We start from the raw sequence: 118,699 nt of genomic DNA, 5'->3' as shown, positions 1-118,699 counted from the left end.
TATGAATAATTTGTACTTGACTATCCCCGACGATTCACGAACAATTATTTGTAAATAAACATATATAATGATTTGAAACTTATAAAATATAAAAACTAAACATTGGATTCAAATATGTAAGATAAGATACGAATTAATTACGTGTAATTTAAAATGAATCTACATATATGATTCCTATAATTATTGTATGTATATTATAATAAGATTTAGAAAAATAAAAATTCAATAAAAGTTATTATATATTATATAACTATTAAGTATTACATAAATGATAAATTATATATTAAATGTAATTACAAGTAAGAATATAGTTGTTATACTAAGAATATTAGTATTATTATAATTAATAATATTAAGGTTACAAACTTTATAGTCATTATTATCATTATCATTAATAATAATGGTATTATTATCATTAATATATTATTATATTATTATTATTGTTATTTATAATATTAGGAATCTTATTAAAGATATAGTTATTAATTAATTATAATGCATAAAAACAAGATATATATATATATATATATATATATATATATATATATATATATATATATATATATATATATATATATATATATATATATATATATATATATATATACGAAATATGAAAACAATTATATACACTGATATAGGAAACAAATATAGATATATATACTAAATATACAGATACATGATATGAAATGCAATTATGTATATATAATAAATACATTATACAGAATGAATACAGATTCAAATCACTATCACTTTTGTTAATTTGGTCCAACTGATTGATATAGGTGTCGACCTCAATCCACAGCCAAAATCCAAAATTTGTTACATATCAATTTCCAAGTTTTTATCTTTATCTGATTCTATTAGAAGTCTATATCCATTTTTTTATTTATCTTTGTTTATTTTTTTTCATCTGATGATTCTTTTGTCGACCTATTTGGACTATAAACGCCATTCGATTATCAGTAATATTAATTACCAAATTCAGTTTTCTCATTACCATATTCAATTAGCAATTAAACAGCTTTCAATTATCGAAATAAAAAGAAAGGGAAACGAAGAACACAGCTTCTGTTAGGTTCGTGTTTAATTTTTTTTTTAAAGCTTGAAATCGAAATCCATTCCAAAATATTTTAATGTAGTGTTAATAGGAATTATCTATTCAAACTTACTGCAAAAATTGAGTTTTCAATTCTTCAAAACGAAATCTAATTTTGGAGTCAAACTTCTTGTTTCAAAAGTCGAACATTTTGTTCATAGCAAAATTCGGAATCGTATGGATGTTTTTGTTGAAATTAATGATTTATAAAGTTTTTATGAACTACTTGAAACACAATTCGTGTTATAATTTTTATCTAAAACGAATCCTAAATCGAAATTGAGTTTATTTTTTTTCTTTTTATTTGCGACTGCAATAGCAGTTTTATTTCTGTTTTATTTCATTTTTATGCAAACAAGAACACCTCTTTCTGATTCTATGTTGGTTATAAGTCCTAAATGATATCACGAATTCGTTGTCTTGATTTAATTGAGCTCTGGTCGACTTAGCCTGGGAAGAAGAAGGGACAACAGAATAGGTTAACTAAAAATAAAATAAGAATAATAACAGAAAAGTGGAAATTGGTCGAGTGGTTTAATGGGATATCGGTTTAGCAAGTGGTCAAGGGTTCGAGCCCGGGCATGGACTGCTATTTTCTTTGTAGGCCACTTTCCTATTTAAGGTAGTTGATTATTTATTTATTTATTATTATTATTATTATTATTATTATGATTATGATTAGGATTATTATTATTGTTATAATTATTATTGTTATGGTTGTTATTATTATTATTATTATTATTATTATATATTAAGAATATGAATATTAGAATTATGAGTATTAATCTTATTATGATTATTAAGATTGTTATTATGAAGATTATTATTAAGTAATGTTAACATTATAATTATTATTTATCATTATTATTATAATTATTATTATTACTCTAACTATTATTATTATTATAAGTATTACTAGTGTAAGTATTATTATTATTATTATTATTATTATTATAATTAAAATAATACAATTTATTATCATTTTCATAAATATTAGTATTAATATCATTTTATAATGATTAGAATTATCATTATGTATTCTTATCATTAATTATCATTATTATTAATGTTATTAGATTATTATAAGTATTATTATTAATATTATGAGTATCATTATTATTATACAATTAAAATTATTATCCTAACTATAAATAACAGTAAAATTACTATAATTATTATTATTATCAGTATTGTTATTGGTAATATTATCATTATAATCAAATACAATTATTAGTATCATTCATACAATTAATATAATTGTCATTATGGTTAGTATTAGTAATATTATTATTATTATTATTACAACTATATTATTATCATTAGTAATAAAATTATTATTTTATAGTTATTATTATCATTTTCATTAAAATTATTATTATTTTCATCATTATTATTATTTTTATCAAGACTATTATTACTTTAGTATTATTTTAACAAACGAATTATATCTATATAAAAATATTTTTACGAGTAAACTAATAATACATACTAACATGTTTTAATATATTAACTAATATATTAGTATTCATATTGATATAACATAAATTATATATATATATATATATATATATATATATATATATATATATATATATATATATATATATATATATATATATATATATTATGACAAATTATAAGCAATAATGTAATTAAATATATATAAAGATATTAAACTTAACACATTATAAAAGATAAATAAATTTAGTTGATTAAATATGATATGTGTTAATATATATATATACTTGATATAGGTTCATGAATCCGAGGCCAACCCTGCATTGTTCAGTTGTTCAATGCCGTTATATGTATTTTTACTACAAAATACAGTATTGTGAGTTTCATTTGCTCCCTTTTTAAATGCTTTTGCAATATATATTTTTGGGACTGAGAATACATGCGCTATTTTTATAACTATTTTACGAAATAGACACAAGTAATTGAAACTACATTATATGATTGAATGATCGAAATCGAATATGCCCCTTTTAGCTTGGTAGCCTAAGAATTAGGGAACAGACCCCCTAATTGACGCGAATCCTAAAGATAGATCTATCGGGCCCAACAAGCCCCATTCTGGAATTTGGAATGCTTTAGTACTTCGATTTTATCATGTCCGATGGGTGTCCCGGAATGATGGGGATATTCTATATGCATCTTGTTAATGTCGGTTACCAGGTGTTCAATCCATATGAATGATATTTTTGTCTCTATGCATGGGACGTTTATTTATGAGAACTGAAAATGAAAATCTTGTGGTCTATTAAAATGATGGAAATGATTATTTATGTTAAACTAATGAACTCACCAACCTTTTGGTTGACACTTTAAAGCATGTTTATTCTCAGGTATGAAAGAAATCTTCCGTTGTGCATTTGCTCATATTAGAGATATTACTTGGAGTCATTCATGACATATTTCAAAGACGTTGCATTTGAGTCGTCGAGTTCATCAAGATTATTACTAAGTCAATTATAGTTGGATATATCAAAAAATAGTATGCATGCCGTCAACATTCAATGTAAATAAAAGTTTGTCTTTTAAAAATGAATGCAATGTTTGTAAAATGTATCATATAGAGGTCAAATACCTCGCGATGTAACCAAATGTAATGTATTCGTCCAGATGGATTAGGACGGGTCGCTTCAGTTGGTATCAGAGCGGTGGTCTTAGCGAACTAGGTCTTGCATTAGTGTGTCTAACTAGTAGTTGTTAGGATGCATTAATGAGTCTGGACTTCGACCGTGTCTGCATGTCAAAAGTTTTGCTTATCATTTCTAGTCGGAAATCATCTACTTATCATCCTTAGGAAATTGCCTGCTTATTATTCTTAGTCTAGACATGTCTTACTGCCTCTATTTCATAGACAGTGTATAGATAAATTCATATCTTAGCGTATCTGTTATTGTTACCTTTGCCAGACAGCTTCCGTAGATTCCTCCGTAACTTATGGGATTTTAGTATTATATATGCATATGTAAATTATGTATTGCAGGGTACTAATCTATATCCTATAATTTATTTCTTATCAAAAATCCTTCATCTGATCGTACGAGATGAATCCCTCAACCAGTTCGAATTCCTTGAATTCCGACAACTATTCCGATAGGGAGTTTCACCTAAGCTCCAAAAGCAGTGTCACCAGAATGAATCAACCAATCATCCATCCCCAATTCATCTGATGGGTTTGTAGTCGACTTAACCGATGGAGAAGAAAAAAAGGCGATCCTTTCCACCAACCAAATTGCCCTCATGACGAAGAACCCGAAGCACTTACCGGTGAACCAGTCCGAAACAACATTTTCACCCTCATTTCTCGAATATCTCGCCACGATTATATTCTATATAAAATTCTAGATCTTATTCATCCGCTCGTTCCGACGGACAATCATCCCGGAATAATAGAAGAGGTTAACGAACTTCGCGCTCGAGTAATCAATTTGGAGAATATGGTGCAAAAATTTATCAGCTTCAGCAACATCACCGGCACCAACAGTACCATCAGTAACAGCACCAGTACCATCAACAATCCATGCCTCAACATCTCATAGTCTGTACCTCCAGCATAATCATCATACTACATGATGTCCTACATCGATTATCTTCATTCTACATGACGTTCTACATCATTTATCTTCGTTCAACATGGCGATTATGTAATCACTAATATTTTAGAGATTATATACTCTTGTTCTAACGGTATATCAAATGAGATTAATATTATATTAACTCATTAAATCCATGATTACATCTGAAGAAAATATATATGTATATATATTTTCATAAGGATTGTAATTAAAAATTCTTTTGTACAAACTGTTAATGGTAACAATATTTTAACGGGTAGGTAATACCCGAGGAATATTTAGATTTCACATTAATAAGTTACACTATACATTCTTCAAATCTGATTCAACATTCATTTACTATCCTACTTACATCTACAAAGATACGTATCCGTTCATCACAGAATAACCATTTTCATTCAATTTCATATTTGGATTTTGACCTATCAGAATCCGACAAGTGGCATAATGAAGAAAACATTGGACAAAATAAAATTTGATAGAAACAAACAAATTAACTATGAGAAATTTTGTTAAGAATCCACGCTAACAAAATCCTAGCTAACTGTTCCTAGCTAACTGTTAATTCCTTATTGTACATTTAATTATCGCAATTTATTTTATCGCAATTTAATTCTCGCAATTTTATTTATTGTCATTTAATTTCTGTTATTTATTTTACGCACTTTAAATATCGGGACACGTATACAAGGTTTTGACATATCATATCGACGCATCTATATATATTATTTGGAATAACCATAGACACTCTATATGCAGTAATGATCGAGTTCTCTATACAGGGTTGAGGTTGATTCTATAATAATATATATACTTTGAGTTGTGATCAAGTCTGAGACATGTACACGGGTCACGATACGTATTAATTAATTTAATATTATATATTAAACTATATATGAATTATTGGACTGTTATTGTGGACTATCGACTGTGGACTAATAACATTGGACAATTAAAATGAATTAAAATATTAATTATAACATATGAAACTAAACATTTCTTCAAGTTTGCCACTTGATTTCATCTTAAACCTCATTTGTATCTTGACGATTACAATCTGCGATTCAAACCTTTCATAATTCTTGAAAACACTTCAATCCAGAGGATAAACCAACCGCGTTTCATCTATGGAAGAAAAGATTGATGCATATAATTATGCACTTGAAAACACTCAGAATCTGAGTAAATGTTTAACACGTATATGTACTAGCTCCTTTGGCGTTGTTATTACCGAAAATCACTTTGTAATCCCTTTCCAAAGTAGCCAATTTTGTCATAGCTCCAGCAAGTCAACTTCGACTTTCATTCGGATTAGCCTTATTATAATCGTGATATCTAAGTTGCCTTTCGTCATAGTTACCAGAGAACCGTTTATATTCCACCACTTTAGCAGTAAACTTACCAGCAACTTCATTGCTCATTGGCTTAAGACTCTTCGAAGAACCATTATATTGTTCGTTGAAATCCTATCATCTACTCATATGCATCTGATAACGAAAATTGCCGTACCAAATACCGAGAATCAGTAACCAGTATTTTGGAATCTCGCAGCATGTCTACATCAACAGTTATATGTATCCATATAACATTTAGCTCTTAGAACTATGATCTTCTATTCTGAAATTCTGAAAAGCACCCAGTCTGCGAATTAATGCTCTGAATTTTGAAAAGTTAAATGAAGCAACAAAAACTGTAAATGACATCAACAGCCAAAAGTTGATGATAAAGAATTGTATGTTGGCAAAGGTCAGAAAAAGTTTAAAACTGAAAAACTGATTGAGCAAACTACGAAGGAGTCTATGAACAAATCACAAGGACTAAACTTGTACATCAAGAATCCTGATGATTCTGTTTCTGATAAAATCTTTAGCGAATACCTTGCTTCTGACTCCAAACTCTTGCGGACAAATTTTCTTCACCATCCTTCGATATTAGAAATTCCAAGATATCATCGTATCTTTCATTATAAATATCCTCCATATTTCTGAAGATATTTTCATAACTATTCTTATATGAAATCATTAATCTCTTCGCGCTATCAGCGTTACATCATATAGAAACTGTTAGTCTCTATATTCTGTAAACTTTCGAGCTTAAAATATGAATGTTATTGAAGTAATGTCGGGAACTGATGCATGCGTTAGTATAATATAATGACACTTGATCAACGTGATTATATTACAGTAAGTCATGCTGAGTTTCTAATGGAACGTGATGATTCACAGATCATAACGTCATCATGTGTCATGTTACACGACTCTTACATTCTATCTAATCTCCAAACATATTGAGAACATATCTTCCTGATAGTTCTATCTTTCTCTTGAACTCTGGTAATTTGACCAATCAATATCTTGTTATTACAATTCTCGCTTAGAACATTAGTCATGTTCATTCGAAACTCCATACATACGAATTCTGGACCATTTTTCGTTTGACTTAAAGTCGGAAAGAGAAAACAAAAGGATGGAACTCCAAAAAAAAAATGAAGAGGGTGGATTTATAGTGAAATATCATACAGAGAAATCGAAACAGATTATCGCATTTAACCAAAGACGATTCTAATTTTCTTAATTACCGAAGAATCAAATCTTATATAGATTTGATGATTTCCTTTAAATCCCTTAAATTTCGGAATTCAATCGTGACTACGTCAAAAGTTAAATCTCTATCTCAATCTTTTGAGATAGCTTCGCTTATACTCTTCGAGTAAACGAACTATTCTATCTATATTATTCAACAGTAATAAAATTCTATTTTATCAACTCATATTTGTCATAAAGACATTCTTATTACTAACCATGACAACCACGTTCAAATTTCGGGACGAAATTTCTTTAACGGGTAGGTACTGTGACGACCCAGAAATTTCCGACCAAATTTAAACTGGATCTTTAGTTGATTTCTACAAGTTAAGCAAAGTCTGTAATGTTAAGTCTTAAAATTTTTGGCACTGTTTATATGAATAATTTGTACTTGACTATCCCCGACGATTCACGAACAATTATTTGTAAATAAACATGTGTGTGTGTGTATATATATATATATATATATATATATATAAGTAAGTAAGTGATAATGCTAAAAACGAACATATATTTCATAGCATTATCCCTCAAGAAAGACAAGCTTTTAGTTGCGATTGTTCTATTTACAAGTGATATTCGTTTAAATAATAAAAGGTGAAGACAAAAGACAGATTCGACGAATTAAAGACGCAAACGACCAAAAAGCTCAAAAGAACAAAATACAATCAAAGAGGTTCCAATTATTGATAAGAAACGTCTCGAAATTACAAGAGTACAAGATTCAAAACGCAAAGTACAAGATATTAAAATGTACGCAAGGACGTTCGAAAATCCGGAACCGGGACCAGAGTCAACTCTCAACGCTCGATGCAACGGACTAAAAATTACAAGTCAACTATGCACATGAATATAATATAATATATAATTAATTCTTAAAATTAATATATATATATATATATATATATATATATATATATATATATATATATATATATTATATTATAAAACCGTCGGCAGAAGAAAACAACCAAATGTAAGCCTCCCCAGCGATCGCAAGAGCAAAGCTCATGCGATCGCATGAGCTCCTTTTTCAGTTCACGGGCCTATAAATTCGCAGTTTGGTGAACGTAATATCATCAATATATCCATCCTCTCTATATCTATACGTAATATTTATAATTTATATTTTAATTTTAATTTTAATTTTAATTCTAATAATAAGGGTATGTTAGCGAATGTTGTAAGGGTGTAAGTCGAAATTCTGTCCGTATAACGCTACGCTATTTTTAATCATTGTAAGTTATGTTCGACCTTTTTAATTTAATGTCTCGTAGCTAAGTTATTATTATGCTTATTTAATCCGAAGTAATCATGATGTTGGGCTAAAAATATTAAAATTGGGTAATTGGGCTTTGTACCATAAATGGGGTTTGGACAAAAGAACGACACTTGTAGAAATTAGACTATGGGCTATTAATGGGCTTTATATTTGTTTAAATAAATGATAGTTTGTTAATTTTAATATAAAGATTTACAATTGGACGTCCCTATAAATAACCATATACACTCAATCGGACACGATGAGCGGGATATTTATATGTACGAATAATCGTTCATTTAACCGGACACGGGAATGGATTAATAGCCACTAGAATTATTAAAACAGTGGTGAAATTATGTACAAGGACACTTGGCATAATTGTTAACAAAGTATTAAAACCTTGGGTTACACGCAGTCGATAACCTGGTGTAATTATTAAACAAAGTATTAAAATCTTGTTACAGTTTAAGTCCCCAATTAGTTGGAATATTTAACTTCGGGTATAAGGATAATTTGACGAGGACACTCGCACTTTATATTTATGACTGATGGACTGTTATGGACAAAAACCAGACGGACATATTAAATAATCCAGGACAAAGGACAATTAACCCATGAGCATAAAACTAAAATCAACACGTCAAACATCATGATTACGGAAGTTTAAATAAGCATAATTCTTTTATTTCATATTTAATTTCCTTTATTTTATATTTAATTGCACTTCTAATTATCGCACTTTTATTTATTGTTATTGTATTTAATTGCACTTTTAATTATCGTACTTTTTAATTATCGCAATTTTATTTTATCGCACTTTTATTTATCGCAATTTCATTATCGTTATTTGCTTTACGCTTTAAATTAAGTCTTTTATTTATTTAATATTTTACATTTGGTTTTAACTGCGACTTAAGTTTTTAAAATCGACAAACCGGTCATTAAACGGTAAAAAACCCCCCTTTATAATAATAATATTACTTATATATATATTTGTATTTTTATAAAATAAAACTAATATAGCGTTAAGCTTTGTTTAAAGATTTTTCCCTGTGGAACGAACCGGACTTACTAGAAACTACACTACTGTACGATTAGGTACACTGCCTATAATTGTTGTAGTAAGGTTTAAGTATATCCATTCTCTAAATAAATAAATATCTTGTGTAAAATTGTATCTCATTTAATAGTATTTCCTTGTAAAATTTAATAGTATTTTATACCCCTTAGCTTTGACATCAAGTATTTTTGGCGTCGCTGCCGGGGAACAAAATCTAGCTTAAAAGCCGGAAGCGCAACGCTAATATAAAAAAAAAGATTTTTATTTTTAGTTTACTTTTATAAAAAAAATACACTTTTGTAAAAATACGTTTTAAATATTCGAAAATATAAAAAGAAAAACAAAAATATAAATATTTTTAAGAGTTTGTAAGTTATATAAAAATTTTCTTTATCTTTATTTTATAAAAAAATAAGTTTTCTTTAATTTATATAAATATATTACATAATTTTTTTTATTAAAACAGCAAAACAGAAAAAAAAAAAAAAAAAAAAACACTCGAGTCCAAGTACTGTAGCAGCCCAGTGTTTGGCCCGAAACCCTAGCCCATGCGATCGCATGGCCGGGTAGCTTAGAACTCATGCGATCGCATGAGCTCTGCAGACACGCCAGAATTGACTGAGTACTGCATTAATTACGGATTATAATTATTATTATTATATTTAAACCCTAATTAGGTTAGATTAGTTAAATATTTAATTTAGTTATTTATTTAATTTGTATTTTTAAGTTTAATTAGTTTTATAAAATATAAAATTAATACTTTTATAAAATAAATAATATAAAAATAATATTTTTATAAAAATTGTATTTTCATAAACTTTAGTTTTATTTTTGTATTTTGTACCTTTTTAATCGTTTTAGCGTAATATTTGTATTTTTCACTCGTACTTAGTTTTAGTCATAGTTTTTGCCATAGTATTTTTATTTCTAGATTTTTAGGTTTTGCCGTAAAATCCCTTAAGTGCTTTTTCTTTAGACTAAGATTTAGGTGCTTTAGAATTTTGCGACGTCTTTTTAAGTTTTAGTTTCTTTTTAAGATATTGCCATTTGGGATATAGTTTTACTTTTAAGCTTTAATATTTTTAGACGCAACTTTTAATTTTTAGTTTTTAGTTCCTTTTTAAGTTTCAACACGCTACTTTCTTATTTTTATTTTTCGACGCCTTTTACCTATGTATCAATTATCACTCCAATTAGTAATCTCAATTTGAAATTTTAATTTTAAGTTAGTGATAGTAATAAGGTTGGGTTAGTCGAGTATTTTAAAGTTTTATAAGTCACTCTTTTTCTTTCTTATTTTTCGACGCCTTTTATTTTTCAATTCTTTTCTTTTTCGACCTTTTTCGACGCGCTCTTTTTTCTTTCTTATTTCTCGCTATTCTAGTTTTTAGGACATAGATTTTTATTCTACTTCTTATCTAAATTTCTTAAAATTATGAAAATTTATTTTAAGTGGTTAAATTGATAGACATCAAAATTTTCTGGTTCGTAGTAATAGTTGGATTTGTACGTGGACCGGGTTATTGGAGCCAAACAGTCCTCAATTATATTGAGACCAAACGAATCATGCCCCTCTGCTGTATCTTTTGGCTATTCGAAACGTGGGCAAAATCAGAAAAGTCTATTAATTGGATAACTTATATAATTTTTCTTTCATTTTAAAAACTAATAGGATATTCAGTGAATGCACCGAGCAAGACGTTCACCACCTTTTGTACGTTCACCACCTGTAACTAGATTAAGACATTTAGCTAATATTACCGCCGTTGATTTTTCTTTAGAATCATCATCCAGTCGACCAAGTACTCCAGTTCAAATTTCCGATAATCCATTTTTTGAACCTGACCTCACAATTGAGAATCCGGAGAATATTCAGGGACAATTCATAGATCCTGAACCATTAATTTTTCCTCCGGAACCACCAATCATTCAAACAGAGATTGTTGAGGAACGAACCATTAAATCAGAATCCTCTAGTGATTCCGATTCAACAAATTCAATTATGGAGAATCTGGAACCTTTAAGTATGGAAGACCGAATGAGAGCTAAACGCACTGGCCAAGGTCACGCAATTACTCATCCAGACATTAATGCGCCAGATTATGAAATCAAAGGACAAATTCTACATATGGTGACTAATCAATGCCAATTTAGTGGTGCGCCGAAGGAAGATCCAAACGAACATCTTCGTACCTTTAATAGGATCTGCACACTATTTAAAATAAGAGAAGTGGAGGATGAACAGATATATCTCATGTTATTTCCCTGGACTTTAAAGGGAGAAGCTAAAGATTGGTTGGAATCGTTACCTGAAGGGGCGATTGATACATGGGACGTTTTAGTTGAAAAATTTATTAAACAATTCTTTCCTGCATCTAAAGCCGTAAGACTTCAAGGAGAAATTGTTACGTTCACACAGAAACCGAACGAAACTCTATATGAGGCGTGGACTAGATTTGGAAAGTTATTAAGAGGATGTCCGCAACATGGTTTAGACACCTGTCAAATAGTACAAATATTCTACCAAGGATGCGACATCACTACAAGGAAAGACATCGATATAGCAGCTGGTGGTTCTATTATGAAGAAAACCGAAACTGATGCTTACAAAATTATTGATAACTGATAATGCTAAAAACGAACATATATTTCATAGCATTATTCCTCAAGAAAGACAAGCTTTTAGTTGCAATTGTTCTATTTACAAGTGATATTCGTTTAAATAATAAAAGGTGAAGACAAAAGACAGATTCGACGAATTGAAGACGCAAACGACCAAAAAGCTCAAAAGTACAAAATACAATCAAAGAGGTTTCAATTATTGATAAGAAACGTCTCGAAATTACAAGAGTACAAGATTCAAAACGCAAAGTACAAGATATTAAATTGTACGCAAGGACGTTCGAAAATCCGGAACTGGGACCAGAGTCAACTCTCAACGCTCGACGCAACGGACTAAAAATTACAAGTCAACTATGCACATAAATATAATATAATATTTAAATAATTCTTATAATTATTTAATATATTATATTTATTTATAAAACCATCGGTAAACAAAGAGCCAAACTTGTGTGAGCTGTATTTACAAACTCCGCGACTCGCGGAGTTTGAAGGCCAAAAGGGCCGCGAGTCGCGGAGGCCCAAATTCTGAAAGTCCCTATAAAGCCAACCGAATTCTGATCATTTTACACACTCTTAATCTATCTCTCTTTCAATATATACGTAAAAATATATATATAATTTATATTTTAATTTTAATTTTAATTTTAAATCCTAATAATAAGGGTATGTTAGCGAATGTTGTAAGGGTGTAAGTCGAAATTCTGTCCGTGTAACGCTACGCTATTTTTAATCATTGTAAGTTATGTTCAACCTTTTTACATTAATGTCTCGTAGCTAAGTTATTATTATGCTTATTTAATCCGAAGTAATCATGATGTTGGGCTAATTACTAAAATTGGGTAATTGGGCTTTGTACCATAATTGGGGTTTGGATAAAAGAACGACACTTGTGGAAATTAGACTATGGGCTATTAATGGGTTTTATATTAACTAAACAATACCTTGTTAATTTAATATACAAACTTATAATTCGACTTATTTATATATAACCACATACGCTTGACTGGGTACGGTGGGCGGGATATCTATAAATACCAATAATTATTCATTTTACCGGACACGGAACTGGATTAATAGTTAATAGACTTGTTGAAACAGGGGTGAATTACATTCAAGGGTATTTGGTGTAATTGTTAACAAAGTAGTAAAACCTTGGTTTACACGCAGTCGATAACCTGGTGTATTCATTAAACAAAGTATTAAAACCTTGTTACAATTCGACTCTCCAATTAGTTGGAATATTTGACTTCGAGAATAAGAATAATTTGACGAAGGCTTTCGCTCTTTATATTTATGACTGATGGACTATTATGGACAAATCCGTATGGACATATTAAATAATCCAGGACAAAGGACAATTAACCCATGGGCTTAAAATTAAAATCAACACGTCAAACATCATGATTACGGAAGTTTAAATAAGCATAATTCTTTTATTTCATATTTAATTTCCTTTATTTTATATTTAATTGCACTTCTAATTATCGCATTTTTATTGTTATTTTATTTAATTGCACTTTTAATTATCGTACTTTTTAATTATCGTAAGTTTATTTTATCGCATTTTTATTAATCGCAATTTTATTATCGTTATTTACTTTACACTTTAAATTAAGTCTTGTATTTATTTATTATTTTACATTTGGTTTTAACTGCGACTAAAGTTTTAATCGACAAACCGGTCATTAAACGGTAAAACCCCCCCTTTATAATAATAATATTACTTATATATATATTTGTATTTTTATAAAAGTAAACTAATATAGCGTTAAGCTTTGTTTAAAAAGATTCCCTGTGGAACGAACCGGACTTACTAAAAACTACACTACTGTACGATTAGGTACACTGCCTATAAGTGTTGTAGCAAGGTTTAAGTATATCCATTCTCTAAATAAATAAATATCTTGTGTAAAATTGTATCGTATTTAATAGTATTTCCTGCTAAAATTAATAGCTATTTCGTATACCCCGCTGCAAACATCAAGTATTTTTGGTGCCGCTGCAGGGGAACTCTTAAAAGCCGGAAGCGCAACGCTAATATAAAAAAAAATAAAAAATTTAGTTTACTTTTATTAAAATTCGTTTTTATAAAAATACGTTTTTAATTATTCAAAAATATAAAAAGAAAAACAAAAATATAAGTATTTTTAAGATTTTTTTAAATATTTAAGTTTTATAAAGTTTCTTTATTTTTATTTTGTAAAAATATAAGTTTTATTTAATTTATTTTATAAATATATTTTATAAATATAAAACAGAAAAAAAAAATTATAAATCTATTTTTAAGATATTTTTAAAATTATAAAGTAGTTCTATTTTTATTTAAGTTTTTTTAAATATAAGTTTTTATTATACAAATATCTTAATATAAACAGAAAATATAAAAACAGAAAATATAAAGAAAAAAAAACGTCGAATTAAAACTGTACCAGAGTTGAAAACTGGAACCCCGCGACTCGCGGGGTTTGCTGCTTTAAATACCGCAACTCGCGGAGTTTCTCTGACGCCACCGGCAGAAACCCTAAACATCATTAATTACGGGTAATTATTAATTATTATTATTATTAACCCTAAATAATTATTATTATTATAATTAGTTTTATTATAATTAGTTTTACTTTTTATTTAAATTGTTTTATTTAGTTAAATTAGTTTAATTAAATTGTAAAAGTAATAGTTTTAATAAATAAATAATATAAAAATAATATTTTTATAAAAATTGTATTTTTTACAACTTTTTGTATATTTGTATATTTTATCCCTTTTTAATCGTTTTAGCGTAATATTTGTATTTTTAGCTCATATTTAGTTTTAAACTTAGTTTTTGTCATAGTTATTTTTACTTCTAGATTTTTAGGCTTTGCCGTAGAATTCCTTAAGTGCTTTTTCTTTAGACTAAGATTTAGGTGCTTTAGAATTTTGCGACGCCTTTTTAAGTTTAGTTTCTTTTTAAGTTATTTCCATTTGGGATTTAGTTTTTCCTGTAACCTTTAATATTTTTAGACACCTTTTTCCTATGTATCAAATATCATTCCAATTAGTAATCTCAATTTGCAATTATAATTTTAAGTTAGTTGTAGTAATAAGGTTAGGTTAGTCAAGTGTTTTTAAGTTTTATAAGTTTCTTTTATTTTTCCGTCACCTTTTATTTTTCAACCATTTTTCTTTTTCGACCTTTTTCTGATGAACTCTTTTTCTTTCTTATTTCTCGCTATTCTAGTTTTAGGACATAGATTTTTATTCTACTTCTTATCTAAATTTCTTAAAATTACGAAAATTTATTTTAAGTGGTTAAATTGATAGACATCAAAATTTTCTGGTTCGTAGTAATAGTTGGATTTGTACGTGGACCGGGTTATTGGAGCCAAACAGTCCTCAATTATATTGAGACCAAATGAATCCTGCCCCTCTGCTGCATCTTTTGGCTATTCGAAACGTGGGCAAAATCAGAAAAGTCTATTGATTGGATAACTTATTATAATTTTTCTTTCCTTTTAAAAACTAATAGGATATTCAGTGAATGCATCGAGCAAGACGTTCACCACCTTTTGTACGTTCACCACCTATAACTAGATCAAGACATTTAGCAAATATTACTGCCGTTGATTTCTCTTTAGAATCGTCATCCAGTCGACCAAGTACTCCAGTTCAAATTTCCGATAATCCATTTTTTGAACCCGACCTCACAATTGAGAATCCGGAGAATATTCAGGAACGGTTCGTAGATCCTGAACCACTAAACTTTCCTCCGAAACCACCAATCATTCAAACAGAGATTGTTGAGGAACGAACCATTAAATCAGAATCCTCTAGTGATTCCGATTCAACAAATTCAATTATGGAGAATCTGGAACCTTTAAGTATGGAAGACCGAATGAGAGCTAAACGCACTGGCCAAGGTCACGCAATTACTCATCCAGACATTAATGCGCCAGATTATGAAATCAAAGGACAAATTCTACACATGGTGACTAATCAATGCCAATTTAGTGGTGCGCCGAAGGAAGATCCAAATGAACATTTATGTACCTTTAATAGGATCTGCACACTATTTAAAATCCGAGAAGTGGAGGATGAACAGATATATCTCATGTTATTTCCCTGGACTTTAAAGGGAGAAGCCAAAGATTGGTTGGAATCGTTACCTGAAGGGGCGATTGATACATGGGATGTTTTAGTTGAAAAATTTCTTAAACAATTCTTTCATGCATCTAAAGTCGTAAGACTTCAAGCAGAAATTGTTACGTTCACACAGAAGCCGAATGAAACTCTATATGAGGCGTGGACAAGATATGGAAAGTTATTAAGAGGATGTCCGCAACATGGTTTAGACACCTGTCAAATAGTACAAATATTCTACCAAGAATGCGACATCACTACAAGGAAAGACATAGATATAGCAGCTGGTGGTTCTATTATGAAGAAAACCGAAACTGATGCTTACAAAATTATTGATAACACTGCTTCCCACTCACATGAGTGGCACCAAGAAAAAGATATCGTTAGATCATCTAAAGCAGCTAGAGCCGATTCTAGCCATGACTTAGATTCCATTTCCGCAAAGATAGATGCTGTCGAGAGACGAATGGAAAAGATGACTAAAGATATTCACTCAATACGAATTAGTTGTGAGCAGTGTGGAGGACCACATTTGACAAAAGATTGTCTCAGTATTGAATTAACAATGGAACAAAGAGAGAATATTTCATACATAAACCAAAGGCCTGGAAATAATTATCAGAATAATTATCAACCGCCAAGACCGATTTACAATCAAAACCAAAATTATAACAGAAATATTCCATACAACAACCAACAAGGTCCTAGCAATCAACAAGTATCCAATAATACTTACAATCAGCAAAGACCTAATTTTCAAAACAAACCACCACAACAAACCGATGATAAAAAGCCGAATTTAGAAGATATGATGACGAAGCTAGTTGAAACTCAAACGCAGTTTTTCACATTTCAAAAACAAACCAATGAACAAAATGCTCAAGCATTTAGAAATCAACAAGCTTCTATTCAAAATCTGAAACAAGAAGTAAGTAACCTAGCAAGGTTAATAGGTGAAAGAAAATCGAAAAGTCTACCTAGTGATACAAATGCTAACCCCCGGAATGAAACAGCTAAAGCCATTACCACAAGAAGTGGTACAACACTTAAACCACCTGAAATACCGATAACTTATGATGAAGCTATTCCTACTCCACAAGAACCAAAACCTGATCAAGATAAGGAAAAAGAACCGGTAGTTGAAAAGATTAATGAAGATAACACAGTTAAGGATAAACCTTATGTTAAACCATACCAACCACCACTTCCTTACCCGAGTAAAATGAAGAAAGAGAAACTTGAAGCCGAGCAATCCAAATTCTTGGATATGTTTAAACAGATAAATGTAAATCTTCCTTTCATTGATGTGATTTCAGGAATGCCTAGATATGCTAAATTCTTGAAAGATCTAATTTCAAATAGAAAGAAAATGGAAGAACTCTCGGCTGTTACCATGAATGCTAATTGTTCAGCAGTGCTGTTGAATAAGATACCAGAAAAACTATCTGATCCAGGAAGTTTCACAATTCCATGTTTTCTGGGTAGTCTTAGTTCAATAGAAGCATTGGCAGACTTAGGTGCTAGTATAAATCTAATGCCGTATTCACTATACGCTAAACTAGACCTTGGAGAATTGAAACCAACCAGAATAAGCATACAACTAGCCGATAGATCAATAAAATATCCTAGAGGGATAATGGAGAACATGCTAGTTAAAGTTGGTACTTTAGTATTTCCAGTAGATTTTGTTGTTTTGGACATGGAAGAAGATTCTCAAGTTCCTCTCATTTTAGGAAGACCATTCTTAAACACGGCTAAAGCAATGATAGACGTGTTCGGTAAGAAACTGACCCTAAGTATAGAGGATGAGAGTGTTACCTTTTCAGTTGATAGAGCAATGCAACAACCACAATCTGCAGATGATACATGTTATTATATTCAAACTATAGATGCACATGCAGAATTATTAGAAGAATTTCCAGAATTACAAGGAACAGGAGAATGTTCTTTAGGAGAAGGTAATGAACCAATTGATGAAGCTGAAATGTTAGCTACACTTATAGCTAATGGATATGAACCAACAACAGAAGAAATTCAAATGCTAAAAGAAGAAGACAGATATCGATACAAATCATCGATAGAAGAACCTCCGAAATTAGAGTTAAAGCCACTTCCAAACCATTTGGAATACGCTTATTTACATGCTGAATCTGAATTACCTGTAATAATATCGTCTTCTCTTACTGAAAATGAGAAATCACAACTCATTTCTATGTTGAAAGCCCATAAACCAGCCATTGCATGGAAGATTCATGATATTAAAGGAATAAGTCCTTCGTATTGCACACATAAAATCCTTATGGAAGAAGGTCATAAAACGTATGTGCAACGCCAACGAAGACTAAATCCTAATATGCAAGATGTAGTTAAAAAAGAGATTATTAAACTGCTAGATGCAGGTCTAATTTATCCAATCTCTGATAGTCCATGGGTAAGCCCAGTCCAATGCGTACCTAAGAAGGGTGGCATGACTGTCATTACAAATGAGAAAAATGAGCTTATTCCTACTAGGACTGTAACAGGATGGCGTGTATGTATTGATTATAGAAAATTAAATGACGCCACCAGAAAAGATCACTTTCCCTTACCTTTTATTGATCAAATGTTGGAAAGATTAGCCGGAAATAGTTACTATTGTTTTCTAGATGGATTTTTCGGATATTTTCAAATTCAAATAGCACCCGAAGATCAAGAGAAAACCACATTCACGTGCCCTTATGGTACTTTTGCTTACAAACGCATGTCATTTGGACTTTGTAATGCCCCTGCAACCTTTCAAAGGTGTATGATGGCGATTTTTCATGACATGATAGAAGAATGCATGGAAATTTTCATGGATGACTTTTCAGTCTTCGGTGATACATTTGAATCATGTCTAGTTAATCTGGAACGAATGCTTATTAGATGCGAACAATCAAATCTAGTACTTAATTGGGAGAAATGCCATTTCATGGTTAAAGAAGGCATCGTTCTTGGACATAAAATTTCGAAAGAAGGAATTGAAGTGGATAGAGCTAAAGTAGATGTAATTTCTAAACTTCCACATCCCACCAATGTTAGAGGAGTTAGGAGTTTTCTAGGGCATGCCCGTTTTTACCGACGTTTCATAAAAGATTTTTCTAAAATTGCCACTCCTATGAATAAACTCCTAGAAAAGGATGTTCCATTCATCTTTTCAGATGAGTGTATCAAATCTTTTAATATTCTTAAAGAGAAACTCACTAATGCGCCGATCATGATAACACCAAATTGGAATCTACCATTTGAACTAATGTGCGATGCAAGTGATTTTGCAATGGGAGCCGTTTTAGGACAAAGGATTGAAAAACGATTTCAACCTATATATTATGCTAGTAAGACGTTAGAAGGAGCACAAACGAACAATACAACTACTGAAAAAGAACTCCTTGCTATTGTCTTTGCTTTTGACAAATTTCGATCATATCTCGTTCTAGCAAAAACGGTGGTCTATACCGACCATTCTGCTCTTAGATACCTATTTTCAAAACAAGATGCTAAACCAAGATTAATCCGTTGGATCTTACTCTTACAAGAGTTTGATATTGAAATCCGAGATAAAAGAGGAGCAGAAAATCTCGCCGCTGATCATCTTTCTCGTCTTGAAAATCCCGAATTAGAAGTTCTAAATGAATCGGTCATACAAGACAACTTTCCTGACGAATATCTATTGAAGATAGATTATAAAGAAATCCCATGGTTTGCAGACTATGCAAACTACTTAGTTTGTGGATTCCTTGAAAAAGGATTATCGTACCAAAGACGAAATAAATTCTTCAGTGATATAAAACACTATTTTTGGGAAGATCCACATCTGTTTAAAAGTTGTCCCGATGGAATAATACGCCGATGTGTATTTGGAGATGAAGCTAGTAAAATATTAAACCATTATCACACAGGACCAACAGGAGGGCATTATGGGCCTCAACTAACAGCAAGAAAAGTTTATGATGCTGGATTCTATTGGCCTACAATTTACAAAGACGCACACCTTCTTTGCAAATCCTGTAATGCTTGTCAAAGGGCCAGAAAAATAAGTCAACGTGATGAAATGCCACAAAATGTCATCCAAGTATGTGAAGTATTTGACATTTGGGGTATTGACTTTATGGGTCCATTTCCAAAATCTCATAATAATCTATATATACTCGTAGCCATTGATTATGTATCTAAATGGGCGGAAGCACAAGCTCTCCCAACTAATGATGCACGAGTTGTAGTCAACTTTTTAAAACGTCTTTTTGCAAGTTTTGGAACACCGAAAGCTTTAATAAGTGATCGGGGTACTCATTTCTGTAATAATCAACTTGAGAAAGTTCTTAAAAGATATGGAGTAACTCATAAAATCTCCACCGCATATCATCCACAAACAAGTGGACAAGTTGAAAATACCAACCGAGCTTTAAAACGTATTCTATAGAAAACCGTAGGATCAAATCCGAAGGAATGGTCCATTAAATTGGAGGATGCACTCTGGGCTTTTAGAACAGCCTACAAAACTCCAATTGGAACCACACCTTTTAGACTTGTTTATGGAAAAGCATGTCATCTTCCAGTAGAAATTGAACACAAAGCATTTTGGGCTTTGAAGACATGTAATCTTGATATACGTAAAGCTGGACGTCTACAATTAAATCAACTAAACGAATTAGAAGAATTAAGACATGAAGCATACGATAATTCGTTAATCTATAAAGAAAGAAAGAAGAAATGGCATGATAAAAGAATCAGAAGTTCAAAAGAATTTAAAGAAGGAGACAGAGTTCTTCTTTTCAATTCACGATTCAAGCTATTTCCTGGAAAATTGAAATCAAGATGGTCTGGACCATTCATAGTCAAAAGAGTTTTCCCATACGGAACATTAGAATTGATAAATTCAAATGGGATTGAATTTAAAGTTAATGGTCACAGAGTTAAACACTACATAGATAGTCCGATGGAAGTCGACAACGAAGTTAATCACAATTTCGACACCACAGCTAACTAAGTGTGGGGAGAATCAAGTCTTTAAAGGATAATATGTATTTCTGTTAGAGTTGGATTGTCTGTTTTCTTGTAGTTCTCGAAAATGGAACCCGAATGGTCTTTCCCTAGCAGACCCTAAAGAACTAGTCTTCTCCCCCCATTCTGAATTTTTTTTTTTTTTTAGGTTTTTACAAAATGAAGACTGCTTGTGAACTAAACCATGGTCTAATGCTACACGCTTTGATCACTAAACGTAATAATGACACACTTCCGAGTGAAATAGTATCAGTAATCAGAGAAAGAATGGACGGAGTTAGAAAAGAATCCAGATGCGAAGATAATAAGTTACAATTTGGTAAAGGAAAATCAAAATCCGCAGCAAAAAGAAGAGCACGACACCTAGAAAGATGTCACAAATGTGGAAAATGGTCACATGGAGGTAAATGTTCAAATAATCAAACCTATTCAAATACCGAATTTGTTACTTTATGCAGAGACGGACCGTTCATATGTTTAGAAGAAAAGACACTAAATGCTCGAGGTTACGCCTATGTAGCTATGGAAAACCAATTAAACCGACTATCATATAACTAAGAATACTATCTCACAGGTAAGTCTGTGCAGTCTCAATTTTTATTTCTTTTATTTTTATTTTTAACCTTTTGATACTAAACGCTAATTTGTTCGCTATAAAGTATTAAATTCGTATTGAATAAAATTAGGTTTTGCGACCGAAATTATTGATATCATTCAAAAATTTATTACATTACTGTGAAATTTAACGTTTATTCTTAAGGTATAAATATCTTTAATCAATCAACCCAAAATATTTCAAAAATTCGTCATGAGTTAAATTAGGTCTTGGAACCGAAATTACTTTACCGAAAAGAGGGGCGCATATTTTTGATAATATTTAATTGATTAAAGTGGGATAAAAAAGCCAAAAAGATTTTTAATTTTATTTTTACCATGTTTTTAAAATTAATATTTAAATCTTAAATTAATATTGTAAACTTTGTAAAAACAATATATTTAAAATTGTAAATATTTGAAAAAATTAATATAAGTTTGGTGTGAATTTATAATATGAATTTTTAAATTAAGTTTGGTGAGAATTTTTAATTTTTAAAATATGAATTTTTAATTTTATGCATTTTAAATTGTAAGTTTGGTGTGAATTTTTAATATTAATTTTGAATTTTATATTTAAATTGTGTGAATTTAAAAACAAAAATTTACTTTATCTCATTAAGTTAAAAATATGATTTTTAAAATTCGTCGTAAGTTGAAGACTAGGTATTTGAACCGAAATTGCTTTACCCGAGAGAGAGACGAGAACTTTTATTATCATTATTTTTAATCTTATTGAATTAAAGTATGCCAAAAACATTAAAAAACCAAAAATCTTAGCTTTTAAAACAATCGCTACAAAAAGACAAATTTTAAAAATTTTGTCGAGGGACGGACTAGGGCATCGATCCGAAACGACCTCGTCCTAAATAACAAGGGAAACAAAATTTTAAAATTAATTACTTAATTGTTTTAATTAGTATAAGATGTTTTACAAAAAAAAAAAAAAAAAAAAAAAAAAAAAAAAAAAAAACCTCCGCTACTCGTGGAGTTTGAAGCTTTAAACCCCGCGACTCGCGGGAGTATCGAATTACAGAAAAAAATATAAGAGCTGGAACAGCTCAGTCCACACACCACAAGGAAAACACAGCGAAGAACAGCCGAAAAAACCCGAAAATACACGAAAAAAAACCCCCAAAATCACAATTTTTAACCGTTAATCATCAAATCTTTTACTAAAATCATGTTGAGAAGGATGCTATCAAGGAATTACTCAAGAAAAACGGTAAATTTCTACACCTAAACACCATTTAATCCGAAAATTAGTGTTCTTGAGCAATTTTTTCCCCAATTTGATTTTGATGCTTTTTAGTGTAATTAGGCTTAAATTGTTTATGTATTATGCTTGTATAACCTATATTGATGCTATTTAACATGATTAGAAGCCTTAAACTTCCAATTTTGAGTAATCTAGGGTTTGTGTTCTTGAGCAAATTTGGGACTTTTTGATATAAACAGGTTATGGCCGATTTTTGTCATGAATTGTTGCTAAATTAAGTAGTGTAACATGTTTAGGCAGTTAAATGATCCAAACTTTGAGCCTAAACATGATTTTGAGAATTAAAGTGGACTTTTTCAAGTCTAAAAATTCATGAACTTGATTTTTGAAAGATAATGCCATTTGAAACTTGTTTAATTGCTAGTAAAGATTATTTTGACATGTTATTTGAGTTGAATGCTTATGAACTTGGCGAACATTTTCGTATATGCTTATTTGAAAAAGTGTAGATTTGATAAAAATGTGAAAATGAGCTTAAGTTTGATAAAAATTGATCATGTCATTGTAATTATTTTGATTGATGATTTTGCTGACACTAATGCATATTTGGATGCACAAAAATTGTGTTTGATGTGTTTTGCAGACTGAAAGGGGTGAATCTTCATCCCAAGCTCGCAATGCTCCTGCTGAGAATGCGGAACAACGGGAGGTGGATAACTACTACAAGCAAGATATACCTCATCCAGTCATGACATTTTCTGATATGCACTTGGAAGAGTTACACCCGAACCTGAGATTTGACAGACTTTGGATAGATTATCCAAAATACCAAAGGGGTTTGCATACTCTTCATTCTAAAGTTGTTGAGGTACTGAGGGTCATAGAATGGGGACCATTAGAAGTTGTAGAATTGGCCGGGCCAATTAGGGAATTACTTGTACAGAGGTATGGTAATTCTACTTTTAATGACTGGGTACGTTTATTCACCATGCGTAGACCTGTATATAAAGTATGGTGTGAAGAATTGTTATGTAGTATAGAATTAAATGATCGGGTAGCTAGATTAACCGATCGATCTTTTATTAGATTTTTGTTAGGAGGTTCGATGCGCCACATGTCTTTACTAGACATGGCTCAGGCTTTACGTATATATACGCCTGAGGAGTTAGCATCTGCCGATTGTAGAGGGTTGATACTAAATGGTAGAAAGATAGATGAAAATTTTGATACACACGGTGTATGGAGTCAAATGACAAGCCATCACCGATTCAAAGGGGGAAATTACTCTTATTTGGATATAGATAGAGCTGAATTAAGAGTGATTCATAGGTTTTTAGCTAATTCAATTACACAAAGAGGTAAGAACAAGGAAAAGGTAAATGAACAGGATTTGTTTTACCATATGTGTATTCGAGACCCACAAAGCACTGTAAGTATACCGTATTATGTGGGTTATTATTTATCAGCTATGGTTAGGGGGATGAGACCGCATAGCATAATAGGAGGTGGTATTTTTATTACTTTGATTGCTGAATATCTCGGTGTGGATATAAGTCGGGGGGAATTATTAGTCGAAGAACCAGAACCCCGCGATACTATAGGTTTAAATGTATACCATGGTGCGAAAGTTTTGAAGAGGCGAAATAACGCCGCAGTACAATACCATGGTAGACATCCATAGGTTGAGAGAAACCAACAGCAAGGTAATGTAGGAGGGGGAAATGAAATGCAAGAAATGCAAAGGTTTATAGCTTCACAGGAGTACGAAAATGCTAGACAGAGAGCATTTGAAGATTGGCAAGTTCATCAAAACCAAATCATAGCTCATTGCCAACATATAGGTAGAAACTATATTCCTACTCCAAAACCCATATTCCCTCCCTGGTCTATAGAGATGCAACCACCGTATCCTACTTATAACCCTGCCGAAGCATTCTATAGCACCTATGGTTATGCTTGGAACCCCTATTGGTACCACTATCATCCCTAGTCTACTTAGTTTTATTTATTTTGTAATTTGTAATATTGATACGTTTAATACTTATGTTAATATTGTAATAGTTTTTATAATTTTCTAACTTTTATTCTTAGATTTTAATAATTTTTGAATGTGGGGTAATATACCAAACTTCAAAAATATGTATATATGTTTGCAGTTTATCTTATGTACACAATAGGGTAAAACAACGCATTTTTAAAGACTGGCATTAAGTTCAACAAAAGCAACTAATTTTGACGACAAGATGCAAAATATATGTGAAATAACAACAAGACGGAATGAACAAATGATGTGCACCATTTATCATTCAGCAAACAAACGCCAATATATTTGGAAACTTTGGTAAAAATTTAATCATTTTCACACAAATCACCCTCAATAATTTAAATTGTTACTGATTTCTTGCAAATGAGGGCATTGAAAGATCTTAAGTGTGGGAAGGGGTTAAATTCTTTCGGATTTTAAAATTTTTTACTTTATACACTTGGTTACCATTAAAAATACTAGTAAAGCAGTAGTTGTATTAGAATCTAGTGCTCTCTGATAATAAAGAACAACCCTAGTCTTATATACTGACTACCCAATTCTAGTAAAATTTTTCAAAATTTTCAATTAAATGAACTCAAAATCATGTTTATACATATTTATGAACGATAAAACTAGGTTTTAACACCGAAATTATTGTTACCTCAGAAAGGACATAAATTGAGAAATAAACCAAAATGTTAAAATTCATTTAAAACAGTTTAGTTAAACATATGTCACATATATCTGTAACAAATAACTGAAAATACTTTTGCTTTGGACTAAACTAAACTGTTTTACCCGATAAAAGAAAAGAAGAGATGGATCTACACGATGAATCAATTCCATCATTAAAAGGAAGTAAAGTCTTCCGAAAAAGAAACACGCTTCTTGATTTAGGTCAAGAAGTTGTCGTCCAGACCAGCTGTAGGTTGACGAAAAATCTAGAAAAGTCATCACTAAAATCAGCAGGAAATCCATGGACCTCAGCATTAAACAGGGTCGCCAAGTGGTCAGATTTATCCTAACCATGAGAAGGATTTATCTCGTAAAATGGGGGGGCACCATGCAAATTAGCTGGATAAGACTAATAAATCAGATCCCCAGAAAGGATAATCTCCTTAAAAGATCAAAAATCAGCTTTTAAGCCTGATATTACTCAATCCTAGAGATTGACCTTAAAGATTGAGAATTCAAACTCATGGAATTCAATGATATCTAAACTCGAGCTTGAACGAGAAAATATTTTGATCAAAATTACAAACCGATTTGTTTTCTGAAAACCCTATTTTCAATGCGTTCATTACCATTGAACGTAAAATCCTAGGAATTCACCTGGAATTCATTAGGTCACCTGAACTAAATCGGGTGTCAACCGTAAGAACGGTGGTTGCATAGCATGGTCAAAGACAGGACCTTGTGCCAGACCAAAAAATCATAAGGGTGAGCTTTACTATTGCTCCTACCAAGGATAGTAATTGCGTCCGACACGTTATAGACCATAATTAAAAGCATGTCAGGGGACATTGCCTTAACAGTTGCTTGTTCAACGCTTTCCTTAAAACCGGACGGTAGTTTACCGAAAGGTAATATACGGGACAAGTAAACTGGACGTGTTGCTTTCCAAATACAAGGTTAGCAAGTGAGTGACACAAAACCATAAGTTTTGAGCTAAAATTTTCAAATCTGAAACCCACCAAACCCACAAAAATATTTTGCAAACACCGGTAAAGGGTTATTCCGGAAAACTTATCTAGGGTAAAAACTAGATTTAATTTTCAAAAGATCAAATGTTTTCATAAAGATCCAATTTCCTTAATGGATCTAAATTTTTATAGTCATGTGGGACTGTAAACCATATCGTTACTACCATTGTTTATACCGCTGTATAGAAATCACTGATGTACAAAGTGTGAAGAATAAAGAAGTGATTCTAGTATTTCAAGACGATATTGCTTGAGGACAAGCAACGCTCAAGTGTGGGAATATTTGATAATGCTAAAAATGAACATATATTTCATAGCATTATTCCTCAAGAAAGACAAGCTTTTAGTTGCAATTGTTCTATTTACAAGTGATATTCGTTTAAATAATAAAAGGTGAAGACAAAAGACAGATTCGACGAATTGAAGACGCAAACGACCAAAAAGCTCAAAAGTACAAAATACAATCAAAGAGGTTCCAATTATTGATAAGAAACGTCTCGAAATTACAAGAGTACAAGATTCAAAACGCAAAGTACAAGATATTAAATTGTACGCAAGGACGTTCGAAAATCCGGAACCGGGACCAGAGTCAACTCTCAACGCTCGACGCAACGGACTAAAAATTACAAGTCAACTATGCACATAAATATAATATAATATTTAAATAATTCTTATAATTATTTAATATATTATATTTATTTATAAAACCGTCGGTAAACAAAGAGCCAAACTTGTGTGAGTTGTATTTACAAACTTCGCGACTCACGGAGTTTGAAGGCCAAAAGGGCCGCGAGTCGCGGAGGCCCAAATTCTGAAAGTCCCTATAAAGCCAACCGAATTCTGATCATTTTACACACTCTTAATCTATCTCTCTTTCAATATATACGTAAAAATATATATATAATTTATATTTTAATTTTAATTTTAAATCCTAATAATAAGGGTATGTTAGCGAATGTTGTAAGGGTGTAAGTCGAAATTCTGTCCGTGTAACGCTACGCTATTTTTAATCATTGTAAGTTATGTTCAACCTTTTTACATTAATGTCTCGTAGCTAAGTTATTATTATGCTTATTTAATCCGAAGTAATCATGATGTTGGGCTAATTACTAAAATTGGGTAATTGGGCTATGTACCATAATTGGGGTTTGGATAAAAGAACGACACTTGTGGAAATTAGACTATGGGCTATTAATGGGTTTTATATTAACTAAACAATACCTTGTTAATTTAATATACAAACTTATAATTCGACGTATTTATATATAACCACATACGCTTGACTGGGTACGGTGGGCGGAATATCTATAAATACCAATAATTATTCATTTTACCGGACACGAAACTGGATTAATAGTTAATAGACTTGTTGAAACAGGGGTGAATTACATTCAAGGGTAATTGGTGTAATTGTTAACAAAGTAGTAAAACCTTGGTTTACACGCAGTCGATAACCTGGTGTATTCATTAAACAAAGTATTAAAACCTTGTTACAATTCGAATCCCCAATTAGTTGGAATATTTGACTTCGGGAATAAGAATAATTTGACGAAGGCTTTCGCTCTTTATATTTATGACTGATGGACTATTATGGACAAATCCGTATGGACATATTAAATAATCCAGGACAAAGGACAATTAACCCATGGGCTTAAAATTAAAATCAACACGTCAAACATCATGATTACGGAAGTTTAAATAAGCATAATTCTTTTATTTCATATTTAATTTCCTTTATTTTATATTTAATTGCACTTCTAATTATCGCATTTTTATTGTTATTTTATTTAATTGCACTTTTAATTATCGTACTTTTTAATTATCGCAAGTTTATTTTATCGCATTTTTATTAATCGCAATTTCATTATCGTTATTTACTTTACACTTTAAATTAAGTCTTGTATTTATTTATTATTTTACATTTGGTTTTAACTGCGACTAAAGTTTTAATCGACAAACCGGTCATTAAACGGTAAAAACCCCCCTTTATAATAATAATATTACTTATATATATATTTGTATTTTTATAAAAGTAAACTAATATAGCGTTAAGCTTTGTTTAAAAAGATTCCATGTGGAACGAACCGGACTTACTAAAAACTACACTACTGTACGATTAGGTACACTGCCTATAAGTGTTGTAGCAAGGTTTAAGTATATCCATTCTCTAAATAAATACATATCTTGTGTAAAATTGTATCGTATTTAATAGTATTTCCTGCTAAAATTAATAGTATTTTATACCACTCCGCTACGATATCAATAACACTGCTTCCCACTCACATGAGTGGCACCAAGAAAAAGATATCGTTAGATCATCTAAAGCAGCTAGAGCCGATTCTAGCCATGACTTAGATTCCATTTCTGCAAAGATAGATGCTGTCGAGAGACGAATGGAAAAGATGACTAAAGATATCCACTCAATACGAATTAGTTGTGAGCAGTGTGGAGGACCACATTTGACAAAAGATTGTCTCAGTATTGAACTAACAATGGAACAAAGAGAGAATGTTTCATATCTAAACCAAAGGCCTGGAAATAATTATCAGAATAATTATCAACCGCCAAGACCGATCTACAATCAAAATCAGAATTACAATCGAAATATTCCATACAACAACCAACAAGGTCCTAGCAATCAACAAGTATCCAATAATACTTACAACCAGCAAAGACCTAATTTTCAAAACAAACCACCACAAACCGATGATAAAAAGCCGAATTTAGAAGATATGATGACAAAGCTAGTTGAAACTCAAACGCAGTTTTTCACATCTCAAAAACAAACTAATGAACAAAATGCTCAAGCATTTAGAAATCAACAAGTTTCTATTCAAAATTTGGAACAAGAAGTAAGTAACCTAGCAAGGTTTATAGGTGAAAGAAAACCGAGAAGTTTACCTAGTGATACAAATGCTAACCCCCGGAATGAAACAGCTAAAGCCATTACCACAAGAAGTGGTACAACACTTAAACCACCTGAAATACCTGTAACTTCTGATGAAACTATTTCTACTCCATAAGAACCACAACCTGATCAAGATAAGAAAAAAGAACCGGTAGTTGAAAAGGTTAATGAAGATAACACAGTTAAGGCTAAACCTTATGTTAAACCATACCAACCACCACTTCCTTACCCGAGTAAAATGAAAAAAGAAAAACTTGAAGCCGAGCAATCCAAATTCTTGGATATGTTTAAACAGATAAATGTAAATCTTCCTTTCATTGATGTGATTTCAGGAATGCCTAGATATGCTAAATTTCTGAAAGATCTAATCACAAATAGAAAGAAAATGGAAGAACTCTCGGCTCTTACTATGAATGCTAATTGTTCAACAGTGCTGTTGAATAAGATACCAGAAAAATTATCTGATCCAGGAAGTTTCACAATTCCATGTTTTCTGGGTAGTCTTAGTTCAATAGAAGCATTAGCAGACTTAGGTGCTAGTATAAATTTAATGCCGTATTCACTATACACTAAACTAGACCTTGGAGAATTGAAACCAACAAGAATAAGTATACAACTAGCCGATAGATAAATAAAATATCCTAGAGGGATAATAGAGAACATGCTAGTTAAAGTTGGTACTTTAGTATTTCCAGTAGATTTTGTTGTTCTTGACATGGAAGAAGATTCTCAAGTTCCTCTCATATTAGGAAGACCATTCTTAAACACGGCTAAAGCAATGATAGACGTGTTCGGTAAGAAACTGACCCTAAGTATAGAGGAAGAGAATGTTACCTTTTCAGTTGATAGAGCAATGCAACAACCGCAATCTGCAGATGATACATGCTATTATATTCAAACTATAGACTCACATGCAGAATTGTTAGAAGAATTTCCAGAATTACAAGGAACAGGAGAATGTTCTTTAGGAGAAAGTACTGAACCAATTGATGAACCTGAAATGTTAGCTACACTAATAGCAAATGGATATGAACCAACAACAGAAGAAATTCAAATGCTAAAAGAAGAAGACAGATATCGATATAAATCATCGATAGAAGAACCTCCGACATTAGAGTTAAAGCCACTTCCAAACCATTTGGAATACGCCTATTTACATGGTGAATCTGAATTACCTGTAATAATATCGTCTTCTCTTACTGAAAATGAAAAATCTCAACTCATTTCTGTGTTGAAAGCTCATAAACCAGCCATTGCATGGAAGATTCATGATATTAAAGGAATAAGTCTTTCGTATTGCACACATAAAATCCTTATGGAAGAAGGTCATAAAACGTATATGCAACGCCAACGAAGACTAAATCCTAATATGCAAGATGTTGTTAAGAAAGAAATTATTAAATTGCTAGATGCATGTTTAATTTATCCAATTTCTGATAGTCCATGGGTAAGCCCAGTTCAATGCGTGCCTAAGAAGGGTGGCATGACTGTCATTACAAATGAAAAAAATGAGCTTATTCCTACTAGGACTGTAACAGGATGGTGTGTTTGTATTGATTATAGAAAATTAAATGACGCCACCAGAAAAGATCACTTTCCCTTGCCTTTTATTGATCAAATGTTGGAAAGATTAGCCGAAAATAGTTACTATTGTTTTCTTGATGGTTTTTCCGGATATTTTCAAATTCCAATAGCACCCAAGGACCAAGAGAAAACCACGTTCACGTGCCCTTATGGTACTTTTGCTTACAAACGCATGCCATTTGGACTTTGCAACGCCCCTGCAACCTTTCAAAGGTGCATGATGGCGATTTTTCACGACATGATAGAAGAATGCATGGAAGTTTTCATGGATGAATTTTCAATCTTCGGTGATACATTTGAAACATGTCTAGCTAATCTTGAACTAGTATCAGTAATCAGAGAAAGATTGGACGGAGTAAGAAAAGAATCCAGTTGCGAAGATAATAAGTTACAATTTGGTAAAGGAAAATCAAAATCCGCAGCGAAAAGAAGAGCACGACACCTAGAAAGATGTCACAAATGCGGAAAATGGTCACATGGAGGTAAATGTTCAAATAATCAAACCTATTCAAACACCGAATTTGTTACTTTATGCAGAGACGGACCGTTCATATGTTTAGAAGAAAAAACACTGAATGCTCGAGGTTACGCCTATGTAGCTATGGAAAACCAATTAAACCGACTATCTTATGAGTGGGATAGATCGTATCACTAAGAATACTATCTCACAGGTAAGTCTGTACAGTTTTTATTTTTTTTTATTTTTATTTTTAACCTTTTGATAATAAACGCTAATTTGTTCGCTATAAAGTATTAAATTGGTATTCGATAAAATTAGGTTTGGCGACCGAAATTATTGATATCATTCAAACATTTATTACATCACTGCGAAATTTAACGTTTATTCTTAAGGTATAAATATCTTTAATCAATCAACCCAAAATATTTCAAAAATTCGTCATGAGTTAAATTAGGTCATGGAACCGAAATTACTTTACCGAAAAGAGGGGCGCATATTTTTGATAATATTTGATTGATTAAAGTGGGATAAAAGCCAAAAAGATTTTTAATTTTATTTTTACTTTATTTTTAAAATTAATATTAAAATAATATTGTAAACTTGTTTAAATTAAATCAATATATTTAAAATTGTAAATATTTGAAAAATTTATATAATTAATATAAGTTTGTATGTATAAATACAAAAATATAATATAAGTTTGGTGTGAATTTATAATATGAATTTTTATTTAAGTTTGGTGTGAATTTTTAATTTTATGCATTTTTAAATTTAAGTTGTGTGAATTTAAAAACAAAAATTTACTTTATGTCGCTAAGTTAAAAATATGATTTTTAAAATTCGTCGTAAGTTGAAGACTAGGTCTTTGAACCGAAATTGCTTTACCCGAGGGAGGGACGAGAACTTTTATTATCATTATTTTTAATCTTAATGAACTAAAGTATGCCAAAAACATTAAAAAAATCCAAAAATCTTTACTTTTAAAACCGCGCTTTGAATTGACAAATTTTAAAATTTTATCGAGGGACAGACTAGGACATCGATCCGAAAAGCCCTCATCCTAAAAAGAAACAAATTTTTAAAATTTTATTAATTATATGTTTTATTTAGTTTAAGGTTTTATAAAAAAAAAAAAAAAAGCTGAAACACTGTAGCCGGCACCCCATGCGATCGCATGGGGTTTGCACTTGGAACCCATGCGATCGCATGGGGACCAAATGCAGGTCAGACTCAAAACTCCCAGCGGGTCTGTCTTCTCCACACAACACACACACAAACACGAAACTCTCTCAAATCTTCACCAAATTTCGCCAATTTTCCACCGTAATTCATCATTTTTCTTGCTCTAATCATGCCTAGATTCTCATTCTTCAGCAAAATGGTAAAAATTACACCCCTAAACTCATAAATTTGCTAGTTTTTGTGATAATTACCAATATTTTACCTAATGCAATTTTGTTAATTTCTAGTGTAATTAGTGTTAAATTGTTAGTATTTTATGCATGTATAACCTAGATTGATGCTATTTAACATGATTTGAAGCCAAAAACTTCAAAATTTTTAGAAATCTTGGGTTTGTGTTCTTGAGCAATTTGGGGCTTTTTGATATAAACAGGTTATGGCCGATTTTTATCATGAATTATTGCTAAATTGAGTAGTGTAACATGTTTAGATAGTTAAATGATCCAAACATTGATCCTAAACATGATTTTTAGAGATTAAAGTGGACTTTTTAAGTCCAAAATTCATGAACTTGATTAATTTGATATATTTTCCATTTGAGACTTGTTTAATTATTAGTAATGACTATTTTGACATGTTATTTGAATTAAATGCTTATGAACTTTGTATACATTTTCATATGTGCTATTTGAAAAGTGTAGAATTGTGAAAAATTGTGAAAATGTGTATAAGTTTAATTTTGATTTAACATGTTATAGTGATTGTTTTAAGTTGTTATTTTGCTAACACTAATGCATATTTGGATGCACAAATTTTGTGTTTAATGTATTTTGCAGAAAGCCGATACGGGAGGTTCAGGAGCATCATTATCTAGACGACCAGCACCAGCACCAGAACCAGAACCAGAAATGCAACACGAACAAGAACCACAACAAGAACCACAACAAGAACCACAACAACAGCCTGATCAGCACATACCTTATTATGATCCAGTACAGTTTGTTGATGAATTCATAGTATTCCCAATGAGGCAGCCAGTAGAATTCCCAACGATTCCTGAGCACACTCTGCATCCTAATCTGAGATTTGATAGGAGATGGAGAGATTACAAGACATATCAAAGGAACAAATTCAAATTGGTAACAAAAAATGTAGAGGTGCCAAGGGTAATCGATTGGGTTCCTTTGGAAACGGTCCATCTAGCTGACCGTGTTAGACAGCTTTTAGTTCAAAGGTATGGCAGTTCTTCTTTTACAGATTGGGAACGTCTTTTCACCATTCATAGACCTGTATATAAGGAATGGTGTGTTGAGTTGATGAGTACTGTATCACTTGATATAAATATAGTTAGAATAGATGATAGAAGATTTCTTAGGTTTATCCTTGGCGGTAGGATGTACAGAATGTCCATGCTGGACATGGCCAGGGCTTTACAGATATATACACCTGGTGAGTTACTACTACCCGATTGTACAAACTTGATTCATTATGGTGAAAGGGTAGATAGCAACTTTGACGCTGACGCCATTTGGAGGCGTATGTCACATTTTGATGTTTTTACACGAGCAGGAGGACACTCCTATACACATATTGACAGAGCCGAGCTTCGTATTATTCATAGATTTTTGGCTAACTCGATTACACAGAGAGGTCATAATAAAGAAAAAATTACCTTACATGATTTATTCTACCTAAAGTGTATTCGGGATCCTAGAAGCTTTGTCAATATCCCTTACTGTGTTGCTTTTTATTTATCTAAAATGGTAGAGGGAATGCAGGATGGGGGTATAATAGGAGGAGGTGTTTTTGTTACTCTCATTGGAGAGTATTTAGGTGTTGATAGGAACCAAGGAGGTCCATTACAGCTTTGTAGAGAACAGGTTGAGCCCTTAGGATTGAAAGTTTATGTAGGTGCTAAGGTATTGAAAAGTAGACGTAACCAGGCAGTACCCTATGAGGGATCTCATCCTCAGGTAGAGAGAGGCTCGGACGAGGAAATGGAGGAGGCGGAAGACATTAGGGATGTCTTTCGAGATGCTATTCTTGACGTCCACGTTCGTATAGATGAGGAAGCAATGACGAACGCGGACAGACATAGTATGTATGAGCAGTGGAACTCCGAGCGAGTATACGAGGATTATAGGCGACGCCAACACGATAGCTGGTTAGTTCATCATCACCAAATCATGAGCCAGCTATCATATCAGGTACCAAATATCTATGTACCTACTCGACCTGCTCATTTTCCGCCACAACGCCCCGATATCCGACCACCCTTTAACCGGTATGACTATAATCAAGCATATCAGAACACCTATAACCAACAATGGAATCCACCTGATGAGATGAACTGGAACCCATATCCAGACTGATTTAGTTCCATTTGGTTATTTATATGATTTTTATGTTTCTATCTTTTTACTTATTCATGTTTAAACTTATGTTATTGAATATACTTATGTAATCTTTATCATTTTTATTATTATTGTGTACTAATATTTCACATTTAGGATTTGAAAGTGGGATATTAAGTCCCATTTCAAATTGCCATGCATCTTTATATTTGTATGTGTGTATATTGTAAATTGTACAAAACAGGGTAAAACAGCGCATTTTCAAAGACTGGCATTAAGTTCAGCAAAAGCTACTAATTTTGACGGTAAGATGAAAAATAAATGTGATGTAACAACAGACGGAATGAACAAATGATATGCACCATTTATCATTCAGCAAAAGAAACGCCAATATGTTTGGAAACTTTGGTAAAATTTAATCATTTCTACGCTAATCACCCTCAATAATTTAAATTGTTACTGATTTCTTGCAAATGGGGGCATTGCAAGATCTTAAGTGTGGGAAGGGGTTAAATTCTTTCGGATTTTAAAATTTTTACTTTATACACTTGGTTACCATTAGAAATACTAGTAAAGTAGTAGTTGTATTAGAATCTTGTGCTCTCTGATAATAAAGAACGGCCCTAGTCTTATATACTGACTACCCAATTCTAGTAAAATTTTTCAAAATTTTCAATTAAATGAACTCAAAATCATGTTTATACATATTTATGAACGATAAAACTAGGTGTTAACACCGAAATTATTGTTACCTCGGAAAGGACATAAATTGAGAAACAAACCAAAATATTAAAATTCATTTAAAATAGAATAGAGGACAATAAAAAGGAAAATAAAAGCCAAGTGTGGGAAAAATTACCAAGTTATCTTAAACATATGTCACATATTTCTGTAACAAATAATTGAAGATACTTTTGCTTTGGACTAAACTAAACTGTTTTACCCGATGAAAGAAAAGAAGAGATGGATCTACACGATGAATCAATTCCATCGTTAAAAGGAAGTAAAGTCTTTCGAAAAAGAAACGCGCTTCTTGATTTAGGTCATGAAGTTGTCGTCCAGACCAGCTGTAGGTTGATGAAAAATCTAGAAAAGTCATCTCTAAAATCAGCAGGAAATCCACGGACCTCAGCATAAAACAGGGTCGCCAAGTGGTCAGATTTATCCTAACCATGAGAAAGATTTATCTCGTACAATGGGGGGCACCGTGCAAATTAGCTTGATAAGACTAATGAATCAGACCCCCAGAAAGGATAATCTCCTTAAAAGATCAGAAATCAGCTTTTAAGCCTGATATTACTCAATCCTAGAGATTGACCTTAAAGATTGAGAATTACAAACTCATGGAATTCATTGATATCTAAACTCGAGCTTGAATGAGAAAATATTTTGATTAAAATTACAAACCGATTTGTTTTCTGAAAACCCATTTTCAATGCGTTCATTACCATTGAACGTAAAATCCTAGGAATTCACCTGGAATTCATTAGGTCACCTGAACTAAATCGGGTGTCAACAGTTAATTGATTTAATAATTTTTTATGTTGTTACAAAAGAATCAAATAACTAAGCCCATGACTCTGGTTTTTCCCACATCGCGTAGAAACTGAAATGAAACTAGCTATTTAATAAGCCTGGACAAAAGAACCATCATGACCTTACTTGAACAGGATCTGTTCTATAGGTTTTGTATCTCTGTATTCTTGAATCCTAAAAAGACAGAAACCCATGTTTGGTTGATGAAACAAGACCATTTAGCCAGAGCGTGATTAACAGTGTCTTATGGTCTACACCACCATGGCTCAGTAGAGGATCTTTGCCAGTCCATGTTATGGTTTCTGGCATGACTAAATGGTTGTCTGAAAAACACGCAATCTTTTTTTTTTTTTAATTATTAGTGAGTTGCATAACTGGTATGAATATTGCAACTACTCGATGTATCTTGATAACATAATTTTCATCTTGAGTTACTGATTTAGTACACTTGCAAACCTCAATTTGAAGTCAAGTTTGGAATGAATATTTATTTATTTTGTTCAGTTAACCATCGTGTCAGGATAAGCTATGGACGGGTCAGGTCGTGCGGAAATGTTTTTACGCAACTATAAACTCGGGAAAACACTCGGTATTGGTGCATCTGGGAAAGTGAAAATTGCAGAGCATACATTAACAGGACACAAAGTAGCTATAAAAATCCTCAACCGCTGCAAGATCAAAAACATGGAGTCGGAAGAAAAAGGTATGAACAATTGACAGTTTACTGAAAGTCAGTATGCATAGGTATTAGTCTAATATTTATTTGTTGGAGTATGATACAAATTCAAAGCGAGCGGAAGCATTTTTTAAAGAAGTGATTCTAGTATTTCAAGACTATATTGCTTGAGGACAAGCATGAAATGTCCCGTTCTTATTGATTAAAAACGTTCCATATTAATTGATTTCGTTGCGAGGTTTTGACCTCTATATGAGACGTTTTTCAAAGACTGCATTCATTTTTAAAATAAACCATAACCTTTATTTCATAAATAAAGGTTTAAAAAGCTTTACGTAGATTATCAAATAATGATAATCTAAAATATCCTGTGTACACACGACCATTACATAATGGTTTACAATACAAATATGTTACATCGAAATCAGTTTCTTGAATGCAGTTTTTACACTATATCATACAAACATGGACTCCAAATCTTGTCCTTATTTTAGTATGCAACAGCGGAAGCTCTTAATATTCACCTGAGAATAAACATGCTTTAAACGTCAACAAAAATGTTGGTGAGTTATAGGTTTAACCTATATATATCAAATCGTAACAATAGACCACAAGATTTCATATTTCAATACACATCCCATACATAGAGATAAAAATCATTCATATGGTGAACACCTGGTAACCGACATTAACAAGATGCATATATAAGAATATCCCCATCATTCCGGGACACCCTTCGGATATGATATAAATTTTGAAGTACTAAAGCATCCGGTACTTTGGATGGGGTTTGTTAGGCCCAATAGATCTATCTTTAGGATTCGCGTCAATTAGGGTGTCTGTTCCCTAATTCTTAGATTACCAGACTTAATAAAAAGGGGCATATTCGATTTCAATAATTCAACCATAGAATGTAGTTTCACGTACTTGTGTCTATTTTGTAAATCATTTATAAAACCTGTATGTATTCTCATCCCAAAAATATTAGATTTTAAAAGTGGGACTATAACTCACTTTCACAGATTTTTACTTCGTCGAGAAGTAAGACTTGGCCACTGTTGATTCACGAACCTATAACAATATATACATATATATTAAAGTATGTTCAAAATATATTTACAACACTTTTAATATATTTTGATGTTTTAAGTTTATTAAGTCAGCTGTCCTCGTTAGTAACCTACAACTAGTTGTCCACAGTTAGATGTACAGAAATAAATCGATAAATATTATCTTGAATCAATCCACGACCCAGTGTATACGTATCTCAGTATTGATCACAACTCAAACTATATATATTTTGGAATCAACCTCAACCCTGTATAGCTAACTCCAACATTCACATATAGAGTGTCTATGGTTGTTCCGAAATATATATAGATGTGTCGACATGATAGGTCAAAACATTGTATACGTGTCTATGGTATCTCAAGATTACATAATATACAATACAAGTTGATTAAGTTATGGTTGGAATAGATTTGTTACCAATTTTCACGTAGCTAAAATGAGAAAAATTATCCAATCTTGTTTTACCCATAACTTCTTCATTTTAAATCCGTTTTGAGTGAATAAAATTGCTATGGTTTCATATTGAACTCTATTTTATGAATCTAAACAGAAAAAGTATAGGTTTATAGTCGGAAAAATAAGTTACAAGTCATTTTTGTAAAGGTAGTCATTTCAGTCGAAAGAACGACGTCTAGATGACCATTTTAGAAACATACTTCCACTTTGAGTTTAACCATAATTTTTGGATATAGTTTCATGTTCATAATAAAAATCATTTTCTCATAATAACAACTTTTAAATCAAAGTTTATCATAGTTTTTAATTAACTAACCCAAAACAGCCCGCGGTGTTACTACGACGGCGTAAATCCGGTTTTACGGTGTTTTTCGTGTTTCCAGGTTTTAAATCATTAAGTTAGCATATCATATAGATATAGAACATGTGTTTAGTTAATTTTAAAAGTCAAGTTAGAAGGATTAACTTTTGTTTGCGAACACGTTTAGAATTAACTAAACTATGTTCTAGTGATTACGAGTTTAAACCTTCGAATAAGATAGTTTTATATATATGAATCGAATGATGTTATGAACATCATTACTACCTCAAGTTTAGTAGGTAAACCTACTGGAAGTGACAAGAAATGATCTAGCTTCAAAGGATCTTGGATGGCTTGAAAGTTCTTGAAGTAGGATCATGACACAAAAACAAGTTCAAGTAAGATTTTTACTAGAATTAAGATAGTTTATAGTTATAGAAATTGAATCAAAGTTTGAATATGAATATTAACTTGAATAAGAAAGATAACCTACTGTATATAACAAAGGTTTCTTGATCTTAGATGATTACTTGGAATGGATTAGAAAGCTTGGAAGTAAATTAGTAAACTTGAAGGGATTTTTGAAGTGTTCTTGAAGTGTTCTTCCTATGATGATTATAGCTTGATTCTTGAAGTTATTTTTGATGAAGATGATGATTAACTACTGGAAAAATACGTTCATAATAGTGTGTGTGTGTTGAGAGAGAATTAGAAAGAGAATTGGAAATGAAATGGAGTGAATGATGAGTGGTAATTGGTGAGTGGTGAGTGGGGTTAAAAGGAGTTCTAGTTAGTTGACTAGCTCATGGTAGAAGTTAAAATTTATTAGTCATACATGACATAATCAAGAGTGGAATCCCATGCTAGTTCCTATTGGTATATACCCATAGTAAGTACGTTTTGAAGCTGTGTATAATACGGGTAAGAATACGACTAGAATTCTTGATGAAAGTAACTGTAACCATTTTCGATAAGTATGAGTGTTTTGATATATGTCTTGAAGTCTTCCAAAAGTATTTTAATACATCTAAATACACTACATGTATATACATTTTAACTGAGTCGTTAAGTCATCGTTAGTCGTTACATGTAAGTGTTGTTTTGAAACCTTTAAGTTAACGATCTCAATTAATGTTGTTAACCCATTGTTTATTATATCTAATGAGATGCTAAATTATTATATTATCATGATATTATGATATATTAATATATCTTAATATGATATATATACATTTAAATGTCGTTACAACGATAATCGTTACATATATGTCTCGTTTCGAAATCCTTAAGTTAGTAGTCTTGTTTATATGTATATAACTCATTGTTAATATACTTATGGAGATACTTACTTATCATAATCTCATGTTAACCATATGTATATCCATATATATATCGTCATGTCGTTTTTACAAGTTTTAACGTTCGTGAATCGCCGGTCAACTTGGGTGGTCAATTGTCTATATGAAACATATTTCAATTAATCAAGTCTTAACAAGTTTGATTGCTTAACATGTTGGAAACATTTAATCATGTAAATATCAATCTCAGTTAATATATATAAACATGGAAAAGTTCGGGTCACTACAGTACCTACCCGTTAAATAAATTTCGTCCCGAAATTTTAAGCTGTTGAAGGTGTTGACGAACCTTCTGGAAATAGATGCGGGTATTTCTTCTTCATCTGATCTTCACACTCCCAGGTGAACTCGGGTCCTCTACGAGCATTCCATCGAACCTTAACAATTGGTATCTTGTTTTGCTTAAGTCTTTTAACCTCACGATCCATTATTTCGACGGGTTCTTCGATGAATTGGAGTTTTACGTTGATTTGGATTTCATCTAACGGAATAGTGAGATCTTCTTAAGCAAAACATTTCTTCAAATTCGAGACGTGGAAAGTGTTATGTACAGCCGCGAGTTGTTGAGGTAACTCAAGTCGGTAAGCTACTGGTCCGACACGATCAATAATCTTGAATGGTCCAATATACCTTGGATTTAATTTCCCTCATTTACCAAATCGAACAACGCCTTTCCAAGGTGCAACTTTAAGCATGACCATCTCTCCAATTTCAAATTCTATATCTTTTCTTTTAATGTCAGCGTAGCTCTTTTGTCAACTTTGGGCGGTTTTCAACCGTTGTTGAATTTGGATGATCTTCTCGGTAGTTTCTTGTATAATCTCCGGACCCGTAATTTGTCTATCCCCCACTTCACTCCAACAAATCGGAGACCTGCACTTTCTACCATAAAGTGCTTCAAACGGCGCCATCTCAATGCTTGAATGGTAGCTGTTGTTGTAGGAAAATTCTGCTAACGGTAGATGTCGATCCCAACTGTTTCCGAAATCAATAACACATGCTCGTAGCATGTCTTCAAGCGTTTGTATTGTCCTTTCGCTCTGCCCATCAGTTTGTGGATGATAGGAAGTACTCATGTCTAGATGAGTTCCTAATGCTTGCTGTAATGTCTGCCAGAATCTTGAAATAAATCTGCCATCCCTATCAGAGATAATAGAGATTGGTATTCCATGTCTGGAGACGACTTCCTTCAAATACAGTCATGCTAACTTCTCCATCTTGTCATCTTCTCTTATTGGCAGGAAGTGTGCTGATTTGGTGAGACGATCAACTATTACCCAAATAGTATCAAAACCACTTGCAGTCCTTGGCAATTTAGTGATGAAATCCATGGTAATGTTTTCCCATTTCCATTCTGGGATTTCAGGTTGTTGAAGTAGACCTGATGGTTTCTGATGCTCAGCTTTGACCTTAGAAACATCGGCTTTCATACCCGGCCACCAAAAATGTTTCTTGAGATCCTTGTACATCTTCCCCGTTCCAGGATGTATTGAGTATCTGGTTTTATGAGCTTCTCTAAGTACCATTTCTCTCATATCTCCAAATTTTGGTACCCAAATCCTTTCAGCCCTATACCGGGTTCCGTCTTCCCGAATATTAAGATGCTGCTCCGATCCTTTAGGTATTTCATCCTTTACATTTCCTTCTTTTGAAACTCCTTGTTGCGCCTCCTTTATTTGAGTAGTAAGGTTATTATGAATCATTATATTCATACATTTTACTCGAATGGGTTCTCTGTCCTTCCTGCTCAAGGCATCGGCTACCACATTTGCCTTCCCCGGGTGGTAACGAATCTCAAAGTCGTAATCATTCAACAATTCAATCCACCTACGCTGCCTCATATTCAGTTGTTTCTGATTAAATATGTGTTGAAGACTTTTGTGGTCGGTATATATAATACTTTTGACCCCATATAAGTAGTGCCTCCAAGTCTTTAATGTAAAAACAACCGCGCCTAATTTCAAATCATGCGTCGTATAATTTTGCTCGTGAATCTTCAATTGTCTAGACGCATAAGCAATCACCTTCGTTCGTTGTATTAATACACAACCGAGACCTTGCTTTGATGCGTCACAATAAATCACAAAATCATCATTCCCTTCAGGCAATGACAATATAGGTGCCGTAGTTAGCTTTTTCTTCAATAACTGAAACACTTTCTCTTGTTCATCCTTCCATTCAAATTTCTTCCCTTTATGCGTTAATGCAGTCAAGGGTTTTGCTATTCTGGAAAAGTCTTGGATGAACCTTCTGTAGTAACCAGCTAGTCCTAAAAACTGGCGTATGTGTTTTGGAGTTTTCGGGGTTTCCCACTTTTCAACAGTTTCTATCTTTGTCGGATCCACCTTAATACCTTTTTTGTTCACTATGTGACCGAGGAATTGAACTTCTTCCAACCAAAATGCACACTTTGAAAATTTAGCGTATAATTCTTCCTTCCTCAATACTTCTAACACCTTTCTCAAATGTTCACCGTGTTCTTGGTCATTCTTTGAGTAAATAAGTATGTCATCAATGAAAACAATGACAAACTTGTCAAGGTATGGTCCACACACTCAGTTCATAAGGTCCATGAACACAGCTGGTGCATTAGTTAAATCAAATGGCATGACCATAAACTCGTAATGACCGTAACGTGTTCTGAAAGCAGTCTTTGGAATATCATCTTCTTTCACCCGCATTTGATGATACCCGGAACGTAAGTCAATCTTTGAATAAACAGACGAGCCTTGTAGTTGATCAAATAAGTCGTCGACTCTCGGTAGTGGGTAGCGGTTCTTGATGGTAAGTTTGTTCAACTCTCGGTAGTCGATACACAACCTGAATGTACCATCTTTCTTCTTGACAAACAAAACAGGAGCTCCCCACGGTGATGTGCTTGGTCGAATGAAACCATGCTCTAAAAGTTCTTGTAATTGGCTTTGCAGTTCTTTCATCTCGCTGGGTGCGAGTCTGTAAGGAGCACGAGCTATTGGTGCAGCTCCTGGTACAAGATCTATTTGAAATTCAACGGATCGATGTGGGGGTAATCCCGGTAATTCTTTCGGAAATACATCGGGAAATTCTTTTGCGATGGGAACATCATTAATGCTCTTTTCTTCAGTTTGTACTTTCTCGACGTGTGCTAGAACAGCATAGCAACCTTTTCTTATTAGTTTTTGTGCCTTCAAATTACTAATAAGATGTAGCTTCGTGTTGCCCTTTTCTCCGTACACCATTAAGGGTTTTCCTTTTTCTCGTATAATGAGAATTGTATTTTTGTAACAAACGATCTCTGCTTTCATTTCTTTCAACCAGTCCATACCGATTATCACATCAAAACTCCCTAACTCTACTGGTATCAAGTCAATCTTAAATGTTTCGCTAACCAGTTTAATTTTTTGATTCCGACATATATTATCTGCTGAAATTAATTTACCATTTGCTAATTCGAGTAAAAATTTACTATCCAAAGGCGTCAATGGACAACTTAATTTAGCACAAAAATCTCTACTCATATAGCTTCTATCCGCACCCGAATCAAATAAAACGTAAGCAGATTTATTGTCAATAAGAAACGTACCCGTAACAAGCTCCGGGTCTTCCTGTGCCTCTACCGCATTAATATTGAAAACTCTTCCGCGGCCTTGTCCATTCGTGTTCTTCTGGTTCGGGCAATTTCTAATAATGTGGCCCGGTTTTCCACATTTATAACAAACTACATTGGCATAACTTGCTCCGACACTACTTGCTCCGCCATTACTCGTTCCGACACCATTTGTTCCTTTCGTTCTATTAACCCCTGGTCCGTAGACCTCACACTTCGCCACGCTATGACCATTTCTTTTACACTTGTTGCAAAATTTGGTGCAGAACCCCGAGTGATACTTTTCACACCTTTGGCATAGCTGCTTCTGATTGTTGTTGTTGTTGCGGTTATTATTGTTGTTGGGATGATTGTTGTAGTTGCTGTTGTTGTTGTTGTTGTTGTTGTTGTTGTTGTTGTTATTGTTGTTGTTGGGCCGTTTGTTGTAGTTGCGATTGATGTTGCGATTGTTGGGATAATTGTTGCGATTATTGTTGTAATTGCTGTTGTTGTTGTATTGGTGATTCTTATCACTGTTTTCCTCCCACTTTATTTTGACTTGCTTCACATTGGCCTCTTCAGCAGTCTGTTCTTTAATTCTTTCTTCAATCTGGTTCACTAGTTTGTGAGCCATTCTACATGCCTGTTGTATGGAGGCGGGCTCGTGTGAACTTATATCTTCTTGGATTCTTTCCGGTAATCCTTTCACAAATGCGTCGATCTTCTCTTCCTCATCTTTGAATGCTCCCGGACACAATAGGCATAATTCTGTGAATCGTCTTTCGTACGTGGTAATATCAAATCCTTGGGTTCGTAACCCTCTAAGTTCTGTCTTGAGCTTATTTACCTCGGTTCTGGGACGGTACTTCTCGTTCATCAAGTGCTTGAATGCTGACCACGGTAGTGCGTACGCATCGTCTTGTCCCACTTGCTCTAGATAGGTATTCCACCATGTTAACGCAGAACCTGTGAAGGTATGCGTAGCGTACTTTACTTTGTCCTCTTCAGTATACTTACTTATGGCAAACACCGATTCGACCTTCTCGGTCCACCGTTTTAATCCGATCGGTCCTTCGGTTCCATCAAATTCCAAAGGTTTGCAGGCATTGAATTCTTTGTAGGTGCATCCTACACGATTTCCTGTACTGCTAGATCCAAGGTTATTGTTGGTATGTAGCGCAGCCTGTACTGCGGCTATGTTTGAAGCTAGAAAAGTACGGAATTCCTCTTCATTCATATTCACGGTGTGTCGAGTAGTCGGTGCCATTTCCTTCAAAATAGTCAAATGGAACAAGTTAATCATACAGAATATTAAGAGTAGTTAATAGTATTTCGTAGCATAATATGAACTCACTTATAAAAGCTTTTTCTTCATATTAGCGTTTTATAAGTTTAAATTCGGGTAGTACCTACCCGTTAAGTTCATACTTAGTAGCTAATATACAATTCAACTACTACAATTCTATATGAAAAACTGATTATAATAATATTTCGCAAACTTTTATACAATATTTTACAAACTTACAATACCGCTTATTTTACATAAAGCATGAAATATAGCACACAATAACTTTGATACAAGATAGTTGTGAAGATAATTCTAGCTAGTACACAAGTCGTTCAGCAAAGGCAATAAAGACACGTAATTCATACGTCCAGAAACAAGTCATGCATTCTGGTTTTACTAGGACTACTTCCCATCCTTGGTCTTGTGGAACATAACCGTTATGGCCGTTGATAAGACAGCATGTTGTAACGTCGTCAAAGGGACGAGGGTTACGTAATGTCCAACAGTCCCGTAACAATCTAAAAACCTCATTTCTTACCCCAATTACCGACTCCGTCACTTGTGGGAATGTTTTGTTTAATAGTTGTAGGCCGATGTTCTTGTTCTCACTTTGTTGAGAAGCGAACATTACTAATCCGTAAGCATAACATGCTTCTTTATGTTGCATGTTAGCCGCTTTTTCTATATCACGAAGTCCAATATTCGGATATATTGAGTCAAAATAATTTCTTAACCCATTGCGTAAAATAGCATTTGGGTTCCCCGCAATATATGCGTCAAAGTAAACACATCGTAACTTATGGATTTCCCAATGTGATATCCCCCATCTTTCGAACGAAAGCCTTTTATAAACCAAGGCATTCTTGGAACATTCTTCGAATGTCTTACAAACTGATCTCACCTTAAATAGTTGTGCCGAAGAATTCTGACCGACTCTAGACAAGATTTCATCAATCATGTCTCCGGGTAGGTCTCTTAAAATATTGGGTTGTCTATCCATTTTGTGTTTTTATACTGTAAAATAGACAAGAGTTAGATTCATAAAAAAAATACTTATTAATACAAGCAATTTTTACATATATCATAAAGCATAAGCACACTATATTACATATATTACACCACACGAATACAACTATCTTATTCCGACTTGCTTGTTTCTTCTTCTTCGGTTTTGGTTCGTTTTGCCAAGTTTCTAGGGATATATGATGTTCCCCTAATACGAGCCATCGTTTTCCACATTGGTTTAGAAAAACCTGGTGGTTTAGAGGTTCCCGGGTCATTGTTACAACTTAAGGACTTCGGGGGTTGACGATACATATAAAGTTTATCGGGGTTGGAATTAGATTTCTCTATTTTTATGCCCTTTCCCTTATTATTTTCTTTTGCCTTTTTAAATTCAGTTGGGGTAATTTCTATAACATCATTGGAATTCTCGTCGGAATCCAATTCATCGGAGAATTGGTAATCCTTCCAATATTTTGCTTCCTTGGCGGAAACACCATTGACCATAATTAACCTTGGTCGGTTGGTTGAGGATTTTCTTTTACTTAACCGTTTTATTATTTCCCCCACCGGTTCTATTTCTTCATCCGGTTCCGATTCTTCTTCCGGTTCCGATTCTTCTTCTGGTTCCGACTCTTCTTCCGGTTCCTCTTCGGGAACTTGTGAATCAGTCCACGAATCATTCCAATTTACATTTGACTCTTCATTATTATTAGGTGAGTCAATGGGACTTGTTCTAGAGGTAGACATCTATCACATAATATCAAACGCGTTAAGAGATTAATATATCACATAATATTCACATGTTAAAAATATATAGTTTCCAACAAAATTTGTTAAGCAATCATTTTTCAAGTAAACACGGTCGAAGTCCAGACTCACTAATGCATCCTAACAAACTCGATAAGACACACTAATGCAAAATTCTGGTTCTCTAAGTCCAACGCTCTGATACCAACTGAAATGTCCCGTTCTTATTGATTAAAAACGTTCCATATTAATTGATTTCGTTGCGAGGTTTTGACCTCTATATGAGACGTTTTTCAAAGACTGCATTCATTTTTAAAACAAACCATAACCTTTATTTCATAAATAAAGGTTTAAAAAGCTTTACGTAGATTATCAAATAATGATAATCTAAAATATCCTGTGTACACACGACCATTACATAATGGTTTACAATACAAATATGTTACATCGAAATCAGTTTCTTGAATGCAGTTTTTACACAATATCATATAAACATGGACTCCAAATCTTGTCCTTATTTTAGTATGTAACAGCGGAAGCTCTTAATATTCACCTGAGAATAAACATGCTTTAAACGTCAACAAAAATGTTGGTGAGTTATAGGTTTAACCTATATATATATCAAATCGTAACAATAGACCACAAGATTTCGTATTTCAATACACATCCCATACATAGAGATAAAAATCATTCATATGGTGAACACCTGGTAACCGACATTAACAAGATGCATATATAAGAATATCCCCATCATTCCGGGACACCCTTCGGATATGATATAAATTTCGAAGTACTAAAGCATCCGGTACTTTGGATGGGGTTTGTTAGGCCCAATAGATCTATCTTTAGGATTCGCGTCAATTAGGGTGTCTGTTCCCTAATTCTTAGATTACCAGACTTAATAAAAAGGGGCATATTCGATTTCGATAATTCAACCATAGAATGTAGTTTCACGTACTTGTGTCTATTTTGTAAATCATTTATAAAACCTGTATGTATTCTCATCCCAAAAATATTATATTTTAAAAGTGGGACTATAACTCACTTTCACAGATTTTTACTTCGTCGAGAAGTAAGACTTGGCCACTGTTGATTCACGAACCTATAACAATATATACATATATATTAAAGTATGTTCAAAATATATTTACAACACTTTTAATATATTTTGATGTTTTAAGTTTATTAAGTCAGCTGTCCTCGTTAGTAACCTACAACTAGTTGTCCACAGTTAGATGTACAGAAATAAATCGATAAATATTATCTTGAATCAATCCACGACCCAGTGTATACATATCTCAGTATTGATCACAACTCAAACTATATATATTTTGGAATCAACCTCAACCCTGTATAGCTAACTACAACATTCACATATAGAGTGTCTATGGTTGTTCCGAAATATATATAGATGTGTCGACATGATAGGTCGAAACATTGTATACGTGTCTATGGTATCTCAAGATTACATAATATACAATACAAGTTGATTAAGTTATGGTTGGAATAGATTTGTTACCAATTTTCACGTAGCTAAAATGAGAAAAATTATCCAATCTTGTTTTACCCATAACTTCTTCATTTTAAATCCGTTTTGAGTGAATCAAATTGCTATGGTTTCATATTGAACTCTATTTTATGAATCTAAACAGAAAAAATATAGGTTTATAGTCAGAAAAATAAGTTACAAGTCATTTTTGTAAAGGTAGTCATTTCAGTCGAAAGAACGACGTCTAGATGACCATTTTAGAAACATACTTCCACTTTGAGTTTAACCATAATTTTTGGATATAGTTTCATGTTCATAATAAAAATCATTTTCTCAGAATAACAACTTTTAAATCAAAGTTTATCATAGTTTTTAATTAACTAACCCAAAACAGCCCGCGGTGTTACTACGACGGCGTAAATCCGGTTTTACGGTGTTTTTCGTGTTTCCAGGTTTTAAATCATTAAGTTAGCATATCATATAGATATATAACATGTGTTTAGTTAATTTTAAAAGTCAAGTTAGAAGGATTAACTTTTGTTTGCGAACAAGTTTAGAATTAACTAAACTATGTTCTAGTGATTACGAGTTTAAACCTTCGAATAAGATAGTTTTATATATATGAATCGAATGATGTTATGAACATCATTACTACCTCAAGTTTAGTAGGTAAACCTACTGGAAGTGACAAGAAATGATCTAGCTTCAAAGGATCTTGGATGGCTTGAAAGTTCTTGAAGTAGGATCATGACACAAAAACAAGTTCAAGTAAGATTTTTACTCGAATTAAGATAGTTTATAGTTATAGAAATTGAATCAAAGTTTGAATATGAATATTACCTTGAATAAGAAAGATAACCTACTGTATATAACAAAGGTTTCTTGATCTTAGATGATTACTTGGAATGGATTAGAAAGCTTGGAAGTAAATTAGTAAACTTGAAGGGATTTTTGAAGTGTTCTTGAAGTGTTCTTCCTATGATGATTATTGCTTGATTCTTGAAGTGATTTTTAATGAAGATGATGATTAACTACTGGAAAAATACGTTCATAATAGTGTGTGTGTGTGTTGAGAGAGAATTAGAAAGAGAATTGGAAGTGAAATGGAGTGAATGATGAGTGGTAATTGGTGAGTGGTGAGTGGGGTTAAAAGGAGTTCTAGTTAGTTGACTAGCTCATGGTAGAAGTTAAAATTTATTAGTCATACATGACATAATCAAGAGTGAAATCCCATGCTAGTTCCTATTGGTATATACCTATAGTAAGTACGTTTTGAAGCTGTGTATAATACGGGTAAGAATACGACTAGAATTCTTGATGAAAGTAACTGTAACCATTTTCGTTAAGTATGAGTGTTTTGATATATGTCTTGAAGTCTTCAAAAAGTATTTTAATACATCTAAATACACTACATGTATATACATTTTAACTGAGTCATTAAGTCATCGTTAGTCGTTACATGTAAGTGTTGTTTTGAAACCTTTAAGTTAACGATCCCAATTAATGTTGTTAACCTATTATTTATTATATCTAATGAGATGCTAAATTATTATATTATCATGATATTATGATATATTAATATATCTTAATATGATATATATATATATACATTTAAATGTCGTTACAACGATAATCGTTACATATATGTCTCGTTTCGAAATCCTTAAGTTAGTAGTCTTGTTTATATGTATATAACTCATTGTTAATATACTTATGGAGATACTTACTTATCATAATCTCATGTTAACCTTATGTATATCCATATATATATCGCCATGTCGTTTTTACAAGTTTTAACGTTCGTGAATCGCCGGTCAACTTGGGTGGTCAATTGTCTATATGAAACATATTTCGATTAATCAAGTCTTAACAAGTTTGATTGCTTAACATGTTGGAAACATTTAATCATGTAAATATCAATCTCAGTTAATATATATAAACATGGAAAAGTTCGGGTCACTACAAAGCAACGCTCAAGTGTGGGAATATTTGATAATGCTAAAAATGAACATATATTTCATAGCATTATCCCTCAAGAAAGACAAGCTTTTAGTTGCGATTGTTCTATTTACAAGATATATTCGTTTAAATAATAAAAGGTGAAGACAAAAGACAGATTCGACGAATTAAAGACGCAAACGACCAAAAAGCTCAAAAGAACAAAATACAATCAAAGAGGTTCCAATTATTGATAAGAAACGTCTCGAAATTACAAGAGTACAAGATTCAAAATGCAAAGTACAAGATATTAAATTGTACGCAAGGACGTTCGAAAATCCGGAACCGGGACCAGAGTCAACTCTCAACGCTCGACGCAACGGACTAAAAATTACAAGTCAACTATGCACATGAATATAATATAATATATAATTAATTCTTAAAATTAATATATATATATATATTATATTATATTATATTATAAAACCGTCGGCAGAAGAAAACAACCAAATGTGAGCCTCCCCAGCTGGCCATGCGATCGCATGGCCTTGAAGAGCAAAGCTCATGCGATCGCATGAGCTCCTTTTTCAGTTCACAGGCCTATAAATTCGCAGTTTGGTGAATGTAATATCATCAATATATCCATCCTCTCTATATCTATACGTAATATTTATAATTTATATTTTAATTTTAATTTTAATTTTAATTTTAATTCTAATAATAAGGGTATGTTAGCGAATGTTGTAAGGGTGTAAGTTGAAATTATGTCCGTGTAACGCTACGCTATTTTTAATCATTGTAAGTTATGTTCGACCTTTTTAATTTAATGTCTCGTAGCTAAGTTATTATTATGCTTATTTAATCCGAAGTAATCATGATGTTGAGCTAAAAATATTAAAATTAGGTAATTGGGCTTTGTACCATAAATGGGGTTTGGACAAAAGAACGACACTTGTGGAAATTAGACTATGGGCTATTAATGGGCTTTATATTTGTTTAACTAAATGATAGTTTGCTAATTTTAATATAAAGATTTACAATTGGACGTCCCTATAAATAACCATATACACTCAATCGGACACGATGGGCGGGATATTTATATGTACGAATAATCGTTCATTTAACCGGACACGGGAATGGATTAATAGCCACTAGAATTATTAAAACAGGGGTGAAATTATGTACAAGGACACTTGGCATAATTGTTAACAAAGTATTAAAACCTTGGGTTACACACAGTCGATAACCTGGTGTAATTATTAAACAAAGTATTAAAATCTTGTTACAGTTTAAGTCCCCAATTAGTTGGAATATTTAACTTCGGGTATAAGGATAATTTGACGAGGACACTCGCACTTTATATTTATGACTGATAGACTGTTATGGACAAAAACCAGACGGACATATTAAATAATCCAGGACAAAGGACAATTAACCCATGGGCATAAAACTAAAATCAACACGTCAAACATCATGATTACGGAAGTTTAAATAAGCATAATTCTTTTATTTCATATTTAATTTCCTTTATTTTTTATTTAATTGCACTTCTAATTATCGCACTTTTATTTATTGTTATTGTATTTAATTGCACTTTTAATTATCGTACTTTTTAATTATCGCAATTTTATTTTATCGCACTTTTATTTATCGCAATTTCATTATCGTTATTTACTTTACGCTTTAAATTAAGTCTTTTATTTATTTAATATTTTACATTTGGTTTTAACTGCGACTTAAGTTTTTAAAATCGATAAACCGGTCATTAAACGGTAAAAACCTCCCTTTATAATAATAATATTACTTATATATATATTTGTATTTTTATAAAATAAAACTAATATAGCGTTAAGCTTTGTTTAAAGATTTTTCCCTGTGGAACGAACCGGACTTACTAGAAACTACACTACTGTACGATTAGGTACACTGCATATAATTGTTGTAGCAAGGTTTAAGTATATCCATTCTCTAAATAAATAAATATCATGTGTAAAATTGTATCGCATTTAATAGTATTTCCTTTTAAAATTTAATAGTATTTTATACCCCTTAGCTTTGACATCAGTAAGTATATATAATGATTTGAAACTTATAAAATATGAAAACTAAACATTGGATTCAAATATGTAAGATAAGATACGAATTAATTACGTGTAATTTAAAATGAATCTACATATATGATTCCTATAATTATTGTATGTATATTATAATAAGATTTAGAAAAATAAAAATTCAATAAAAGTTATTATATATTATATAACTATTAAGTATTATATAAATGATAAATTATATATTAAATGTAAAATTATATATTAAATGTAATTACAAGTAAGAATATAGTTGTTATACTGAGAATATTAGTATTAATATAATTAATAATATTAAGGTCACAAACTTTATAGTCATTATTATCATTATCATTAATAATAATGGTATTATTATCATTAATATATTATTATATTATTATTATTGTTATTTATAATATTAGAAATCTTATTAAAGATATAGTTATTAATTAATTATAATGCATAAAAACAAGATATATATATATATATATATATATATATATATATATATACGAAATATGAAAACAATTATATACACTGATATAGGAAACAGATATAGATATATATACTAAATATACAGATACATGATATGAAATACAATTATGTATATATAATAAATACATTATACATATTGAATACAGATTCAAATCACTATCACTTTTGTTAATTTGGTCCAACTGATTGATATAGGTGTCGACCTCAATCCACAGCCAAAATCCAAAATTTGTTAAATATCAATTTCCAAGTTTTTATCTTTATCTGATTCTATTAGAAGTCTATATCCATTTTTTTATTTATTTTTGTTTATTTTTTTCATCTGATGATTCTTTTGTCGACCCATTTGGACTATAAACGCCATTCGATTATCAGTAATATTAATTACAAAATTCAGTTTTCTCATTACCATATTCAATTAGGAATTAAACAGCTTTCAATTATCGAAATAAAAAGAAAGGGAAACGAAGAACACAGCTTCTGTTAGGTTCGTGTTTATTTTTTTTTAAAGCTTGAAATCGAAATCCATTCCAAAATCTTTAAATGTAGTGTTAATAGGAATTATCTATTCAAACTTACTGCAAAAATTGAGCTTTCAATTCTTCAAAACGAAATCTAATTTTGGAGTCAAACTTCTTGTTTCAAAAGTCAAACATTTTGTTCATAACAAAATTCGGAATCGTATGGATGTTTTTGTTGAAATTAATGATTTATAAAGTTTCTATGAACTACTTGAAACACAATTCGTGTTATAATTTTTTATCTAAAACGAATACTAAATCGAAATTGAGTTTATTTTTTTCTTTTTATTTGCGACTGCAATAGTAGTTTTATTTCTGTTTTATTTCGTTTTTATGCAAACAAGAACACCTCTTTCTGATTCTATGTTGGTTATAAGTCCTAAATGATATCACGAATTCGTTGTCATGATTTAATTGAGCTATGGTCGACTTAGCCTGGGAAGAAGAAGGGACAACAGAATAGGTTAACTAAAAATTAAATAAGAATAATAACAGAATAGGTTAACTAAAAATGGGATATCGGTTTAGCAAGTGGTCAAGGGTTCGAGCCCGGGCATGGACTGCTATTTTCTTTGTAGGCCACTTTCCTATTTAAGGTAGTTGATTATTTATTATTATTATTATTATTATTATTATTATTATTATTATTATTATTATTATTATTATTATTATTATTATTATTATTATTATTATTATTATTAGGATTATTATTATTGTTATAATTATTATTGTTATGGTTGTTATTATTATTATTATATATTAAGAATATGAATATTAGAATTATGAGTATTAATCTTATTATGATTATTAAGATTGTTATTATGAAGATTATTATTAAGTAATGTTAACATTATAATTATTATTTATCATTTTTATTATAATTATTATTATTACTCTAACTATTATTATTATTATAAGTATTACTAGTGTAAGTATTATTATTATTATTATTATTATTATTATTATTATTATTATTATTATTATTATTATAATTAAAATAATACAATTTATTATCATTTTCATAAATATTAGTATTAATATCATTTTATAATTATTAGAATTATCATTATGTATTCTTATCATTAATTATCATTATTATTAATGTTATTAGATTATTATAAGTATTATTATTAATATTATGAGTATCATTATTATTATACTATTAAAATTATTATCCTAACTATAAATAACAGTAAAATTACTATAATTATTATTATTATCAGTATTGTTATTGGTAATATTATCATTATAATCAAATACAATTATTAGTATCATTCATACAATTAATATAATTGTCATTATGGTTAGTATTAGTAATATTATTATTATTATTATTACAACTATATTATTATCATTATTATCATTAGTAATAAAATTATTATTTTATAGTTGTTATTATCATTTTCATTAAAATTATTATTATTTTCATCATTATTATTATTTTTATCAAGACTATTATTACTTTAGTATTATTTTAACAAACGAATGATATCTATATAAAAATATTTTTACAAGTAAACTAATAATACATACTAACATGTTTTAATATATTAACTAATATATTAGTATTCATATTGATATAACATAAATTATATATCTTATATATATATATATATATATATATATATATATATATATATATATATATATATATATATATATATTATGACAAATTATAAGCAATAATGTAATTAAATATATATAAAGATATTAAACTTAACACATTATAAAAGATAAATAAATTTAGTTGATTAAATATGATATGTGTTAATATATATATATATATTTGATATAGGTTCGTGAATCCGAGGCCAACCCTGCATTGTTCAGTTGTTCAATGCCGTTATTTGTATTTTTACTACAAAATACAGTATTGTGAGTTTCATTTGCTCCCTTTTTAAATGCTTTTGCAATATATATTTTTGGGACCGAGAATACATGCGCTATTTTTATAACTATTTTACGAAATAGACACAAGTAATTGAAACTACATTATATGATTGAATGATCGAAATCGAATATGCCCCTTTTAGCTTGGTAGCCTAAGAATTAGGGAACAAACCCCCTAATTGACGCGAATCCTAAAGATAGATCTATCGGGCCCAACAAGCCCCATTCTGGAATTTGGAATGCTTTAGTACTTCGATTTTATCATGTCCGATGGGTGTTCCGGAATGATGGGGATATTCTATATGCATCTTGTTAATGTCGGTTACCATGTGTTCAATCCATATGAATGATATTTTTGTCTCTATGCATGGGACGTTTATTTATAAGAACTGAAAATGAAAATCTTGTGGCCTATTAAAATGATGGAAATGATTATTTATGTTAAACTAATGAACTCACCAACCTTTTGGTTGACACTTTAAAGCATGTTTATTCTCAGGTATGAAAGAAATTTTCTGCTGTGCATTTGCTCATATTAGAGATATTACTTGGAGTCATTCATGACATATTTCAAAGACGTTGCATTTGAGTCGTCGAGTTCATCAAGATTATTACTAAGTCAATTATAGTTGGATATATTAAAAAATAGTATGCATGCCGTCAACATTCAATGTAAATGAAAGTTTGTCTTTTAAAAACGAATGCAATGTTTGTAAAATGTATCATATAGAGGTCAAATACCTCGCGATGTAACCAAATGTAATGTATTCATCCAGATGGATTAGGACTGGTCACTTCATAAATGAGATCACTATTTCTGGAAACCCAACGAAGTGTTCAACTACAGGAGACCATGTTCCCGATATTGATAAAAAGATTCGCGCACTGAAAAAGAAGGTAAAGTTCTGTAGCTACATGAGTTATCGCATAAAATAGACTTCAATTGTTAAGGGATTTAGAGTTTGTGGAACACACTCATTTTACAAATTGTGGGTATTACAATTAAATGCATTGAGAACTCAAGAAACCCGATTATTCAGTCGCCACCGCACAATCTACCTCGATTAATCAATTTACTTGTTATTATTAATCTACGGATGAGTTTTTTTAAGCTTTCAATAAAGCTTCATCTTGAAGATGATGAAGAAGATCTTTGTTACAATTTTTTAGAAAACTTCAGGGACCAATCATGTATTTTTGACTGACTGAGAGTTTAACAAAGTTAAAGCAGGGATTAATTTGGGAAGTTATTTGGTATTTAAGGATGATTTATGCAGTTTTATTAACGCAAGGACAATTTGGGTAAAAAAAACCATAAACACATGAACGATTTGAGCAATTTTGTCATTTTTATAATATACTGAAATGATTTATAAGATATAAGATAATAATAATATGTAATGATTTTTCTCTCATCATTCTAATTCTAATCAATTATATAAATATGTTTGAACTAAAGGGCGCAAAAGTGTAAATATATTTAGGTTTTCTATACTCCTTATGTATAAATACACCTCCGTATATTTACTTCCCAAAATTATCTGATCGGAACCCTAATTTCCTGAAGAAGATTAATAATCTTTATCGTCGTCATCATCATCATCATTATTGATCAGGTATATATACTTTGTGTGTGCTCTCTTAAGTACTGTTAGTTTTAATTTTACTTTATATACCAGTTTTATTTTATTTTAAGTTTTATTTTGGAGCTTGAGCTTTCAAGTCTGGAGTTGAGCCATAGCATATGATAAAAACAAATGAATAATCACGTTCCTTAGACTTTTTTGCACATATGATCTCTTCTATTTCTTGTTCCGTCTTCTTGGTTGGTACTCTGTAATCACAACATACACCTTCTTAGTTGGTATTCACAAGTATGCTCACACGCCTTGATTTGAATACATAATCATTTATTTGTTTTTTTGTGTAACAACTTAGTTTTATTATTAAAATAGGACACGAGACCTAATTTGTTCATGTAAATATAATTTTAACAAATAATATACATTTACGAAAGTTATGTTTTATGTTATTTATCTAATACTTTTTATTTACAGTTTACTAAATTTATTCGAGTAAAGATGAGGTATATTATGATCCATAAAGCAAACCTTCAGTGGTGTCTTATTCAACATTATCTAATCACAAGCGTTATAGAAATGATGTGTTCCTGAGCTTTAAAAAACAGGTAAATACTGTACATCTCTAACTTGCTTGTGTATTTAATTTTGTTGCTTTTTTATATATAGTTGTTTTGCTACTATTCATGATTAGTTGTATAAAATATTAACATTTACATGATAAAGAAGTGGAAGTTTCAGCACCACATTAATGTGGATATCAATACTCCATTTATAGAGTACTGGTTTGAAAATAAATAAGTTATAAAATATCAATATTTTTAGATGAAAGTTGATGGTTCATGCTTACATAAGTTAATGTTTTAATCCTTTATATAAGTAATATGTTAATGGAGATCTAGGTTGTATTAGTGTCTCTAACATTCTAACAAGAGCCACGTTAGGTTGCATTAATAAGTCTTAACTATAAATGAGTCTTCTTTTTCAATACTACGTGCTTTTGCTCAAGGTTGAAAAAGACGTGAGACGGGGTCGAGACATTTGAGACAAACATTGACATAATCGTTATCACCGTTAATTTATTACAAATTATTCAAACTAAAATACAACAATTTTAACTGATATGGCCAACTTATCGTTAATGAGGTCAAATTTGAGTTATGGTCTTTAAAATTGGATTTTATTTTTTCTAATTCCTAAATGATTTAGGAATTTTGAATTGGAATTAATTAAACCCAATTTTAAGAATTAGAAATAAAAATATTTAGAAATAATAGTTAAATGAGTTTTTTTCTCCAAAATTTTATTATATCTAATTCCTAAATGATTGAGTTGTGCTCTCCAAATTGTATTGTTAATTGCATTTTCTTATTTCTTATGGTCTTCAAATTTTATTATATCATTTTCTTGTTGGATATATATTAGAGGCTAACTCTTCTAGTGAAGTGGACTTAAAAAATGTGTAGAGTTACTAGGCCCATCTCTTAAACTTTATTAACTTCAAAAGCCCAAAAAGCCCATATATTTAGATGTTTATTCCAAATTTAATTCCACTTTCAACATCTCATTTCATTACTTGAATCCCAGCGATGTGAGTTCTATCTCTTTCTTTTTTTCATTATGATGAGGTTTTTTAGTTTCATCCAATCAAGGTCCTTATGTTTGTTTATTAACTTAATTTATTTCATTGTTTGATAACTATTTGCATACATCTTTATAGCTCATAGTTAAAAATATGAATTGGGGTTTCTAGTTGCAAAATGAACTGGGGTTTTGATTGCGTGATTTAAAGAAATTGGGGTTTTTTAGTTTTAGCTTGCTGTGAATCTATTCTGTTTATAAAACTGAATTAGCATGTTGTGATGTGAATAAATATGATTTTAGGGTTTATCCAGGGTATTTTTATTAGCTAAAACTGTAAATAAATTCTTCAATTCTGTTATAAAACTGAACTAGCATGGTGTGATATGAATAATATGATTTAAGGGTTTATTCATGGTATTTCTGTCAGCATATATGTAATTTGGTGTATAATGCTTTTTTGTTGTTTTAATACATAGATCTTCTTGTTCACGATTTAATTAATAAACCTCTAATTTATTGTTATTTCAACATCCATTTGATGTTCCTTAACCCGCTGTTCATGAAAGTCTGTAAAAATGTTTCTTATCTTGAAGTATAGTTTAATGTTTATACCACACCCTGTGCCATTGTGTAATTGTTGTGGTGTACTTGTAAGCTGATATACATCATGATTATACTACAGCTATACAAACTCATAATTGACATCGTTTGCTGCTATCAGTTTATACCCTCCCAATCAGTTTAGTTTAGCAGGGTATTGGGTATTTATGTTATTTCGTTATTGCTTAGTGTATGCATTGTGGTTTATTATGGTATTATGTGCTCGAATAGAAACTTACTTGTTCGCCCATGTGATTTTTTTACACAGGAATAGGAAGTTACTCATCCGTACTCGAAGTTTTTGTACTCTGTTTGAGTGCCCCGAGTACTCTATAAGAAGAGCTGCTGCTACGGAAGAAGATATAACAGTAGGTTTTGCGTGTTTTAACTATTTCCGTTTCTTTTAGTGTTATGTTTATTTGAAGTAATTATTTTTTAATTTTTCTCACCATCACAGAAAATTACAAGTTTTATATCTACCACAAATTTCCAGCCTGACCCATTAGATGACGAAGAGAATAAGGTATCAGGAAACACCTTTAGACTGTTTTCTGTTTCCAGCTTGCTTTTAACCTTGTTTTTTCATGCTTTTTGAACATATCAAGGATGATTTTCGTGATACTTCTAAAGACGACTCAAGCCGCAACGCTTATTTAGTTGCGGTTGCTAAAAATGAACATGAAGTTGCTCCAGTAGCTTTTGTGGGGGCCCTCATGGCCAAGATGCGTGTTCGTGGAGTATTTGAAGAAGTTTTCGATGCTGAAGATAGGCATCGTGGTTTCTTCAATACGAAAGTAATAAAATTTAATTTTTCTTACATAAATTTATTAAAGCCATTTATAATTTTTTATCACATATGTGCAGTAATCCTGGCTTAAGAAGGGAACTCGACATACATATGTTGATTCCTATAACTATGTTGGCTACTTCCAAAGAGTTTGAAGGTTCTGGGGTTGTTTCAAACTTGAGTAGTTGTGCGGTTCAATTCCTTAAAAGGGAAGGAATGGATCACGTTTTTGCTTTAACGGTCAAAAGTAATGAACTAGCACAACAGGCGCTTTTGAATGCTGGTTTGAAGGTTTGGATAAATTTTATTTTTTTCAAGTGTTTTCTTCTTAAATAGTTTATGCAAGTCCTGAATTGTTTTTTTTTTTTTTTTTTTTTTTTTTTTGTTTTTTTTTTTTTTTTTTTTGTGATTTCTAGTTTATTGGGCACCACAAGGTTCGAGGGCAACATTTATACGGTGTGGTACTAAACGATGACCTAAAGAAGAAGTATGAGAATAAGAAGTATTAGAAGAAGAACGATGAGAAGAAGAACACGAACAAGAAGATGAAGACTTACCCACCATGGTATTTGAAGAAGTTGACAAGGAAAACGAGGAGACAGGCTAGAAGGAAAAATGTTAAAATGATAACAGTAAGAAGAGTAAGAAGTGACATTTTGGTAGTAGTTTTACATACTCTATTAATCGAGTCAACAACAAACGTCGATTTATTGGTAGTAGTTTGACATACTCTATTAATTTGACGGTATTTATCATTGTTGTCGATCGCTCAATTACATATATATCTATGACTATTGTCTGTGTTACGTTACTGTGTAGTCATTCATCTTCTCTTGTATGTGTCATTTATCGCCTTACTTGTAAATTGTAACCGACTACTTTCCATAAGCATATTCTTGTTCTTGGAATTTTATATTGGTTCTTGTTTATATAGTGGTTTTTTTTAACGACGATTTATTTTGTATCAGTAGATCATTTATTTCAACGACCCTCATTATTTATTGGATTTTTTTTATATGGTGGTTTATAACTCAGGCGATTAAGGGTATTCTCAGATTTAATATTTAGGGCGTTTACCTTTGGAAAAGAGTTGAATAAGTGACGGGAAGTACATGTGTGTGTGAGGATTATGCTATTTATTTATGGATTTTAATAAAATCAATTTCAATTTAGTTTAGGTTGAAGGGTATAATAGTCACTTTACCTAATTGGTGTGGATGGACTAAAAACAAGTGTGGAAGGATCATCCCGATCATTAAACATATATAAGAGAGAGTACGGATCTAGTGAGAGAAAAAGACTTTCGGTGCTTTCTGGAGATCGACGGGACAAAAGGGAACCAACGAGATAACAAACTAGGACTACTACGACAATGTCAACGGAAAACAGGTTTCATCATACATGTTCTCCAGTTATCCAGAAAAATGGGTTGAGATAGACTCGTGGTATCACTTCAATAGATATAGATTAGTAAGGAATGTATTCATCCCTAAGAAGCGGTGAAGGAAAGGAATAGGGGAAATTTTGGTTATGTTCGCTTCGAGGGAGTACTGGATCCTGAATACTTGCTAAAGGAGCTTAATTCTATATACATGGGAGGAAGATTGTTCCATGCCTTCAAAGCCTATGAAAGGAGGAAACACGTTGATGTCGGATTGTCGGTAAAAATAATACCAAAATCTAAGGGAATGGAATACAACGGTGATTACTAATATAACTTTGAAAATTACGTTGATGAAGATAAAGAAATTCCGGCGTATGAGTTTCATAAGGCTTCGCAGTGTTGCAAAACTCGGAACAACTCGGCGAGAACTCGCTGAGTTCTCGGTTTCACTAGTTGGCATAGTTCTCGAGCTCTAACTCGGCTTAAAACTCGGTCAACGGCCGGTCAACCACCGGTCAACGGTGGTCAGAGGCCAGTCAACGGCAAACAGTGACGAATTGATGAAATGGAAAAAAAAAAAAAAAAATAAACTGAACTTACCTCGTTGTTTTTTAAAAGATGAAAAGGTTGATGAAGATGAGGATGATGGTGAAGGAGGATGGGGAAAGAGGAAGGTGAAGGAGGAGGATGAAGGAGAGATGAAATGGGGTTTTTGATGAAAATGATTTAACGTTTTTTTACAGTAATAGAAATTGAGTATGACTATGTGAGTAGGTCAAAACATTGGGTCAAGAGTTACTTTTCTTTTTGCCTTTTCAGCTACTCACTAGGATTAAAATGTGAGGTGACCTTAATTTAAAATGATGAAATAGGATTCACTTTTCTTTTGCCTTTTCTTTTTGCATTTTATTCTTAAATCTATATAATATATTTTGATATATATGTATACCAAAGTTATTTTTGGGTTTATATGTATATATATGTTTAAAATTCGATCACCGCTCGGTCAAACTCTAAACAAAACTCAGGATTACTCGAAAAATTAGTCAAAATCGGTAAAAGTCAAGCTTCGTCAACATCCGAGTTCACCCCCGAGTTCTCCCCGAGTCGCCGAGAACTCCTCAAAAACCTCCTGCCGAGTTCTCCCCGAGTCGCGAGTTTTACAACCTTGGGGCTTCGAGAGCTACTAATCGAGATATAGACAAAGTGTTTCGAATGGCTATCTAGAAGAGTAAAAATTTGTTCGATCGGATGACATTAGTGGTTCATTAATTCGGACTACTATGGTAGTTGGAGTGTACAAAGAACATGTGTCGGCTAATCACATTTAACATTTCTTGTTTTAAATGTGTACTGCTGCTTTATATAATTTATGTAAATAGGTGTTGTGACACTGGTTGATCATGCATATTGTACAAATACTCTCCGAGATATATAATACTCCGTATAACATTTGGATTTGAAAAAAGTAAGAATGATTAATCTATCTATCTATATTTCTATTAAAATCATAAAATGATGATGTCATTATTAGACTAATTCCTTTGTTAAAAAAAAAAATTAAAAAACAAAAGAAAAAATGTAACACCGTACTTTTTTTTATAACACAGTGGTAGTCTTATTTACAAAACGTGCCCTTACGTACAAACATAAACATAATTATTACACTTCATACATAAATACATTGTTATCAAAAACTGGTGTTACGTTAATATTCGATTTCATACAGACAACATCAGAGTTCTAGACTTGTCGAACACAACTCAACACGCCCATCTTCTCCCATATCCATAAAAGCAAAAGACCTACAATCTGCAAGGGGGAAGGTGGAGGGGTTAGCAAGAAGCTAAGTGAATGGACTAATCTAACAGCTAAAACACATAGGTACAATCACTAGAACATGCAGCAACAAATTAATCAGACAGTTAATCACATAACTACTAGAACATGCAGAAACATAGCAATCTACCATTAACATACAACATAAAAGCAATACAAATACAATATCCAACAATCAATTAAATCCAAAGACCACTAAGGCATAAACACATCTTCAGCAACGGTCAATCCAAAGCAACCGTGATAACTACAAGCAATGGTCAATCAGAAGCAACCATCTGGGTAATCCGAAGCAACCCATTGAGAGACTCGGCGGCCTGGCCGGGCCAACGACCCCAGTTGATCAGTCTAGAGTCTACTGAAAACTCATAACTCTGTATCACTAGTATAAGTCTTCCACACGCGACGGACGCGTGATTTCGACTTATATTAATCATACAACATCAATGAGCCCAACCTGATCAGAAGCAAGGTTGATCTCTCCCGACCTGATCAGAAGCAAGGTCGGTCCAATAAACGCGCGAGGTTATAGTCCACATCACACAACAACAAAGGTTCTAAGCATAGCAACTAGGTCAACGTTCTAGGTCATGTCACTATATGCCTTAACGGCTAGATTAACCCACTCACCGAAAACCAGCACAAGAAGTACTCAGAGGTCTTATATTTCCGAGTCTTCACTTCTCCTGATCACCTGGAAACATCAGAAACAAAGTCAGTATAGTGTTCTAATCGATAATATAATTGATAGATACTGTAAACTAGGTCATATTATCATATATTCATCATATTATAAGTCTACAACATAAACTCAGTCAATAATGACACCAAACGAGTACAGAACAAGACATACACAATAAAATCCCTTTTTATGACCAAAATAAAGTTTGATTTAGTTTCTTAAAACCCTATCATTGGATAGTAAATTTCAAGACGAGTCCAACGATAGTTTATTCATCGAAAACGGAGTTACGATTAGAAAGTTACAGCCTTTTCAAGTTTACCAAAAACTGACCAGTGCTCACTCGCGCGGACGAGGCCTCACTCGTGCGAGTGAGTCCTCAACCGCGTGGTTGAGCCTCAAACGCGTGGTCACACGTGCGGGTGACCTGTCAGAAGTGTGGGAGCTGTTAGAACATTCCAGCTCGCTGATTTTTGCCATTTTAGCCCAAAAACTCGATTTTTGCAAGATCTAACACCAAAACCACTTCCAAAACATCATATAAACTATATAAAACATATTTCTAACAACAATAGAACATATCAAACACTTTAGATCAAGAATCAAGCATCAAAACCTAACTTTTACTCAAGAACACAAAAACCCAATTTGAGGAAGAATCATTACATGAATCTAAGAGATGCTTACCTTAAAATGATCACAAAATCACAGAGAACAAGACGATGTGAATAATTTAAGCTCTAGATCAAAGATTAGATTTTAGGGTTTTGATTAGATGAAGATGAAGGTACGGGTGTGTGTTTGGGAATAATCTGTAAAGTGAGAGAAATGGCCAGCTCTAGACACTTAATTGTGGATAATTTCCACACTGTGCAACACACGGGTATTTATCAGTTATCTGATATCTTTCGTACATCATTTGGCAATCCAAACGAAGTCCAAATTAAATAAACAAACTTGTTCTGTGACCCTTGTCACGAACTGATCTCAACCAAATAATCAAATGACTATAAACATTCAACTAATAAAATAACAATATAAACGCACACAAGGGCAAAATTGTCATTTCATCTAGGCCCAATTATCGGGTATTACAAAAAATTCTAAACATGGTGGGTGATGTCATTAATCTAAATAATTTTGAATTAAAATTAAATCTTATTAATTAATTATTATTATTAAATTTATTAATAATTATTTTAATTATTAAAATTAAAAAAATTAAATTATTTTAATTAATTATTTTGAATTGAGTATGAGAAGGTATAAAAGTTAGACAGAAGGAAACAAATTCTATATTTATATTTTAATTTACACTTTTAAAACAAAATGACAACCAATATTATCCCTTGTGATTAGATATGGATTGTTTAATATGCATTTTAGGTGTTTAATGAAATGTTCAACTGACGAGTTTCTTAGTCCGTCTATGTGATTCCACGAGTCATTAAACTAAATGAATTTAGCATTTACGTTCACTAAATACCTAAAACATATCATTAAACTGGTTTGTTTAAACTAACTCGTGGTTCCACGGGTCATTTCACCAGTAATCTTTGCATTACAACTTAGAAATTAGATAAGATCATGGTTATCGAAAATACAGATTGTGAAGATACAATTGTATAAATAGTATTAAATTCATATATATTAAATTATTACATATATTTGTTGAAATTACTTTGATGATTCGATTTCATAATATGAATATTTTTAAGAAAATTAATATCTAATAGATATTCGTTAACCCGCTTAATCTAACGGATATGCATATGGATGAGTGAATTATATTTAAATGAGTATTAATATAGTTTTAAAAAATTAAATAAAATAAATGAATATGAATATAGTCTATTGTCATCCCAACATGTGGCCTTTACTCATGTTGAAAAGGACCGGTTATTGAGGTTGATTGTTGTGGTCCGTTTTATGTTATTCGTTTAGTTTTGTTCTTTGTATTTCGTGTATTTTTCCGTTTTTGTTTGATTTATATGTATGTAAGGTTTATTTCGAGATGTTAGGGAAGTTCGTTTATAGACAATTTTTGTTTAGATTACTGATTTTTTGGTGCGAGATTTCTCGTTCCTCCTTGTCTTTTTAAATTCAATTGATGACTTCTCTTTCAGAAAACAGACTCGTTTTTACGCGAGTATTCGTTTCTTCGAAGAAGAAAAAAAACAAGGGTAACCTTTAGCCAAGTCAAAAACCAAACTTAGTTTTCAACTCGCATTTTTTTTTTTTTTTTGGCAAAAAAACAAGAATTAAATTAAATTAAAAACTATTTTTCACGAAAATGTGAAAAATCTTAAGGTACAACATGAAAACCAACAAAGGCTTACTCGCTTTTATCTATACTCCACCCGGTAACAATTTATATTCTGTGTTTAATTAAACGTTCGAGATACATCGATAGATGTGTATAGATGCAGGTAACCTTACCCAAGTCAAAACCAAACACAACTTTTAACTCGCTTTTTTACTCTTTACTCTTTAACTCTTTAATTTTTTATTTATTAAATTTTATTTTAGTTTTTATTTATTCCATAAAACAAGCACAAACTACCCCAAACAAAAATCCCAATTATGGCTACCACCACCACCACCGTCGCCGCCGTCGACCCCGACCATCCTCCACATCTCCGGCTAGACTCTATTCCAATCGTAGATCTCCATCTTCTGTCACAATCAGAACTCCATTCCCTCTCTAAATGTTCCAATTCATCATTCGATCTCAGCCGTTGTGACGACGTCGTTATACCTAAAATCGACCGTTCCGTTTTCAACGAATCCGCCGGTAGCCGTAAGCAAACTTACTCACGTCTCCGTCTTGCTCCAGCCGTAACCTCCTCGTCATCACCTACCATTCACCGCCGTACGCCGCACCTCCGGCCGTCAATCACACCGGTTTTGAACAATGCTAATGATTATGAAAAGGTAGAAAACTCTCAGATTATTCAAGCTTTGAAACAATTGTTTAAATCAAACCCTAGTTTCGATGATTATACAGCAGTTGAAGTCGAAATTGATGGAAAGGACGGCGTTCTTGAATCGTTAAAACCTACTGAAGCCGAAAACAATGGAAACGGCGAAAATGTGGTCGTTTCAGAATCATCGAATCCGGTTGAAGTCGTTCCAGAATCATCGAATCCGGTTGAAGTCGTTCCGGAATCATCGAATCCGGTTGAAGTCGTTCCGGAACCATCGAATCCGGTTGAAGTCGTTCCTGAATCATTGAATCCGGTTGAAGCTGTTCCCGAATCATTGAATCCGGTTGAAGTCGTTCCCGAATCGTTGAATACGGTTGAAGTTAATACAGAGGGAAACATCGAGTTGGATTCTGAAATGAAGCGAAAGCGAGGGAGACCAAGGAAACACGAGGAATCGGTTTTAATTACACCTCCTATAAGGAAGAGAATGAGGAAAATGCATAACGATACGGTTATGAAATTAGTTGTTTATGATAGGGAGATGGATAAAGAGCTTGTGAATTGTAGAGGTGTTAAAGTAGATTTGGTGAAGTTAGGGAAATTAGAGGATCCGTATGGACCGGAGATTATGAAGAGGACAGAGGGATTATCGACTTCAGATGAAATGTTAGGGTTTTTGAGAGGTTTAAAGGGAGAATGGGGGACTACTAGAAAGAAGAGGAGGGTTGTTGATGCAAGTGATTTTGGTGATGCTTTGCCCAAAGGATGGAGATTGATTCTTTTAATTAGGATTAAAGGTGGACGTGTGTGGGTGCATTGTCATCGTTATATAAGGTTTGTTTTTTTGATATTGCTTTCACGGTATTACTTAATCTAGTTAAGCTATTCTTTAATGTGTATGATGTGCTTGTATATATAATAAGTTCTACTTCAATTGAACTTCTACCTTTTAAGTTAAGTGTGAAAGCAATTGCCTTTGGAATTAATGCATGGTATCTGATGTGCGTTGTAGAGGAATAAACTACTATAGTTTAGTTGATTTTGTAATTCATTATCATAACGTTGACAACATATTTGGAAATTACTTTAAAGTGTTTTCGTGCCTAAATTAGAAAGTATACCTTTTTACTTCAGAGATATGAAATTGATTGGAAGAGGTGCCACGTTATATCAGTTTTATGAAAGTGATGTTTTATATGTAAAAACTTCGTTTGGGAAATACTAATTTATCATAGAAGTTCATATCCGGTTTGTGTTGCCTGTATATTAGAAGTTTAGAGTTGAATTTATCACTTCTATCAACTTGCAGTTTTCTTTTAGAATCGCCATTTGTTGATGTCATAAAGAACTTGTTCTTATGTGACTTTTGTGTAGTTTACATTACATGTATGTGGAATGGATACGATGTGGTTCAGTGTAGAATGTTAAAAAATGAGGAATGAGACAACCAATAGGATTGCTCCATTTTTCTTCAAAACCCCATTTCCGCTCGATTTATAAATTGAATATATCACAAACGGTAATACGGTATAACTAAGTTTTATAATAATTATACACTCCGAATCGACGTCCCTTTAAATAGAGAGAGATCCCATAAGCTATACTATCGAGAAGCATTTTTTATTTTTTTGTTGTATTTTTGCACGGTCTTGAAAAGTGCACGGCATACAATCACATGTGATTTTTTGTATAATCATGTGTGATTTATGATAAAGTTTTAAACTGTTAGACAATTATATATTATATATTAGTTCACACTTGATTACATTTTAATCCTATAATTTATATCTAAATCTAAATGAATAATTACAAGTAGGATTTGTTAGTTTACACTTATTTTCACCCATATTCACATATGATCAGTGGATTTGATGCTTAATCAGAATTCAAATTTTATATTATATGTGATGGATAATAATTTGGTAGATGATAATTCACACATGATTCGACTTGATACCTAATTTACATGTACAATTACTCTTTAATCACTCGTGATCACAAATCTGAATCATATGTGAATACAAGCATAATCACGTGTAGTTACGAATTTAAATTGTCCAATAAAAATATCTATACATAATTTTATTAAATTTGTAGTTGGCAATGTGATTATATTAGTAGCTATATTAATTTGAAATTTGTTTTAATCAATTATAAATCCCATGTAATTTAGTATAACGAATTTTAAACACCAATAAAAAATGATAAAAAAGTTCGTCAAAAGTGTACCTGTGAGATCTCTAATTAGTACTGTAATAAAAAGACGTTGATTCCTACTGTGTAACTTATACTATAATTTATAGACATACGGTTTTTAAATTAATTAATTTTAATAAAGAGAGGTGGAAATGGGCAGTTGAAATGCAGCAATCATGTTGTTCCTTCATTCTTCAAATATTTACCATTCTACATTTAACTTTTCTTGAAATAGCAACTACTTTAGTATATTCATTGATATCTATATTCTATATCTATGTTATAACCTTGGATCTAATCGTTTTTTTTTATTACACTTACTTTTTTAATAAGCAGTCCCAGTGGTCGGTCTTTTGAGACGTGCAAGGATGTGTCTACGTACTTGCTCTCTCTTGTTGGAGAAGAAAACTTGGATAAACCAGCTTGTACTCTCGACAATGATCATGTTGAATCTGCTTCAAAAGGAGTTTTAATGAATGTAAGTTGTATTGTATTTGCAGTTAAATTCGTGCACTGTTTATTTACTATCAAATCTTGTTAGTTGATTCTCTTACAACTCGTTTTTGGACTTTGCCTAGCAGGCTACAGATGTTAATGTTCATGAAGACCCAAAAACGGATATGACAGTTCCCGACTCACCGAGTCCTATTGATGCTGAAAAAGATGAAACCATCATTGTTCATGAGCCTGAAAACATCGTTCCTGAATTGTCGAATTCCGAAATGAGACGAAAGCGGGGGAGACCGCGAAAACATGAGAACGCGGTTCCTGTAAGCAGGAAGAAAATGTGTAATGATACGGTTAAGAAAGTAGTTGAGTACGATACTTTTATGGATAGGGATATTGTGAATTGTAAAGGTGTGGAAATTGATTTGGTGAATTTGGGGAAGTTAGAGGACCCGTTCGGGCCCGAAATCAGGAAGAGGACGGAGGGAATGTTGACTGCAGATGAGTTGTTAGGGTTTTTGAGAGGTTTAAATGGAGAATGGGGGACTACTAGAAAAAAGAGACGGGTTGTTGATGCAAGTGAATTTGGAGACGTTTTACCTAAAGGATGGCGTTTGAGTCTATGTATTAAAAAAAAAGATGGTCACGTGTGGGTGTTTTGTCGTCGTTATATAAGGTTTGTTTTCTGTTATCTCTGTTTTCTGTTATAATAATCGTTTTTGCCTACAAGTTGCTATTATGCTATATATTGATAGTTTATAGTACGGTTCAATATTCAAGTTTGTAGCTTTTAGTTACTGTTGTCAACTATTAATGCCCTTGAGAACTTGTGCTGTATATTTTACATTACATCTTTATGGAATGTTATATTTATGGTATAACATTGAATCTAATAGTTGTTTGGTTTTTTATATGTACTTTGTTGATAACCATTAAACAGTCCTAGTGGACGGCAATTCGAGTCTTGCAAGGATGTATCTATGTACTTGCTCTCTGTTGTTGGAGATGAAAATTTGGGTAAACCAACTAACACTCACACAAACGATTGTGATGATTCTGTATCAAAAGGTGCTTCAGAAAATGTAAGTGGATATTTCATATTTGTAGCTAACTTTTTGTATTATCCAATCACTTTTAACTTCTATAAGTTGATTCATTTTCTCTTATAACATGCTTTATAAATCTGCATAGCAGGACACAGATCTTTTTGTCCAGGAAGAACTTGAAACAAATGACCCCATTCTTGAATCTTTGAGTCCAATTGAAGGCGAGAAAGACAGAAATACCCACGTTTCTGAATCATTAAAGCCGATCGAAGTTGAAAATGTCACCGTGACCAACTTCTGTGCCAAAATCAGCACAATGCTCGCAACAGGGAGGTTTACTCCGGCCCGGGATCGCGAATCTCTCGCTCAGGAAACAGAGTTGTCGGTTTCTGAAACGAGGCGAAAACGAGGGAGACCACGGAAGGACGAGAATGCAGTTTCTGTTAGTCCCGTTCTAACAAAGAAAATACATAATGATAATGATACAGTTAATAAGAAAGTAGTTGTTTATGATACTGATAAGGATAGAGAGATTGTTAATTGTAGAGGTGTGAAAGTGAATTTAGAAAATTTGGCGAGTTTGGACGATCCGTACGGACCGGAAATCAGGATGAGGACCGAAGGAATGTTGACTGCAGACGAGTTGTTAGGGTTTTTGAGAGGTTTGAATGGCGAATGGGGGACTACTAGAAAAAAGAGACGGGTTGTTGATGCAAGTGAATTTGGAGATTTTTTACCTATAGGATGGCGATTGAGTCTTTGTATCAAGAAGAAAGTTGGCTGTGTTTGGTTGTTTTGTCGTCGTTATATAAGGTTTGTTTTTTCGATATTAATCATTTATTACTAAGTTTATCATTTGACATCCTATGAGGTTTTGCATAAACCTTAACGGGCCCCCTATTGTTCTGGAAGTATGATGCTTTTTATTAGTAAAATGATTTGGTTACAAAAGTTTTGCAAAAAATTTGTTACTAAATGATGGGTTTAGGGTTTAGGTGTAATAAATAATTCTAATGCTATCAATCAATGTTAAAATAATTGTTTTTTGGTTCATAAATAATTGTGACTTTGATGTTTATGTTTATTATCAGTCCTAGTGGACGGCAGTTTGAGACGTGCAAGGATATATCTGGATACCTGCTCTCCATTGTTAGACAAGAAAACTTCGATAAACCAAGTTCCACACGTACCACTCATTCTGATAACTCTGCTTTGAAGAATGCTTCACTAAACGTAAGTTGGTATTTGAAGCTAACACTAATTAATTATTATGTACTTACTATTATTAACTTTTATATTTCTTTTATATTGCTGATGATAGGCTGGAGATATTTACGTTAAACAAATTACCCCCATCCACAGTTCACCAGCACTACTACCAATTTCCTCACCACCGCCAGGGTTTGAGAACCAAAAAGTGACATCAGCAAAAATTGCTGATCCTGTTAACCAAAAAGTAACATCATCGAAAATTGTTGATCCTGTTGTTGTACAAGAAGTTTACAAGTGCCTCAAGTGTTTCATAATCTTTGAAGGAAAGATTAATTTATCGGACCACCAGGCGTTAGCTCACAAACATGAAGAAGGATCTGCAATTCCCAACTTTAGTATAGTCATAGGTGGTATATTTGAGTGCAATTTCTGCCATAAGACATTTTATGAAATCAACCAGTATAATCAACATATTGGGACCCACGTTGCAAACGAAACCAAAACTCCTGAAGCTCAACCTGAGACATTTTATGAAATCAACCAGTATAATGGACATATCGGGACCCACGTTGCAAACGAAACCAAATCTCCTGAATCATCATCACCAGAGAAAACTTTCGATGATACTGTATCGATTTCGCCGGAATTAAACGATGATGCAGCAGATACTCATGATCCACTTTTTTCTTCTCCAAGTGATGATAACAAGATAGTTTCTGGGACAGAATCTAAATTAGATGAAGTTGTTGTTCATGACCTGAATATGGATGGTGATGTTTTACCTGAAGAAGAATCTGATGATGATGGTGATATTGGAAACAACTTTGATATAGAAGATGAAAATGTTTCTTCTGATGATGTATTTGTTCTTAACTCTGATGATAAGGTTGAAAACAACACAGATTCTGTTGTTAAACCGGGTTTTTGTTTGGGTCGTGAAGCTTCTGTGTCTATTAATAACGAGTTTAATGATGTTGATGCCAAATCAGAGTGCATGCCTGGTGTTCAGACTACAAACATATGTGAGAAAAAGATATTTCAGGAAGATATTAATGATACACATGTTTGTAGCTCATTTGATAATTTAGCATCTGAAAAGGAGAAAGCCGTTCTTAATACCGAGTCATCGTCTGGGGCTTTTCATGGTCGCATTGTGCTTGATGAGGCTGAATCGGAGCAATTATCTCTTTTTTCACCAAATAAGGATACATTTAAAACCATCAATGAAAGCATAATACCTTCCAAAAATCAAGAGTCTCCTAAGAAATTTGGTTTTGATGCAACTGTTGTTGATCGAGTTACTCCTCTTGGTTTTGATGCAACTGTTGATCGAGTTACTCCTCGTGGTTTTGATGAAAACAGAATTTCTTATGGTGTTGCAAGTTACAAACATGATAATAATCCATATAAAGTTAGTAGCAGCACACATGAATACTACAAGGAAAGCAAACCTGCGAGTAACGAAAAGTTTCACAATCATAATAATGGGATTAACGAGTCTTTACATAAACCCGGGGGAGTGAATTTAGACAGTTTTCATAATTATAAGAATATTGGATCAATGAACAGTAAGGTTGCTTCGTTTGGTAGCAGTCAGGATGGGATAAATGCAGGTGTTACACGTTTTAATACAGAAAAACAGGTTAACTTTTCTTCATCACCTGCACCCGCTAGGAATCAGCAGCAAGAATTTGACTTTCAAGATGATGTAACTGGTCTGTATGGTGGTCCCCACGGGAGCTCACAAAAGGGATTGCTTGATCATTTTTGCGTTGCTGAAACGTCTGATGATATTTTTGGGAATAAGTTATATTCGACCCCACTAGATGGGCTTAAATTTGATGAAGAAGGTATTCACGAGTTAAGTCTTACTTTTGGGAACCCTCAAAAAGACGTTCCACCCAAGATTGATAACCCTTTTGATGTCCAAACTGATTTGAGTATGGTAAATAATAGTATGGTTCGGGATCTTAATAGGGGTAGTGAGTCTGTTGGCCGATCATCGTTTAGTTCATCCCGTAACAGTGAGAGTAGGGCTTTACAACAACAACAACATAATAGTAATACAGGTTACTCTGGTAGAACGTGGGAGGGTCCCGCATTAGATCAATTTAGAAGTTCTGACCAGAATAAGTTTATGATTGGTTCTGGTAGCACTCAAAGTTCTGACCAGAATAAGCTTATGATTGGTTCTGGTAGTAGACAAAGTTCTGACCAGAATAAGTTTATGTTTGGTTCTGGTAACAGTCAAAGTTCTGACCAGAACAAGTTTATGATTGGTTCCGGTAGCACCCAAAGTTCTGACCAGAGTAAGCTTATGATTGGTTCTGGTAGCAGTGAAAGTCAAAGTTCTGACCAGAATAAGTTTATGATTGGTTCTGGTAGCAGTCAACACCGCCGCCATATTGACGCTGGGCTTCAACAACAACGCCATATTGACGCTGGGCTTCAACAACAACGCCATATTGAAGCTGGGCTTCAACACCGCCATATTGAACCTGGGCTACAACGCCATAGTGAAGTTGGGGTTCAACACCACCGCCAGATTGAATCTGGGCTTCAACATCACCGCCAGATTGAACGCCAGATTGAATCTGGGCTTCAACACCACCGCCATAGTGAAGCTGTTCTTCAACACCGCCACCATAGTGAATCTGGGCTTCAACACCGTCGTAGTGAAGATGGGCCTGGGCCTCTTGATATGTGGAAATCTGCTGAAAGAAATCAACTACAAAGTGGTTTCGTGCATCCTCCTCCTGTACAGACACAACAAAGACAGACACAGTCTCCAAGCTTTCACTCTTTCGACATAATGTCCGCCAAGGTACTGGGTTTAGCCCATCATAAACATATTTTTCAGTTGTGTGAATTTTCACCCATATTATATAATTGGGCCGGTTTGGGCCAGTGTTGGGTCAAATATATAAAATTTCAGTTAAAAGGGGAACATGTCAATCGATTTTAACATGTCACAAGTTTGAAAGTCAACGGAAATCTAATGATACTATACATACAATCTCCTAAAATGCTTTATCTTAGATGATTATTCTATCAAGTATTTCTTTATTACTATCATATTTGAGAAATTAATATGAGTAGGTAGTAGTTATATATATATATATATATATATATATATATATATATATATATATATATATATATATATATATATATATATATATGTATATGAAAAAATTAAGTTCTCGAGGGTTAGTTTGACCAGGTTATGCCTGTGGTGATCCATACTAAATCTGACATTTTTTAACATAAATCCGTACTGACCCATTACTCTACCAGCCCAACCCATCCATCTTACCACCTCTAATAGTTTTCTGTCAATAGTTTACAATAGAGATTTGAAATGTTTCCGATAGCATTTAATTCACCATCTTTATTTATTGACCAGGCTGAAGATGGAGTGTTTAGGGTCGATGAAAGGTATAACGGTGGTGGTATGAGTGTGGGTAGATCTGAACCCGTTGAATTCAGATTTTTAGCGGGTCGATCGGAACATAATAATCCACATGCTGCTCTTCAAGGCGGTTCAAGGGGGTTTCCATACAATAATAATAATAATCGAATGGAACAAGCAGCATTTGACACCACCAATTTTTGGATGGGAAACAATGGAATGATGCACCACCCAAATATGGGCGGTGGCAGAAATAATGTGGTTACTACTATTGTCTGTGCATGGTGTAGAAATCAGTTTCAAATGCCGCCAGCTATGGCTATGCACCCCGAATCACAAGCTGGTTCTTTATGTCCGACTTGCACTGCCGGATTTTCTGGTCAAGTCAACATGTTATAGCCTTTCTTTTGTACCCGTGTGCTTAGAATCATGTTCTGCCTGTATGTTTCTATTTATTTATTTTGGTTTTGAAATATTAGTAATTATGTATCTCAAACTTTGTATTTCTATTAACCACGTTTAATAGTTGCTCTTAATATAAAATACGGAGTAGTAATGTCTCCAGGCTTGTTACTTATCTTACTGTTGATCTTCCCGTTTAAACCTTAGTTGTAAAGACGTGTATACTGATTATGAATCTTAAAAGCTAATCTACTTCTGTTCAACACTTTTAATATACAATTTAATATTAATATAATTAATAATTAATATTAATACTTCCGTGCAACATTTGATCACGTCTTTAGTTTAAAATCTGTTACCATAATCATCTTTTCATAACCTTTTTTCTTTGGTTTCTGTATACTGCTCAGGTGCTCACCTGAGTCAAGTTGAGTTCAGCAAAGCTTAAATTTTTGTTGACTGCATTCAGTCTGAGCTAGATTGTAGCCCAATGAACTTCAATGGTCAACTCGAAAGTATTTTTGTGAAATTATGCCTAGGGTTATTTTTTTAAATAATGCTTAGTTAAGCAAGCTCTATATAATAATACTAGCATTTATAAGGTTTATTTGTAACTGATTTACACGTATAAGGCTATAAGGGGCTACATATAAGATAGGGGTCGAGATGTTTGATATAAGAATCTAAGCCCCGCTTTTATAAACTTATACTTGACTACACGTTTTCAACTTAAACTTGTTGTAAAAGGGTTTTGTTCCCGAAATCTAGTAGTCTCATTGCACGTCGTTAGAGGTAAATCGAGTGGATCTAGTGGTAATACAACATTGTCAGGGAACGTGATTCGAAGCCGGGCTAGTTTTGTTTGTTGCAAAACTCAAATGACTATCATTGTAGAGTCTATTTATTAGGTACTTCAACTTTTTGTCTATGATTCTAGTCAGTTGTATAAATATATATGGAGTAAGTTTAATTAAAATATGATGCAAATGATCGTCTATTGTATTTTGTTCTGTGAGTTGTCACCAATTTAACTATGACTACATATATATGAGCTGATTTTTAATTTAAAAAAAAAAAAAAAAAAAAAAAAGAGAAATGAGAAGTTGGCAAGACATAAAATATTGATTTTGATTGGTAGCAGTCCTTTTTTTACAAGTGAGGTTTTGCTTTAACTCTTTATATTTTGTTAAAAGAAAATAAATGTGGTTGGGGCACAATTTATCGGTCGATGAATATAAATACAAATAGGAGATATAATATAATATTTATATTTATTTATTTATTTATATTTATAGTTCTGTTGATAAAAACTCACTTGGTACTGGGTGGTGACAATTTAGTCACAAATATCGTAAGTTTTTTTTTTAATGAATATAAACCGCGATACTCCTATCTATACCCATAGGTGATGTGGATGGAATGTGAATTATCAACCTTTTTATTTTTGAACAACGATAATAAAAGAAATAAGATGTTCTCAATTTGAAAGTAGATATAAAAAAAAAATTACATTAATTTATATCCACTTTTTTTTTTTTTTTTTTTTTTTTTTAATTTTTTTAAGAATAAGATTTAGTACACATTTTTTATTTTTATTTTACTTTGTATGTACTTCTCTTGTTACTTCCATTCTAAAACAAGACTTTGAAGTAATGTGTAACATTTGTTGAATAATCTTGATGTATAACTTTATGGAATAACTTGAAAATTTTCTTTATATTCTTATTCATTCAATTTCACAATCTTCACTACAATTTGAAAATCGACATTCACTTTATTTGTAAACAATTAACAACTTTTATGTTTGTTTTAATGTCAATGTCGCTAGAACAAGATTCTATAATATGTATGCCTACCATCGTTGTCACTCCAGTAGCAATGACTCATACCTCTTTGTTAAATGTTGGGAATTCGATTCCCTAGAGTGACAACATTTCACACAATGATATCCTCTGATCTTGAAACCCACCCAAAGTAGCCTTTCGCACATCCCGTTGCGAAGGCAGCGGGGATGTGGGTTTTTATTGGTTCGGGTTTCCTCTAGGGCAGCAGTTTGGGACGTGTTATGCAATTGCGGAAGATGATCATATGGGTGGTTTAGTCCCCTGAGTTATTTCAAACTGACGTTCAAAAATAAATATAAATGCATGCCTACTAGAAAAAATAAAATAAAAGAGGAAGAAAAACATTTGAGCAATAAAAGATTATCCATTTCCCTTTAAAATCCCCCCAAATAAAAAATAAAAAAAATCATCAATTGGTTCAACCAATAAAACCCATTTGCAGATTCGGCTTTCCTTTGACCAAAAAATCAAAACTTTAAAACATCCAAATTATACCCAAATTCTTACTTTTTTATACGTATCCTCAAGAAGATAAAGCTTCAATTTTGTTCTTTCAAGTTCTAGGGTTTTTTTTTCCCCAATTCATTATTATTCAATTTCTATTCAACCCTTCAATTATTACATCGATATCATAATAAATCATGAGTCAAACAAGGATTTCAAGTTTAGGGGTCGTTTTATTGGTGATTTTTGTTTCACTAACCTATGCAGATGAGAACCCTGGGGTTTCTAATTTTCTTTGTGCCCCCAAATCAATTAAAGATTCAATTTTTAACTTTCAAATTCCTGTTTGTCCCTGGAATTCAATTAATGATTCTTTTGGCGTTGTTGGTGTTATTGAGGTAAATTTTTTTTCTTTTATCTTATATAGTATGAAATTTGTGGGCCTTTCATTATATGAATTACATAGCTGTTTGCTATCTTTGATTTGTCCTATGAGCTGATAGAATTTAGTTACAAGATATGAATTTGGTTTTTCAACTTGTGGTAGTTGGAAGAATAATAAGTTCTTTATAATCTTTTCATAATCTAACGGGAGATGATATATCCACACTTCATTTTACTTGTTCCACCGTTAAATCATGGTTTGTTCCCAAAATATCCCTACATATAATTTAACAAAAAACGTTAAATAATTTTTGTAAGCTTATCATTAAGGGCTTTTTAGTAAATTTTGGTAGAACAAGTAAATTGGATGTTGGAAATATAATCTCCCATAATGTAAGCTTAACATACTGAATAATGTGTAAAATTATTAAATTTAATAAAGTTTGTTACATTCCATAAGGCCATAAGAATACAAGATTACAGTACTTATGTTATCATGTTTAATTTCGGATGGAGTAAGTTATTTTAGCATAAAAGATACCTAAGACTCTTAACCAAAATCTAACCTTGTTGGTGTTCTTTTAAGAACAATGTTATTTTGCATGAATATACAAGTATGCAGGTTTATAAGTCGATTTCCATTATTATTCATAGTGTATACTAATGTCATTTTGCCTATATTTATTTGAAGGGAGACGAGGCTTCATTGCAAAAGGCATTGAGTATGGTTCATAAAAACCTTCATGGTTACGTTGTTGTCCTTTTCTACGCATCGTGGTGCCCATTCTCTATAACGTTTCGACCAACTTTATCAATCATGTCTTCATTGTATCCTTCAATTGCTCATTTTGCTATCGAAGAATCCGTCGTACGACCTAGGTTTGAATTTTCTCCTTATCAAAAAAGTAGTTTTTACTTGCTTCTCATTAGCTTTAACCGTTATATTAAATAATACTATAAACAATAATATGAATAACATGAGAAATTTACGTGCAGTATACTTTCTAAATATGGAGTTCATGGTTTTCCTACTCTCTTTGTTTTGAACTCAACGATGCGTATTCGTTACCATGGCTCCCGCACTCTTGATTCGCTTGTGTCTTTTTACACAAACGTGACAGGTAAATTCTGATTTTTACTTCCTTAAGATTTACTTTTAACATTATCAAGAAGTGAAACAGTTAGCAGGGCGGGTAATGGGTTTAGATTGGTGACTTTTTTGTGCCCCTTGGGTTGCTTGACCCGTTTTTTGTCAGCTATTAAAAAACTGTTTACCTGATTGACCTGTTACTATAGAAACATGACCCAAATCAACCCATAAATAAGTAAATGTATCAATAAGGCGACCTCTGAGTCTTTGACCGTTGCTATATGATTATTTGTTTAGGTATTGAAGCCAAATCTGTGAACGAAACATGTTTGGGCGAAACAATACACGAACACGAGAAGAAAAACACGAGCGAGCCAGAAAACTGCCCGTTTTCATGGGCCCAGTCTCCCGAAAACATGCTTAGACATGAAACATACTTGGCATTAGCCACCATATTTGTCATTTTACGATTAATCTATTGGAGTTCTCCGTATATCGTGAAATGTGCTCGAATTTCTTGGAGAAGAAAGATTTCAAACATACAGTTTAAAAGCTTATGGAAGCTTCCATTGAGTTACATGAACCGTGCAATACAGTTATTCAGTTCGTTAACTGAGCCTTGCAAAAGAAGTAATCTGCATGGGGCCATGAATGCAAAGGCTAAGGCTGCATGGGCTTCGAAATCGTTAGCTTCCGTTTCTTTTGGAGAGGCAAGCACCAGTCGTGATTGACTTGTTGACCCGAGGTAATTGTTGATTAGATGTTTACTTTCCGTCTAGATTTAAAATGTGTTGGGTCTTGATAGGGAAGTTTTTGTCTAATTGGCAATGTGTGAAATGTAGATTACAATTTGTTTGATAGAAAAAGAGTTGTAACAAGCCTTTGTAACGGTTTTTATCTACTTATTGATTAAAAATGTAACATCTCAGCACTTGCATACCACTAACGACGCTCGACAACATGTCACAATAACTAAACGATGGTAACATAGATTACATGCCGCTTGATAGTAATTTTTCTAGCATCTTGCTAGCTTTTAATATATTTTTGCTCTTAAAAGATGCGACTTGATATATGCTATACCTGGCTAACGGTTCAGGTTAGGTCGGTTTTGGTAACGGTCAAAACTGTTTTGAGTTTAAATGGGTCATTGGTCAAATGGGTAAAAATTTTAAACAGGTCCAAACGAGTCATGTTGGGTCCGTTTGAAAAACAGGTCGAAATGAGTAATGGGTCAAATAGGTCCAAACAGTTCATATACTTTTACATTTATTTTTTTTACATTTACTATATGGTTTTAGTTATTATTACTCTTATATACTAATAAAAACATGAGGAATTCGGTCGTTTTCAACCCCTACAACTACCGAAACGACACCCCAATTTTCAACCCCAACTTTATACTTCAAGCCCTTTAATTTTATGTACAAATGTAACTTTTCATCATAATGCATACATTTACCCCCTCAATTAGGGTATTAAATGTAATTGGCAATTTCATATAAAATACAATAACAAAAAATTTCACCCAATATTTTGACAAGATTTATCTTTTTTCCTACCGCGAGTTAGGTTTCTCCGTTATCACTGTTCAACTCGAAATAATTTTACGAACAAAATGCAACTAATTATATTCAAAACAGAGTTTTCTTTTTAGAATAAAAAAACAAAAAACATATATATAATAAATAAACTCAACTTATTAAACAAGTGAATGGCTAAAGCAAGTTGTGAGTTCTGAGTTGGTAAGAGAAACCACTCGAGTTCGACTCCTTCTGGCCTTTTTTTTTGTCGCAATTATTATCTCAGTTCTCGCTCGACATTAGTTTTATAAAGGACGTTCAAATATTCCGCCGCAACGCGCGGAACAATTTCTTTCTAGTTATATATATTATTAATATTTATAGTTTACTCCTTATTATATATATAAGAAGATATTAATATTCGTAATAATTGATATAACCATTAATGCTTTCATATATGATTGACAGATGAATCTTGTTATGCTCGATCAATTTGACCCATTTACAAGACCCATTAGACTTATCTCTATTTATCCAACTTTAGGATTTGATACCATTTGACCCGGTATTTTATATTTTGTATAAGACTCAATAGGTTGAAGAAAAATTCACTAGACCTTTTTTTAAGTTTTGGTTTATATTGTCAGGCCTAATTTCTTTCAAGACTTAATTGACCAAAAAACTTGACCTATAATGATCCAGATTTGAAAGTATGGGTTTCAATTGCCAGGTATAATATATGCCAATTGAATGAATACATGTTTGTCTATTTCTTTAGTATGAATAGCATATGCCAATTGGATGCTTCATATGGAATATGCATTGTATTATCCATTGTACTCGTAGTTATCTTGTTCTTGTTTCATGACAGAACAAAGTTATTTTGCAAACCAAATTAAAATCCACATCGACTTTATAAAGTTTTAGATTCTTTTAAGCCGATCCTTATAAAGAACATCATTTAGGAATCTTGTTTTTTGTTCATGACAACTGTTATTCATTTGTTCTCATTCACTTGTTGCAACTTCAATCTAACATCATGACTATTCTTACCATAAAATTAAATATTATTGAAAAGTAATATGATTACAACTCTGCAAGGAAAAAACTACCTTCAAATATATCTAATTACCAATCATGAAATTTTTTTTATTAAAAAATCTTGATGGAATATCAAAAATCTAAGAACCATGTGTTTATTTATCTCTTGAAAATCTATATATGTGTGAAACGGCCATTAACCAACACTCGGAAAACGACAAATTTTTCTTTTTAGCAACCCTGTACGCAGCGCCACCAGCCCTATGCGCGGAGCGCACCAAGTATGCGTGGCGTGCACTTCTGAAAACTTGAAGTATTGATTTCGACAGAAATATTACAAAATTAGAGTGCTACTAGCACTCACCAGATTCCAGATTTCCAGCTTTTCGACCATATTGACACTCGACGCGTTTTGACCGTTTTCCAAGTTTTTCACTTCATGTTGACCCGAAATGATCCTGGGACTGAATTGAGACTATTACAATATTCAAATCACACAAGGGGTATATGAAACCCAATTTCAATTCCAGAACGTCAAACTTAAAGGATTAAATTTTCTTTCAAAGCTAATTATATTTGAAGGATACTTTAATGTGTGTTTACCTTCAAAAAATCATGTCTTAAATATATGCGGGGTCAAATATTCAAATTTAGTGGTGTAGGTTATTTTGTAAAAAAAAAAAAAAAAACAACAACTATTGTTGTTACGGGACTCACTGGGTTTAACATAGAATCACCCCTGGTTGTATACTTGTTTACTATAAGTACAAGACTATGAATAGCATACCAATTGGATACTTCATTTTTTTTTTGTTTATTTTTTTGTGTTTCTTTTCTTTTTTTTTCTTTTTTTTTTGCAAATTAACGAATACTCATATAGAAACGATTTCGTTTTTCGAAAGAAAACGCCCTCAACATGAAACAAAATGATAAGGGGAGAACGGGGAAGCTCGAACCTAGTAATAATAATGAGGGGGCCATATAACAATAGGTTCCATAAAATTTAAAATTATGTAGTCTCTACATGTTCTAATTTTAATTTGGTGGGACCAATATTTGAATTTATCATATTTAATCCTTAAAACTGTAAAAGTTGCTAGTAACGACATAAGTTTTTGGGAGGACCATGACCTACCCCAACCCCTTAAATCCTCCATCACTGCTTCATATGGAATATGTATCGTACCTATCGTGTCCTTGTTCCATGATACAAAGTTATTCCACAAACCAAATTAACATCGACTTCGACTTTATAAAGTTTTAGATTCTTATGACAACAAACATCATTTAGGAATCTTGTTTTTTGTTCATGACAACTGTTATTCATGTGTTCTTTTTCAGTTATTGCAACTTTAATTAATCATCTTGCCAAATTCTTACCATATGTGAAATCTTATTGACAAGTAATATGATTACAAATTTGCAAGGAAATGACTACATACAAATGTCTAATTACCAATAATGAAACTTTTCACTTGCAAATATCCAAATCTGCCGTAAAACTCAAACTTTACTCAAGCCTAAAAACACCGCATTATATCTTAATTCTTAATCAACCAAACCAAGCAGCATCTTTTATTAGCTCTATGCTTCATCAATGGCAGACTGAATTTCAAGACCTCATACATGTTCGCTAGAACACGCTCCCAATAGCACTTTATGGTTACTCAAAAATAAACAAACTAAAGACAATCAGAAAAGATTTTCCAATAATGTTGGCAGCTTGAGTTTTATGCTTAAGGAACAACACTTGACTAAGAGCTTATTAAAAGGAGTCAAAACTAGCTCGACAACTAGGTGCTTTCTGGAACTCGTCTAGGTGCTTGCCGGCAATAATGTTGTCGTTCTTCCATCATACTGTCAAAAGGTAGCGACTTTTTGTATATTTTATCTGGGGGTTTTCGCCATATTTCTTTTTATATTCGTACACTTTGATTGAATTGATTAGGGATTCAAGGGAAGTACAACAGTTTGCATACTCATGTATAATGTGCTAATTGCAGGGTAACAATTTGTTATACTCTAGTAAAAATTTATCAAAACTTTTATGGGATTAAACTTCTCAAAAAATCTCATTTACAAACTTCTCCCACAACCAAAGCATGAGCAACAACAACAATAACGACAACATAATATATAGAAAAGGTAAAAAAATCAGGCGTTTTTTAGAGGATTTCAGATTCTTATTATGTCTACATACTGGTTTTTTGCTTACTATACAACACAAGAATAATAATATGAACATCATAGTAACTAATATTAGATTACAGAAAATTCATCTTTCCGGTTCCAAATCTGTAATCTTGATGATTGTCCATGGATCGAGTCCTGGAAATGGAAACCTTGACAAAAACCTATACGCCTGATGGCGATGGTGTTTCATTATCCCCATTTATTGATCACCTGTTCATAGTAATTTATAAACCACTTATGAGATTAGTTTACAGTTAGGATTATAGGAAAATGTACACAAGTTCAGAGTAATTTTCTACTCAAACATTTATATAGTAATTCAGAAACCATTTGAAACAATTGACAAATGATATGCAATTATACGTTCTTCCCAAAATGGTAAAATGAATATTAGATCAACAGTTCATCGTTCTGTAAACATATTTGACACACAAATAATTGTTAAAGATTCTAAAACTGTAGCAAAAATGTTTTGGGTCAACCCAACCCAACCCACCCCACCCCACCCCACCCAAATCGTCACCTGTAATCATAGTTAGTCAGATAATCACTTGTCAATACAAAAGGCTTACCCGGTCTGAGAAAGCTGTCTCCAGTTGATCTGCGGATGCCTTTGCAAATACGAATTCTCGTCACCTACAAACGTCTCCGAATAAGTCGAACTCGGCGGGGACCACACGGGGACCACACCACCGTCTCGTTCCCTCCTAGACGTCGCACTACTAGAAGATTCCGCCGGAGAATTTTCACCGTTCCTCAACGCTATCTGAATATTAAACTGCGGTAACAACGATTGAGCATCAAAACCCGACCCGCCCATATTACCACCACCTCTCACTAACTCCTGATTCACAACTTCATTAGGAACTTCCGCCCTACTATCAATTTCCACATTTCTTCTATCCGAAGACGATGATTCTTCTTCTTGGTCAACTCTTAACAACGAAGTGGTCAAACTTGGAACCATTTGATCTTCATAATGGCGGATCGTGGTGGTTGTTGGGCGGTTCCTAGCGGTGTTATCATGATCCATTTCCATTTGCATGTCTTGTGGGAATGCGATTAATGTATCTTCCGATGAGTCACCGAGTCCTTCTTCCATACCGTTTTCGATAACGGCTCGAGAAGCGGCTTCGTGTTGCCACATTTGTATTAAAGCTTGTTGTAATCGAGATTTTGCATCATCGATTTTAACGATTGGGAGAGGGTAATTGGACCCGAGTTCGATTCCGGCAGCTTGAAGTACGTATTCTGGTGCGTCCCATGGGTGGTGTATCCATTCGGTTGGTAGTCGAGCAAGTTCGGGAAGCCATCTTCGTACGTATTCTCCGTTCGGGTCAAAACTATACCCCTCAATCTGTCACACAAAGAAACGGGTCAAATGAGATTAACGGGTCAAAATTCTCCAAAAGTGTATTCTAAAGGCTTCCAACCTTCTAAACAGATATATTTAAAATTGAATATAATAATCAAATATGAATCATAAGTTAATTATCCATGAAGTTCAAGAAAAGGGACAAGTGTTGCAGAGTAAATTGGACTTAAAAATGTTTTGACCCGTTACCGAACCTATCCAACCCACTCACTTTGTCACCTCTAATTTCAAGTTTAACTACTTAAAATTACTAAAAGGTCTGGTTTTTAGAGAAAAATGAAAACAGGTCATGACAATTTGGACCCAAACCGTAATAATCACAAAAGTTCGCGCAATGGTTATTGTTTCACGTTGATTATGAAGTCAGATCATAAAGGTTTGACCAAAAAAGTCAAATTAAAGTCATACCTGAGGATTATCAATGCGATCAAACTCGCGACTATCAGGTAAAGTACCCGATATATATTGCCAACCGAGAGCATCACTTTCAAGATCCGCATCTAACAACGTATCCCAAAAATACTTCATACCCCATCTCCAAGGCAACTGTAAAACCTTCACAAAAAAACTTGAAACCACGACCCGTATCCTATCATGTAACCAACCAGTGGCCCACAACTCTCTCATACCCGCATCAACCAACGGGTAACCCGTTCTACCTTGTCTCCACGCCTTAAAATAGTTTTCATCAATGACCCATGGGAAAAACTTCAAGTGACCCAAAAGGGGCCTTTCGTGACTATATGGGTGGTTAAAACTCATGTATCTTGAATACTCACGAAGCCCGATTGATTTTAGGAACAAGTTAACGCTTTCTTCACCCGCTTTGTTCCCTTCATTGGCCCATATAATTTGTTTCATTCGGGCTTGATGGAACACTTTTCTAACACTAACTTCACCGAAATGTAGGTGTGGAGAAAGAAAAGATGTAGTGGCGCTATCGGCTTTTCGACGGTTCGTAGAGTAATCTAGTAACGGCCCGTTAATGAAAGTGGCTAGTGCCTTGTCAGCATTGCTCCACCCGGGTGACCATGCACGTGCTAAAAGTGCGTTGCTTCCTCTTTCTGAATCGTTTTCGAAAACCAACTTGTCCGAAGGGCATCTAGACACGTCGCCTGAAGAAAACCAAGAAATAATCGTTTACTGTTTAATATATATAAAATAATTATATTAATAAACAATTTATAAGCCTGTATGCCTTAAAAATAACTTTGGGTCAAAATTGCCACCCGTATCTAACTTATCTAAAGTTCCCAATTTGAGAAAAAAACACAATCTGAATCAACCCACTCATAAGTAAATGGGTCAAAATAGCCACCTGTATGTAAAACAGAATCTTAACTGCTTATCTAAAGTTTGCCCATTTGAGATATAACACAATCTTTTATAAGTAAATGGGTCAAAATTGTCACGTGTATGTAAACCTAAACGCTTTGACACTAGTCAAATTTCAGTTTAAACATTAATCCAAACATCTCCAAAAGTCATATATATTACACAAATTAAACTTATTTACTCATCAGTAAACATACATACAAAACTAGAAGCTACACAAATATATGTGCCTGGAGTTATGAAAAAAGTAACCTGAGATTATTCTTTTAGGTGGTAGTTGTGGAGGCTCGGGGTCATACGGCATGCTAAGACACCGATCCCAAAATGAAGTAAACGTGATAAACGGTCGATTTTGATCATCAAGAACTTCCCATGGTTCGTATAACAAGTCTGCATTGAACGAGTGAACAGCTACCCCGTTTTCAGTTAAAATCTCCTTCGCTCGATGATCCCTAACGAGAGATAAAGGATCTACAACACAGAAAATAACATTACCTTAAATTCAAATCAAGCTAATACTATACAAGCTATTTAATTGAGGGAAAATGTCAAAATAGTGCATTTTTTTATTTGCATAAACCATCAATAACTGTATTTGGATGTTGTGCATCTTAGACTGAATGTTGTAACTTGAATAATATTCTGATAATTAGTTGCTTAAAACTATGCATAGCTATTAGTCAGGTAAATTACCATTTTCTACAATAACAATTCCAAAAGTGCAACTCCTTAGACCATCAAGCCAAATATAATTATAAATTGTTTAACCGCGTTTAAAACATTCAGATCAAGATTAATATTCTAAAAGCTCGTTTGAACACCCCTAGATGTCAAAAATCACACAACTTAATAACTTTGTTTAAGCCACTGAAGAGAAGGACTAAATAAACTAAAGAGATTTAAAATAGTCTTCAACAAAAAGCAATACTAATACACAAATATATATAAAGTTATGGACTAACCATATAAGTGATTAAAAAAAAGCTGAGTAGCACCAGTGGATTTAATAACATCTAGAAGAGACATAACACTATCAGACGATCTCTTTGTAATAAGTGAAGTTCCAAGATTCTTTAAAGACGAATCAAGTAAAGATAAACTTTGTTTAAGCCACCATCTTGATACCCTTCCTGGGTAATAATGACCTTCTTCTTCTGGTGCCCATATGAACACTGCTATAACTTTACCTGATCTTACACCAGCAGCTAAAGCAGGGTTATCTTCTATCCTCAGATCTCTCCTAAACCATACTATACTACACCCACTTGTCATCTTTCAATTATTATATAATAACCCTAACTTAATTCCAAATTATATTGATTCTTTCTAAATAAAGAAAGAAACTTGAATACTAATTCGCTTAACTACAGAGTTCTATTGATATTTTTCTTTCAAGAAACATGAACCCAGCATCAATAAACAACTATTTAATGAAACCCAACCCCCAATTTGCTGAACTAAAAAATTATAGAGATTTTTGTAAGAAGAAACCTTAAAACCCACATCAAGATGACAACTTTTCAAGAATCCCAGAAAGAAACTTAAAAAGTTTTCTTTTTTCCCACCAGACACCTAATTCCCACTTCAATAAACAACTTTTTGAAGAAACCCAAATTCCAATTTTGAAGCTTTTTATCTCATGGAGATGAAATTCTGCAACTATGGCTTTCTATTTTTGAGATACCCTGATCTGAAATCTAGTCCAAACAACCCACTTGTAACTATGGACAAGTGGTATTATTTGTTTGGAGAACAAAAGGGTTCACTAGTTTTACTCTTATCCTTAGTTTCTTTATTTTTCTTCACTCGTGTGGCTTAAGAATCATTTTTTATGGGTAAAAACACTAAAAAGTTGGAAACTTTAATTAAAATTTGATATGGGTATATCAATCAAGAATCTCATTAAACACTAATTATTGGAATTATAGTGAATTATGATGATAACAAAAAAACAAAGGTGGGTAAGAAAGTGAAAGGAGAAGATTGGTTTCAAGAAATGGGGTCACCATAGGCAATTTGCAGCCACAAAGCTGGAGTTGTCTTTTTTCTTTATTATTTTTTATTTTCTTCATGATGCTTCTTATCTTTGAAGTAGAGAACAAAACCTCTTTTTCTTTGCCAGGGTGGATAAATCTCTTTACATGATCCATTGTTATCTGGTGCATCTTCAACATATTTATCTTTATTTATTTCAAGTGTATTAGCCTATTAGGTACTTAATATTGATTATTAATTATTAATATAATTAATATAATATAATATTAATATATTAATATAATAATAAAATATATATTGATTGTGATACTGCCCATCCCGAATCGAACGCCATGTCAAAACCAACTTACCCGATTATTTTTGTGACGAACATTAAATTCGTACCGCCCTTCAGAAGGAAACCGCCACGACAAATTCGTACGAGCATCGCATGTGGTAAAACTGCCTCGAGTGAGGCACGCACGCAAGACCCATCAAATGATCGGGTAAATTCAATGAAAATATTTTGCAGCTCAACTCAACTCATGTGTGATCGAACCACTAACCTCCTTTATGGGAAGTTAGATCATCACCTATACACCAACATATTGACGTTCAAAAGCAAGTTTACATGATTCATTAGGCTAACAAGATATAATTTTGCGATCAACGCTCTTCAGCGTGAACAATACCTCATGACTTTTGGGGGCTACTACGTGGAAGCTCTTTACAAATGTAGGTGCACGTTCGAGTTTTGATCATGTTAAAAATTTGCACCTCTTGTCATATTGAGATTAGTCTCATTCATGTTATATAGGAGTATTCAATAGAAGTATTTGACATATATCCAATTCATACGGAGTGATTTCAATGATTTTTCATAAAAGAGTAAGATTTAAGTGTCCTGAGCTATCTTTTTTTTTTTTTTTTTTTTGGGGCAAAATTGGAACACATATATTAAGAAACACTTTCATCAAAATGATAAAGGCAACAGTTACAAAAAATAAACATTCGGCTTGTACATAAAATAATTGAATCTGAAGCCGAATGACATAGAGTTTCGGGGATATTATCCCAAACAAATAAATGATGATTATATTAAAACTTGAGGTGCGAGACGCATAATACCACCTTGAACTTGAATAGGCGAACAATTGGAACCCAACAATTTTAAATTTAAATTCCGTTGAGTAGGAAGTCGTTTATTTTAGTTTTGGACCATTATAATAGATGAGTAGGTATAATAATTATTAAGTGTTATAATATATAAATATATATATAAATAGATAGTCAATTATTGATACACAAAAGTAATATTATTGTATTACCTAAACTTGTGATATTTTTGTTATAAATAGCCATGAATGCAAGCATTAAACTTGCACCATTTCTCATACTTACAAAGTGTTTCTTTCTTTCTCTCCATTATCATCTTTGTTCTTACACTTCATTATTAGCATTCTTAATCAAAAATCAAACCACTAAAGGTAGTTATAAGCCTACTGAATTATAACATCAAGAATCAAACCACTAAAGGTAGTTATAAGCCTGCTGAATTATAATACGTTATCAGCACGATAATCTTAATACTAATTATGGTTGGCTCTGCCACCTAAATGATATATGGTCGGTTATACCACCTGAATAATATATGGTCGACACTGTCGCCTAATTATCATTTATGTTACTAACATTTATATTTCTATTATCTAACATTTATATAGTAGACACTGTCGCCTAATTATCATTTATGTTACTAACATTTATATTTCTATTATCTAACATTTATATGGTCGACACTGTCACCTAATTATCATTTATGTTATATAACATTTATTTATGATTACTTACATATGGTCGACACTGTCGCCTACTTATCATTTATGTTATATTAAATTTATGTTTAATGTTTATATACTTATGAATATAAATTGACTCTAATTTATCATGTTGTTTGTTTTAATTTTTGTTAATAGAAAATGTCGAATCTGGAAAAGCTTAAATTTACTCCTTTAGAATCAACTGAAAACAACTACATGCCATGGGTTATAAAAGTAAAAATGCATCTTAAATCAATGGGCATTCTTGAAACCATAAATGAAAACAACACTTGTTCTGAAAAAGAACAAGCAACGGCATGTTGCTTTATTCATCAACATATTGATGAATGCTTACAAAATAATTATGTGACTGTAGAAGATCCCCATGTTTTATGGGAAGGTCTCAAAAGCAGATTCAATAATCAAAGAGAAATTTTACTTCCAGCTGCTATGGATCAATGGAGAACATTAAGGTTCCAAGACTTTAAGAAAGTAAATGAATACAGCTCAGCTCTGTATAATACAGTCTCACAACTTAAATTCTGTGGACATGAAATAAGTGATGCAGACATGTTGGAGAAAACTTTCTCCACAATGAATGCTGCCAACATCACAGTGCAAAGAAATTTGAGAATGCTAAAGTTCAACACATATCCTGAACTTAATTCATATCTCTTGGTTGCAGAGCAAAATGATGAGCTATTAATGAAAAATCAGCAATCCCGTCCTACTGGTACACTTGCAATACCTGAAGCAAATACTGTAAATAATTATAAACAGGGACAAGGACGCGGGCAAGGTCGTGGTTATAATAACCATCGCCATCATCATGCCAAAAGCCATAACTATGGTAGAAACCATCCTTATGGTAATGGGAATGGGCGTGGACGCGGCCGTGGTCGTGGTCGTGGTGGTCAAAGAAATAATAATCCACGAAAATATAAATATCAACCACAAAACAAGCCCACTAAACAAGATGTTGAAGAAAATTCTTCTAAAAATTCTGAACAATCTTGTTACAGATGTGGTAGAATGGGCCACTGGGCTAATACTTGCCGAACATCTAAACATCTTGTTAAGATGTATCAGGATTCGTTGAAAGGTAAAGAAAAGGAAGTAAATTTTGTGAATAATATTGATCCAACAGTCACTGAGCAACCATCTGATTTATATGAAGATTTCTTGAATTAAATTAATATGTTTCTTTTATAAATAAACGATTTAACCTTTGTCATCATATTTTCTCAAATGTTTCAGTTCTATATGTTTTATCAAATGTTCCAGTTCTATGTTTGATGTTTCAATTCTATGTATGTCAAATGTTTCAGTTTTATCTATTTGTATGTAATAAACATTTTGTGTAATATTTATATACTTACTGTTTGTTTCTTATATATGAAGTTTAATATGAATTCTACTGGAACACAACATCAATCAAGTAGTGGAGATCTCTGTATAGCAGATAGTGGTACTACACACACTATACTTAAATCTGAAAAATATTTCATTGATTTAAAACCAACGGAAGGAACTATACATACAATATCAGGTGCTGCTAACTTGATAGAAGGGATAGGAAAGGCAAAATTCATATTACCAAACGGTACAACATTTTTAATTAATAATGCCTTATTCTCTCCTAAGTCAAGCAGAAATTTATTGAGTTTTTCTGACATATACCTTAATGGGTATGATTATCAGTCAGTAACGGCAGAAAATGAGAAATATTTAAGTATCACTAACAAGAATCACGTGATTGAAAAACTGCCAAGACTTAATCCTGGATTACATTATACACATATAAATGTACCAGAAGCACATATGGTGATTAAAGAAAAGTATATTGATCCTGTGTATTTAATTTATGGCATAACAGATTGGGCCATCCAGGATCAACAATGATGAAAAGAATTATTGAATGTACACATGGACATCCACTGAAGGATAGAAAAATCCTTCATGATACAATGGTTCCATGTATATCTTGCTCTCTTGGAAAATTGATAACTAGACCCTCGCCACTTAAGGTTGAGAAAGAATCACCAATGTTTCTTGAAAGAATTCAAGGTGATATTTGTGGACCAATTCATCCACCATGTGGACCATTTAGATATTTCATGGTCCTAATAGACGCATCTAGCAGATGGTCTCATGTTTGTCTGTTATCAAGCCGTAATGTGGCATTTGCAAAATTTCTTGCCGAAATTATTAAATTGAGAGCACATTTTCCTGATTACATCATTAAAAAGGTGAGACTTGATAATGTTGGTGAGTTTACATCTCAAACATTTAATGACTATTGCATATCTATAGGAATTGTTGTTGAACATTCTGTTGCTCATGTGCATACACAAAATGGTTTAGCCGAGTCACTGATTAAACGTTTACAGTTAATCGCTAGACCATTGATAATGAGAACAAAACTCCATGTATCTATATGGGGTCATGCAATTTTACATGCTGCCGCATTGATTCGCATCAGACCAAGTGCAAGTCATAAATATTCCCCCCTACAACTTGCTTTTGGTCAAGAGCCAAATATTTCTCACCTTAGAACATTTGGTTGTGCAGTATATGTTCCAATTGCGCCACCACAACGTATAAAAATGGGTTCTCAAAGGAGGTTGGGAATATATGTTGGATATGAAACATATTCAATCATAAGGTATATTGAACCTATGACAGGTGATGTTTTTACAGCACGTTTTGCTGATTGTCATTTTAATGAAACATTGTTTCCTAGATTAGGGGGAGAAATAAAAAATAAAGAAAATGATGTTTCATGGTGTGAACCTCAATTAAAGTATCTTGATCCTCGCACAAAAGAATGCGAGACAGAAGTTCAAAAGATAATGCATATACAAGAACTTGCAAATCAATTGCATGATGCATTCACAGATACAAAAAGGGTGACTAAATCATATATACTAGCAGTTAATACTCCAGCTCGAGTTGAGATTCCAAATCGAAAAACTGATAATGTAGTCACTCAAGAATCTATGCCACGTCTGAAACGTGGGAGACCAGTTGGTTTCAAAGATAAAAATCCTCGAAAAAGAAAATCAGCTGATAATAAGGTAAAAGAAAGTGTTCAAGAAGAACCACAAATCAGTACTCCTACTGCAGAGGAGATTGATGATGTCAATACAGAAATTGCTATCAATTATGCACATTCAAAAATATTATGGAACCGAAATGAAATGAAAAATCTTGATGAGAAATTTTCATTTAATGTTGCATATGACATCATGAATAATGATGATGATCCAGAACCAACATCTATGGTTGAATGTCAAAATAGACATGATTGGGCTCAATGGAAAGAAGCAATACAAGCTGAATTAGAATCACTCAATAAAAGAAAAGTTTTAGGATCCATCATTCTCACTCCTAAAGATGTGAAACCTGTAGGATACAGATGGATTTTTGTCCGAAAAAGAAATGAGAAAAATGAAGTTACAAGGTATAAAGCTAGACTTGTAGCTCAAGGTTTTTCTCAAAGACCGGGAATTGATTATGAAGAAACTTATTTCCCTGTTATGGATGCAATTACTTTTAGATACTTAATCAGCCTGACAGTTTCTAAAAATTTAGAAATGCATCTCATGGATGTTGTGACTGCTTATCTATATGGATTACTTGATAGTGATATATATATGAAGATACCTGAAGGATTTAAGGTACCAGAAGCATCAAATGCAAAACCCAAAGAAATGTATTCGATTAAATTACAAAGATCTTTATATGGGTTAAAACAATCGGGACGTATGTGGTATAACCGATTAAGTGATTACTTGATAAGCAAAGGGTATACAAATAACCTTACTTGCCCTTGTGTTTTTATTAAGAAAACAACATCCGGATATGTGATCATAGCTGTTTATGTTGATGATCTTAACATCATAGGTACAAATAAAGAGATCCATGAAGCCATTCAACTTCTAATGAAAGAATTTGAAATGAAAGATCTTGGAAAAACCAAGTATTGCCTTGGTTTACAAATTGAGCATATGCCTAATGGTTTACTTGTACATCAAACAACATATACTGAAAAGATTTTGAAACGTTTCAATATGGACAAGGCAAAACCATTAAGTACTCCTATGGTTGTTAGATCACTCAATGTTGAAACTGATCAATTTCGTCCATGTGAAGATCATGAAGATATTCTTGGACCAGAAGTACCATATCTTAATGCAATTGGAGCTCTTATGTATCTTACAAATTGTACAAGACCTGACATTTCTTTTGCAGTTAATTTGTTGGCAAGGTTCAGCTCTGCTCCTACCAAAAGACACTGGAATGGGATCAAACACATATTTCGATACCTTCGAGGAACTACTGATTTAGGATTATTTTATTTTAACGAATCAAAACAAGATTTGGTTGGTTATGCTGATGCAGGTTATTTATCTGATCCACATAAAGCTAAATCTCAAACTGGATATGTATTCCTAAATGGAGGTACTGCAATATCATGGCGTTCTCAAAAACAAACACTTGTTGCTACATCATCAAATCATGCCGAAGTGATTGCATTACATGAAGCTACTCGGGAATGTATTTGGTTGAGATCAATGACACAAATCATTACTGATTCTTGTGGACTAGAAAGCGATAAAAGTCCAACAATTATCTATGAAGATAATGCAGCTTGCATAGCACAGATGAAAGAAGGGTATATCAAAAGTGACCGAACCAAACACATACCTCCTAGATTCTTCTCATACACTCAAAATCTCATTAAGGACAACGAGAATGAAATGAGATATGTTCAATCCAGCAAAAACTCTGCTGATCTTTTCACGAAAGCACTTCCAACTGCTATTTTCAGAACACACGTTCATAACATTGGCATGAGACATGTTCAAAAGATGTAACAAATGAAGCGATGTCTACTTGAGGGGGAGTCAACTCCATGCTGCACTCTTTTTCCCTTAGCTAAATTTTTTCCCACTGGATTTTCTTTAGCAAGGTTTTTAACGAGGCAGTAACTTACAGTTGATCTTCAACAAACAAAATTGCTATCAAAGGGGGAGTGTTATAATATATAAATATATATATAAATGGATAGTCAATTATTGATACACAAAAGTAATATTATTGTATTACCTAAACTTGTGATATTTTTGCTATAAATAGCCATGAATGCAAGTATTAAACTTGCACCATTTCTCACACTTACAAAGTGTTTCTTTCTTTCTTTCCATTATCATCTTTGTTCTTACACTTCATTATTAGCATTCTTAATCAAGAATCAAACCACTAAAGGTAGTTATAAGCCTACTGAATTATAACATCAAGAATCAAACCACTAAAGGTAGTTATAAGCCTACTGAATTATAACATTAAGCACTTTCATGATTATTAATAAATGAGATTAGCTACTATCTCCATTCCACTTTAATTATTCAAGATATAAAAAAAAAAGTTTAATAAAATATTATTGTTATTATTACTTGAGTTCCGTAATGGTAAGTTTTGGGTTGATTAGAAACACTCAACAATATTTAAAACTAGTTGTTGAACCATCGCTTCGCGTCGGGGGTTCGGTTTTCAATGTATTTTATTGCGTTTAGTTTATAAAATTATTTCGTGGCTAAAGAATGATGTCGTTGAAGCGCAACTCGAGTCGAACTAAAAGGTATAACAATATATTTAAATTAACAATAGATGTCCATCTTCGCGTTTAGCTATGTAATTATCGACTTTTAAAAATTTAACGCAAAATCAACATGTATGAAAAGTACCCCAAATATTTAGCGTTTTTTAAAAAGCGTCCGTTTTGCGTATAGTTAGTGAAATTGTGTTCCTAAAATTATTGCGAGTTTAACGATGGTGTCGGAAAAATTTAAATCGTTGCGATCGAGAATGTATGATCCGTTGAATATTTGAATGAAGTTTATTTAAATTTTTTTATGAAAATGGTTATTTGAAACTTTTAGCCCCCTTGTTTGGGGGGTCGATATGAATATTTGGGAAAAATGTGGGGTCATTGTTGGTGTAGTGAAATTTAAGTAAGGGAAAAAAAGGTGAAAGGACGATAATGGCCCTAGTTACTATTTATCATTTTTGTCTATTAGATAATATGTTAAAATATTAAATATTAATAATAATTTGGCAGTTAGAGTTCATCATTTCTAACATGTCAAACGCCTCAACTTGAATTGACATCCCTTTTGTAACTTTCAATTGAAAAGATCTAATAATATTATTATGTTACTTAATTATTGCTCCAATTATAAGTTAACATTCTACGTGATAAACTTACAAAAATGTTTCTTATTGAATTAAATCATCGAATTATTCTAGTTGATTCCTGCCTAACACTTGTTACGTATTGATCCGATATCCCTGTTCCTCTTCATCATCGCAGCTGAAGGTCTTAACATCCTCGCTAAACGTGCAATCGCAAATGACTAATTCCGTGATATTTGCATTGGTCACGACAAGATTGTGGTATCCCATCTTCGATATACGGATGACACAATCTTTTTTGGCGAATGGAGCAAACGAAATGCAAAAAATATTTCTAAACTATTAAAATGCTTCGAAAACATATCCGGACTAAAAGTAAACCTTAAAAAAGTAACTTATATGGTATAGGAGTCACAAAAAACGATGTTTAGGAGATGGCTAAGTATATAGATTCAGGGCCGGTCCCGAGAAATTGAGTGCCCTGTGCGAGGCGGGAAAAAAAGGCCCTAATGCCTTAACGAATAATATAAGTCATTTAAAAAAAACGATAATTAACGTCATATCAATAAAGATAAAGAATTTAGCATTAGAATTACGTACCGTAATAGTTAACCAATGATTTTTGAAGCTCTCCTCGCATTCTTGGTAGCAAATTGTTTAATTATCTCTTCCCAGTTTATACTCTCTAAGATTTCATTTTCAATAGTCATCATTGCCAATCCACTCAGTCTTTGTTGGGACATTGTTGATCGTAGGTAATTTTTCATTAATTTTAGCTTTGAAAGCTCCTTTTCGCAGATGCCACTGTAACTGGAATAGTCAATAATTTTTCTATTATGTCAAATGACTTCAACTCCCTATAAAGTTCATGACCGTTGATATCCGATTTTTCCTTCATACTTAAGTGCATTTTCCAAGTTAATATATCATGTTAATTTTAAATTAATTAATTTAATACAACCAAATAACTAATTCACCACCACCAATTACCAATTGACTGAATACAGAGCACTATAACTATATGAGATTATGTTTATTGTTTACTTTTTAGTAGATGTACTCATATGCATATCAATTTACTGAATAGGGAGTAATAATTAGTGTTTGCAAAAAGATTTAACTTGATGTATTAGGATCCAATATAAAGCATCTTTATTTCATACCGATCACCGATGAACAACCGTCCACAATTATAAAAGGCGAATACTTAAATAATGAATAATAATAAATCAATCATTATTCAAGAAATCAAGAACAACAACAAATTACCGAACATTAGTCTTAGAGATTGTTGTCTGTACCTGTTGAATGCCTAATACACGAAGACACGAAGTCACGAACAAAAACCCTCGTTTTTTTTTTGTCCAGGTTTCAATTCCTAAAAAATTTGAAGAATTTAAGCGCCGGAGTATTTTTCTGTTTGAATAAGGACTACTAACAGGCCCAAGTTTTTTTTGGGCTTAAAAAAATAAGAAAAAGACCCTAAAATTATATAGACACTAAACTAGGGATAAAATATTTCGGCCCCTGAAAATGTTGGGCCCTGTTCACTTGAACTACTTGCACCCTTAATGGGCCGGCCCTGTATAGATTGCTCAGCCGGCTCAACTCCTTTCACATACCTGGAACTACCGATTGGCGTCCCATCCACAAAAGCTTCCTCGTGGCAACCAATTATCGAAAAGTTCGACGAACGTCTTTCAGATTGGAAGGCTAAGTCCATGTCATACGGTGGACGACTCACCTTAATCAAATCTGTTCTTTCCAGTATCCCTTTATACTACTTTTCCTTATTTCATGCACCTATTAAATTAATTAACACACTTGAAACAAAAAGAAGAAATTTTTTTTGGGGAGGTTCGGACGCGGATAATAAAATTAATTGGATTAAATGGGAACACATCCTTCTACCATACGACAAAGGTGGGTTGAACATCGGGTCTTTATTCTGCAAAAACATATCCCTACTATGCAAATGGTGGTGGAGATTTTTCAACAAAAAAAACGCACTTTGAGTTAAAATCATATCGAGCATATACGGGGAGGGGGGTTTGTACTAACGATTTATCTAGAAATGTTTCAGGTACTACTATTTGGAATGAAATCATAAAGGCTGGGAAAATTGCGGACAACCTCGGAGCTAACTTCACCAACTCAATAATCAAAAGCATCGAAAACGGAACCAACACCAAATTCTGGCTTGAAAAATGGTGCGGAACAGAAAACTTTTGCAACCAATTCCGAAGACTTTACATGCTTGAAACCAACAAAAACACTTTAGTCTCAGAACGACTCGCAACATCCGACAAGGGTACATCCGGTACCTGGAATTGGCACCGAACACTGAATGGGCAGGTACTTAACAAACTTTCGGAACTAAACAATCTCATTTCATCCAATCGCCTATCCGATAAACCCGATACTTGGAAATGGAACTTAGACCAATCCGGATTCTTCACTACAAAAACACTCGCCTCCATCCTCAACAATCTTAAATTGATACACCAAACACCACATTCAAAACACCAAGAAACAAACTTTTACCCCAAAAAGTAAATATTTTTATATGGAGGGTCATACTTGGTAAAATCCCGACTCGGATAGAACTCGATAAACGAAATATTGATCTTGACACCCTACTTTGCCCACTTTGTAATTCTCACGTCGAATCCATTGAGCACATTCTATTTCATTGCCCGATAACACATATTGTTTGGTGCTCAATCCTACATTGGTGGAACCTTCCCATTAACACTATCTCCAACCTACACGACACCACCACAACCGACCAATCGTTCACCACATCGCGTATTGGCACATACATTTGGCAAGCAACAAAATGCGCCACATCTTACATTCTACGGAAACATCGAAACCTCAAAGTATTTAGCAAAAAATATTGGTGCACCGCCACAATTCTTTCTGAAATCCAAGCCCAAACATTTGCGTGGATATCCAAAAGGTCAAAGAAATCAACAGTCGAATGGCACCAGTGTTTAACAACCCGTCCTAATCCTCCTGGACGAAGTCATCAACATTTGGTCCCATTGCGAGGTGTTGTCCTAAATATGTCATGAATGACTCCATGTAATATGAGTAAATGCACAACGGAAGATTTCTTTCATACCTGAGAATAAACATGCTTAAAAGTGTCAACCAAAAGGTTGGTGAGTTCATAGGTTTATCATAACAATCATTTCAATATTTTAATAGACCACAATATTTCTGTTTATATATATGTACACTCGCAAGTGTATTAAAGTATTCTATAAGTTGTTGAGCGCTTCGGTAACCATACTTAACAATTAATGTGGCATATTTCCTTTATTATGAAATCTCCCTACACTTTACCAAGTGTAGTAAAAACGAAGTACTATTATAACACCCCAGATTATATATATATATATATATATATATATATATATATATATATATATATATATATATATATATATATATATATATATATATATAGCGGAAGACCAATTTATAGATATATTATATGTATAAAATCTCATTAATAATAAACACGTAAATAAATAAATGATTGGGTGTTATATTTAACGTAGTTACAACTTTTATAGAAAAGACGCGACATCAGAGTTCCGACTAGTCAAACATATCTCCCAAGAATCCGTCTCCCTGGAATCTATCAAGTATGCAACAGTCAACCTGCAGGGAAGAGGAGGGGGTTAGCATGAAGCTAAGTGAGTATGACTAACTACAGGCAATAGTATACAGAAACCGTCATACTAATCATGTCACAAAGGCTAACACACAAACATCACCCAAGTGCCGTCTACAGAGACTCTGGCGGCTCGGCCAAACCATTAACCACCAGCTGATCGGACTGGGGCTTACCAGAAGTTCCTCCACCGCCGTGTGTATATACATAATCCAAACGCGACAGACGCGTCATTCACATATATATACACCTCGGTTGTCTAGGCTACCACATGAGGAACCCAACCCGCAGGTTGATCTCTCCTACCGAGGCTACCACATAATAGGGACGCACTGGGCTCCAGCAGATAAGCATCAACTAACATGCAGTCATCACAACGTACTAACTAACCACAACAATAAGTATATCTAACAAGCATGGCAATCATAATATAACATGCTACTATATACTATGTTCTCCAGTTAGTCCCACTCACCGATACCGACATCACTCGGTAGTCTAATGTCACCGAGTCTTCTCCTCGTATGTATCACCTGAAAACAATACTCACAAGTTAGTTATAATATTATGATCATCAAAATACAAACGGGTAGCATAACGGCTAAAAATCGACACTTAGTAAAATTTTACACTGTCAAAGATACTCGGTCGACTGTCAGAGACAGTCGGCCGACTGTCTACACTCACTCTGCCGAGTGTCTTGTCACTCGGTCGATGGTCTCTCACAGACACACTCGGCCGATGGTCGAGTCAGTCGGTCGATGGTCGCGTCGGTCAGTCGACTGTCAAGAGACAGTCGACCGACTGTGTTCATCTGCATAAGCTGAAGACAAAGTGACGGGTTTCACCCAAAATTGACCAATTCTCGATCTAGAGCACGTTTTTAACCTCAAAACTTACCAAATCTGATACACTGATCATTTAGAAACACAAACCCACAAGGTTTTGACACTAACAACACCAAATTTAACCACTTTGACCCAAAATACACACTTTGTAAAAACTAACACAAAAACTCAATTTTCTCAAAGATTAAAGCATGAAAACTTGTGATTCTTACCTTGATAGAATCAGTAGATCACAAGGAACACGAAAATGTAAATGATTTGAGCTCAAGAACAAGGATTAAGGATTAGGGTTTGGTAGGTGAAGGAGATGAAGTACGGAGTGTGATTTGGGAAGAATCTGGAAAATGCAAGAAATGGCAACACTAGGCATCATATTTGGGTTAAATTCCCACACTGTGCAACAAATGGGTATTTATCAGTTATCTGATATCTTTCGTACTTAATTTGACTGCCCTAACGGAGTCCAAATTAAATAAACAAACTTGTTCTGTAACCCTTGTCACATACTGGTCCTATCCACATCATTAAATAATACAAAATATAAAATTAGAATAAAAGCATATAATAACACCACACAACCTGAGGGCAAAATAGTAATCTAACAGCTAGGCCCGCTTCGAGGGTGTTACAAATTTACCCCCTTAAAGAGATTCCGTCCTCGAAATCTGCTAAGTCATAGCCAGCACCGGTCACAGGTAACAAATTCCAACACAATTGGTTACACCGGTAGCTACACCAAAACACATCCTAAGATAACAAGCATTGCCAAAGTTCATTAGTTTTCTCATCTGTCAATCCATAAGCCAAAAAACATCAATTTAAAAAGCCACCGTCACTAAGTCAATGCCAACCCGTTCTGTTACGACCAACTCCACTCACGCAACACAACATTCAGATAATTTATCCCGCAATTGTCTATAGCATCACAATTATCGCTTGAAGGGGTAACCAAGCACCAATAATCTACAGTTTAACAAGGGCCGTGCACGTCATCATTTATCCTAAGTTAAACTAAGAGGATAACAATCAAACAATTCAACACTAGATGCAATCAACATTCATTCAAATACAAGACAACCCAAAAATATTATATAGACTCATCATCAACTTAATTGACTTCCACGAAATGGTTCACAACAAGTTTCCGCTTACATATCGTATTCTCGAATCATATGTAACTATCCATCATTTAGTCCTCCAATTTACATCAATTAGTCTGATTTCCTCGATTTTCCACGAAAAGTTTCACGTCAAACTGTCACTACACCCCACTTTCTGAAGATACCAACGGTTATACACTGTCAATTTCGTCGAATCGGACTGATCCATGACATTTCAAGATTACTCATAAAATAAATCCATCAAATCTCCCATTCAGTTTATTCTAAGTCATCTGTCAGTTGTCAACGTGTCACATGAAGACACAACTCAGTTAAGCCCACAATTCTACATCACTAAATCAACAAAGGTCATGGGTATTACAAACCACCAAAACGGGCCACAACGTAACCTAAGTCAAATCATGTTCTACGGTCATACGCCTTACAAAGCTCCGTCCATTCTCGTAGGTCAAAAGCTAACTTATCGGTCTAAGGCCAAACACATCACCTGCTAGTCTACTATCCAAGGGTCAAAGACCCGCCATACACCGATCTGCAAACTTACTTACTCAAACTACACGATATCTGCATTGTTCCTCACATCCTGATCTTAGAAAACAGTCTTTACCACGAGTTAAAGAAATTCAATGCTGACAACCTACCGCTATCTAATAACTGAACAAATCTAATTTCGTCTAAATTCCAAACTTGGTCTATCATTAAACTTACAAAATACCACAAAAATTCCATCTCATGTCTAGATTTTACACACTAACTCTCGAGTCACTACTAATGACCCACTACCTGAAATCTGTCAATCATGATTTGAGGTTATCCCCGAGTCACCATCATCGAATCTCCTAGATCAACTCACTCAAAAACACTGAATAATGGTTATCATTTGCCTTAGAATACACAAACTTAGCTAGTTTCATCACTACAACATAGCCAAATCAACTCGGATTACACTAAATTTCCTAAACTCCGTAATTTAATACTTGTTTCAATCCCGATATTCAAGAATTTCAATGAAATTCGCTTATCTGGTTCAATATTCACCCAATTATTCAACGATTAAATCGTGATTCTGGTCTACTCAATCATAGTAGAAATGATTACCAACTCAATTTCAAATCAATTCAATCATTACATCACAAATCTTGAGTAAAGAATAATCGTCCACACATTCTGAAAGTAATTATCCAATTACTAATTTCCTTAAGTAACATCAATACACATGCCCAATACCGATACAGTTACGTCAGATAGATCGTTACTTGGTTAAAGTGCTACCAGAACCCGCAATTAAATACCTAGTTCAAAATCGATTTCTAAGGGTTTCGTCATAAATCACTTATCTAGGTTGATACTTACCCAAAATTCATCATTAGAAGAAACACTTACAAATGCAATATTAAACCAACATTAATCATTCGAACATGAATTTCAAGTCAACGATATCCACTACCACAAGCAATAAACATCCATCTAACAATTAAATCTGTCAAATGATATCAATACACGCGTTTGACACCACTAAAACTATCTCTGCATCGACTTAATCTTGCTTCAAACTTCATCAGAACTTAAAACTAAGGCTTATACGATCATCAATAGCCTAGTCTAGATATGGTTCAACTAACCTTACTATGTCAGAAAAGTCTACTCTCGGTCAACAGTTCATCGAAAATCACATTCATCGTCAAACAACACCCGATCTAACACTACATTACATCTCTTCCGACTCTCGAAACTACTGTATGCTTTACTACAATGTATTTCCGTTGGCCAGACGTAATACATCATTCTAAATCACACTTTCATTTCGAGTATTTCGGAACAAGACCTTAATAGAGTTTATCGATACAACACAGTCTATTTTCTCAAATCACTGGTAGTTATAAATCTCCATTATACCCCAATCAAATAGATTTTACAATCAAAGACTATCAAAACCGCAAGAAGTCTTGTAAGTAAACACCTAACTCGGTTCTAGCTCGATCTTAATTCTACTGAGTCCTCTTTAGCAACCATATTTGAAAATCCGATCCAACATTTAATAAACTATACCTACTTACTTCGTCTTATTTGAAATACTATTATTGTCCGTCCTCAACCTTACATTCAAATCTTCAAAAGACAAAATATTCACAACAGACACTATTGAACTACCTGATCAATAATTCTACCTTAACAGTAATATATATGATCACTGTTCTAATCACGTCTCCCGACCTAGTCAAGATTCATCAAAATTTCAACTTGAACTGAATCCCTATTCCGATTAAAGTCTTCTCCACTTCTAAGAAAATCACTAAACGAACGTCTCATATACTGACATCTAATGAGTCACATCAATTAACAAAAGTCAACAATTTCTCAGGACAACTCTACGAGTCCTACATAGCTAGTCAAATCCTGCAACGGTACAGCTAGGCTAGTAATAATCCTTACATAACAACAAAACATAATTTTCCTATCTTCAGTCAAGACTACATGGAAAACTCCTTTCAAACATACTTCTTAAAGGTCACCACCAACTCACATGAGTCCAAGGTAGGAACATCTGAACCAAAAGTCTACATCATACATGACACGCAAACTATATACATACGACAGTAACAAACAGGGTCTGAGTCCTCTTATTAGAAGATAAGAAAACTACTACTCTATCCCAATCCTTATGGGCCACTACGTGTGTCCCTTCGATCCATGGAAAGGAATTATATTTCACCTAAGTCCAACACAACAAGTCCCGTCATCTACTGGTTCCGTCACGGTCGGCAAGTATGAAATCTACACTTCACATAGTTACACAATAGGGTTCGGGACCTTCACCAATCATCAAGGGGTCACTACCATAATCAGTCTCTATGGGTCACTACACGTGTTCCAACAGTCAATGGTAAAGATAAGACTTCATATTCGTCTTGGTTAATACTATAAATTATTCACCTTAATTCTTCCAGTCTAGGCCAACAGTTGTCTCACGTATAGTATAACAGGCCATATAACAACAATTCACAACAGCATGACACAATATTCCAAAGGTCATGTCTATAAAGTCTCACAAAACATAACAGTCAGTCTAAGGGAATAAAATCTCGATAGTGGCAAAGGTAGTTCCAGTCACCATCGTCGTAACTAGATCCGTCAACTATCATCTACTTTATCTTACAAGAATAATTACTCAATCGCAAATAGAATCACTAATCATCACAGATTATCATTACAACAAACACACAATTGACAAAGGCATGAACACAATCTACAGGTTCAATAATAATAATAGTTACAGTAATGTAACAAAAATGTACCTTTATGAATAAGAAGACATCTTCTGTATCTATCAACACCTCGATCGCACCCGTACCCTTAACCCTCATCAACTCTGCAACTGAATCCACATCATTGGAGCCACATCAATTAATACTCGTCAAGTCCATCATCTAAATCGGCATCAAACGCATCCACTAAAGTTCTGTCAGAACTGAGGGTCAACGAGGCACCAGCAGGGTGGAATCGATCTTCATACCTGTCTTATCACAACATCTCACACACAAAAGCTTAATACATAATCTGTTAGTTTCCGCCAACTAACTCGTCAATACCTACTTCACTCACTTAACCCACCACCAAGATATTTTTGACTCGACACACGGTTTGGGAACATGTCACTTCCGTGCACATGCTGCCAAACCTACACTCTGATACCAACTTATAACACCCCAGATTATATATATATATATATATATATATATATATATATATATATATATATATATATATATATATATATATATATAGCGGAAGACCAATTTATAGATATATTATATGTATAAAATCTCATTAATAATAAACACGTAAATAAATAAATGACTGGGTGTTATATTAAACGTAACAACTTTTATAGAAAAGACGCGACATCAGAGTTCCGACTAGTCAAACATATCTCCCAAGAATCCGTCTCCCTGGAATCTATCAAGTATGCAACAGTCAACCTGCAGGGAAGAGGAGGGGGTTAGCACGAAGCTAAGTGAGTATGACTAACTACAGGCAATAGTATACAGAAACCGTCATACTAATTATGTCACAAAGGCTAACACACAAACATCACCCAAGTACGGCTCGGCCAAATCATTAACCACCAGCTGATCGGACTGGGGCTTACCAGAAGTTCCTAAGACCAACTTTTACCAGAAGTTCCTCCACCACCGTGTGTATATACATAATCTACACGCGACAGACGCGTCATTCACATATATATACACCTCGGTTGTCTAGGCTACCACATGAGGAACCCAACCCGCAGGTTGATCTCTCCTACCGAGGCTACCACACAATAGGGATGCACTGGGCTCCAGCAGATAAGCATCAACTAAAATGCAGTCATCACAACATACTAACTAACCACAACAATAAGTATATCTAACAAGCATGGCATTCATAATATAACATGCTACTATATACTATGTTCTCCAGTTAGTCCCACTCACCGATACCGACATCACTCGGTAGCCTAATGTCACCGAGTCTTCTCCTCATCTGTATCACCTGAAAACAATAGTCACAAGTTAGTTATAATATTATGATCATTAAAATACAAACGGGCAGAATAACGGCTAAAAATCAACACTTAGTAAATTTTTACACTGCCAAAGACACTCGGTCGACTGTCAGAGACAGTCGGCCGACTGTCTACACTCACTCGGCCGAGTGTCTTGTTACTCGGTCGATGGTCTCTCACAGACACACTCTGCCGATGGTCGAGTCAGTCGGTCGATGGTCGCGTCGGTCAGTCGACTGTCAAGAGACAGTCGACCGACTGTGTTCATCTGCATAAGCTGAAGACAAAGTGACGGGTTTCACCTAAAATTGACCAATTCTCGATCTAGAGCACGTTTTTAACCTCAAAACTTACCAAATCTGATACACTGATCATTTAGAAACACAAACCCACAAGGTTTTGACACTAACAACACCAAATTTAACCACTTTGACCCAAAATACACACTTTGTAAAAACTAACACAAAAACTCAATTTTCTCAAAGATTAAAGCATGAAAACTTGTGATTCTTACCTTGATAGAATCAGTAGATCACAAGGAACACGAAAATGTAAATGATTTGAGCTCAAGAACAAGGATTAAGGATTAGGGTTTGGTAGGTGAAGGAGATGAAGTACGGAGTGTGATTTGGGAAGAATCTGGAAAATGCAAGAAATGGCAACACTAGGCATCATATTTGGGTTAAATTCCCACACTGTGCAACAAACAGGTATTTATCAGTTATCTGATATCTTTCGTACTTAATTTGACTGCCCTAACGGAGTCCAAATTAAATAAATAAACTTGTTCTGTGACCCTTGTCACATACTGGTCCTATCCACATCATTAAATAATACAAAATATAAAATTAGAATAAAAGCATATAATAACACCACACAACCTGTGGGCAAAATAGTAATCTAACAGCTAGGCCCGCTTCGAGGGTGTTACAACTATGCAACCGTTTACGATACTAGAGCGACTAGCCCAGTTGGGGTGGTCAAACCCGATAGATCTATCAATAGGATTCGCGCTTACATGTTCTTGCAACATGTAAATATTAGTTACCAAGTTATTAGGGAAAAATATGCAAAGTGGTACAACTTAACGTAGAATATGTTTTTAGTACTTGTGTCCATTTCGTAAAACAGTTATAAAACAGCGCATGTATTCTCAGCCCAAAAATATATATAAAAAGGGAGTAATGAAACTCACTATACGATATTTTGTAGTAAAAATATGCATACGACAGAACTGAACAATGCAAGGTTGGCCTCGGATTCACGAACATATATCAATTATATATATTAACTCATAGAATCAAATAATTCTATCTATCAATTATATAATATTTTATATATTAGTGTAGTAATTATATATAAAATTTATACTAAATCTTAATTAAAGTATATATTTTATTTACATTTTATATCTTAAATTATATGTTATCTATATTTATCTTGTATACTTTAAATAAATAATTTATAAAAATATTAATATAGTTTTATTAAGTATATTTTAATATGACTAACTTTCATTGTAATAATAATAATATAGTTGTAATAATAATAATAATGATACTCATAGTAAGAATGATAATAATAATAATAATAATAATGTTAAAAATAATAATATTAATGTTTAAAATAATAATAATAATGATAATGATAATAATAGTGTTAAAAATGATACATTTGTTAATAATATTAACTAGTTATTGAACCCTCGCTTCGCGCCGGGGGTTCGATTTTTAATGTATTTTATTGCGTTTAGTAAAATTATTTTATGGCTAACGATGATGTCGTTGAAGCGCAACTCGAGTCGAACTAAAAGGTATAACCCGTGAGAGATTTAAATGTTATTTTAAATTAACAATATATGTGCATCTCCGCGTTTCGCTATGGAATTGTCGACTTTTAAAAATTTAACGCAAAATCAACGTGTATAAAAAGTACCCTTAATATTTAGCGTTTTTTAAAAAGCGTACGTTTTGAGTATAGCTAGTGACATTGTGTTCCTAAAATTATTTCGAGTTTAACGATGGTGTCGAAAAAATTTAACTCGTTGCGAGCGAGAAGATATGACCCGTTGAATATTTGGGTGGAGTTTATTTAAGATTTTTTATGAAAATGGTTATTTGACACTTTACCCCCCCTGTTTGGGGGGTCGATTTGAATTTTTCAAAAAGTGTGGGGGCCTTTGTTGGTAAAATGAAATTTAGTTTAAATTAAAATAAAAAAGGGTGAAAAGTCAAAAATGCCCCTGGAACTATTCATTACTTTTGTCTATTAGTTAATATGTAAATTTCAAAAATGATAATTTTAAGGATAATACTAATAATAATATTAATAATAATAATAATAATAATAATAATAATAATAATAATATAATAATAATAATAATAATAATAATAATAATAATAATAATAATAATAATAATAATAATAATAATAATAATAATAATAATAATAATGGTAATAGTAATACTACCTCATAGAAGTAGTCCTTTAAAAAAAATGTCCAAGTCCGGGTTTGAACCCGCGACGTCCCGCTAACCCGATAACATCCTTAACCAATGAACCGTTCGTTTCTTTCTTGAATTAATCCCCACTTTTAATTATTTTAACCATAATTCATTTATCATTTTCATCATGACATCATAACAACATCATCACATAATCATCAATATAATCATGATCACAACATCATCATCAAATTTCACATACGCCATCATCATTATTTTAACTATCATCATCATCAAAATCATTATAACCGAGATCTTAACATCCAATCATCATCTCTATATCACCTTTATCATCATGATTCTTCACAGCAACATCACCATCATTCATCTCGTATTCGATCTTCATCATATTCATCATCGTTTACTATAAACACCATCATGTTATTATCATCGCTTAAAATCAATCTCGTCAGTCCATCTTAATCGTCATCATCATCTCTCATCTTAACATCACCCACTTTGTGATTAATATCATACACATCATCTAAATCAATTATAGTACTTTTTACACAATTAATTTGTGGACTTCCTAAACTACCGTTTCATCAAAATCAAAACTTTAATTTCCAAAGTGGAAGGTGGGTCACGATAATAGGTAACAAAAACACCCAACTTCGACTTTTTGACAAGTTGTTTGTCGACCCATAAGTGGAAAGGAAACAATAGGAGCTGTTATAAAAGGTGATGGTTTGAAATTTTGAACATTAACGGATGCAGAAGCAAAAAAAACATTAACGGATGCAGAAGCAAAAAAAAAAAAAAACAATTTGGGTTTCGTTTCATTTTATTTATTTATTTTTTTTCTCGAAAAGAAAGAGCAAGCAGTAGACAGCGGCAACAAGATGGTTCAAATGGTGTTGGTTATGATTTCGTCAAGAGTTGTAACAGGATCGTAAATAAAGTTTGCAGCTGCAGGGATATCGAATAAAAAAATGGGTTTTTTGCTTTGGGTACTTGTTCGAGCAATAGAAACAACAAACATGTGCAGTCGTTAACAAGTAAAGGAAATGATCAAGTGATGTTTTGAGGTGGTTTTTGTCGAAAAGAAACAGAAATACAGTAGCAGGAAAAACAGAAAAGAAACGGTTATGTGACGACCCGGAAATTTCCGACCAAATTTAAACTTAACCTTTATATGTTTCTGACACGATAAGCAGAATTTGTAATGTTGAATCTCAAAAAGTTTGGAACTACATTCATGTAATCAATTACCCTTTGACCGTGTTCGACGATTCACGAACAATTATGTGTATATAGATATGTATATATAATATATAATATTAACTGAAAACATTAACAAAGTATTAGATATATGATACTTTACATAAACATATTTGTTTCGATATATTTATCGACAGAATTAAGAGATAATATCAAATGATTGAATTATCAGATACATTATGATATGATTACGGGCCTATGTTATGAGGTCCACTGTGATTTAAGAAATCTATTTTTTTTTTAACAACTCATTACTTAACCAGTATGATAAAGATAACGATATTTATATTTTATTTTATTAAATATATATATATATATATATATATATATATATATATATATATATATATATATATATATATATATATATATATATATATATATATATATATATATATATATATATATATATATATATAACGATTTAAATTAATATTATATATATTTTTATACGCTTATTATACGTACATAGTTTTATACTTTTACTATACTTTAACTTTACATTTACTTTACTTTTACTTTACTTTCACTTTAATAATTCATACTTTAATAATTCACTTTAATAATTCATACTTTAATAATTCACTTTAATAATTCATACTTTAATAATTCACTTTAATAATTCAAAAATCTATTATAAATAGAATTCAATAGGTTTCATTATTTCATAGAAACTTGAAAATATATTTCTCTAAACTCTCACAATCGAATTACATATATATATATATATATATATATATATATATATATATATATATATATATTTACTTAGTATTATTTCAAGATATTATTAGTATACATAAAATACTACGACGGAGTTATATTCAGACGATTTCAAAATAAGTTTTCAAATGGGATAGAGCTAAGGAAATTATGGGTTATAGCTATGAAGGTTATGGGTATTGATCGAGGGTATTGCTCGTGAGGTCAACCTAACGTTTATCATTTTTGTTGCGTCTACGTACTTTCCTGCAATATTGAATCACAATATTGATACGTGAGCATTCATATCTTATCTTTTATATATTAATAGTGTATCCCTGACTAGTGCTCGAGTATATATGATTATGCATGTTTGTATGCTTAGTTTCGTCGTTAAATAGTTTATGATAAATCACGAATTTGATACATATGCTACTGAGATAAGTTATATGATATGCATGTCGTTGAAAATCTGAAGAAAAAAATTAATAACTTTTCATTTAGAAATCGTGTGGTTTCGATGAACGGATTAAAAGATATGGTCAACTGAATTATCATTAATTTTAATATTATTATTAAAACGATTATTATAACTGTTATCAGTTGATGTTATTACTAAAATTATCTTTATTACTAAAAATTAATATTTTTATTGAAACTATTATTTTATTATTTTTATCATTATTATTATTATCAATATTATTTTATCAAATAAATATGCGTACAAAGATATTTTTACTACACGTAATGTAATTACATTAATAATACATACCACTATATTTTTATGATATTAAGTAAATTTTATAAATTTTATTATTTAAGATATATAAAAGTATATTTTTATCATATATGAATTTTAATATAAATTTTTATTTATTAATAAATGACTTGTATTATTTAGTATAATAAGATCTGATAAATATATTTAAATATATAAAACTACTATATATAAGTTATATAATAAACATGTATAGATTTTGGAAGTCATTTTGGGTCAAGTTGACTTTTGTTGACTTTTGCATGTCGGTCTCGAGCATTAGGATTGTGATACACTACGACTTGACCTAAATTGTTAGACAGATATTGACCAACATATAAATATATATACTTAATATAGGTTCGTGAATCCGAGACAAACACTGCACTTGTTCAGTGCCGTCATATACATAATTGCTACGAAATACAGTATTGTGAGTTTCATTTGCTCCCTTTTTATATATATTTTTGGGCTGAGAATACATGCGCTGATTTTTAAATGTTTTAAGAAATAGGCACAAGTAATAAAACTAATTCTATGTGGGTTTAAACCAGAAATATACCCTTAGCTTGGTAACATTAAACTACATGTCTATGTACAGTAGGCGCGAATCCTAAAGATAGATCTATTGGGTCTGACAAACCCCATCCTGACTATGGGATGCTTTAGTACTTCGAGGTTATTTTAAACACACCTGATTTGGTGTACTTCAGAGGATAAAACATTAATGTTAAAGCTTGTTACCGGGTGCCTACAACTTATAGAATACTTTTATACACTTGCTAGTGTACGGATATTTATAGAAACTGAAATCTCGTGGTCTATTACTATTACGGAAATGATGGATTATGATAAACTAATGAACTCACCAACCTTTTGGTTGACACTTTAAAGCATGTTTATTCTCAGGTATTAAAGAATTCTTCCACTGTGCATTAGCTCATTTTAAGGATATTACTTGGAGTCATTCAAGACATACATTGAAAGACGTTGCATTCGAGTCGTTGAGTTCATCAAGATTAATATTAAGTCAATTATAGTTGGATGTAATATGAAATGGCATGCATGCCGTCAATTTTTGATGTAAAGAAAGTTTGTCTTTTAAAAACGAATGCAAAGTTTGTAAAACGTATCATATAGAGGTCAAATACCTCGGGATGTAATCAACTATTGTGAATCGTTTATAATGTATATGAACGGGTCCTTTCAGTTGGTATCAGAGCGGTGGTCTTAGCGAACCAGGTCTTGCATTAGTGTGTCTAACTGATAGTTGTTAAGATGCATTAGTGAGTCTGGACTTCGACCGTGTCTGCATGTCAAAAGTTTTGCTTATCATTTTTAGTCGGAAATCATCTACTTACCATTCTTAGGAAATTACCTGCTTATCATTCTTAAGTCTAGACGCGTTTTCCTACATTTATTGCATAATAGTGTATAGACGAATTCTTATCTTAGCATATCTGTTACTGTGAACTTTGACTGACATCTTTCAAAGATTCCTCCGTAATTTATGGGATTTTGGTATTATATATACATATGTAAATTGTATATTGAAGAATACCAAATCTAAATTTTACAATCTATTTCATACCAAAAAATTCTTTCCCTGATCATACAAGATGGATCCCTCAACCAGTTCGAGTTCCTCGGATTCCGATAGCTATGCCGATATGGATTTCCACATGAGCTCCGAAAGCAGCGTGACCGGAATGGATCAACCAATTAGCCATCATCTATTCTGGATGAATTAGGGATGGGTTCGTAATCTACTTAACCATTGGAGACAAGAAGAAGGCGATCCCTTTCATCCACCACATTGCCCTCTTGGCAATGAACCTGAAGCACTTACCGGCGAACCTGTCCGAAACAACATTTTCTCTCTCATTTCCAGAGTATCTCGTCATGATTATATACTACACCAAATTCTAGATCTTATTTATCCGCTCGTCCGAACCGACAATCACCCCGGTGTAATAGAAGAAGTCAACGAGCTTCGCGCTCGGGTAGTGACTTTGGAGAATATGGTGCAAAGGTTACAAACACCAGCAGTAGCACCAGCAGCATAACCAGTACCACCATCAACAACATCAACAGTACCATTACCACCACCAACAACAACCGCATCGCAAACCTCAACTTCACAATCTGTCCCACGAGCATCAACGTCATACGCCATGTAGATACCAAGGAATACCACAACGATGAAGTATTGATTCATAAATTCATTGGGGAAACATTCTACGGCGATTATGTAATTTCTAAAGTTTAGAAATTATCTATCCTAGCCTTAACCATAAATCAAATGAGTTTAATTTAATATTAACTCATTAAATCAATATTACATCTGAAGAAATATACACATATATATTTCCATAAAGACTGTAATAAAATTCTTTTGTACAAAATATTAATTGTGAAATTTTTTTTTAACGGGTAGGTAATACCCGATAGATATATAAATTCACAATTAATATGTTACATTCTTCGAATCTGATTCAGCAAATCATCCATTATACTCCCTACTTTCACAATAATATATATTCTTTTATAGAAATCAAAACAACCATACTCATTCAAAATCTAATTACATATTCTGATTTTGAAATCTCAGAATTCGATTCAAGATATAACCGAAATCATCACTCTTAGATTCCTACATCTTTCAAAACTATACTTTGACTTCAAAACTGTCCTAGAACCTCATTTCTATTCATGGAACTCACAAAAATATTTGTATCATTCAAAATCTTAGAACATCATATGTATATTAACAATTACAATATGTGTTCAAACACTTCGAAATTCCTAAAGACATGCGAGATGATGATCCAACCACATATTACCCACTGTCATGCATCTGAAAAGCTCTCAAAACCAAAGTTATAGTTTAACACGTATCCGTGTCAGATCCTTTGATATTTATTACCAAATATAATTTTTTAATCTCTTTCCAAAATAGACAGTTTTGTCACAGCTCCAGCAAATCACCTTCATTTGTTTATACGAATAAACCTTATTATAACAATTACCCCTTCATCATTATTACCGGGGAACCTTTCATATCTCGCCACATTAGCAGTAAACTTATCAACAACTTCATTAACCTTCGACTTAAGCCTCTCCGAAAAGCCACTATACTTATTCATTAAAACCCCATCATGTACTCACCTACATCCTGTAACAATAATTGTCACACCAACTACTGGGAATTAGCAATCAGTATTTTGAATTTCACGACAATTTTACGTCAAAAGTTATACATATAACGTCTATCTCCTAGACTTACATACTTCGAATGTGAATTTTCTGAAAAACATCCCAAACTATGAACTAGTTCTCCGAAATTGGAAAAATGCTGATGAAGCAGCAAAAACTGTAAACGACTTTAACAGTCAAAAGTTTGATGATAAAGAACAGTATGGTGGTAAAGCTGAGAAAAAAAGAAGGTTTGAAACTGGAAAACGGATTGAGCAGACCATGAAGGAGGCTGTGGACAAATCACAAAGACTAAACCTGCCTTCAAAGGATCCAAATGATTTAGTGTCTATTGAAATCGTTAGCAAATACCTTACTTCTTATTCTAAACCTTCACAGACAAATCTTCTTCATCATCCATATTATCGTATCTTTTATTATAATATCTTCGATATTCCTGAAGATATTTTCACAACTATTATTATCCGATATCTTTTATCTCTTCGCAATATCTGCGTTACAACATAAAAAGAAACTGTGTTAGTTTCTAAATTTAAAAAAAAAATTTGAATTTAAAATAGGAATGTTTTTAAAGTAGTGTTGGGAACTGAAGCATGAGTTAGTATAATATAATGACACTTGATCAACGTGATTATATTACAGTAAGTCATGCTGAGTTTCTAATGGAACGTGATGATTCACAGAACATACCGTCATCATGTACTGTTTACACGACTCTTACATTCTACCCAATTTTCAAACATATTAAGAACATATCATCTTGATAGCTCTATATTTTCGGATATTCTGGTAATTTGCCAAATCAAGATCGTGCCATTACGATTTTCTTCTTGGAACATTAACTATGTTCATCCAAAAATTCATATCTACGAATTCTGGACTATTATCCGCTTGACTTAAGATCGGGAAGAGAAAACGAAAGCATGAAGTTCCGAAATATAATGGAGAATATAAAGCCCGATAACAACCCCGAAATTACAAACCGTGTATATAAATGCGTATAGCAATATAAAGACACGGGAGAATGAAAAACACAATAACCCCAAGGTAATTGTAGAAGAAAATAACTTCCTCCGGTGGTAGATGAAAAAGAAGAATGACAGATATGAAAGTTAAAAGTATATCAAGAATCAATACTGGATGAAGCATATTAACGAATGCTTTAAAGTATGAATTGGGGAGAAAGACTAGAAGGTGTGAGCCGTGGAAATAAAGAAACGAAGGGGGTGGAATTATAGTAAAATATCATACAGAGAAATCGAGACAGATTATCGCATTTAATCAAAGAAGATCCTGATTTCCTTAATCGCCGAAGAACCAAATCTTATTGCAAAGATTTTCTTTAAATCCCATGAATTCCGGAAATCAATCATAACTACGTCATCGGTTAAAACGAATATACGTTTACTCATTTCACTCTCTTGCGATAGCTTCACTTATACTCTTCGCGTAATCAAATTGTTTTATCTATATTACTCAATGATGATAAAACTCTATTTATCAACTCATATTCATCATGAAAACATTTTTATAGTTAGCCATGACGACCTCGATCAAATTTCGGGACGAAATTTCTTTAACGGGTAGGTACTGTGACGACCCGGAAATTTCTGACCAAATTTAAACTTAACCTTTATATGTTTCTGACACGATAAGCAGAATTTGTAATGTTGAATCTCAAAAATTTTGGAACTACATTCATGTAATCAATTACCCTTTGACCGTGTTCGACGATTCACGAACAATTATGTGTATATAGATATGTATATATAATATATAATATTAACTGAAAACATTAACAAAGTATTAGATATATGATACTTTACATAAACATATTTGTTTTGATATATTTATCGACAGAATTAAGAGATAATATCAAATGATTGAATTATCAGATACATTATGATATGATTACGGGCCTATGTTATGAGGTCCACTGTGATTTAAGAAATCTATTTTTTTTGACAACTCATTACTTAACCAGTATGATAAAGATAACGATATTTATATTTTATTTTATTAAATATATATATATATATATATATATATATATATATATATATATATATATATATATATATATATATAACGATTTAAATTAATATTATATATATTTTTATACGCTTATTATACGTACATAGTTTTATACTTTTACTATACTTTAACTTTACCTTTACTTTACTTTTACTTTACTTTCACTTTAATAATTCATACTTTAATAATTCACTTTAATAATTCATACTTTAATAATTCACTTTAATAATTCATACTTTAATAATTCACTTTAATAATTCAAAAATTTATTATAAATAGAATTCAATAGGTTTCATTATTTCATAGAAACTTGAAAATATATTTCTCTAAACTCTCTCAATCGAATTACATATATATATATATATATATATATATATTTACTTAGTATTATTTCAAGATATTATTAGTATACATAAAATACTACGACGGAGTTATATTCAGACGATTTCAAAATAAGTTTTCAAATGGGATAGAGCTAAGGAAATTATGGGTTATAGCTATGAAGGTTATGGGTATTGATCGAGGGTATTGCTCGTGAGGTCAACATAACGTTTATCATTTTCGTTGCGTCTGCGTACTTTCCTGCAATATTGAATCACAATATTGATACGTGAGTATTCATATCTTATCTTTTATATATTAATAGTGTATTCCTGACTAGTGCTCGAGTATATATGATTATGCATGTTTGTATGCTTAGTTTTGTCGTTAAATAGTTTATGATAAATCACGAATTTGATACATATGCTACTGAGATAAGTTATATGATATGCATGTCGTTGAAAATCTGAAGAAAAAAATTAATAACTTTTCATTTAGAAATCGTGTGGTTTTGATGAACGGATTAAAAGATATGGTCAACTGAATTATCATTAATTTTAATATTATTATTAAAACGATTATTATGACTGTTATCAGTTGATGTTATTACTAAAATTATCTTTATTACTAAAA

General features: G+C 32.6%; 4 protein-coding genes and 1 non-coding gene across 5 annotated transcripts; 4 read left to right on the top strand and 1 right to left on the bottom strand.

The window, feature by feature from the left end:
- Nucleotides 1-37,043: 37,043 nt before the first annotated feature.
- Nucleotides 37,044-37,260, top strand: LOC139869619 (small nucleolar RNA U3). Its single transcript, XR_011766222.1, has one exon. It is a non-coding gene; the product is annotated as a small nucleolar RNA U3 (small nucleolar RNA).
- A 195-nt stretch (nucleotides 37,261-37,455) lies between these two features.
- LOC139868904 (uncharacterized) lies at nucleotides 37,456-60,435 on the top strand. The gene is made up of 5 exons (XM_071857242.1): nucleotides 37,456-37,630; nucleotides 57,969-57,981; nucleotides 59,826-59,925; nucleotides 60,015-60,080; nucleotides 60,157-60,435. The coding sequence occupies exons 1-5, from the start codon at nucleotides 37,456-37,458 to the stop codon at nucleotides 60,433-60,435; spliced, it is 633 nt and encodes a 210-aa protein (XP_071713343.1).
- A 6,377-nt stretch (nucleotides 60,436-66,812) lies between these two features.
- LOC139865861 (uncharacterized) lies at nucleotides 66,813-76,050 on the top strand. Its single transcript, XM_071853965.1, has 8 exons — nucleotides 66,813-68,010; nucleotides 69,709-69,850; nucleotides 69,954-70,495; nucleotides 70,760-70,901; nucleotides 71,014-71,678; nucleotides 71,957-72,098; nucleotides 72,187-74,901; nucleotides 75,484-76,050. Exons 1-8 carry the CDS (start codon nucleotides 66,833-66,835, stop codon nucleotides 75,886-75,888), a joined length of 5,931 nt encoding a protein of 1,976 aa, XP_071710066.1. The 5' UTR covers nucleotides 66,813-66,832; the 3' UTR covers nucleotides 75,889-76,050.
- Nucleotides 76,051-78,233: 2,183 nt separating this feature from the next.
- Nucleotides 78,234-80,622, top strand: LOC139866772 (5'-adenylylsulfate reductase-like 4). Its single transcript, XM_071855061.1, has 4 exons — nucleotides 78,234-78,577; nucleotides 79,255-79,442; nucleotides 79,560-79,684; nucleotides 79,951-80,622. The coding sequence occupies exons 1-4, from the start codon at nucleotides 78,377-78,379 to the stop codon at nucleotides 80,382-80,384; spliced, it is 948 nt and encodes a 315-aa protein (XP_071711162.1). The 5' UTR covers nucleotides 78,234-78,376; the 3' UTR covers nucleotides 80,385-80,622.
- A 3,743-nt stretch (nucleotides 80,623-84,365) lies between these two features.
- Nucleotides 84,366-88,863, bottom strand: LOC139866771 (cryptochrome-1-like). Its single transcript, XM_071855060.1, has 5 exons — nucleotides 88,083-88,863; nucleotides 87,373-87,591; nucleotides 86,194-86,900; nucleotides 84,983-85,767; nucleotides 84,366-84,620 (listed from the first exon to the last, which is right to left on the bottom strand). Exons 1-5 carry the CDS (start codon nucleotides 88,390-88,392, stop codon nucleotides 84,617-84,619), a joined length of 2,025 nt encoding a protein of 674 aa, XP_071711161.1. The 5' UTR covers nucleotides 88,393-88,863; the 3' UTR covers nucleotides 84,366-84,616.
- Between the last annotated feature and the right edge of the window lie 29,836 nt (nucleotides 88,864-118,699).

The sequence above is a fragment of the Rutidosis leptorrhynchoides genome, chromosome 9, assembly GCF_046630445.1.
Source record: "Rutidosis leptorrhynchoides isolate AG116_Rl617_1_P2 chromosome 9, CSIRO_AGI_Rlap_v1, whole genome shotgun sequence".
NCBI lineage: Eukaryota > Viridiplantae > Streptophyta > Magnoliopsida > Asterales > Asteraceae > Rutidosis > Rutidosis leptorrhynchoides.
Note: the sequence above shows the minus strand (reverse complement) of the source record. Positions and strands in the feature narration are given on the sequence as shown.

Bases quoted from the DNA above. Each gene is read 5' to 3' on its own strand.
- LOC139868904 (XM_071857242.1), top strand. From the start codon at position 37,456: ATGGACGGGTCAGGTCGTGCGGAAATGTTTTTACGCAACTATAAACTC. The intron at 59,926-60,014 runs GTAGGTTTTGCG...TCACCATCACAG, and splicing joins CTACGGAAGAAGATATAACA to AAAATTACAAGTTTTATATC. The intron at 60,081-60,156 runs GTATCAGGAAAC...CTTTTTGAACAT, and splicing joins TAGATGACGAAGAGAATAAG to ATCAAGGATGATTTTCGTGA.
- LOC139866771 (XM_071855060.1), bottom strand. From the start codon at position 88,392: ATGACAAGTGGGTGTAGTATAGTATGGTTTAGGAGAGATCTGAGGATA. The intron at 87,592-88,082 runs GTTAGTCCATAA...TCTGTGTTGTAG, and splicing joins TTTTTTTAATCACTTATATG to ATCCTTTATCTCTCGTTAGG. The intron at 86,901-87,372 runs GTTACTTTTTTC...GGTTTTCTTCAG, and splicing joins ACCTAAAAGAATAATCTCAG to GCGACGTGTCTAGATGCCCT.
- LOC139865861 (XM_071853965.1), top strand. From the start codon at position 66,833: ATGGCTACCACCACCACCACCGTCGCCGCCGTCGACCCCGACCATCCT. The intron at 71,679-71,956 runs GTTTGTTTTTTC...GTTTATTATCAG, and splicing joins TTTTGTCGTCGTTATATAAG to TCCTAGTGGACGGCAGTTTG. The intron at 74,902-75,483 runs GTACTGGGTTTA...TTTATTGACCAG, and splicing joins TCGACATAATGTCCGCCAAG to GCTGAAGATGGAGTGTTTAG.
- LOC139866772 (XM_071855061.1), top strand. From the start codon at position 78,377: ATGAGTCAAACAAGGATTTCAAGTTTAGGGGTCGTTTTATTGGTGATT. The intron at 79,443-79,559 runs GTTTGAATTTTC...ATTTACGTGCAG, and splicing joins GAATCCGTCGTACGACCTAG to TATACTTTCTAAATATGGAG. The intron at 79,685-79,950 runs GTAAATTCTGAT...TTATTTGTTTAG, and splicing joins TTTTTACACAAACGTGACAG to GTATTGAAGCCAAATCTGTG.